This window comes from Dipodomys merriami, unplaced genomic scaffold, assembly GCF_024711535.1.
Source record: "Dipodomys merriami isolate MVZ:Mamm:240054 unplaced genomic scaffold, mDipMer1.0.p SCAF_4, whole genome shotgun sequence".
Classification (NCBI taxonomy): Eukaryota; Metazoa; Chordata; class Mammalia; order Rodentia; family Heteromyidae; genus Dipodomys; species Dipodomys merriami.
Genome location: NW_027205603.1, coordinates 3,726,808 through 3,840,830, shown reverse-complemented (window position 1 = coordinate 3,840,830; position 114,023 = coordinate 3,726,808). Strand labels below are relative to the sequence as shown.

The window sequence follows — 114,023 nt, the reverse complement described above, 5'->3', positions numbered from 1 at the left end:
CAAACAGAGATAAAGTTGGGAAAGTGCTGCTTGTAATCCCAGCTACCCAGGAGGTGAGATCTGAGGATCACAATTCAAAGCCAGCCCAGAAAGACAAATCCTAGAAATTATTATCTCCAGATAACTAGCAAAAAGCTAGAAACAGGGGTGTGGCTCAAGTGGTAGAGCTGGCCTTGAGCATAAAGGCCTGGCGCTAGTATGGGGAAAGAGGGAGGGGGAGGTAAGAGAAAGAAAGAAGAAAAGATGGGGAGAAGAGAGAAAAGGAATGGGGGGGAGAGAGAGGGAGAAAGAGACAGAGAAAGAAGGAAATGAAAAAGGAAGGAAAGGAAGGAGGGAGGGAGGGAGGGAGGGAGGGAGGGAGGGAGGGAGGGAGGGAGGGAGGGAGGGAAGGAGGGAGGGAAGGAGGGGAGAGGAGGGAATTATCCAAAGTCAGGGAAGGTGGTTAAGAGTACAAGCCAGGAGAACCCCAGGCCTGAGGCCATCTTCACGCTTGGGAGAGAAGCCAGGGCTTGAGCAAGCAGCATTTACCAGGTAACAAAATTCCTCAACAATATCTTAGCTATGGTAAATAATGCTGCAATAAACATAGTTGTGCTGGTAGCTTTAGTATGGTCTTGTTTGTGATCATTTGGGTAAATGTCCAAAAGTGGGATTGCTGGGTCATAGGGGAGCTCTATGTGAAGTCTTTTTGGAACCTCCATACTATTTTCCCAAGTGGTTGAATAAGTTTACACTCCCACCAACAATGCAGTAGGGTTCCCTTCTGTCCACATCCCCTCCAGCATCAGTTGTTATTAGAGTTCTTGATTATAGCCATTCTAACTGGGGTGAGGTGGTATCTCAATGTTATTTTGATTTTGAACCAGCCCAGATGCCCCTCAGTAGATGAATGGATCAAGAAAATGTGGTATATATACACGATGGAATTCTATGCCTCCATCAGAAAAAATGACATTGCCCCATTTGTTAGGAAATGGAAAGACTTGGAAAAAATTATATTAAGTGAAGTAAGCCAGGCCCAAAGAAACACAGGTCCCATGGTTTCCCTTATTTGCAATTACTAGTATATGTCTGAGACAAGCAGAAACGGTCAGATAAGTTGATATTAGGCGAAATGAACCCCAAGATAAGATCCAAATGTTTTTTTCTTTCTTGCAATTGTTTCTAACATATTTATAAGGTGATTTCTTTGTTGCTTTGTATGTCCCTCCTCCACGGTATAACCCCTGTTTTCACTGTATTTGATGTTGCTATAATTTGTGGAGGGGAAGGGAAAAAACAAATCGTTTAAATAGGGATACAGGTGGACCCATTGCAACAATAAGATGTACAAGTTGTTATATCGAAAAATGAACTTTACAACTTTGGGGGGGGATGGGAAGGGATGAGAAGGGGAAACAAAGGAGGAGGCTACAATGCTTGATAAGAAATGTACTCATTATCTTGTCCATGTAATTGTAACCCCTCTGTACAGTATTTTCACAATAAAAAAAATCTAAAAAAGAATTCCTCAACAAGAATTTCAGGATGGTATTCCCAGGAAACCAACAAACACAGGAGAGCATGTTGTGTGCCTCCAGGACAAGCCTGCCTTCCCTTTCTTCCCTAAGCTCTGTGGTTTCTAATCACCTCCAACAAAGGCTCTTTTCCAGCCCAACCATTAGCCAATTTCCCTGTCTGGCTGACTGCGTATGTGTTTGCATTTGTTTCCCAGACTGGTTTCAGCGAGGAAAGGCTCGCTGAAGCCCTCTAGCTAAATATCTTCCTTTTCCCTCAGCCTGGAAATGAGATCATAGTGGCATAAGCCTGGAATATTCCAAGCCAGGTAAGCCAAACCTTCCAGGTCCCTTCTAGAACTGCTCATCCCTGTTGCTCCTCCCAGCTGGTAGTCATTCATAAGCCACCTCTGGAAGCCAGGCAGGGGGCTTGAACCCCATACTTGAACCCCAACATGCACTCTCATCCACATAGGAGGCCATGAGGCTGCAAGGAAAACTCCCAACAAAGAAGAAGCTTGGTTTGCAATGAAATGACCAAGAAAAAATTGCAGTGGAGCTGGAGCTGGTGGCTCCTACCTGTATTCCTAGCTACTCAGGAGGCTGAGATCTGAGGATCACAGTTCAAAGCCAGCCTGGGCAGGAAAGTCCATGAGACTCATCTCCAATTAAGTACTAGCAAACTGGAAGTGGTGCTCTGGCTCAAAGAGGTAGAGGGCTAGCCTCAAGCAAAAGAGCTCAGGAACAGTGCCCAGGCTCTGAGTTCAAGCACCACAAACAACAACAACAAAAACTGCTGTTGGAGAAAATTCTGTGTGTGTGTGTGTGTGTGTGTGTGTGTGTGTGTGTGTGTGTGTGTGTGTGTGTGTATCTGTGTGTATCTGTGTGTGAATCTGTATATATGTCTCTATGTAGCTCTGTGAAGGGGGGCGGGGGTAATACAAAATGCAATCAGCTGATTTTCCACAAAGATGCCCAGCTGGAGAAATGAATTTAGATTACCTTTACAATAAAATTTTTTAATTGGGAAAAATACATTTGGACAGATTATGGGGCATTACTAATTTCTCATGTGGGGACAACATACCTCCGCCCTACTCTACACCACACACGGACTGACTGGAGATGGATCCTAGACCTGAAGGTAAAATCTAAAACCCAAGCCCCTCTAACTGGGAAGCAGGCAACAATGTCTCAGACATGATACAGAAAGTTTTAACCAGGAAAGAAAAGATACATGGAATTTAATAAGGATATCATTAAGAAATTGGAGTGGATCCATTGCAACAATATGTACAAGTCCTTATGTGGAAAAACGAACTTTACAACTTTGGTGGGGGGGGGGGGGAGGATTGGATGGGGGGGATGGGAGGAGGATGGGAAGGGATGGGAAGGGGAAACAAAGGAGGAGGCTACAATGCTTGATAAGAAATGTACTCATTACCTTGCCCATGTAATTGTAACCCCTCTGTACAGTATTTTCACCATAAAAAAAGACATACTGTTACCAATTTTAAAAAAAAGAAAGAAAGAAAATGGAAAAGCAAGCTGTCATCTGGGAGAAAAATGCAATCTACATATATGACAGATCTTAGGTCCAGAATATATGAGGTAATGCGACAGATCGAAAATGGAAAAGACACGTCCATCTTTTTTTCTTTTCGTACTGAGGTTGAGTTCAGGCCTTGCACGTCAACATCCTCCTCCAGCACTTTCCCCAAGACAGTTTTATTATGCAGCCCAGGCTGACCTCAAATTCTGGATCTTCCTGCTTCTACCTCCAGGATGCTAGGATTACAGGTGTACCCTACCACACCTGATTAACAAACCAATATTTAAGCCTGCGGAAGACTTTAAAGGGACATTTCACAAAGAAGATACTGAATAGCACCTGGAAAGGTGCTTAGAATTATTATTCATCAGACAAATTCAAAGTTGCCAGCCATTTCCCACCCATAAATGGCTAAAATGAAAAGACCGTTGACAAGGAAGAATTTTTTTAGTGTGGAAGACAGTAAAAAATGTTACAACCATTTAGGATAACAGCTTAGCAGTATTTTTTATAAGGTTAAACATACACCTCCCTAACCAAACCTCATACCACCTATTTATGATGCACCAATTCTCTTTCAGCAAAGAGAAGCATATTTCTACAATGTTCTGCCAGCACTGTTTATATCGGTTGTATTCACAGTAGCCCTAAAATAAACAACCCAAATGTCCCTCAACAGAGGAGTAAACAAATTCTGATGTATTTAAACAAAGGATACTGTTTAGCAGTAAAAAGCAACTAATACATATAACAACCTGCATGATCTCAAATATCTGGTGTAAAAGATCTCTCTCTCTCTCTCTCTCTCTCTCTCTCTCTCTCTCTCTCTCTCTCTCTCTCTCTCTCTCTCACACACACACACACACACACACACACACACACACACACACACACACACAAATGTAAATAGCAAGCTGGACACGGTGGCTTCTGAAATTTTCCATCTGCAAACAGACGACATGATGACCATCCCATCCCAACACTGTCACTGCACAGACACTCAGCCTAGCCAATGATAAACACAGCATACATTCGACAGTGGTAATCCTACCACCTGACAAAGTATGATCTAGCCATGAGAAGCTAAAGATGTGAAGTATAAGTTGGGAAGAATATTATATCAAGTAGGAAAAAATACAAGTGTAAACACTATATTTGCACTGAAATTGTAATATATGATCTCTCTGATAAACTGCAGAGCAAGTGAAAGGTTTCTATAGGAATAGTTAGGATTACCATTTTTTTCCATTTGTAGCTCCCTATAAACTTGTAATACTTTCATACATAAAAATTAATTTAGGAAGTGGTGCTGTGGCTCAAGCAGTAGAGCACTCGCCTTGAGCTGAAGAGCACAGGGACAGCACCCAAGCCCAGAGTTCAAGCCCCACGACCGACAAAAAAATAATAATAATTAATTTAGCTAGGCACCAGTAGCTCTTGCCTATAATCCTAGCTATACTCCTGAAACTGAGGTTTGAGGATTACAGTTTGAAGCCAGCCTGGGCAGGAAAGTCTGTAAGACTCCAATTAACCACCAAAAAGCCAGAAATGGAGCTGTGCCTCAAGGGGTAGAATACTAGCCTTGAGTAAAAAAGCTAAGCGACAGTGCCTGCACTCTGACAAGCTCCAGTAATACCAGCATGAAGGAAGGAAAGGGAAAAGAGAAGGGGAAGAAGAAAAGAAAGGAAGGAAAGACAGAAAGAGAAAGGGAAGGAGGAAGGAAGGAGGAAAGAAAGAAAGAAAGGAAAGAAAGAAAGAAAGAAAGAAAGAAAGAAAGGAAGGAAGGAAGGAAGGAAGGAAGGAAGGAAGGAAGGAAGGAAGGAAGGAAGGAAGGAAGGAAGGAAGGGAAAGAGAAAGCAAGGGAAGGAGGGAGGGAAAAGAAAGACGAGTCATGTAGCATTTATTCTGAAATGAAGAGAGGGGCTGGGCGCTTAACTTGAGTGATACAGTGTTTGTCTAGCATGCAAGAGGCTCAGAGTTCAATCTTCACTATCAGTAAACATTACATAATTATAGCAAGACAGGAAAGACAGATTCAAACAAGCCAGATCCCTTCCTTCTTTGTTGTCCTGGGATGTGGGTCTGACACCAGCTATCAGCTAGCCCAAAGGGCCACTCACTTGTTGGTATTAACTTTGGTTCTCTCATATGCGGTTCTCTCTGAAATCAAACCAAAAGGCACCATCTTTTCAAGTCTTCTAACTGCCTTAAAGAGCACTGTCAACATAGAGTCTGCTCCTACCTGGTCACACAGGAAAATGGGAGCCACAGAAGGTGGACCACACTCTGGGATGACCTCCTCAATCCCCCCAGACAAGAGAAACCATATTTTCCACATCAAGAGTTGCCTGGCATACTGCCTATTTACTGTTATTCAAAAGCCCTTCTGTCTGTGCTTAATCAGGCTGATTAAATAGGATGTGGCATTTTAACTGTGCCATGGCCTCCATGTGTTGGCTGTTTGTGGGAAACCACAATGGCGATGACAAAGGTGATTGCTTTCAGGAGCACAGTGGCTGCCACTCAATCAGAGACCTCACTTCGAACTCAGCCACTGTCTGTGGAAGACAGAATTCCATTACTGCACTTAATATAATTTTTTCCAAGTTTTTCCATTTCCTAACAAATGGGGCAATGTCATTCTTTCTGATGGAGGCATAGAATTCCATTGTGTATATATACCACATTTTCTTGATCCATTCATCTACTGAGGGGCATCTGGGTTTGTTCCATATCTTAGCTATGGTAAATAATGCTGCAATAAACATAGTTGTGCTGGTAGCTTTAGTGTGGTCTTGTTTGTAAACATTTGGGTAAATGCCCAAAAGTGGGATTGCTGGGTCATAGGGGAGCTCTATGTGAAGTCTTTTGAGGAACCTCCATACTTCTTTCCAAAGTGGTTGAACAAAGTTTACATTCCCATATATTAAGTGAAGTAAGCCAGACACAAAGAAACACAGGTCCCATGGTTTCCCTTATTTGCAATATCTAGTATATGTATGAGTCAAGCGGAAAAAGTCAGATAATGTGATGTTAGGAAAATGAATCCTTAGATAGGTATTTTAATGTTTTTTTCTCTTTCATGCATGTGTTTCTAACACATTTATAAGTTTCTTTGTTGCTTTGTATGTCCCTCCCCCACAGTATAACCCCTGCTTTCAATATATTTGATGTCAGTATAACTTATGGAGGAGATGGGGAAAAACAAGTCATTTAAGGATTCAGGTGGACCTGTTGCAACAATGAGAAGTACAAATTGTCATGTCAAAAAGGAGCTTTACAATGTCGGTGGGGGGGGGAGCGGGGGAGGGGGGGGGAGGATGGGGGGGAGGGGGGAGGCTGGGAAGGGAGGTGAAGGGTAAACAAAGGAGGAGGCTGCAATGCTTGGTAAGAAATGTATGCATTATCTTGCCCATGTAATTGTAACCCCTCTGTACAGTATGTTTACAAATAAAATAAAATTAAAAAAAAAAAAGAATTCCATTACTGTTGCAATACAAGTAGTTGTAATAAAAACCTGCTTGGGATAAACTTCAACAACAGCAAGGAATAAAACCTGATGTCATTTACCTTTGCCATAAAGCAGGTGACAAACATTTTATTTAGCTTATATTGAGCAACCACTGAGTCCCAGGAGTTATGCTATGTTATGTGAGCAGATTCCCGTGGTTGCAAAAAAACTCAAAGATCACATATTCCTACCATTTAGTAGGTTCTTGGTTCTTTTTTTTTTTTTTCCTGGTCTTGGGACTTGAACTCTGGGCCTTGGAACTGTCCCTGAGTTCCTTTTGCTCAAAGCTAGAGCTCCAGCACTTGAGCAACAGTGCCACATCCTGTTTTTCTGTGATTAATTAGAGATGAGACTCACAGATTTTCCTGTCCAGGCTGGCTTTGAACCACAATCCTCAGATCTCAGCTTCCTGAGTTGCTAAGGATTACAGGCATGAGCCACCAGTGCCTAGCTGGTTCTTGGTTCTGATTTCCATTTCTACTAAGAATAATGCTTATGAAGAGGAAGTCAGAATCCTACAGCCATTCATCCTGTAGTAGTTGGCTCCCACTGTCAGCAAGTTCTCCCTGGAGTAAATTCATAATTCACAAGCACCACCATGCTCAGAGTACTATATTACCTCTTAATAAGAAAATGAATTGTTCATCTCTTGACTGACATTCAAGTGTCCCAGTTACTTTGGGACTCAACAAAACCTACTAGGGTGTTTTAAGACCTTAAAGTTAACAATTTGCCAACAAGTGTTATGTTTCCTGGCACCCAGTCAGAAGAACATAGTTCTCAGGTTTGCTGAGACAACATTGAATGCTTGTGTAGAGTCATCTAGCTGATGTGGAGCAGCCCAATAGGAGCAAGTGAATTTCCAGACTTAGTGATGAGTCACAAAGGCCCATAAGAGGCCCAGCTTCCAGCCCCTTTGCACTGAAGATGAATGGCTTCTCACTCTAGGCCCCATACCTTGATCCTTTCCAGCAAGGTTATAGTGTTATAGTAGGCACTGATAAGTGCCTACTCCACCTAATTATGAGGAAGGAAATGGTTGGCTAAGCAAGGGCTAGGCAGAGGCGGAGAGATGGCTGGAAGAAACACTTAAAGTTCAAAAACTAAAAATAACCACTTCAAAACAATGAAACAATATGTGATCCAAAAGTGTTATGGGAAATGATTTTGAGTTTAGGGTTCTCTTCTCACCTAAAGAACCTGTTCAGCTAGGTACCCATGGTTCAAAACCTGGAATCCTAGCCTCTCAGGAGGCTGAGATCTGAGGATTGTGGTTCAAAGCCAGCCCTAGCAGGAAAGTTCATGAGACTTTCATCTCCAATTAACCACCAGAAAACTGAAAATGGAGCTGTGGTTCAAAGTGGCAGAGTGCCAGCCTTGCATGGAACATCCAAAGTTGAAGCCCCAATACAAAAAAAAAAAAAGACCTTGTTTGTTCATGTAACTTGAGAAGCTACTTTGGCAAAACAAGAGAGAAATGTGAGGGATAAAACAAGATCAAAGAAAGAGCACCTGTCAAGGATGACCCATAAGGCATGGGCATGAAGCCAGGTGATCCACAGAGATTTCTATCGAATAGGAAAATTCTAGACTTAGAAAAATAATTTGCTGTTTCTATGGTCTCATGGGTTAAGGGAAGGCCCTTCTCTAACAACTCAACACTGAAAGCATTTACCTCATTCAGCTGGCCTTGGGTCTCATTTCCTGCAGTCAGGTCTTCATTTCTGCCTCAGCACCATTCTACCCAGGCCATCTTCAGAACCTGGCCTGGCAGTTCACCACATGGCTATCTCTGATCATCTTGTAGGAAACTTCCCACTTGAAGAAACAGAAAACCACTGCATGCAAACATCTTGAGCATGCACTGATGAATGTTCAGACTAGAAGTCTGAGTGTAAGAAGGTGTTTTCTTGAATAAAAGAGGCAGGATATTTTAGATCAGACAGTTCTCACCAGTGTAGGATGCACAGCTACTGTGTGCTGAGGTACCAGGAGAAGAAAGACAACAATGTGAAAACCAAAGCCTCCCCAACCCCACTCAATGTGCTTCCTCATAATTTCCTTTCCCATGAACCCCTCTTGTCAGCTGCTCCCTGAGGAGTCCTCCCAGAGACTCACTGTACTCTGGGTAGGGTAAAGATGCCTATGCCTCAGCTCCCTGGCTCATAGCCCATGTTTCTGGAAGTCCACACTCTGGATTTCTTTGATGATCACAGAGATGAGAGCCTGGGTAGAAGATAGAAAGAAGTGTGAAGTGTCTTGCTCTGCCTGTTCTCTTTTATCTCTAATAATTCAGCCCAAGCCTCACAGTGTCTGCCCCACTTAGCCAAGTTCTGCAGCTGAAGGATGGTAGAATGACTGGCACTTTTTTTTTTTTGGTGCCTGTCCTGAGGCTTGAATTCTGGGCCTGGATACTATCTCTTTGCTTCTGTGCTCAAGGATAACACTCTTACACTTGAGCCATAGCTTTACTTCTTGACTTTTTGGTTGTTAATTGGAGGAAAGAGTCTCACAGACTTTCCTGCCTGGGCTGGCTCTGAACCATGATCCTCAGATCTCAGCCTCCTGAGTAGCTAGGATTATAGGCGTGAGCCACCATGGCCAGGCAAAGCCCAACTTTCTATCTTGTAGTCCCAGAATTACTTTAGTGTTTCTTACAGACTGGAACCCAAGCAAACACAGAACCATGCCATGTGCCCCTCAATGCCTTCTAAGTCCTCAGGGGAACTCCAGCTCTAGGAATTTACATCCACATACACTTCTTGTCTCTGTGGCTCCTGAGCATGACACTGCCATCTTGGCCACCAAAATGTTCCTGTAAGAGCTGAGAGATGAAGATAAGATGAAGGGGGCCTCCCTTCCCTCCGGAGGTTGTGTCACAGTGGGGTGAACTCTGCCACAACAGGGAGATTAGAGCTAGGGAGGTTCACTTCCCCACAGAGATGGTTTCATACCCAATAGAAGTTCACTCCAAATCCAGATGAGCAAGAGGCGCTTTGCAAATATTTACCTCACCACATAGCAACAGGGCAAGCACTAGTGAGAGCTCTATTTAACCTCAGGGACACACATCCCTCCCTCCTCTCAACAGGCATCAAAAGGCCACGTCCTTACCTGTGGCTGCCTGTCCAAGTGTTGCAAGCTTTGTGAATGCTGGATGCCTTTCATTGTTAAATCATCCAGTTATCCAGGATTTCAACAGCAGTGGAAAAAATCATAGGCTTGCTTTCCTGATTGTGGTAAAGTGCCTGACCTTGGAGTTCAGACTCATCTTTGCATCCTCAGAAATGAAGATTCAATAAGCTCCACAGATTTTTCAAGTTCTGCTGCCAATCTTCCCTCAGCTAAATTGAAGAAACCAGGTGTTTGGTGTTCAAACAAATCAATGACAGTACAATACAAAGAGGGCCCAGTACACAGCCCTCTCTTGTCCACTGCATTGAGGATTGAGGGGAAAACTTAAAATGCAACTTAACTAAATAGCTTCTCAGAATATGGAAGCCTGGTGGTGTTTGTTTGAAAGGCAAAGCACAAGTACAGGTCACAGAAAGGAGACTTGGGTCACCTAAAAACTAATACAGCAGTTCAGACATTTGTCTTCAATCTCAGCAGCACCACCAGTTGTTTCTTGAGTCCCAGCTCCTAGGACTAAGGGCCTAAACTTTAGTACTATAAATGTGAAGCACAAGTAGGGGGAGGGAGGGTAGAGCATTTTATTAACTAGCATACACATAGTGCCATCTTGTGGTAAATCCCTTAACAACTTGGAAGAAGGGATGGGCCACTTTTTTTCCACCTTACACATTTTGTGGGGTTTTTGGTTTGTTTGTTTTCTTTTAGTAGTTTAAGAAAAACCCTTTGAGCTTTCACTTCCTAAAAAATAAAATAAAAATAAGTCTATGACACATTTCCCACTGAATCTAACGACCAACAAATATGAATTGCAATTTTTCTACTCCAAAATCAACAACCATAAAATGGGAAGATTTGACAACGAAACTATTCAGTTTTACAGAAAAATACTTTCTAAAATAACAATTGCTATCTTTAATTGAGGAAAAACTATCCAGAGGTTCAGGCCTGAGATGCTGTTATATTATCTCATGCCTGGGTGGTTTAAAAGGTTAATAAGAGTATGGATAGACATGGTAGTTTGCATCTGTAATTCCAGCACTTGGAAGCTCAGGCAGAAGTATCAGAAGTTCAAAGCTAGCCTGGGCCACATATTCAGACCCTGTCTTTCAAAAAAGCATCTTTTCAAATGTGATCATGCTTTGGATTAATTTCAGACAGCCTGAAGGGAAGCTGAGATGTGAGCACATAGACCCTGGGGTTTATTTAGTACTACTTTCTTGTGAGAAAGAAGTAAACATTTGTGTTTCCATGAACCTTGTGTGCTAGGGTGCAAGTACCCCATTACTCATGAAAAAAAAAAGACTGCATGCCTGCAGAACCAGGACTGAAGGAAAGGTTTCTGGTTTCTAATGTTCAGTGTTAACTGTAGGTTGGCACTAACTTTATAAACAGTAAACCACATGGTTAGGGTGGCAGTAAATTGTGCTTTTGCATGGTTATAAAATAAAAACTGGGATCTACAGCTGGGAATCACAATGACAGTGAAGCTCCAGGCTACATTTGGGACTCTTTATGTTACCCAGCCCGTCTTCTAGCAAACAGACTTCCAGATTTTACTCTGTTAAAGTCAGGGTTCTGTCATTAAAACAAATACCTGAGACAATCAACTTATAAATAGGAAAAGGTTTCCTGCGAGTCACTGTTGTTGAGTTTCAGTCTGTGAGCAATTAGCCCTGCTCATTTTTTAGCAGCAAAGCATGATGGGGAAATGTTGTAGAGCCCTCAGGGCCAGGATATAGAAAAGAGGAAGAGAGGAGCTTGCCACAACCCCAGGCAAGATCCACTAACCCAAAGACTGCCCCCTAGACCCCACCCTACTGGCCTCCCTCTGGGCCCCACAGCATTAACATAAAGGCTTCCTTCTGGGCCTGTCCTTTAAAGTACCCATCACCTTCTAATAGTACCATTCAGGGGACCAAGCCTGTAAGATACCAGAAGTGGTCTCTTCGAGCTTGTAAGATACCACACCCTCAAAGCTTCCTACATTCTTCTCTTCCCTGATGGAGATACTGTGGAGTCGAGTTCACAGAAGGTGCTCAGTGGAGGTTCTTAGCTGCTGGGATGACACATCTCATGATGATGAAGACTAGAACACACTATGCCCAAGATCATAATTGCACTGAGTAGATAACACCTGATTGTGTTTTAAATAAACATTTAAATTCTCTTGTCCAAACTCTGAGTTCTTTTGCTTGGATTAAGTTTCAGAGAATATTGGACATTCACCAGTACTTGGGAAGCGTATGGATTCTTACTTGAGGTCGGTTCCGTGCAGCTAATGATAAGCAGAGGTCTGATCACAGTAGTGACAGAGACTGCTCTATGAAGAAAATGAACCATCCTGCCAGAGGAACTCCAAAGGAAAAGTGAGGGAAGTGCCTGAAGGCACCTCTGGAGTTTAGGACCTCAAGATTCTGCAAGCCAGATGCTGGGCACAGCACCAAAGGCGGAACAGGGACAGCCACTGACAATGTCATCTAGCAGGTAGAAGATGGAAACCAGATGTGGTTAGAGAAAATGAGATCTGGCTGGAAGTGAGCCACCACTTCTGAAGAAAGGAGGACCTTCCAGGGAAAGCCAGGGCCAACCCAGTACCACGGGTCCTTCTCGTGAGAAATGTAATCTAAGATAGAACAAAGAAGGAAACTGTGTTAACAGATTAACCAGATAAGCAAGTCTGAGGGTTTAAAAGCTGTCTTCCTGCCCTTCCCCCCTCCCTCCATTCCCCACCCCCACCCAGCCCTGAAATTTTACAACTTCCTGACTTGTCCTGGTTGCTGAGATTAAAGGTCTAAAACAAGGAGTCCTTCTTTTTTCAGTATGGGGACAAGCCCAAGGTCTCACATATTCTAGGAAAGTGATCTACCCCTAAGCTACCTCACCAGCCAGAAACATTTCTTTACCTCATGATTGTACTGGGGTTTGAACTCATGGCCTTGTACTTGCTAAACAAGTACTCTATCACCTGAACCACACCCCTAGTTATTTTTCTGAGAGAGTCTTGTATTTTTTCCCTGGACTGACTTGGATTGCTATCCTCTTACCTCTGCATCTCATATAACTGGGATGACAGGTGTGAACTACAATGCTATTTGTTGAGATGAGGTCTTGATAACTTTTTGTCTGGGCTGCTCTTGAACCATCTAAGTGGGTGGAATTTTAAGTGTGATCCACCATGCCTGGCTCCAAAATAGTTGTTTTTGTTGGTCATTAACAGCCAACATAAAATGTTACAAGGAAAAGGAAGTTTCCACAAGGGTCTGAGGGTAGTGGGGTATGGTGGTCACATTATGTGGGGTTTGATTTTTCCATTTCCTTTTTTTTCTGTTCCCCCAAATGCTCTAGGACCGTGTCTGTGGGCCACTACCCTAGAAGGAAGAGGATAGGAAGAATAAACACTGAGGTGGAGAGAAGCAATTGGAAAAGGGAAAATAGACGGGAGAAGCAGCAGGAGAGTCACCCCTGGTCTTCCAGAACAGCTGGAAGTGGCACTTCAGAAGTCCAACTTTAAAGTCTCTGGGATATGAAGCACCAAAGAAAAAGGGGAAACAATAATGTTTCCAAAAGCAGAATTTTCCATAAGGAAACAGCTGACTTGCTGAAGGTGAGAAGCTATGTGGGCAAAGGACTTGCTCTCTGCAACTGTCCAGATGAAGGTCCCCATCCTGAGCACCCATTCCCTGGGAAGTTACCTGTGTATACATCAACCTTTCCAGTCCAGCCTCCAACTTTACCCATACGTTCCCTTTGCAGGCAGGGATATAGAGGATGCACTGGCAGTCAAACCTGTCTGTGGATGCTTTTCATGCCTCTGTGGACACCAGAGAGCTCAAAGAAGATGACAAGGGAAAAACTCAAGGAGCATAAGGATGAAACAGCCAATCTGAAGAACAGTAGAAAGGACTTGGGGAAACTGAGTAGAACCACATGGGCTGATAGAGTCTCAGAGGGAGAGAAAAGATGGACACAAAATATATAACGGATCCCCAACTTTCCACAATTTTTCCTAGGAACAGTTCCATTTTACAATGGTGCAACAGCCACGTGCATGTAGAAATCGTATTTGCAGTTCTAGATTTTGATACTTATCCTGGCTAGAAAAATGTGGTGTGATACTCTTACAGTGCTGGGACATACAGTGAGCTGAAGCTACAGTGGCAATCAGACCCTACAGTGTGCTGTTCCTCATAGCTGAGCTACCATGTTGGTCTGTCCAGTGTATTAAATGTATTTTCAACGTAGAATGTTTTCTTCTTATTAACACAGAGACCTTAAGTTCACCACTTGACCTCTATTGTGCCTCAGTGTTCTTATCCATTAAATGGAATGGTAATATCTTCATTTTACATACACCTAAGAAGATTAAATTAGTTAATACAGAAAGAGTGGTTAGAACAGGGTGAGCAGTTAGAACACAGGTACTATGTGTGTTAACCATTATTGTAAGTTCTCAAGAGAAGTCACTAATTGACTTTCCATAGCACTAGTTGATAGTGTCAGTCTTTGATGGTTTTGTACCTAACGATTATTTAATGACCAATCAGTCCTATGTTATTCGTGTAGAGTCTAGCAAAACATCTTGAAGATCAGAGTGGTCATGAACTGTGCCTCATGTCTCCTGACTCTCCTCAGGTCACCATGTTGATCCGGTTTGTTGAGATTGTTTTTCTGCTTTCTTTACTACCTTCCTGGCTCAGTTTCCTAACAGTATTAAATGAACTGGAGCCTGCAAGTTTTTTTAGGACATGAGTCTGCCAGAAGTCACTGACTGTAATAAAAGTCTCCCAATTCGACCTCTCAAAATGTGGCTTCTCTGTATTGCACAGATCGAATTCTCATATAACATTTGGAGGCCCCAGTGAGATCCCAGGGCCGACAGGGGCACTTAGGTTCCTTGAAGCCACTGGTGGATGACCTCAACAATCAGGCTGCTGGAGGACAGGAAACTCCATAGGGGAAGCAGTGACTGAGATGTTCCAGGGCTCTGTTGCCACTCCAACAGCCAGACCATGGCTACCTGACATGCCACTAAATCTTTCTGAAGTCACTCAGAAGATCTCTGGAGATACTGCTCAGAGGATCCTGCAGAGGAGAGGCTCCAGGAAGCTAAGCCTTTGTTCCACAGAGACTTCCTTTGACTTCAGGTGCTATGATGAGAAAACGCAGAGTCCAGAAGCTTGGAATCATACTTTGAGAAGAAAATACACACAGTGTCAGGACAAAATGTGTGAGAGCCTGGAAGTTTGGAATTGTGAATACAGGTTCAAAGTGTATGGCCCAATGTAGGATGGTCTGGATAGACTCCATCAGAACTTGCTCTGGTGAATTTGTGCCTTATCTAGGCCTCTGGCCTCTCTCCAAGTCTGCATCAAGTTTTCCTCTATACTTTCATGTACATCCTGGGGTCTAGAGAAGGGAGTGAAGGCATGTATGAGTAGGGCAGCTTGGGCTTGCTTGGGCCTCCCACAACCTAGGCAAACACCTCAACACTGAGCCTATCCCTTTATGTCTCATAACGTAATCAGTTCCTTTAGACTATGTCAGTTTTCTAGTAAGGTAAGGAGCTTCAGTGTGGTTCAGAAGGTGGAATCTGGCATGCTTGTCCTTCCCCTGTCAGCTAGCTATACAGGAGCAGCTCCAGAATGCTTAGCATTGGTTGCATGTTGATTTCCTCTGACTTAATGTTCATCCCAGAGCCTAGAGAAGGGAATCAAGGCATGTGAGAGAAAAGGCAACCTATGCCTTCCTGCTTGACATACTAGGTCCTGTTTATCTACAACAAGGCTCCTGGATGCCAGGCTTTTTTTGTGTGTTGACTTCCTCTGCTTGTAGGCACTTTGAGGAGAAAATGTATGGTGTCAGGAGAAAACATGGAGAGTCCAGACAGAGTTGTGAGTATAGAATCTGGGTATACAGCCCAATGTCTGCTTTTGCATACTGATGCCCAACTTAGGCTTCCATCATCATCTCCAAGTCTTTACTATGCTTTCACATCTGTGCTTTTCATATCTGGTTAGAAAGGAGTGAAAACATTTGTGTGGAAGAGCAGCCTACCCCTTCCTGCTTGGTGCCCTTCCTGTTTGGTAAATTATTATCTGTCAGAACAACTTGGACAACTTTAGGCCCCAACCCAGCCCTCTATCCTCAGCTCTGAGCTAACTCAAATCCATACATTAACTGTGTATCTAACCCATTCAGCAACTCTAGCCCACTTCCCAAAGCTAGGGGAGGAATAGCCTTAAGGAATAGGGTTGCTGAGGAAGTAGGTAAAAGTACAGGTTGTTGATATTAAGAGTAGGGTTAAGTTTGGGTGTTTTTAGGGTACTCAGGGTAGGAGTTAGAATTTAGTTTTTAGTTATGGCTCAGAAACAGGTTAGAGCAGGCATTGCTACCATACTTGCAAATAAACAGAAAGTTAGCCAGGTGCCAGTGACTCACGCCAGTGTTCCTAGCTACTCAGGAGGTGGTGACATGAGAATGATGGTGTGAAGCCAGCCCAAGTAAGAAAGTTCTGGAGCCGGGCACTGGTGGCTCACGCCTGTAATCCTAGCTACTCAGGAGGCTCAGATCTGAGGACTGAGGTTCAAAGCCAGCCCGGGCAGGAAAGTCCATGATACTCTTATCTCCAATAAACCACCAGAAAACCAGAAGTGGCACTGTGGCTCAAGTGGTAGAGCATTCTCCTTGAGCTGAATAGCTGTGAGACAGCGCCCAGGCCCAGAGTTCAAGCCCCATGACCAACAAAGAAAGGAAGGAAGGAAGGGAGGGAGGGAGAAAGGGAGGGAGGGAGGGAGGGGGAAAGAAAGAAAGTAGGAAAGAAAGAAAGAAAGAAAGAAAGAAAGAAAGAAAGAAAGAAAGAAAGAAAGAAAGAAAGAAAGAAAGAAAGAAAAATTCTGGAGACCCTTATCTAAAAAAAAAAAAAGGCTGCAAGTAGAGCCTCTGGTCCAAGTGGTAGAGCACCAACCTTGAGCACAAAAGGTCAGGGGCAGCACAGAGGCCTTGAGTTCAACTCCTAACTCTTAGGAGCTGCACACACACACATATATATACCAACAAGAGAAAAAGTATTCAGTGTATTCTTTCTTGCAACAAATCCATGGTCACCTCAAAATAATCCCCGTACTTCAGAAAGCCATTCCGTCCAAACCACCTCATCGTCTCGTCTAGACCCAGCTAGACACCTAACGAACTTACTTCAGCTCAAACCCCCGAGGCCGCTGCGGCGCCTCCCTGTGGAATGACCGGCGCAGACGTGACCGGAAACACGCCGGGGCCAACCGGAAACGCGGTGGGAGAGAGGCGCCAAAAGGCCGCCAAGGCCACGCAGTGCCCAACAGCGAGTCTTGAACCGCAAAATGAGGCTCGGAACACTTCATACAGCGAAATACACAGGGTTTCCGGAGAAGCCTCCCTTCTCCATGGTTACCCTTCCTCATCTATTCCCCCTTCAACAGGACCTCAGAGCGACCTTCGGTCTCCTCCAGCCCTGTCTCTCCTCTGCACTGAAATGGCGGTCCTGGTTTGAATTTTCAGTCTGAGCATGCGCACCAGCCGTCCTCCCACTGCGCATGTGCCTCTTTGCTTCTCTGTAGGGCGCAGGTGTGTGCTTAGAATCTAATGTCTTGGGGCAAGAAGCCACTGAAACTTGGAACCAAGCTTCCTCAATAACTTGGATTACAGGCCTGAGCCTAGGGAACCAGCTCATAACCCTTTTTTCAAAGGGCTGTGGTGAAAATCATTACATTCAGTTCATAGATACAAACATATGTAGATATATACACATATATACATATATAGGTATGTATATATATATAGGTATATAATATAATATATATAGGTATATATTTATTCATCTAGTTATAATGTTATGTCTGGATAGACCCACACTTTCTCACTATTTTCCCAATAATGTGTTTCACAGTAATGTTTTATAAAACAATACATTTGAGACTAAAATTGAAAAAAAACCAACAAGTTCTCTTGAAGAAGTCCCTGAAACATTGCTTTCCTAAACTAGATGGTCTGTTGAACCCATCCTACTCCATTTATTTCTCCAGCTCTTTTTTTGTTGATGGTGCTTTGTTTTGCCTTTGGCAATACTGAGGATAGAACATAGGGCCTCATACTTGCTAGGGCTCCAGGCTTTAGTCAGTTTACCAGTCTCTTTTCATTGGTTATTTTGTTTGGAATCTTTTTTTTTTGTTGGGGGTGTGCTATTTTTGAAATAAGGTCTCATCTTATACCTGAGCTGGCCAGGACTGCAATTTTCTTATTTTTGGTTCCCTTTTGTTACTGGGATAATAGACATATGCCCCTATACCCACCATTAGTAGAGATAAGAGTCTTTTCAACTTTTATGGCCATGCTGATCTTGAGTCCTGATTCCCCAATCTCTGCTTCCTACATGATCTGGAATACAAGTGTGAGCCACCATGCCTTTCTTATTTCTCCATCTCTGAAATTCCCTTAGTGTCCCTTATCTGAGAGTATTCTCCATGTATTTTCCTGGTTTCCTACCCAGAGTTCTCTAGCTTTAAATGGCCACATTTTAAAATAACTAAAGGGGCTGGAGGCCTCATTTAGTAGTAGAGCATGAACTTAGTATGCCTGAGGCCCTGAGTTCCATTCCTGGCAATGTAAACCAAACAGCAACAAGAAAGATACAAACACATACACACACAACAACAAAACCTAGTGCTCTGAACATTACCAGTACATGTAAGGAGTCTCTTCTCTTGTACTGAAATATGGATACTGGGTCTAGCTGGTGCCATCTTGGCATCTTGGTGAATGATGAAAACTTTTCCAAATCTCCTAAAGGTGAAATATACTTTCCCACTCCCACTCCCAGATGATAGGCCTAATGCCTAGAAGCAGATGAAGGGGGGATTTGGACAATAGATTCAAAGACTCACCAAATCTGTACTATGAACTCCCCAGACTCTTTGAACTCTTGAGCTCCCTGCCAGCAACTATGATCCTATTCCGTCCTCTTCCACCTCTGCAGCCATTGTGCCATGTTTCATGTCTCCTGACTCTCCTCGGGTCACCATGGTGTCCATCTTCAACTCTCCATTAGAGTTGATTTGTGTTGTTAAGGTTTTTCTGCTCTTTCTTTACTACCATCTTGGCTCAGTTTCCTAACAGTATTAAGTGCACTCAAGGTTGCAGGTTTTGGGGGGGATATGTGCCTACTTACAGCTGTGGCTTTCTAATAAAGATTCCTGATTCAGCCTCCCAAAATGTGTCTTTTCTGCATCTTGCAATCGAATTCCAGTGTAACAGTAGAAAAGCAAAGAAATGCTGGCTGAGGGTGTTCAGGCTTTCACTGGACAGAGATCTATGCCTTTGACCAGGCAGAAAACAAACACTCCTAAAAGTGATAATGTCACTTGACATGCAACACTTTTCATCTTCAAAGCCATTTGTAGACATTAAAAAATTGGCTGTCAGCTTTCACCAGATAAGAATAAATGCATGATGCATTTATTTACAATCCTGTCCTGTGCCTCAGACCTAAACAATAGATCATGCTGATAAACTGCAGCTGAAGAAGATGACTTCATACCCAGGGAAAGTGGGGAAAGATGGGAGCCATCAAAGATATGGGGAAAGAGAAGAAGAAAGAGAGGCAGCCTGCAATTTGTCTAGGGAATTCTAGGAGTCTGGGAGACACTGGAGAAAGCGCTTGGCTGGCTGGGCTCTACTTACCTTCCTTTATGACTGCATTGAGAAGTCTCACAGAGATCAAGAATTTGCTGCTGTGCCTCCAGCTGTGGTATGACATATTTCAAATGACTTTTCCTTTGAAGTCCCAGCATGCATTACTTATTACAAACACAGGGGTTGCCTGGCATACTAAATCAAATCAACATTAACATAACGTTTGTTAAGTGTGTGTGTACATGTGTGTGCATATATAACATCTATATTGTTTTCTTTTCATTTCTTTTTGCCATTTCTTGGGTTTGAATTCAGGGCCTGGGTGGTATCCATTAGCTTTTGCACTCAAGGCTGGTGCTCTATCACTTGACTCATGCCTCCAGACCTTGATCTTCTGAATTTCAGCCTCCTGAGAGCTAAGATTACAGGCGTGAGCCACTGATCAAGCAACTTGTATTGTTTCCTTGTCTCTGGTCCCCTCACCTTTCTTCCTGAAGAGGGGGGGGGGGGAGCAGCTGGAGAGAAAGGTCAATAATGAATCATGACTCTTCGACCCATGTTTTGCAGTGATGTGGTTGGAAAGAAGGCAGAGATTAAGGACTGGCTTACTCTGATTTTAAAAATCATAACATCAAAAGGAGGGCAAGTCTGTACCTGCTGGGAGAAATGCTGGCTGAGCTTCCCAGCAGGCAGGACCCTGGGAGCTGCACACAAAGGCAGAAATGAATCCTGCCACCAAACACATGCTAATTCTTTTGTTGTTGGTGTTGGCCATCAGTGGTGGGGCTTGAACTCTGGGCCTGGACACTGTCCCTCTGCTCTTCAGCTCAAGGTAGCACTCTACAACTTGAGCCACAGCACCACTTCCAGTTTTCAGCTGGTTAATTGCAGAGTCTCTCAGACTCTCCTGCCTGGACTGGCTTTGAACTGCAATCTTCAGATCTCAGCCTCCTAAGTAGCAAGGATTACAGTTCTTGAGGTAAGGAATGCATCCTGTTGTCTCTCTTAGAAGCAAAAATAGTGTTTCTATGTTTCTAAATACCTTGCTTGTTTCCAAGTTGCAGGCCTCATTTTCCCTAGTCTATCCTGCCTCAAAATTACACTCAATACTAATTTTTTGATGGCTATTTACATACTGGGGCTTAAGGGAGGATTTTTAAATGTTTGCTTTTAAAGTTTTTTTTCTCATAGGCTTCTTGTACAAGAAAACAGAGAAGCCACATTTTGAGACGTCAAATTTGGAGCCTTTATTGGTGTGCTGGTGGTCTGCAGATGGACTTCTGTCACAAAGATCTGCAGCCCAGCAAATGAACTTACCACTGTTAGAAAACTGAGCCAGGAGAGCCAGAGAGGAAAGAAAGAACAGAGAAAACAATACCCACAAACCAGAATAGCTCCAATTGGAAGTTGAAGCGGACCGCCGTGTTGACCAGGAGGAGCACCAGAAGACACACAGAGAAAGAAGGCATGGCATGCACTTGCCTGAGCTGGTCCAGGCCTAAATAGAGTCAAGGGCAGGGTCACAGGGAACTTGAGAGTTCTTGGCCCAGTACCCTATTGTCCAAGTCCCCACCCCTGCCTCTAGGAATTCAGGCACATCAATCACCTGAGAGATGGGACTTCCCTATCCACCATCAAAACAAGATGGCACCAGTTAAACCCAGTACCCTACCATCTACCATGTGGCCAAGATGGTGCCAGTTAGATTCAGCATCCCTACTTCAGGCTCAATAAACCCTTTGTTTTTCATGTGTTGGCTTTTGGAAACAGAGTTTCTCACTCTATAACTAAAGCTGGCCTCAAACTTAATGCTCCTCCTGCCTCAGCCTCTGAAGTGCTGAGATTACAGGCATGCCTCCAACGTGTGCAGCTAAATCAACTTTACTTTTCCCTTTGATAATTCAGTTTTTAGTATTGTGAGCTGAGGAAGATTTTTTTTTAATCTAGCAGAAGCATGGTAAAACATACCCCCACTAAAATGATCACATATGAAAAATTACAATGGACATTCAGGTTATATAAGTTATTACTATTAGGTCTCCCCTGGAAAAAATGGCCCCTTCCTCATTGTTCTCCACTGGTGCACATATGGCCCTTTCCCTAGAAGCTCCCACCCCTGCCCAGGTAACTGGAGCACCTGGGGCCTTCCATATGGCCACACCTCCTCCCTACCCTTTCCATCATTAGTTCCGCCCCTTTTGCTGCTGGCCCCCTGGCAGTCTTTCCCTTACCTCTCGTCCCTTTCCCCCTTTCTTTGCCTTTCCCTTTTTCTGCATCCTTTACACCCCCTGCCCGCCTCCATCTTGGGCAGGTCGACAGTTTGCTCTCCACCCAGTAAACTCTTTTCTGCCTGAACCATGTGGCAATTTCCTTTTGCTGAACCTAACAATTACCATAAAATATTTTGGCAATGGAAGCCATTCAACTGTGTTGCTTACCCCAGCATCTGTGTAAAATATTTTAGGCAACCAGGGCCCCAAACTGTATTAATTATGAAATAAACTATATTAACCTGAAAAGGAGACCTCATTTAAAAGCCAAGCTTGCAAGAGATGAATGGCCACATCAGGTTTAAATCTTTTAATTAAATCTTATTTCTACAATTTATGCAATCCACTATTTATGATTGAAAGGCAACCTCCACCAACAGTTATTTGGCCCCTATTTGTGTATACAGAGCTTTCTCTTTTTTGGCAGTATAAGGAATTGAAATCCGGGCCTCCCACTTGTTAGGCAGATGATCTGTTCCTTAAATCATACCACCAGCCCCACCCTATGTCTTACTTAGACACTCTTTAAGTGTGTATCCCTATTTCACCATTAGATTATAAACCTCAAAGTCAAATGTCTATTCAGAAACTACCTGGTCCTAGATTTGCAAAAGCTTAAACTAGGGGGAAAAAAGGATCAAGAAAAGAAAAAAATCATAGGAAATAAATACAGCAAAGCATTCTTATGAGAATGCCCTTTTTTTGCAGGACACTAATCCCCTTTACAAGCCCTGCTTCAATACTGCTACTGAGGACATCAACTTTCATTGTGAGTTTTGGTGAGGACAGCCATATCTAAACTATAGCAGGGCCACATGTCAGTGGCTCTTATCTGTAATCCTAGCTACTCAGGAGGCTGAGGTCTGAAGATCAAGATTCAAAGGTAGCCTGAGAAAACACATCTAAGGCTCTTATCTCCAATTAAAAAGCAAAAAGCTAGAAGTGGAGGTGTGGCTGAAGTGATAGGACATCAACTTTGAAAAGCAGTTCGATGTCCTAGTTCAAGCTCCAGTATGGTACAAAAGAAAAGAAAATAAAGAAATGAAAAACCATAGTATACTATCTTCTGTCATTCGTCAGTTGTATCTCCATGCTTTTCCCTCAGTTATCTCACCTGCCACTTGTATAGGAAAGTCACTATATACCACTGTGGATGTTGTCTGTGTGTCTCAGGATATAGGGGTGCCATCTAGGAATAATAGTATCAACTCAAAAGGAACTTAGCAAGCCCAGATTTCCTCTGCAGAAGGGCATTCTACTGCCAAGAATCTAAGTGTGCTAGCATGCTGGGCAGGAAGTCTGCCTAGCTTTTCTCCCTAACATATACTGCCCCTGTTCCAATTGGTCAAAACTTAGGCTCACAATCTTGTCAATTGGATAGCATAAAGAGGATTTTTTTTAAAAATTAGCTTAATTAACAGGGTGTAGCTAAAACTCAGTGAACTTGCAACAGAATGTAACCAGAACAGGAAGTAACTAAAAATACAATTGATGGAGTCCAAGACACATGGCCATAGCAGGATCTTTTCAGAAAAACTCACAGGTTGATGGAAGGAAGCAATGATTCACTTTGACAGAAAATATTTTAGTTCTTACAGTATCCTCCTGATTATCCTTCCCTGCTTCACACAGAAATCAGAAAACTTCAAAAACTATACATTAGATTCTTTTCCTTGACAGTCCTGGGGCTTGAACTCAGGGTCTGGGCACTGTCCCTAAGCTTCTTTTGCTCAAGGCTAGCATCTATCACTTGAGCCACAGCACCACGTCCAGCTTTTTCTGTTTATGTGGAGCTGAGGAATCCAACCCAGGGCTGTGGATGCTAGGCAAGCACTCTACCACTAAGCCACATTCCCAGCCCATACATTAGATTCGTCACTCCTTTATGCATGCCTTTACAGTGACGTCACCTTTCACTTCAGTGGGCAAACGCCCTGCATGGCCAAAGCCTGTCACTCTCTCCTTGCTCATCCTCATCTTCTGAGTTGCTGCATCTCAACCAGAGCCTTCTCCTATTAGGGCCTGAATGAGTACTTGTCCCATGTGAATGCTTGTCTAGTGTGGGTAATTGTCCTGTGTGGAGTACTCCTCTGGTGCGAGTGCTTGTCCTGTGTGGAGAACTTGTCCTACGGAGTACTGTCCTGTGTGAGTACTTGCCCAGTGCAAGTGTTTGTCCAGTGAGAGGGCTTACCCATGTAGAGTACTTGTCCTGTGAGTGCTTGTCCTGTGCCAGTGCTTATCCTGTGTGGAGTGCTTTTCCTGTGCCAGTGCTTGTTCTGTATAGAGTGCTTGTCCTATGTAGAGAGCCTATCTTCTGTGTGGAGTACTTGTCCTGTGAGTTCTTGTCCTGTGTGAAATACTTATCCTATGTGGAGTACTTGTCCTGTGTAAATACTTGTCCTGTGTGAAGTGCTTTCCTTCTTCATAGAGCTGGGTTCCTCACATTCTGTCTATTCAGTACTATTCCTTTGCCCAGCAAAGCAGACGTCTGTATCCATGCTCATTGCCATCCAGTCCATTTCATCCCTGTTCATCAGGACTTCTGTTACTGGCTCGTCAGTGCTAGGTTGGTGGAGCAGGTACATTCAGGCTCCCCCAGCACCTCAGCGTCTTGGGCCCAACAAGTACCTGCTGAATGAGTCACCGCAGCCACACGCATAGCCCCAGCACTCCATCCACCCGTTAGCTTTTTGGTCACTACATGTTTAACAGTGGTATTTTATTCTTCCTGGTTAAAGAAGACAAAGCCTATTTCGAGGGCTAAATTGAAATGGACTCATGATACAAATTCCCTCTATCATGGGTTAAAAAACACCCACAAACAGTTTTACAAAAGAAATATTTTCAAAGCACCCATATCTCAAACAATTGGCTTCAGAAAGGTACCTAATAATGCATTAGTTGAAACACCAAATACTGAGTTCAAGAAACTATAGAGATAACCAAAAAGAACCTGTCTTTAACATGCATGAGGGGGAAGCTCCGCACTTTCTTGCTCCTCCATCCCCCGTGGCTGGCTCACACGTTCCTGTGTGTGAAGAGACACCATGCAGTGTGATATTCTTGGCAGCATGCTAGCCCAGGCTCCCTGGGAAGCTGCAAGGCCCTGTCCTCACTCCTGGGCAGACAGTGAGTCCTCGGGGAATCACAGCTCACCTAGATCATTGTTTAGGCACGACAGAATAATTACTAAACTGGTGGGCTTTTAAAAAGAGACTATCAGCTGGGCATTGGTGGTTCACACCTGTAATCCTAGCTACTTAGGATGCTGAGATCTCTGGATTGCAATTCAAAGCCAGACCAGGAAGGAAAGTCCATGAGATTCTTATTTCCAATTAACCACAAAAAAATCAGAGGGGGAGCTATGGCTCAAGTGGTAGAGTGCTAGCCTTGAGCTTTTACAAAAGCTCAGGGACAGCGCCCAGGCCCTCAATTCAAGCCCCAGGATTGGTACAAAAGAAAAAGGTAGGGGTTGGGGGGAGAGGATGGGGAAGGGACTCTCCATCCTCTAAAACTCCAATATGCTTTTCATGACTGTTGGATAGTATGAGAAGTTTCCAATTTTGCAGGCAGATTCGTTCTGTAGATAGCTTCATTTGGAAGTAAAATCAGATGAAAACCCTCAAGGTACAAGTATTTTCTATTGTAATATACAGTTTTGTTTTTAAATGGAGAAATAATGATTAGGAAAGAATCCATTTCATATACTAAAAATAAATTCAACCATCTGTCTGGTAGATATGAAAACAGCAGCAAAGAAAACACAGATAAATCTAAACAGACTGAGCCAGAAGAAGAAAGTATATCATAGAAAGTTATTTTATTATTAGAACAGTATGGTTTTATACACTTAAGATCTCCATTACAGATAGCAAAGTCCCTCCCCTCCCACAAATATAAAAAGCTCTGACTCCCACACTGCCCGCCCCACCCATTAGTCTGGAGGAAGTTGGTGTCCACAAAACCAGTATCCTGAAGAAGCCACACTTCCTCCTTAGCTTAGTCTTCAACTAGCACTCAGTCCTCCTCTTGCTGATTTCTTTGCTGTGGAAGGAAACCAAGGGTCTGTTGGTCTTTTAGATCCAGTATTTGCATTTTTCCACACAGACTCACAGGGAAACAAGTACAAAGAGTTACACTCTTCCCTGAGTAAGCACAGCAGAAACTTGACTTCTTGCAGCCCCAAGACAACAACACATACATTAAAGCTAGAAGTATCATGAAAATCTTACAACAATCTTACGACGTAAGGACCCTTCCTATCATTCCAATCAACAAATTATTCCTTCAGCTCACACTCCATATTTTATTGTGCAATGATGGAAGTCAGTGATTCTGACTCTTGAATGGATGATCATGAAATAAAAGTCTGGCTGGTATAAGGCTAAAATGAAATGTGAAAAAGTGCACTTGACAACCAACTTGAAAAACTGAACCACCTATGGAATATATATATACATATATATATATATATACTTTACCAGCTTAAGGAAATCTATCAGCTTGTGTGCGTCTTCCCCGGTGGAGAGGTCTACGAAGTCCTTGGGCAGGCCGTAGCTCAGATAGGGGCTAGGCTGCACTGTGACTTCACTGTCTGTACAGCGGAAAGCTGGAGAATCCTGGACAAAGAGAAGCCAGGGAAGCCTGGGAGTCATTTATTTAAGTCTATTCTCCAAACTAAAAAAAAAAAGATCTGGACATAATTTCAATGCCCATATTCTCTTCTGTGTTAGATAAGGAAGATAAGAAGACTCAAGTAAAAGAAGACACCAGGAATTTAAAATAATTCTACAGACCCACTAGAAAATAGAAGGCATCTAACAATCATATTCATGAAGAGTCAGGTTGACTTGTAAACTCTACGGTGCAGGGCTACTGTGTACAGTGGTTCACACAACCTCACATCAGCCAGACCCTGTATAATCACTATTGTTTTAGGAATAAAGTATGAGTACTACAGAATACCTCATTGCAGGACAAGTAAGTTCTTTGAGCTCCCTACATTTTTTGTTTGTTTTTTTGTTGTGTTTTTTTTTGGGGGGGGTCCAGTCGTGGGGCCTGAACTCTGGACCTGGGCACTGTCCCTCAACTCTTCAGCTCAAGGCTAGTGCTCTACCACTTGAGCCATAGCGCCACTTCCAGCTTTTGTCTTTTTGCTTATGTGGTGCTGAGGAATCGAACCCAGGGCCTCATGCATGCAAGGCAAGCGCTCTACCACTGAGCCACCTTCCCAGCCCGCTACATTCTTTTACTTATAACTGTCTCAATATCTTTGTAAAACTAAATCCAGGTAGTATATTTAACAAGTCTTCAAATTCATTCCTTCATGTACTTGCTTAGAAACTTGCTTATAATTATTTACATGCTGTCTTGTGCCATAAAGGATTTCAGAAGCAGAAGCCTTGGAACTCCTGATGTGGAAATATAGGCAAGGATGGTCAGCGTCTAAGCAGAGGAAGACAAGCCAGGAACTTGTCTTCCAGGAATGGAGGATGACCCTGGAGCCTAGAAAGCAGAACAATCACCTGACAGAAAACACTTGAGCTGGACCTGGTTCTAGGGATGAGAGATAAACTGGTAACTAAGATCAGGAGACCAGCCAGAAGAGAACAAATAAGTGACCAAAACCATTTCAGAGAGTAAAAAGTGTTAGTACCAGCCTCAAGGCCTGGTACTAAGAGGATGCTGATGGGACTCCTCCTAGGGTGGCCAAAGAGGACCTTGCTAGAGCGGGACAACTGGGCTGAGACGTAAACAGGGGGAAGTGAGACTCCAGAGGTCTGGGGGCAGGGCAGGCTTCAGAGGCAGTGGCAACTAGAGTGAAGACCTTTACACAAAGCTGGGCTTTAGCTACGCAGAACAGAGGGAAGGCCAGGCCTCCGTGGCCTCAGCACTGATGGGAAAAGCAGGAGGAGGTGCTAGGGAAGGAGCCAGGAGCCCCGTCCTACTTCCCTTTTGGCCACTTCAACCTCTACTATGTAGAATGAATGAGTGAGCGAATGAAAGAATTTGGGCCACAAAGTTAATCTTGTACAAGCTGTTTCTACCCAATAATTGTTTCCTTTATATTTAACCCCTGAAAAGCTTACATTGTCTTTTCTTGTTTCCTTGGTTTAGTGGCTTACTACTGTGAGACAGCAGTAGAATCAAATTCCTTCACTGCGGGGCTGGGAAGGTGGCTCAGTGGTAGAGCGCTTGCCTTGCATGCATGAGGCCCTGGGTTCGATTCCTCAGCACCACATAAGCAAAAAGAAAAAAGCTGGAAGTGGTGCTGTGGTTCAAGTGGTAGAGCGCTAGCCTTGAGCTGAAGAGCTGAGGGACAGCGCCCAGGCCCAGAGTTCAGGCCCCATGACTAGACCCAAAAAAACCCAAAAAAACAAATTCCTTCACTGATTGAACTGACAAACATTATCAGTGTGTCAACAATTGGAAGGACACTATCCTCGCTCTCAGAAAATTAGCCTAATGTGGCACATAGGCAAATCAATAGGCAATTTTTAAGAGTATGGAAGGTACCATACAGTATGGTACAGGTAAATGTACCAAACGGACTGCAATTGGCAGGTGAAAGGATTTCCCAGCCTCTTCCTTGCCCTCTGTTTTCTTAAATGATTATGTAGGACTAAAACTTTTCTTTTACGATATAGAATGCTCACTAGGTAAATACTAACTCAAAACCCAAGAAACAATTGTAGCATAAGTGCATTTATTTTTTTTAAAAGGCTTATATGCAAGTATATGCCCTTACATACCAAAATAGAAACAGCATTCCTCCAGGTGGCAAGACAATAGATAATTTATAATTTTCTTCAAAAGTCAGTGTGTACTACTAGTATATCCAGGGGGGAAAAAAGCAATATAAACTTAAAGAAAATTTGGTGCTGGGGTGGTGGCTCACACCTGTAATTCTAGCTACTCAGGAGGCTGAGATCTCAGGATTGCTGTTTGAAGCCAGCCAGGGAAGGAATGTCTGGGGGATTCTTATCTCCATTAAGGAAAAAAAAAAGCTGGAAGTGGAGCTGTAGCTCAATTGGTAGATTGCTATCCAGGAGCACAAAAGATCAGGGACAGTACCCAGCCCGTGAGTTCAGCCCCAGGACCAGCCAAAAGACAAAAATAGGTTTGGCTGTGAAGATAGGAGAAATAGAGTGGCTGGGTACAGTGTTTCTGTGTTTTTATAAGGTGGAAGCCATCTAACATCTAAACATGACTGAACCCTGGTGGAGAGGGCACGGAAAGACTGAGAACGCTGCACAGGCACTAGAAGGATGGAACCCCAAAGAAATCTCTCCCCATACTGAGCTGAGCAGGCAGAGAGCTCAAGCTTTGCAGGGGCAGAGATGTTTGCAATTTTGCTCACAGTTCAGCTTAGTGAATTCTCTTTTCCTAGGAGAGAGGCGGAAGGGAAGGAGCTATGGGATGGAGGATCCAAGAGCACTGTCAGGAGGTGGGACTAGCCCTGTGGACAAGGAAGTGGAAGCTGAACTCATTAGACAACTTGTAGGTGTGAATAGGAAGGAAAAATTGGGAGAGAGCGAGAGAAGGGGGGACATTATCCAAAAGAAATGTACTCATTACCTGACTTATGTAACTGTAACCCCACTGGACATCACCTTTATAATAACAATATATATATATATATATATATATATATATATATATATTTTTTTTTTTTTTTTTAAGAGAAAGCTGAGCAGGACCTTCCATGATAGAGAATGTCACAGTGGGAAAGGCATGGTTTTGCAGACACAGGGCCACTGACAGAGACAATGAACTGAACCCATGTTGGGTACAACTGAATAAGAAAAAATGCACTGGGTTAGCAGTATTTCCTAGAATAAAATGATCAAGTCATACTGTCACCTCAAAGACAGTAAGTACCAGAGCAAGGCTGGGTTTACTCTTCACCTCCCATCCACCCCAGTCACTGCTTCTCCACGTGGTTAAAGAACAAGCAAGCAATCAGTGCATGGATGAAGAGGGTTTCTTTATATCTTTTTTTTGTTTTTTTTTTTTTTTTTTTGTCGGTCGTGGGGCTTGAACTCTGAGCCTGGGCGCTGTCCCTCAGCTCTTCAGCTCAAGGCTAGCGCTCTACCACTTGAGCTACAGCTCCACTTCCGGTTTTCTGGTGGTTTATTGGAGATAGGAGTCTCACGGTCTCTCCTGCCCGGGCTGGCTTTGAACCGCGATCCTCAGATCTCAGCCTCCTGAGTAGCTAGGATTACAGGCGTGAGCCACCAGCGCCCGGCTTCTTTATATCTTTTTAAAGAAATGTCTCACCTGCTCCTGAGCATCAGCTTCACTAACTTCTCCTTTTAAGTTCCTCCCAGATACCAGTTCTTCCCAAGTAAACAGCAAGGAATCGGTGACTTCGCCAAATGGATTAAAGTCAATTAACCACACCTTCCCCTGGAGTAGACAGAAAAAAAAAAAAAAAAGGATAAAATAAAAAACAAGCAGTATATATTCTGGTATTATTGTCCCTGAATGGCAACCCTCCAGATCTCTAAAGTGAGGTGAAAAGATCATTCCTTTGGGACCCCTCAGAGAAGGGGCCACCTGTGCACATCCAGGACACCCAGTGGCACCTGGAAAGTTATTTTGGCTTGAATGTAAAATACATGAGGGCACCAGCAAAATGTGGGTTAAAGAAACTTCAAAAGCTACCTACTTGAAACCAGATGCAAGTCAGGCTAAATTAATCCTTTTAAATGCATAAATGTAAATAGGAGCCAGAAAGGAAATCTGCAAAACAGATGTAAAGGTATAAACAGCTGTGGGGACCTGGGAGTGGAGCCCTTCCCAGGAACCCAGGGCATGGGGTTTGAACCTGCACAGGAGCAGACAGGTGAAGAAGGTTCTGAGACCCAAGTAGTGACTTCAGGTGACTGAAACCTCAGGGAAGGATGTATAGGGAAAAACTCCAGGGCTGGGACAGCAAGAGAGGGGAAGATCTCCCATTAGAGGGAGAAGAGAGGTTGGATGGAACGAGCAGGAAGCCGGAGCCTTGAGAACAAGAACAGCCTTGTTCTCTCTCTGCTCCCTGATGCCAGATGAGCAGCCTGTTCCACTCTCCCCTTCTTGCCAATGCTCTTACCTTACCACAGTAACACAGCCAAGTAAGGCTGGACTGAAAACTCTGAAATCACGAGCCAAACAAATGTTTCTTCTTCTTAAGAGGTTTATATGTTGTATTTTGCCACAACAATGAAAGGCTAACCCAGAAAAGCCAGTATGTCTATCAACATAAATTCAGAAAGCAAAAGATTTAACATATATTGCGGGCTAGAAAGGTGGCTTAGTGGTAGAGCATGCATGAAGCCCTGGGTTTGATTCCTCAGCACCATATACAGAGAAAAAGTGGCTCAAGTGGTAGAGTGTTAGCCTTGAGCAAAAGAAGTTCAGGGACGGCGCCCAGGCTCTGAGTTCAAGCCCAGGACTGGTGAAAATAAAAAACAAAAACATATATTGCCCCTAACTAATAAATCAAGTAGATAAAAAATAATAATAAAGGGAAGGGGTAAGGAGTTATTCTTTTTTATTTAATGTACCAGTTTTCAAGACAAGCATTTAAATGTGAAGATTTTTGAACTGGGAGTGTTACTCCATGGTAGAGCAGATGCCTACTGGGGTTTGAGCCCCAGTACTGGAAAAAAGAGAAAAATGTAAAAAAAAAAAATTGTATACAAAAGTAGGAAAATAGTATAAAAAAAACTCCACTTCTTCCTTGTCAGTTTCACTGGTTATCAATTCATTGTCAATATTGTTCATCTATTTTCCCATCCATTTCTCTAAAATATATAATTCTGAAGGAATCCTCAAAATTATTTATTCCACAAATAGAAGAACTGAACAATATTAACAAGCTTGATCTAAAGACATTTGTAGAATACTGTACATACTAAAAATTGCTTTGTTTTTCAAGCACACATGGAACATTTACAAAAGACTGACCAAGTTCCAAAGTCAATTTTGACAATCGAAGACTCAGAATGAGATAGATATATTCAACCCATAAAGAAATAAAACTAAAAGTTAGCAACAGCACTCATAGCTGAGAATCATAAGGAGAACCAGAATAAGCTTTTAAGAATCCAAGACAAAGCTAGATGCTAGTGGCTCATGCCTGTAATCCCAGCTACTCAGGAGACTGAGATCTGAGGATTACAGTTCGAATCCAACAGGAAAGTCTGTTGAGATTTCCAAAAACAAAAGCCAGAAATGGAGCTGTGGCTCAGAAAAGTAGAGCTCTAGCCCTGAGCACAAAAACTCAGGAAAGGTGCCTAGACTGGTACATGAACACACAAACATATATACAGAGAGAGAGAGAGAGAGAGAGAGAGAGAGAGAGAGAGAGAAATCCAAGACAACCATTGTAAATTGTGTGTATTATCACTTCAGGAGCTGGTGAAAGCGTGTATCACAGTGTGAACCCTGGCTCTGTGAATGGATGGACCATGCTGGTGCATACTGGTATGGGATGGCGAGACTCCCTCCATACTGAGGCAAACTGTGCAGCCACATGGACAAGTCGTGTCAGGGATGGCCAAACCGAAACACTTCAGGTACACGTGCAACAGAGTTACACAAGAGTCTGCTTGCTGCAACAGCCACAAAATAATATATTCAAGAATATGTTTACCAAACTCTGACACAAGTGTTGTTAGTAAATGAAATGAGTTGGCCAATATGGTTTCAGTCCCTTAACAGAAGCTGTCAGGATGTTGATACTGGCATGTTTGTTGCTTTTAAAAATGTAGAACTAGCTGGGCGCTGGTGGCTCACGCCTGTAATCCTAGCTACTCAGGAGGCTGAGATCTGAGGATCGCGGTTCAAAGCCAGCCCGGGCAGGAGAGACCGTGAGACTCCTATCTCCAATAAACCACCAGAAAACCGGAAGTGGCGCTGTAGCTCAAGTGGTAGAGCACTCGCCTTGAGCTGAAGAGCTGAGGGACAGCGCCCAAGCCCAGAGTTCAAGCCCCATGACCGACAAAAAAAAAAAAAAAAAAATGTAGAACTAGTTTCAGTTTGGCAAGTCACAGCAGTAATAACTTATATACATGTCCAACTTCGACACCCAGTAAGTCTTTTACCAAGTCAGAAACCTATGTCTACCTGACAGCCTGGGAATTTTGCCAGGGACATACTGAGATACCTTTGCTACTTCAACGTTTGTTAACTGCCAATAAATGATAAAAGTGCCCTAGTTCGTGTACAATGTAGACAGATAATATATATGCCGCAGGATTATACAGATTAAATGAGTTAGTGAATTAAATAAGAAAAAAGTCCTTCAGAGGAGTGGGCTGATTGAACACTCACTAACAGCTTGAACCCTGCGTGTCCGCAGTCCCTATGTGAAGATCAATGCCCCTAGAGCAAAGATTATCCTGTTCCTGGCTTCTGGTTAGAACATGGCATCCAGTACATCACAAACTTGATCTGAGTTGCCTCATATCAAGCAGCCCAGAGCAAGAAGCCTGGACATTTGCCTGTGAGATCTGATTTCTATCCATCCTCTCAGAGCTGCTTTCCACCCTTTTCTAAAATTCATTAGCAGAGTTGAAACCGCCAAGTAACATTCCTCCTCTTGCCTAAAGTTTCTTTATAGCCCTTCTTTCTAACTCCCAGTAGCTACCATCATGCTGGAGGCTGGGCGACAGACAGGTGAAAGTACAGGGTTGCCTGTTGATTTAGCTGAGGCAAGCAGGTAACAGCTGTGTGGGGACATGACCCTATGGGCCACAGCCTCTTGTCTAGAGTGATTCAAAGGTACTGGGCATCAGCACCATGAGGCGGAGGGGAGTAAGAAACACTCTGCTGTTGCAATGGGGAATGCAAAAGAGCACACGTCTGAACAACTCTGCTCTCTTCTGAACAGCTAAGCAATGATCACAGGCCAACAGGCAAAACCGAAAGTTCTTTGACAAGATTATCTGTTTTGGACAGTGAAATTTTATTTCTTTACTAAATCAGGATTTTCTTTTTTAATCATGATGTTTTCATCACCTTAAAGATTCAAAAATCATTAGCTATTTCTCAGAAGAAGACATACAAGCTGGATGTAGAGCTGCATGCCTTTCACTCCAGCACTTGGAAGATAAGCATCAGGATCTTAAAGTCTAGGCCTGCCTGGATGGGTTACACAGCAAGGCCCTGTTTCAAATCAAACCAAACAACCTATCCTTCCCCCAAACAAAAACCTGGAAGACATCATACAAATTGTATTTTACTGAAAATTAAAAACACATTAAAAGATATTACTTCATTCATGTCAGACTGACTATCAACAAAAAGAAGTGTTGGCGAGGACAAGAAGAAAAGCAAATAAAAAACCCTTCTGTACTATTGGTGGAAATGGAAAGTAGTACAGGCAGATGGAAAGCACCAGATTCCTCAAAAAACCAAAAACAGAACCACCATACAATCCAGTAACCCATTCCTGTGTATACGTCCACAGGAGGTTGGGAGACACCTGCTCTCCCATGGTTCACTGCTGCGCCATTCATAATAACCAGAAAACAAAACAACCTTCAAGTCCTTCATTGATGAATGAAGAAAATGTGATGCATTTACCCAGTGGAATTCTATCCGGTTATAAAAAAGGGTCTGATCCTGCCACTGTAACAAGATGGCTAGAACAAGAGGTCTTTATGTTAAATTAAATAAGCCAAGGATAGAAGACAAGTGTGGCATGGTCACCCTCCTATCTGAAATCCAAACAAGTTGATCTTATAACATGAGAAGGGGAATGGTGAGGACCAGGAGAGGGGAAAAGAAATAGGGGCACTAGCTGGGCATGGGTGGCTCATGCCTGTAATCCCAGCTACTCAGGAGGCTGAGATCTGAGGATCACGGTTCAAAGCCAGCCCGAGCAGGAAGGTCAGTGAGACTCTTATCTCCATTAAACAACCAGAAAACCGGAAGTGGCGCTGTGGCTCAAGTGGTAGAGTGTTTGCCTTGAGTTGAAGAGTTGAGGGACAGCACCCAGGCCCAGAGTTCAAGACCCACGACCAACAAAAAAACAACAAAAAAAGAAATAGGAAGGTAGGGAGAGGCAGGTACTAAGTTAATAGGCATACAAAGTTCTGCTGTGCTAATGGATGACATGTTTTAAATAACTGCAAGAAAGGATTTTGAATATTTTCATCATAAAGAAAGTATAAATGTTAGAGAAGACATGCTTACCCTGAATTAAATAGTATTAACTGAGGCTCTAAATTAAAATATCATATAGTACCCCTATAGAAATGTATAATATTTATGTATCAATTAAGGAGATAAAGTTAAATTAAGAATGTTAAACCTATTAAGGGAAAAGAATTATAAAACATTTTATAACATTACAAAACACTATATAACATTCATATTTAAAAACAAAAGTGGATCAAATCATGCTAAAAGTTGTTTAGTTGCCTAAAAACAATTCCTAAAATGTCCAATGACAAATTAACAGTGTTAATGGAACTATTTTAAGGAGGGCCAGACCTTGACAAGGATGTAAAGTAGGAGACCACCTGCTTCATGAGTAATCCCAAAACCTCTGCACACCATTATTTAAGACAGTAAGTCTCCTCTGGTCAGGTATATTTTCAGGGTTGCCTATGGACTACTATGACTTCCAACGGGGGCTCCCACCAGTTGGGGGCTGGTTTGGAAGGTAGCTTGGACAAGGGACCTGCCCACAAAGCATGGCTGTACATAGAGCTTTCTGGTTCAAAGCATACCACCAGAGCTTTTACTTACCCTACTGTCTCTGTATATGTCAAATACAACTGTAAAGAAGAAAAGACAAGTCAGTAAGAAGCTAATATATCATGATCCTTTCTTGTGAAGTTCAAGTGTGCTTTAGTACTAAACAGAATATAATTGGCCTTGAGTTACTGCTGCTTCTAAATCTCAACATTTCAAACATTAAAAAAAAAACTCCCCTCCCCAACACACTGGTTTATGGACTTACCTTTGTTTCCTATTCTCTACCTGCAATCACAAAAATCCTCTGAACTTAAAAATTCAAACCCAACACTAACACCACCACTGACCAGCTTGTCCATGAACTGGTCACATGGGAAAAAGGGAGCTGTGATTTTGAAAATGAACGTATATAGCTTATTCTGTGAGTGAAAGGAACAAAATACATCATAAGAAAGCATAAGACCTACACTAGGCTGATGCTGAACTCCTCAAATCTGCTACAAGCAGAGAAAAACATGTATCACAGATGCAATTTTAAGATATATAAAAATGCTTTTAAATACAGTGTACTTTTAACTCCTAAAATCAACCCACAAATGTGTACTATGCTGCCTTTAAGCTTTCAAATATGGAAGCTAGAAAAGGAACAGTGCTCTGTTCTCCTAGATGGAGCCTGTAAAATGCACATTAAAGGCCAGGTGAGAACTGTCAGTATTAAAAAGGAATTGTATCTTTTTTTTTTTTGGGTCCAGTTGCGGGGCCTGAGCTCTGGGCCTGGGCGCTGTCCCTCAGTTCTTCAGCTCAAGGCTAGCGCTCTACCACTTGAGCCATAGCTCCACTTCCGGCTTTTTTCTTTTTTGCTTACGTGGTGCTGAGGAATCGAACCCAGGGCCTCAGGCATGCAAGGCAAGCGCTCTACCACTGAGCCACCTTCCCAGCCCCCTTAAAGAGGAATTCTAATTAAACAGGGTGAAACAAACACACAAAGCTCAGAAATACCAGCTATTAATACTGTACAAGGCTTAAACATAACTTCAAATGCAGTTTTTTTCTTTTTGTGGCCAGATCCCAGGGCCTTAGGCATGTTAGATGAACACTCTGCCACTGAGCTACCTCACCCTTCAAATGCACCTTCAAATAAGAATTAGCAACATTTAAATCAGTAAAAAAAAAAAAAAAAAAATACTCACAGTCTTCATCTAAGAACTTATACTGTATGTGTTTCTTGAAAAAGTCTTGTATGCATCTGCAAATTTCTTCCTTTTGTTTAGAAATATGATCATAGTATTGTGTATAATCCCTCTGAGAAATTCCTGATGAGAAAACAGTTTGAATTTTGTTATTATACTAGTCTCTAAAAAACAAAAAAGAAAATGTGTGATTTAAACTCCCTTCCTCCCCGTTATACCAAGATTTGCACCCCAGGCCAAGGCCCCTCGCTCACTTGGCTTTCTTATTCACAGCTGGCACTCACTCTATCATTTGAGCCATGCCTCCAGTTTAGCTTTTTCTGGTTAATTGGAGAAAGTTCCTTAGGACTTTTCTGCCTGGGCTGGTTTCAAACTACAATCCTCCAGATGACAGGCATGCGTCAGTAGCATCTAGCTAAATGTATCTTTCAAGAAAACTGAAAGATCAGAAGACAAATCAAATGAGTATGACAGGACACACACTGACCGCAGATCTTACACGGAGAGGTGAATGCTGAATCCGACGTTCTATGCTGTCTGCATTCTCACTTTTGTAAATGTTTTTACTTAATATAAAGGGAAGGATTCAGTCAACAAAGCCTGCTATACAAGAAAATTAGAGTCAATCTGAGTGTTGTGGTTCAAAACCAGCCCAGGCAGGAAAAGTCCATGAGACTCATCTCCAAAAACTATCAAAAAAGGTGGAAGTAGAGCTGTGGCTCAAGAGGTAGAGCGCTAGCCTTGAGTACAAAAGCTCAGGGACAGCGCCCAGCCCCAAGTTCAAGCCCCAGGAACAGCCAAATTAAAAAAAATAAAGTCAAAATTTTAAACCTGCATATATATCAACTATGGTACTTTGATTTTTTCCAAGAAAATCTTTGCAAAATGATACTCACTTCCACTTCTAAAAAAATTCCAACTTATCTTCAACAGGCATGTGGCCATATTCATGGAAGGTTTCACAGAGGCAGGCTTTTCCTTGTCTGCACACGCTACTCTGCCTCCACAGGCCTGCTCTGTCAAGTCATGGGAAAGCAAACTTTCCTTTGCAAAGGGATGCTGGCATTCCAGCCCACTGAAGGAACTGTTGCCTGGACTCCCTCCTTAACCACAGGCCAAGAGGACGACAATAGGGACAGAAACTTGGAAAGAGCAAATTATCTCCAATGCTTAATTTGCATAGTTCATAGCAAAAGGAGTATTAATCTGCTAGGAAAGAAAACAAGTGCCTGTTAATTTTCTTATTTTTCCACATACTTTCTGCTAGATAATAAATAATACAATAATAATAGGTGAAAAAAAGTTAAAAAAAAAACTTGGCCTTTAATGGTGTTTACAATAATGATGAAAATGGTAAATCACAACTATGCTCTACTGGGAACAGCCCCACTCTCCTCTTCCTCTTTAGAACCCAGACAGACAGGATTCATTGTATCACACACACAGCATAATGTGATGTTTTATTTTATTTTATTATTATTTTTTTATTTTGCCAGTCCTGGGGCTTGAACTCAGGGCCTGGGCACTGTCCCTGAGCATTTTTTGCTCCAGGCTAGCACTCTACCACTTGAGCCACAGAGACACTTTTCTGGCTTTTTCTGTGTACATGGTACTAAGGAATCAAATCCAGGGCTTCATGCATGCTAGGTAAGCACTCTACCACTGAGTCACATTCCCAGCCAATAATGTGATGTCTTAATACATATGTACAAATGTACAATTGGGATATACACACAAAGGAATATACAATTCAGCAATAAAGAATGAAATCCTAACTGGCACAGTGGCTCACATCTAGCTACTCAGGAGGCTGAGATCCAAAGAACAAAGCTAGTCCAAGCAAAAGAAAGTCTGATACCTTCCAATTAATCAGCAAAATGCTAGACTAGAGGTACTGCTCAAGTGGTAGAGTACTAGCCTTAAGCAAGAGGGCAAGGCCTGAGTTCAAGTCCCAAGACTGGCATATGCACACATAAAAACATATATACAAACCAAAGAAATAAACAACAACAAAAAGACATCCACAACAACATGGCTATATTTTTTTCTTTCCAGCTGAGGCTATAGCTCAGTGGTAGAGAGCTTGCCTACTGCACATGAAGCTCTGGGTTCAATCCCTAGCACTCCTCCCTCTCTCCCTGCCAAAGAAAAACAAAAGACAACTTTCAAGGGTACTCACCAATAAGCTTGTTTTCTTTGACAAAACATCGGAACTCAGCCCCAGGTATTAATTCACACCATTTCCGGAGAACAAGCTGTAAACAGAAAAAAAAAAATGTAATATAAACATCAAGAAAGTCTAATAAACAATTTCATTCTAAGACTGTATCTTAATGACTGCCATTCAAATTGGTTTCAACCACTGGGTGTTGGTGGCTCACACCTGTGATCCTAGCTACTAAGGAGGCTGCAATCTAAAGCTCAAAGTTTGAAACCAGCCTGAACAAATAAATCCAAGACTCCTATCTCCCACTAACCAGCAAAAAGCCAGAAATGGAGGTGTGGCTTACACAGAATGCAGTCTTGAGCAGAAAAGGCCAAGCAAGAGCCCAAAGCCCACAATTGAAGCCCCAGTACATCACAAAAAAAAAAAAAAAAAAGAAAAAAAATGACATGCAAAATATTTATGAAGAGCTAGGTGTGGTAGCCTATGCCTGTAATCTCAGCATTTGAGAAGCAGAAACCAGAGGGATTGTCCAATCTAGTCTACATATAAGACCCCATCTCAACAACTCTCTGGGAAACAAAAAGTTTATGGACTTTATGAAGGTATTTATAAAGAGAGTGTGCACTGTACACACACACACACACACACACACACACACACACACACACACACGTCAAGAAAGGGAAGTTAAAAATCAAAGTGATCCACAGAAATGGAGGAACAAAGGGTAAACAAACACAGCAATGGTGCTCACTAGACACTGTCGAAAATGAACCATACAACTTGTAGGTGGGGATGGGAGGGAAATCTGGTACAGAAGGAGGGAAAAACTGGGAGAGAGCAAGGGAAGAGGAGACATTATCCAAAAAGAAATGTACTTTGTCCCTGAGCTCCTTTTAGCTCAAGGCTAGCATTCTACCACTTGAGCCACAGCTCCACTTTCAGCTTTTTCTGTGATTAAATGGAGATAAGAGTCTCACAGGCTGTCCTACCCTGGCTTTGAACTGCAATCCTCAGTTCTCAGCCTCCCGAGTAGCTAGGATTGCAGGCGTGAGCTACAGCTACACAGTCTTTGATAACATTGTTTATAAGTACATAATGCATTGTATCTGTTGTTTCACTGACAAATCTGTTTTCCTGATCTATCCAGGAAGCACCTGCTCTGCCTTCCTACTTTGTGCTGATGACACAAAAGGAAGTTTCTAATTTTGCCTCTCCCCAAAGCACTATCTTGTTGAGATATCAAAATATGATCACCAATTGGGCACTGGTGACTCAAGCCTGTAATCCTAGCTACTCAGGAGGCTAAGATCTAAAGATTCAAAACCAGCCTAGACAGGAAAGTCCATCAGACTCTTTTTTTTTTAATTGTGAAAATACTGTACAGAGGGGTTACAATTACATGGGCAAGATAATGAGTACATTTCTTATCAAGCATTGTAGCCTCCTCCTTTGTTTCCCCTTCCCATCCCATCCTTCCCCCACCTCCCCCCCCACTCCAACCCTCCTCCCCCACCCTACCAAAGTTGTAAAGTTCGTTTTCAACATAATAATTTCTACCTCTCATTGTTGCAATGGGTCCACCTGTATCCCTATTTAAATGATTTGTTTTTTCCCTTCCCCTCCACAAATTATAACAACATCAAATACAGTGAAAGCAGGGGTTATACCGTGGGAGAGGGACATACAAAGCAACAAAGAAATAATCTTATAAATGTGTTAGAAACAATCACATGAAAGAAAAAAAACATTTGAATACATATCTTAGGGTTTATTTTCTAGAGCTGTGGCTTAAGTGGTAGAGTGTTGGCCTTGAGCAAAAAAAACCTAGGGACAGAGTCTAGATGCTGAGTTCAAGCCTCAGTACTGGAGCAAAAAGAAAACAAACAAACAAACAAAAAAAAACAACCAACAGATCTGATCACCAGTGACTTGCTCTTTATTTGCTCTTTGCTCTTCCACATCATCATCGTGGTAGTCCACAGGATTTAAAATCTGACTTAAAGAGCTGGAAAGTGATATTCTTCAGGTAAATAAATGGAAAAAGTTGCAAGCAGAATCCTACGGGTGTCTGTGTATATTTTTAAAAATCTATCCTTTGGATGTCAACTTCTAAGTTCACTTCTGGAAAGGCAGACAGGAAGTTAGACAGGAGTGCTGCTTGCCTGAAGAGGGACAGAGGGAGTAAGCAGACCCTAGAGTGCTGTGCTACTGTCCATGTGTTGCAACTGCTTGCTTATTTGTTGGTAAATCAAAATTACTATAGCTGTTTACACACATGTACCCACACCCAAGTACTAGCTTTTGGTTGGTCTTAACTTTTCACTAGCTTACTTTAGTTTTACAGAGGGAGCTGTTACATTTCCATATGTTTATAATATATTCCAATCAATCTCACCCTCCTCTACCACACTCTCTTTTCCCCTTTGTTTTATTACGTTGTGTTCTGAGACAAGATCTTTCCAGGTAACCCACAACTCACTATGTAGTTCAGACTGGCCTACAACTTAAGATCCTCCTTCCTCAGCCTTGGAGCTAAAGTAACTTTTTTGTTGTTGCTTTGGTTGTGCTGGGGATCACTTAGTATGTATTGCATAGCATATATAAATTGCATATAAATATAAATTGCATACAATAAGGGATTGCATCCTGACCTTTTTTTTCTTTTTCTCTTTTTTTTTTGCTGGTTTGGGACTTGAACTCAGGGCCTGGGTGCTGTTCCTGAGCCTCTTTGTGCTCAAGACTAGCGCTCTACCACTTGAGCCACAGTGCCACTTCCAGCTTTTTCTGAGTAGTTTATTGGAGTTATAAGAATCTCACGGACTTTTCTAGCCCTGGCTGGCTTCGAACTGCAATCCTTTAGATCTCAACCTTCTGAGTAGCTGGTGTGAGCCCAGGGGGTTGCATCGTGAAACTTCCACACATAATTTGCCCTACCCTCTCCAGTATTTTTTCTCATTTACTCCTCTCCCTACCTATAATAAATTTCTTAAATTAAAAATTCAGAGGTTCCCAGAGAAATGAATACAAAAACCACCACTTCTTTTTCTTAGGAGTATATAGCAATTTTTAGCTGGGTATGGTGGTGAACACCTATAATTCCAACACTGAAGCAGGAGGATCACGAGTTTGAGGTCAGACTACACTACACAGGAAGTCCTTATCTCAAAACACCAGGGGCTAGAAAGGTAGCACATTGACAGAGCACCTGCCTAGCATGCACAGAGCCCTGATTTCAAGCTCAAGCACTGGAGGAAAAAAAAAAAAAGTAGCAAATGTTTTCTTCAACTAGGATGATCAATGTCAGGTAAGAGGAAAATGTTGCTTACCTCATATTCCATACAAGGATCTGGAGAATCATCAGTACAGTGAATAAATCTTTGGAAAGAAAAAAGGGAAACTTGGGTTGTTCTTTCAGTAATCCATTTAGGCATTTATATTACTTACATTTAACCCAAGAGTCAAGTTTTATTAAAAGTATTCAGAAACAGGAGACTGATTCAAGTTCAATGAATACTTGCTAAGCATTATTTGATGCCTACGTACCCTAAGATGTTATCTTATTTAAGCCTCAAATATAACATAATGAATGCTTATATAATCAGTTACCAGCATGGTCTCCATTTTTCTGTCAAAAGACAAAGAAACTAAGAGCCAAAACCAGTCCAAATTTAGCACCAAGCCAAGAGGAAAAGAGCAGCTCCTAACCTCCAAATCGCCCATAAAGGCTGGTTGCACTGAGTGTGAGTCTCATGGCATTCTTACAGCTGAGCCAGCCAGCAGTGACTCTGCCATCTAAGGACACAGTCCATTTCGTTCTTTTCCACATGCCATATAAAAACGTATGACAGCCAGGTGCTGGTGGCTCACGTCTGTAATCCTAGCTACTCAGGAGGCTGAGAGCTGAGAATAGCAGTTCAAAGCCAGCCTGGGCAGGAAAGTCCGTGAGACTCTTATCTCCAATAAACCACCAGAAAACCAGAAGTGGCGCTGAGACTCAAGTGGTAGAGCACTTGCCTTGAGCTAAAGGGCTGAGGGACAGCGCCTAAGCCCAGAGTTCAAGAACCATGACCGACAAAAATAAAAAAAATGTATGACAGCTGGGCACCTGGACGCCAGTGGCTCACGCTTGTAATCCTAGCTACTTAGGAGGCTGAGATCTGAGGATCACGATTCAGAGCCAGCCCAGGCAAGAAAGTCCATGAGACTCTTATCTCCAATAAACCACTAGAAAACTAGAAGTGGCGCTTTGGCTCAAGTGGTAGAGCGCTAGCCTTGAGCTAAAGAGATCAGGGACAGTGCCCAGGCCCAGAACCAGCAACAACAACAAAGTAGTATGATAGAACCGTCCAGTCCTCCACTGAGTTTCCTTAACTGGGTGAAGTATCCAGAATGCTAACATGACTTTGATGTCTTTGTCCTTTGAAAGGTTACTCTGATGCAGAGAGCTAACAAGTACACATGTACTCAAAACACTGGCAAAATAAAATGAAACACTCTAAGGAAGAACTGATTGGCTGAGTGTCATGGGAGAGGGGAGGCAGTAGTGAAAAAGGGAAATGGGTTAAGTCAGGGAAGGGAGCAAGAAATGTCCCACAGCACTCAAAGTACTGCATGAGCTCAGTACTCACAGGGTGTCTAGCGCAAGGGGGATCTACAAATATGGGGTGGAAGCTTAGAACAAGGAGTGTCCAGATCAGGAAGGGTCTTCTTTGCCCCTAGGAACAAAGGGGCAAAGATCCCTGGTTACACCAGGGAGATCTTTACATTTATGCATAATGTCCCTATGACTTAATAATCTGGGGGAAAATTGCCAACATGACACTGAGATGCTACTGACAAGGCTTGCTGAGAGAGTCTCAATGAACAATGAGGGGATCACTCAGAAAACTGAGGCCGGAGGATGGAAAGTTCAAGGCAGACTGAGCTGCACAGCGCCTTCCAGGCTAGCCTAGAACAAACCAAAAAAAAAAAAAAAAAAAATTAGAAATCAATATAAGTTGACTAAAATGAAAGGGGGATAAAAAGGCCAATCTCTTGCTTCAAATCAAACTAATTTAAAGGGGTGCTACTCAGAGAAGGTATGATTTAAAACTAGAAAACTAGCTCTTATTTAAGATTTTCAAAATAAAAATTAATCTCATAAGATTGAGGTCATAAACTGTCAAGTTAACAAAAATGATCATATTTATCTTTAGAAAATCCATTCTTCCTCCTCTGATCATGCCAGGATCAGAAGAAAGCATTAATGATTTCTCTAGAGCTCTTCATGACCACTTCTGTTTGGAGATAGGCCTCTATAAAGATAATATGGCACTCTGCATTAGATGATGTACATAAAGGAGAGAAGGAAAATGCTTGAGGAATGTGAACTATGGACGAGAGGTTAAAACGAATCAAAAGTTGAGAATCCCTCATCTGAGAATCTAAAAATCTAATATGCTCCCAAATCTAGAAAGTTTTGAAAACGAACACAACACAAATGTGACAGGTCATAGTCAAAGTACAGGTAGAATAAAACTATTAAACGAAAGTATCTTCTGTTTAAGTACATATACTGTTATTATTTGAATGTATTTCAAGTTGGGGGAGGGGGTCCATCCCCAAGAACACATTTAACAACACACTCTTGGGAAAGTAAACTAACTTTTCTGGAGGATCTTGGCTGCTTCCACAGTAAATGCTAGGTAAGACTGAGTGATTCTTAAATTACTTCTGCAACCAAACTCACAGACAGCTAGTCAGGCTTTTCCTTCTCCTCTGCCTTTGCATTCACACCGACTCTCAGAGTATGCCACGGCCTCTAGAACACACGTTTCAAAACAAGAACAGGGCCAGAGTGACCTGGATCGATGTTTCAAAACAGAGCAGACAGAGTCCAGTTCAGAGTGCCCAGACATATTTATTTTGGAAGGGGAGACTATTCTGGAAGCCCTAGTTCTAAAGCTGGGAAAGTGGCAGGAGGTGTGTGGGCAGCTCTGGGCCTCTGCAGGGGTCTTCTCACTCTCCCTTCTTTTCACAGTTCTGTGTGTGTTTTATTTCAACAGATTCCCTAGACTTACACCCCAATTGATCCCCTAGTTTAACAGCCTACATTTTTTAATTAGTAAAAAATGCTAATGACTTTGAGTATTTTTTTACAAAGACTAATCCTTGAAACATATTTCCCAAGTCCTTTTAAAATTTTTAAAGGAAAACTGTACTACAATAAAAAAAAAATATCTGGGCTGGGCATGTAGCTTAAGCAGTAGAGTGCTTGCCTAGCCTGCTTGAAGCCCTGGGTTCGATTCCACAACACCACATACACAGAAAAAGCCAGAAGTGGTGCTGTGGCTCAAGTGGTAGAGTGCTAGCCTTGAGCAAAAAGTTCAGGGACAGTGCCACGCCCTGAGTTCAAGCCCCAGAACTGGCAAAAATAAAATCCATGCTAGTCACTAGTGACTCATGCTTATAATCCTAGCTACTCAGGAAGCTGAGATCTGAGGATCATGGTTCAAGGCCAACCTAGACAGGGAAGTCCAGGAGACTCTTATCTCCAATCAACCACCAGAAAAGTGGAAGCAGAGCTGTAAAGTGGTAGAGTGCTAGCCTTGAGCACAAAAGCTCAGGAATAGCATTCTAGCCCCATGACCAACTGGAAAAAAAAGTCCATACAATATTATGAGGGACAAAATATTGTGGGGTAACAGAATTATTCTTAACAGAAAAAAACTGTTTATGACACACTTTTTGTAAGGTAGGAAGTAGGATCAAACCCAGGGCCTTATGCAAACAAAGCAAGAACTCTACTCTTGAGCTATGTTCCCAGGACCATGGCCAATTCAAATTTAATTTTTTTTTGGGGGGAGGGTCATTCATAGGGCTTGAACTTGGGGCCTGTGCATTGTCCCTGAGCTCTTTTGCTCAAGGCTAGCACTCTACCACTTTAAGCCACAGCATCACTTCTGCTTTTCTGGTAAGTAATTGGAGATTAGAGTCCTCCGGACTTTCCTGCTTTGAAATGCAATCTTCAGATCTCAGTCTCAGCCTCTTGAGTAGCTAGGATTACAGGCATGAGACGCCAGTGCCCAGCTCAAATTTACTTTAAAACTTAAGATTTTAGCTTCTAATCACCCGGTAATTTATTACTATGATAAAACTGAACTGGGGGGGGGGGGGGTGTTCTGGTCGTGGGGCCTGAACTCTGGGCCTGGGAGCTATCCCTCAGCTCTTCAGCTCAAGGCTAGCGCCAGCGCCACTTCCAGCTTTTTTCTTTTTGCTTATGTGGTGCTGAGGAATCGAACCCAGGGCCTCATGCATGCAAGGCAAGCAAGCGCTCTACCACTGAGCCACCTTCCCAGCCCCTGCCTATATTTTCTCAATTTAAATATGTCAAAAGTACAGAAGAGAAACAGGAAGAATGACTAAGGAATTAGAACAAACAAAATAATCTGATCTTATCTTGATGGTCAATTTAGTAATAGAACTACTACCATTTTAATTTTTGAAATGTGATTTTAAGTGGGTGCTAAATTATAAACTTGATAATAAAGATAATTTTATGAACTTGATAATAATTTTATAATATGAACTTGATATTTTATGAACTTGATAATAATTTTATAAACTTGATAATAAAGATAATTTTATGAACGTATTATTCTAAAAAAAAAGTGATACAAGTTAAGGTTCTATATTCACTTGCTTTAAAAAACAAAACAAAGCAAAACAAAAAACGCCACAGTAAGACCTAAAGAAGCAATTCTAAGACACAGGTCTTCATTCTCTATTTTTTTAATTCATATTTATAAATATTGATCTCAGTCCTTGGGTAATCCTTACCTTGCCAATTAAAAATGAGAAAATATATTAGTACACTTGCAGTTTGCCATTCTGTCAGATAATCTTTAATGCTCACAGGTTTTAGAAGAACATATGTGGTCTAGGAGATTACTGTGCAAGGCTTTTCCTGATTAAGATGATTACCCAGATGGTCAATACCCCTTCTGAAGGGAGAAGACAGTGCTGAGCCATCTTGCAAAATCCAAACACAAACGTCAACATTTGAGTGGCTTAGCTGAGTTACAGCAAACAATAATTTAGATTTCTTTTACATTCATTTCACCTACACTCTGAGAAAGTGAGTTTAAAAAAAAATCTCACTTCTAAAATTTTATCCTGGGTCCACAATAGTTTAGAAGATTTTTGTCAAGTGAAATTTTCAAGATGGTATCAACAAAGTACTTTTAAACCAAAGTCACAAATTTATATTCTAGGTCAAAAAGAAGCCTCTATACTGAATTCTAAACAAAATTATAGTTCCTCTATAAGCCATAAATCCCTTGAAATAATATGTTGTTAAATATTAAATGTTACATAATCTACAATGTGACGAATTCTCAGATAAAACAGTGACAATTTAATTTTGAAGAAGACAAAATATATTTATGAAATTTTTTATGCCTACCTGTTTTTAACATGCTATGAAATATGGAGAATGACATTCTAGGTCCACATTTTTAAAAATGAAAAGAGCTGCTGTGGCTCACACCTGTATTCCTAGCCACTTGGGAGGCTGAAAGTGGTAGGATTGTGGGTCAAGGCCAAGAGCAGAAAGCCTCTTGAGACTCCTTTTCAATTCAAGCTGGTGCAGTGGAGTGGTGTGTACCTGTTATCCCAAGCTGTGAAGGAGACTGAGATTGGGAGGATCACAGTGCCAGGCCAGCCTGGACAAAGGAGTATGAAAGACTCCATCCCATGGAGAAAAGCTGGATGTGGTGGTGCATGCGTGTGATCTCAGCAAGGATGGCAAGCCTAAAGTGAGCAGACTGCGACACCTTATCTTAAAAAAATAATCACTGCAAAATGAGGCTGGAGGTATGGCTCAGTGGTAATGTGCCAGCCTTGCAAGGCCTTCAGTTCAAATCCCTAGCACTAAGTAAGAAAAAAATAAAAAATAAAAAAGATTCTAGCTGAAAACGGAAAGAAATACATGTAAAAATGGAACTAATGACATATAAAAAGGTTACTTTTTTCTTGTATTTCTATCCAAGCTCCTTCCTAAGTCATTCCCTCAACTTTTACCAGGTTGAATTTCCCACCAGCCAAATGCTCTTACTATAGATGGGCAAATGTCTTAAAGAGTGAACAAATGCAGCAGGAGTGCTCACTGGACATTATGCTGAAAACAAACTATACAACTTGTGGTAGGACCAGGAGGGAAAAACTGGGAGAGAGCAAGGGAAGGGGGTGCCATTTTCCAAAAAGAAATGCACTCCTTACCTGACTTAAATAACTGTAGCTGGGCTGGGAAGATGGCTCAGTGGTAGAGCGCTTGCCTTGCATGCCTGAGGCCCTGGGTTCGATTCCTCAGCACCACATAAGCAAAAAAAGAAAAAAGCCGGAAGCGGCTCTGTGGCTCAAGTGGTAGAGCGCTAGCCTTGAGCTGAAGAGCTGAGGGACAGCGCCCAGGCCCAGAGTTCAGGCCCCATGACCGGACCCCCCCCCCCCCAAAAAAAAAAACCAAAAACAAAAACAAAAAAAACAAACAAACAAAAAGAACAGGCTTACTCTCTGTGTACTTCCTAATTGGCCAACACATGGTTTCCACCCCACTGGTCCAAATCCTTACAGCCTGGGCACAGTTCGTGGTGAGGATACGTGTTTGGGACTATGGGGCTGGGGAGCTCAGACAATCAGAGAACCAGGGGTGTAGACAAGGAGGATGTGTCCTCTGAAATAAGGAAACAGGAAAAAATGGATGAGAAAGAATCCTTGCAGATGCTATGATTAAGAGGTATAAATTGCAAGACAAGGCTGGATGGAGGTAGAAACCAGAGGCTAGCTTAGCAGAAAGCATACAGGCTGAGGCTGAATCCTATCTGCTGAGTCCTGTCTGCTGGAACAAGGGGGTGGATCCTAGCACTGAGTATGTGACTTGCAGTATTATTCGCTTGTGCAGTAAGCCTGTCTGTAATTCGGGCCACTAAGGTAGGGGCAGGGAAGAGAATCACCGCATTAGTACACCCAGAGGCTAATCTGTGAATTTACTCTGACAACTCAGGGACTATCCACATCCACTGATTGAGATCATATTTCCATCATTTCAAAAGAAATGGGAAAACTCCATCGCTAAAGCTTTACAAGTAACAGAAATGAAGTTATTCAAGTTCTAAAATGACCAACTGCCCTAGATATTATTACATATTTACTAGGGGAAAATCTATACTAATTGACTTGTGAACTAGTGAACCTTTTAAGAAAAGGTGGAAAGTTAGCCAGGTGCTGGTGGCTCATACCTGTAATCCTGGTTACTTAGGAAACTGAGATCTGATGATTATGGTTTCCCAGATATGAAAGCTTATGAAACTCCGATCTCCAATTAGCCACCGAAAAGCCAGAAGTAGAACTGTGGTAGAACAAAAGCCTTGAGCATAAAAGCTCAAGGAAGTGCCTAGGCCCTGAGTGAGTTCAAGCTTAAAAAAAAAAAACATTGGAAAGTTAAGAGACAGACATAGGCAGAGAGAGAGATAGAAAAGGAGAGAGAGAAAAAAATATGAGAAAGAAAAAGGAAATGAGAAAAGGTGTAAGGTGACTGGGCCCGGTGGCATGTGCCTATAGTCCCGGCTACTCAGAAGGTTGACATAGGAAGATTGCCTGGACCCAGGAGTTTGGGTCAGGCCTGGGTGACATACTGAGACTTATCTCTTCCACAAAACAAATAAACAAAACAATTTTGGAAGGTTACAACATTGTGCCTCACACAAACAAAATCCTTATTGTAGAGGAAAAAAATTCAAATCATATGTGGAAAAAAAAAGAAATGTTCCAAACCAGGGAAAGCTTAAGCATCAAAGTTTTGGTATTCTAACTCTTCTTGCTGTTCAGGAAGTCAAGGATGCGCAAAGATGTCTCTATATACTAATCAGTTCTCATTTTACAGAAGGTCTGCATGTAACTGAAAGCAAGTATGTTTGTATTATACCTCAGCACTGGCAGAGTTCTTCAAGGATGTATAGCTATTTGAGCTCATGGGTGCCTATCCGTTCTCTTCTTCCTTCTTCTCCTTCTTCCTTCTTCCTTCTTCCTTCTTTCTTTCTTCTTTCTTCTTCTTCTTCTTCTTCTTCTTCTTCTTCTTCTTCTTCTTCTTCTTCTTCTTCTTCTTCTTCTTCTTCTTCTTCTTCTCTTCTTCTTCTTCTTCTCTTCTTCTTTTCTTCTTCTTTTTCTTCCCCCCCCTCCTCCTCCAAGTCCTCCTCCTCCTCCTCCTCCTTCTTCTTCTTTGGTGCCTGTCCTGGGGCTTGAACTCCAGACTTAGGTGCTTTCTCTGAAGCCTTTGTGTTCAAGGCTAAGAGCTACACCACTTGAGCCACAACTCCACTTCTGGCCTTTTTGGTAGTTAATTATAGTAGGAACATCACAGACTTTAACTGCCTGTGCTGGCTTTAAACTGTAATCTTCAGATCTCAATCTCCTGAGTAGCTAGGATTATAGGTGTGAGCTACCATACCTTTTTTTAAGAATTTATTTGTGGATCCTGGGGCTTGAACACTGGGCTTGGGCTCTGTACATAACTTAAGGTTAGTGTTCTACCAGTTGAGCCACAGCTCCCACTTTCAGCTTTTTTAGTGGTTAACAGGAGATAAGAGTCTCATGGACTTTTTTGACCAGACTGGCTTTGAACCATGATCCTCAGATCTCACCCTCCTGAGTAGCCAGGATTTCAGGCATGAGCACCAAACACCTGGCTGGCTTACCATTCTTGTTTAGCAGTTGTTCCCCATGTGGTTTCTCTATGATAAACGTGTTGGTTTTATAAGAAAAACATGCTAAAATATTTAATGTGCAAATATATAAAAAGTCCTTGATATTTGGGAGATAACCATTGTACAGATTTTATTGTAAGCTTTACTAGGTTGTTTGGGAAACAAGAAATCATTTTACAGTATGGGACTCTTGTTTATAATACCACCAGAACTAATAGAGTTTTACCATGAGAAAAAATGTACAACAGCCTGGAATTTCTGGCAACAAGGAAAAAGACATACGTACGGTTGCGTAAAGTCTCGAGTGATGAAATCAGAGCTCTTGAAAAGTAGAAAGATGTCACTGAGGGTTCTGCACTTCAGGGAGCTGTTCATTGCTATCCAGTAGGCATCCTAAACAAGAAAGTGTAAGATAGCTACTGAGTGGCACATGTCCCCTGTTATGAATGACTCAAAATGTTACCACTTCAAGGACTAGAAGAGAAATACTACTGTCAAATGATCCTTGTCCACAGGAGAAGCATGACCACTGCCCGGCTGATGACCACCACATGCTGACACTCAGTCACACACTGAGGCGCATTGTGGTCCTCCTGCCTCAACCAGGACCCAGTCGCCTTCCAATGTTTCTCTGACTGATGAGGGAAGAAGGGGAGAATGAGATATCAAATTCCCTGAAGCTAAAAGATGATGGCGGTAGAGCAGCCTCCCAAGACTCTCCAAGAACAAAAGCAGTCATTGTCTCTGTCCTGTTTGGGGAGAAGGGTAGCCAAACTCCTTAATTTGGGTAGTCAGGGGGGGTTAAGACCCATGTCTAGCAAATCTGGGAGGGAAATCGTGAGATACTTTAATCATCATAACTTAAAACAGTGAAGTTATTGGACGTAGGAGCAAAACAAGAAAGAATAGCAGCCATAATGCTCCAAGAAATTAATAAATAACACATGGAATGAACTTCAGAATCCTGTCACAGTCAGCAACACAAGAGGTGGAGACTGTCTTATGGCAGAACAAATACTATTTCACACACCCACAAAGTCTAAAGGAAAGGCAACAGGAAATATGCAGGTGAGCCTACCCTTGGGGCACTCCAGTTGAGCTTAGGAAAGACACTGCCTCCCAACAAGTTGATGGCTTCCTGGACTTTCGTGGTGAACTCAGGAAATTCGGGGGCCTGCAGGGAAAGAAGAAATCATGGAACAAGTCAACACCATCACAGTAAACATGAAAAACAGAATGCACACCTCAGAACATTAAGTACTATTTAAATGTCTGCACTCAAGAGTCAGTAATAAAATAATGTGTAGCAGAAAGGGAACATAAAATGACACTCTACAAAACAATTGAAGCCCCACAAATGTAGTCAGGCAAATGTCACCACACAGCTGGGATGTGAGGATAGAATGAATGGTTCTTTCTGTACAATGACATAAATCCGGTGTTCATGGAGTGGAAGGAGACAGGGAGTAACAATTGTGCATGTATTGCAGGTCTCAGGAACAACACCATGCTTTCTTCCACCTTCCCTACACAGGGGACTCATCTCAGAGCCTTGAGTCACATCCCGGTCCTTAGCTTTTACTTTTTCAGATAGACTTTTGCGCTTTGGCATGAACAGCTAGTGACTACAATCTTCCTCCCTCTGCCTCCTGAGCAGCTCGAATTATGACACCACAGCTTTTGCATTTGTAGGAAGAGAGTTGTGACAGGTCCTCAAAATGTTTCATTAGAATGAAAATAAACTGTAATAAGTTTGTGTTTAAAAACTTCCAGACAAATTTGACAATAAACAAAACTCCAAAATAGGGCACTGGTCAAGATAAAATATCCTTTCTTTCTGGTAGATGTAAAAAAAAAAATATTAAATGTATACAAGTGACTGAAACCTTCTAAGTATTTATTTCAACCATGAAGTACTAGAAATACTGTAGATAAAAAGAAACTTAAGCATGATTACCAGAATGCACTGCTTGCAGTTGAGGGGGACAGCAGAGAAGAAAAAGGAAGAGGGGAAGCCAATGCTCAGGAGAGACAGAGCACAAAGAAATCACCATAGTGCTCCACAGACACTGTGCTGCAATATCCCCTTAAGTTCAGGGTGGAGGGAGGAAGTGCTATCATAACTTCAAAAGGTATGGGGGGAGGTGGAGGGAGTTGCTGGAGCTAGAGTAGGCTTGGAATTAACCACACTCCAAAAATAATTCCACTTAGGCCAGTTTCGAGGAGAAAAAATTCTGACAAAAGTCTAGCAATGAATCGTAGACATAAATTTAAAAGATGATAATCTATCTCCAAACTAGAGATAGTTTTTTGTTGTCAGGTTTTTATTTGTTTAGTGGTGCTGGGATCGGTTCCCGGGCCTCATACGTGCTCAGTAAGCAAGTACTTTACCACTAAGCTGACCCCAGCCCTGGAAACAGTTTAAGCAGGAGGCTAATGAGCAAAGATGAGAGAGCTTGAGGCCAATTATGCGACAAGGAAAAAGTCTGTCATCCAGAGTGGTTAAAAGCAGTATCTACTAATTACTTAAAAGAATGTCATTGCATCTATGTTCCTTTGATTTCTTCAATTTTGAGGCGGGTATACAGGGGTTGAACTTTTACTGCCCCAACCTCAGTCTTGAATCCCTCCAAGAAGCTTTAGTTTGGCAGAAAATGGTATTCCTATGTCAAAACCAGGGCTCAACCCATGCTCACTGTGCAAGACCTATGTCACTCTTTCCACACCTTGGTGCACAGAATGTGGAAAACATACACATGTGTGCACATGTACTCTGCTCTGATTGGAATATCTGTGCCCCTCCAAAATTCATGGTGAATTCTAAGCCCCAGGTGGCAAAATTAAGAGATGGGTCCTCTGGGAAGCAATTAAGTCATGAAGGCTGGACTCAAATGAAATGAATATGCTTTTTTTTTTTTTTTGGTCCATCGTCTTTTTTTTTTTTCTTTTTTTAATCTTGAAGCAAACAACATTTATTAGTTCACAATCTTTCATAGCCAAATTTTCAAACAACAATCAAATTGTGTCAATATAAGAAGTCTTAATTTACATGCTTCTTACTTCTCTCCTTCCCTCCTTCTTTCATTCTCCTCCTTCCCTCTATCTTCCTTTCTTCCTGCTCTTCTTCCTTTCTGTCTTTCCTTTCCTTTCTTCCCTCTCTTCTTCTTTTCTGCCTTGCCTTGCCTGCCTGCCTGCCTTCCTTCCTTCTTTTCCTTCCTTCCTTCCTTCCTTCCTTCCTTCCTTCCTTCTTTCCTGCCTGCCTGCCTGCCTTCCTTCCTTCCTTCCCTCCTTTCACGCTTCCCCTCTCCCTCAATCCCTCTCTCTCTTTTTTCTCTCTTTCTCTCTCTCTCTCTCTTTCTTTCTTTCTTTCTTTTTATTTTATTTTATTTTATTTGTGAACATACTGTACAGAGGGGTTACAATTACATGGGCAGGATAATGCATACATTTCTTACCAAGCATTGCAGCCTCCTCCTTTGTTTACCCTTCACCTCCCTTCCCAGCCTCCCCCCTCCCTCCCCACCCAACCGTCTTCTTTTTTTGTTGGTTGTGGGACTTGAACTCTGGGCTTGGGCCCTGTCCCTGCGCTCTTCATCTCAAGGCAAGCACTCTACTGCTTGAGCCACAGCACCACTTCTAGTTTTCTGGTGGTTTATTGGTACTTTTTATTTTTAAAAAATTCTTTTTCAAGGTTTAAGAAGCTTTATCTGTGATAAGAGATACATGTGGGGAGTGGGGGATGCTATATCTCTTATTCAATTAGTATGATTGCAGCCCTCAGGTTAAGCTTCCGCACTAAAAAAAAATTGTTTGTTTTGGTTAATCATTTCAAAGTCATTTTTATACTAAGTATTTTCATCTATGCTGTAAAAAAATATATATATATATTTTTTTTTGGGGGGGGTCTGGTCGTGGGGCTTGAACTCTGGGCCTGGGTGCTGTCCCTCAGCTCTTCAGCTCAAGGCTAGCACTCTACCACTTGAGCCACAGCGCCACTTCCAGCTTTTTTCTTTTTGCGTATGTGGTGCTGAGGAATCGAACCCAGGGCCTCTGGCATGCAAGGCAAGCGCTCTACCACTGAGCCACCTTCCCAGCCCGTGTAAAAATATTTTTATTACTAACATACCTTAGTTCTACATGTGAGGTTTCATTGTGTCATTTCCATACATGTATACAATGCATCCCAATTAGCCTTACCTCCTCTGTTACTCTCTTTCACACTCTCTCTGCTTCCCCCCATAACTTTTGTGCTGATGCTGGAGCTTGAACTCTTAAGTATTTTCCCTTCGCTTTTTCATTCAAGGCTAGTACCCTACTACCTGAGCCACAGCTCCACTTCTGGCTTCTTTTTCTATTCTTTTTCTCTGTGCTTAGTTAGAGACAAGAATTTAATGGGTGTTTTCTGCCTGAGCTGGCTTTGAATTGTGATCCTCAGATCTTAGCCTCCTGAGTCACTAGGATTACAGGTGTGAGCCACTGGTCCTTAGCCCTCTCACTACTTCTTTTTTTTTTTTGTCAGTCATGGGCTTGAACTCTGGGCCTGGGCTCTGTTCCTGCGCTCTTCAGCTCAAGGCAAGCACTCTAACACTTGAGCCACAGTGCCACTTCTGGTTTTCTAGTGGTTAATTGGAGATAAGAGTCTCACAGACTTTCCTGCCCAGGCTGGCTTTGAACCGTGATCCTCAGATCTCAGCCTCCTGAGTAGCTAGGATTACAGGTGTGAGCCACCAGCGCCCGGCCTCTCACTACTTCTTACAACAGTTCCAGCAGGCTTCATTTTTCTATTTTCACAGATTAAAAAAAAAAAAAAGGCCAATATGCCCAAACCAAAAGCATAACAGAAAAATTAAGGCAAAGCATTAGCTATGTGTTTCAATCAAGAAGAAAAGGCATTTTTTTCCTGCTAAACTATGACTACAGTTACTTTTCAGAATAATAAATAATAGCCCAAAGACTAGTAGATGTTTCAGCAGGCATTAACCCTTGGGACTAACACTCATGAAAGCTGTGAGGCTGGTGTAGTGCTGGTACTGCTTTGTTCTTACCGTAAGTGTGGCTGTGTTTTCATCATCAGACCACTGCATAGAGAAAAGGACAGAAACAAAACATTCAGTTTCAATATTGAACTTGGATTCCAAAGGCAATGTTCCACCTAAAAATGATGTATCTTTCCCTGAACGTAATCTATACCATGCAAAAATTAAGACTTTAAATTACAATAGTCTACAGAACAGACTATTTTCTACCAACCTGTATTTCTTCAGCCTCATCATCACTGTCCGGGTGAGAAGGTGTTGGTGTATCTTCCCTAAAAAGTATAAAGCAAAAATTACAGGAGAAAAAGACCTGGTGCTATGTAGTCATAATTTCAACCATACTGAGTTTATTCAGAAAAGCATCCTTAGAACTGGAGAGCTAGCTGAAGAGCTGAGGGACAGCGCCCATGTGCAGAGTTCAGGCCCCATGACTGGACCCAAAAAAAAAAAAAAAAGAACTGGAGAGCTATATATGGAATTCATTTTTTGAGAGAATTCAAAAATATATTATATATTAATTCCATATAAAATATCTTACATAATTATATCTTATATAATTATATACTGTTATGTATAATTATAACATATAATTATATATTATATATATATATGGAATTAATGACAGTATGCTACCAGAAAATAGTGGACTAAGACACTTCTGTCTTCCCTACAAAAACAGGAACCACCTAAACAGCTATGGAAGATGTGGAAGGGGTCATGACAGATCAACTATGGAGGACAATATGCTGAGGTATAAAAATGAGATCTCTTGTATAGCTTTGTTTGCAGTAGACAATGACGTTCTATTCTAAAAACAGAAGATATAAACTCAAAAGGATATAAAATGCCCTACCCATCTTTCTGTTATCCTCAGAAGAAAATTGTACAATCAGCCAGGCATGGTGGTTTATGCCTATAATCTCATCCCCAGGGAGGCAGGGAGAGGAGAATAAGTTCAAGGCTATCCTGGGCTAAACAGAGAAGCCCTATCTTAAAGAAAAAGGGAGAAGGGGAGCTCAATGGTAGATCACTGTCTATTATGGACAAGACCCTTGGGTTCTATCTGAAGCATTATAAAAATAAGGGAAAAAGGAAGAGAAGAAAAGAAGGAAGGAAGGAAGGAAAAAAGGAAGGAAGGAAGGAAGGGAGGGAGGGAGGGAGGGAGGGAGGGAGAAAAAGGCCCTACTCTTAACACAGAGATCAGAGAAAATTGCTCAACTTGACAACTAGTTGTTATTAGAAGGGAAAATATTCAATTTTGAAACTATAAATTGAGTGTTGACAAGGCACCTAGGACAAAGCAAGAGAATGGTGAACTAACTCATTTGTTTTGTATACTAAATGCTGAGATTTAATCATTACCTTTCTTTATGACAAAATTTAAAGAATGTTGCTCTGATATACATTACCTTCCTGAAACCACCAGAGTTCCATCATCGAGTAAATAATCCTTCACATTCTGAGGAAGTGGAAGAATAACACTGAAAAACACATATCAAAACCAGGCATTATTCAAAAGACCAACCCCAGCAGAGAGAAAAAAGGTCTGCATCTGACTAACTTTTGAACTAGCTGTTTCCTTTATTTTAATATGAAGTGGAAAATATTAATAGCATGCATCTGGTAACACAGGTAATTAGGGAAAAGAAGAATATAAATAAAGATTGTAGTTCACATAATTAGTAAATTAATCTTCATGGCAAAGAAAGAAAGAAAAAAAGACTCCATACATATCCCAAGAGCTGGATGGGAATCACATATGAAATCTGGAAGCTCTAGACAACTCTAAGTGAGTACAGTGATTCTGTTCTTTAAGAAGTTAAAGGGCCCATGCTGCTGATCACATATATAGTATATAACATGTGAGCACCGTTATATATTACAGACTGTGATAGACAATTTGCTCCAGAAAAGTTAGAATGAACTTGTGACTTTAAATGTGCATCATTATTCCACAATACTGTGAATTTCCGGAAATTAAGTAATCACTTAACCACAATCAAAAAAAAAAAAAAAAAAAAGAACCTCGGGGAAGGGAGGGAGGGAGGGGATGGTAGGGGGAAAACAATGGAGGGGGTAACAATGTTCAAGAGGAAGTGTACTCATTACCTCACTCATGTAACTGTAACCCTCTGTATAGTATCTTTACAATAAAAAAATTAAAAAAAAAAAAAGAAGTTAAAGGGTACTGGGTGCCGGTGGCTCACGCCTATAATCCTAGCTATACAGGAGGCCAAGATCTGAGAATTACGGTTCAAAGCCAGCCCAGGCAGGAAACTCTGTGAGACTCTTATCTCCAATAAACCACCAGAAAACCTGAAGTGGCAATGTGGCTCAAGTGGTAGAGATGGCACTGTGGCTCAAGTGGTAGAGCGCTCGCCTTGAGCTGAAGAGCTGAGGGACAGCGCTCAGGCCCAGAGTTCAAGCCCCACAACTGACAAAAAAAAGAAAAGAAAAGAAAAGAAAGAAAAAAAAAGTCTATCTCTTCAACTAACATTGTAAATCTACTAAATTGGGAGAGGGGTGTTTGCTTGTTTGCTGGTTCTGGAGCTTGAACTTAGGGCCTGGGCACTGTAACTAAGCTTCTTTTGCTCAAGCCTAGTGCTCTACCACTTGAACCACACAGCTCCACTTCTGACTTTTTTGAGTAGTTTATTGGAGATAAGAGTCTCACAGCCAAGCACCAGTGGCTCACGCCTGTAATCCTAGCTACTCAGGAGGCTGAGATCTGAGGCTCTCTGTTCAAAGACAGCCCGGGCAAGAAAGTCCGTGAAACTCTAATCTCCAATAAACTACCAGAAAACTGGAAGTGGCACTATAGTTCAAGTGGTAGAGCACTAGCCTTGAGCTGAAGAGCTGAGGGACAGCGCGTAGGCCCAGAGTTTAAGCCCCACGACTGACAGGAAAAAAAAAAAAAAAAGAGTCTAACAGACTTTTCTGCCGAGGCTGGCTTTGAACCATGACCCTCAGATCTCAGTCTCCTGAACAGTTAGGATTACAGGCATAAGACAACAGTGCCTACCTAAATCTACTAAATTTTAAACAATTTCAAGTGAGCCCTTGCAACTTAAAAAAAGTCTCTTTAAAATTTTAAACTTTGAACTTGGCATTGGTGGCTTACACCTGTAAACTACTTAGGAATCTGAAATCTGGAGGCTTTCCAGATCTAAAGAATATATTTTCAAAACCTGCCAAGAGATTACATCTCTAATTAACTAGGGAAAATTCTGGGCTGGAGGCATGACTCAAGTGGTAGAGAACCAATCAAGCAAACAAGCTAAGTGAGATTAAGGCCCCTAAGTTAAAGCCCAGACGCTGACCAAAAATATAAATAACAATAATTTAATTAACTCAAATAATAAACTTTGAAGCCGGGGCGCTGGTGGCTCACGCCTGTAATCCTAGCTACTCAGGAGGCTGAGATCTGAGGATCGCGGTTCAAAGCCAGCCCGGGCAGGAAAGACCGTGAGACTCCTATCTCCAATAAACCACCAGAAAACCGGAAGTGGCGCTGTAGCTCAAGTGGTAGAGCGCTCGCCTTGAGCTGGAGAGCTGAGGGACAGCGCCCAGGCCCAGAGTTCAAGCCCCACGACCGACAAAAAATAAATAAATAAAATAATAAACTTTGAGGCCTTGACTTCAATCCTCAAAAATAAATTCCACCGATTAAGAAAATCTATTCAAAAAATGGATTTCAAAATCCATTGTCTGATTGCAAATGAGCCTTTCCAAATATTTAACTCTTACAAACTAAGTGTAGTGAAACTAAGGTTCTTAAAAATGAAAATTTATTGAAACAATTCCAATACTACTTAAAAACTTGACAATTTACAAATACAGTACACAAGTGATCATGATTCTAAACAAATTATGTAATTTAATTAGAATCACAAGGCTAATCAGTTAAATTTAGTATCTAAATTTAACATAATAAAATTATTCTGTGTAAATTATTTCATTGCTTCCATATTTAATTCTGGTTCAAGACATCCACTAAACAAACAATATCATCCCAAGAAATGACCTTAAGAGATGTGAAGTTCACTTTCTCAGGGCCCTGAGACTGAGAAATGTTAGCAAGATGTGAGTCCTAAGGTTTCCAGGCAATTTTCATCACCCCAGTGAGAGCTGGTAGGACCCTCTCATTATGCTAATAGCATCTTACGTCCCCTGATCATTGATTCAAGAGTCCATGTCCCTTGATTTTAAGTTACACTTTCAACCCGGACTTCAATCTAGATTCTTCCTTCAGGTTTCACTGTCCCTTACCTGGACTCATTTGGTTACTGTTTGATTCCCTTGTGATTTCTTTTTGCATATTCTTCCTATTTGGTAACTGGAGAATTCTTAGATGTTAAGTGACACAATGGTAGATTCTGCACAACTCTCATGACTCATCTAGTCCCACAATCATGTTTCTAAGGCCATCCTAATGACATTATCTTGTACTTACATTAAAACCAAGGAAGACACTAAAACGTATGAGGGGGCAGAGGTATAAAAGGGGAATAAAAGCAGTACAATATGACAGGTATTGCATGATATATAAATATAGCAAGTGCTAATAAAGAGAAATGAAATATGCCTTTAAGGGGGGGGGCATAAACAAGCCAGCACCAAACACACTTTACATAGAACTCAGTTGGCTGTCGGAGAAAGCCACAAGGCAGGGGAGAACACAATGAAGCCCATATGGCAGGTAAGAGAATTAAGTGACAAAACAGTTATCATATCAAATAAACATAGCTGTAAGCATAGAGATAAGTTGCTTCAAATGGAATTTCAGAAGTGAAGAGGCTTTTAAAAGATTATTCAATACAATCTTCACATTTTAGGGGGAAAAACTGATTTCAAAAGAAAAAATGGCTAGACAAAACTTCCCCTAGCTAACTATTCTTAAGTCTGAGTCAAAGTACTAAAATTTGTCAAAAATAAGTTTATATAGTCATCTCTGAATCATATTAATAAATATCAAGTAAAAATGCTGAGTCAATAATGAGAATGTGGTCTCTCAGCATTAAAGCTACTGGTGGTCACCACAGAACTCCACCTGACTGTCCTAGGTTGTGGAGGGGGTCCTGCCCTATTTGAGGTTCAGTGACATCATCACAGAACTACACGGACTGAAGAAGTGGGTTAAAAGCAGAAAAACAGTATAGTTTTAGGCAGCGCTGCTTAGCTGTGGACTGCAGTGATGCCAGGAAATCTCATCTGTTGGTTTCTTTTACAATTTCAGCTTCTTTTAAGAGAACTAAAGTTATTTTGTTTCAATGAGATTTTTATTAAATACAAAACATAGCTAGCAAAATTTCTGTGTTTACTATGGCCCAGATAGACACTCACACCCTCTCTTTCTCTCTCTCTGTATATATAGTCTCAAATAATGTCTGTAGCAAATCCTATTTCCTTAATTTTCTAAATGAGGTTAGAGCGATTAAGTAATTTACTGAAAATGCTGATGGAACTGGAATTCAAAGCCAGACAGATGGCTTTGACATCAGTCTCTTAATCACTGTATGCTTATACTGCACTCAGGCTACCAAAGGTAGCTGCACAGAAACCAAATGAGAGTTTTAATATTTTTTTCCATATAGAACTATATAGTACAGAACTATAATCCCAGCAGTCAGGAGTCTAAGGCAGTAGGATCTTGAGTTTGAAGCCAATCTGGGTTATGTTGTAAGTTCTAGTACAGTCTAGGTTACACAGAGAGATCTCATCTCAAAATAATAATAGCAATAATAATAATAATCTTCAGTACAAAAAATGTGTTACAAGTTCAGAAACATACTTTCTAACACACCAACACAAAAGAACTCACCCCATCATAATTTCAGACCCAGAGTCTACTTTCAATTATGCAAATTTGGAACCTCAGCTAGGAAAATAATTTGTGATAGAAAATAATCGCAGCTGCTGCTGGGCTCTTGTTTATTTATTTGTTTGTTTGTATGGGCTCATTCATCATTGTTTTACTTTAAACTCCATTAAACACTGCAAATAACCAGAAGAAGATTCTATATCAGAACAAGATGGAAAGAAATTCTCTTCTGAATAATCTTTTTCTCTTTCTTTCTTTCTTTCTTTCTTTCTTTCTTTCTTTCTTTCTTTCTTTCTTTCTTTCTTTCTTTCTTTCTTTCTAGATGGGGACTTGAACTTGGTGCCTGACATTTTTGCTCATTAACTGACTAACGCTCTACTAACTGAGCAATACCTCCAACCCTTGTCTTTTGAATAATCAACATCCTAAAATAGAACAGAATAGAAAGAATGGGATGATTGATGTTCATATAAATGACAACCCAGAAAATCCTACCAGGCCTTTGACCTACACCTCTTAATGAATGAAAGCCTACCCTTCCATCATGCTACAGATGATGATTCCTCTCACAGACTGGGGAGAGTCTTCTGGCTGCCTAGCCTTCATTGCCTTTTGCAATAGGATAAAGGATGAAAGTTAATTGTCTACCTATCCTGCAAACCCAGGACAGACCCCTTGCCCTAGGCCTGAGAACTAGGAAGCAAACACAGTTCTACTCTTCTCCCCCCCCCCGCCCCCCCCATAGATCGCTTCCTCTTACAGCCCAGGACCAGCCTAGTGTGTCACGGCTCTTCTCTGAAGAGTGGAATGTAATTGTCACAGGGGAGGGTGGTGGGTGGCAAAGCCCAGAAGACACAGTTCTCAAGTCATCCTGTGCCTCGAGCAATTCCAAAACTAAATGAGGCCTTAAATGAGGTTAATTCGCTCCCCGAAGGATGGCCTTCCCTCTCCCTCCCCTAGCAACAGCCTCCATTGCCGTCCCACCTCGACCACCGCGGTGGGAGGCGACCCCTCGCATCCACGCTCCCAGACGGACCTTCAAGGCCTGCATCGGGGGTGGGGGGAGCCTCATCTGCCCAAGCCCCACCGTTCCCTTTTGCCAGCCTCCCCGAATCACTCCTCCCCTGTACCTCTTGATGGTAAGGCTGCGGAAGAGCGGGTACCACGCGGAGAACTGACAGTGCAGCACCTGCTCCTTCTTCATCCTCCCGCCGCCGCCACGGTCTTCGCTGCAGAGCTGCGGCCAGCACAATACCGGAACCTTGCACTTGCACTTCCGGAAGCGCCCGCCGGGCTATATTAGGTCAAGGACTCTTCCGGTTCCTAAACCTCCGAGGCTGTAGGAGAAAAAGAGGTGGTAGTGAGTCGTGGGAGAGTACTTTCCGTGTGCGCACGCGCACACGCGCATACGTGATTGGGTCCCGAAAGAGAGATATTGCGGTAGCTCAAGTAGAATTTTACAAAGTTCGCGGCTCCGCTTTGGCCCTAGAGACGCACCTCGACCCGGAAGGTAATTATGTAAACGCACGGGCAGCGGAGGGGTTCCTACGGGTGCCGGGAGGCGGGTGGATGGGGGCGGGGGGCGGGGGGGGGGGGAGCGCGCACACCCTCCGGGCCCTGCGGGCGGCGCGGGCGTCTTTCCAGCCGGGACGTCGGCGTCCGCTCCGACGGCTGCTGCCGGCTCATCTTTGTTCCTTTCGTCCCTCTTCCCCCTCTCCGCCGCACACCTTGGAGCAGGTAAGTGAGCTCAAGCCAGTGGCCAGCGAAGGGACGGTGCAGTCCCGGTCCGGGACGGGGTGGGCGCAGTGGGCCTGGGATTGCAGGGGGCGCCGGGGACACCGCGGCTCGAGGCCGGGGCGAGTTGGTGGGTGCATCTGCATTGAAGGAGAGGGCCCCCCTTCGTTTACTGGAGTGGATGATTCGAAACGGAGGAAATCCCGCCTGTATGGTATTTGTGGGTGTGGGAGAGGACCTGGGGGAGACTTGATTTTTTGGAGGTTAAAGAGGGCTGAGGTGGACTTGAGAAAAGCATCGATCTTCCTTGAGGGTCAACTTTGTTTCGTCCAGCTCTCCAACAGTTAGCTTGGAAAACCGCAGCCGGGTTTCCCAGGGTCCCTTTTTAATGATAGAATCTTTTACGACTGGAAGAATTCTAGGTGAATATGTAATCCCGTTTCCTTCCTGCTTCCCTTTCCACCCTCCAGAATTCACTTTTGTTTCTTTTAAAAGAAAGAGAAACCACTACCTGCTGAGAAATGTCCTTGAAACTTGGTACTGCTTCTTACGATCAAGTCTTGGGCAGTTAGACCTATAAAGCGCACGTTTCAGTTTATTACTGGCCCACCTAACCACTGTACAATTAGAATCTATCCACTTCAGGCTTCTATAAATAGGAATTTTGTCAGGAATTATCAACAGAATCCACAGAGTACTTTGAGTTAGAAACTCCTAAGTTACAATTTAAGTGGTTAGTGAAGAGCATTGATTTAAAAGATACATTTTCAAATCAGAGGTAAACATACATTACAATGTTGCACTTGTATGCGAATTGGGGTGGGTTCCTCCGTGGTTCATTTGTAAGTACTTCAGGAATCCAGAATTAATCTGTCTTTATGTTCTAGAGAGGAGAGAGAAGTAATATTTCCATGTATTCTACTTCCTTTTTTTTTTCTTTTTGCGAGTCCTGGGACTCGAACTGCACTGTCCCTGGCATCACAGACTTTCCTTCCTTAATTGTTTTTGAACTGAAATTCTCAGATCTCAGCTACCTAGCTAGGATTACAGGCAAGAGCCATCTGCACTTAGTTCTGTTTCCTTTACTAGAGAGTTCATGTTGTTATCTAATCTAGAACTAAAAGTAGCTGCTAAAGGAAATGTTAACACTAATGAAGGAGCCTTACAGTTGAGGTATTTTCTGTTGAGGATAGTATGTATGGACGCCAGTGCTCTGGCATCCATACCAAGTATATGGGAGAAAACGAATCCCAGGAACACCCTTGTCCTGGGAGGATTAATACAGCCTAGGAAACACTTGAACACAGAGGTTGAGGCACTAGCAAATCTTTAAGACAGCATTCCAGTTATTTGTAGAAAGGCAGCTAAATGTGTAAACTACAAGGAAGGAATTTAATATTGATATCTTTTATTCATGTTATTAGCTTATAATACTTAATCTTTATAGTGTTTAGTCTTAACAATTGTTGTTACACATACAACCAGTATTCAGAAAATTGACACTACAAACAGAAGATGCTATTTTATGCAATATAACTAAATCAACTTTTTTCTTTTTTTAAATGGCAGTACTGGGGCTTGAACTCAGGGCCTCTCATCACTGACTTGCTTGCTCAGCTCATGCTCTACCACTTGGGCCACACCTCCAGCCTCACTTTTTGCTGGTTATTTTGGAGATGGACTCTAGTGGACTATTCTGTGTGGGCTGGTTTTGAACCACAGTCCTCTGGATCTGTCTCCTGAGTGCCTAGGATTACAGTCTTGAGTGATTAGCACCAGACAAAATCAGCTAGTTTGTAACTATTGTGTTTGTCTTCACTGAACTACAAAGGTGATTTTATATTCATGTGTCTTCAATAAAACCATTACTGTAGTAGGATAATCACATTTTCTCATGCAGGTTAAGAAAAGGGTCAGTAGTCAAATAACAGAGAGAAGTTATTATGCAATTCTAAAGTGATCAATAAGAAAAGCACATTTTCTTCTTTGAATCCATGCATGACTAATATGTCTAGGTTAATATTTCCAAAAGTCAGCTAGTTTTGTCCACATGTCCCTGGGTCCAGTTGTGAGCACTGAGCCACCCCTTTCTCCTGATGTCCTACTCTCCTGTAACATCATCTCCTTCTTAAGAATAACTTGCATTTACCACTTCCCTGGAATCTTTTTTTTTGGGGGGGGGGTCATGGGGCTTGAACTCAAGGCTTGGGCGCTGCCCTTGCACTATTCAGCTCAAGGCGAGCGCTCTACTGATTGAGCCACAGTGCCACTTCCAGTTTTCTAATGCTTTTTTTTTTTTTTTTTTGGTCCGGTCGTGGGGCCTGAACTCTGGGCCTGGGCACTGTCCCTCAGCTCTTCAGCTCAAGGCTAGCGCTCTACCACTTGAGCCACAGCACCACTTCGGCTTTTTTCTTTTTGCTTATGTGGTGCTGAGGAATCGAACCCAGGGCCTCATGCATGCAAGGCAAGCGCTCTACCACTGAACCGCCTTCCCAGCCCTTGCTTTTTTTTTTTTTTATTGGAGATAAGAGGCTCACAGACTTTCCTGCCCCAACTGGCTTTGAACCATGATTCTCAGATCTCAGCCTCCTGAGTAGCTAGGATTACAGGCACAAGCCACCGGTGCCCAGCCTAACAATAAATTCTTATCTACTTACTTGACTTTAACATAATAATCATAAATTATTTATGCAAAAATGTCTCTTACCACTTAATTTCTTTTGAAGTGCTTTGTTTTCTTTATTGCTAAACTGTCCTAACTGTATGACCCTTTTGCTTTTCTTTCTTTTGGGGGGGGGAGGGGCATGATGGGAAGGTGCCATTACTGGGGCTTGAACTCAGGGCCTGAGATTTCTTGCTCAAACCTGGTGATCTACCACTTGGCCCATAGCTACACTTCCAGCTTTTTTTTTTTTTTTTTTGGTGGTTAATTGCAGATGAAAGTCTCCTGGGCTTTTCTGCCCAGCCTGCCTTTGAACCATGATCCTCAGATCTCAGCCTCCTGAGTAGCTAGGATTACAGATGTGAGCCACCAGCACCCACCTTTTTTTTTTTTTTCTTTTTTAAGATGGTCTCACAATCTTTTGCAGGCTGGCCTCAAACTTATGTTCTCAAGCAGTCGTCCTGTCTCAGCCTCCCAAGTAGCTGGAATTACAGGCAATCCTCATTACATCTGACAAAGTATAAAAATTGAATAGTGAGTCTGAGTTATACCACTCATCAAGCTCTTGCTAATATTGCAATCCCCAAGTCTGTGAGAAATCCTCCCCTTAAGTGGAAAGTTGTTCTTACTACCAAAGCCAAAACTGGACTGTATATCAACAGTAATTGGTGGTTTGCCAGAATGATTGTGTATTTTGGGAAGTGGAGCTACAGATCAAAGTGGTAGAGTAGTAACCTTGAGCAAAAAAGGTTAGGGACAGTGCCTAGGCCCTGAGTTCAAGCCTCATGACCAAAAAAAAAAAAAAAAAAAAAAAAGATTCTTTATTTTGTTTGCCTGTATATTGGAAGAGAAGCGAATGCCCTTAGAAATGTGTTTGCTAATCTTGAGCAACACTGTTATGTGTATGGTGAAAAGTTGAGAACCAAAGAACTTTGCACACATTCCTTATTTCTCAACCTTGCTTCAGGTAGTGTGTCCTCCTTTATTTGTGTGACTCATAATGAGGCTGTTTCCCTGTTTGCTTTGTTTCTATCATACCTCAATATTAAACTACCTTTTATCATTTTCTTCCCTGTCCCCTAATGGAAGTTATTTGTCCTGCTCTAACACATCCTGGTGTAGCCAGGTACTGGTAGCTCATGCCTGTAATTCTAGCTACTCAGAAGGCTGAGATCTAAAGGATTGAGGTTCAAATCCAGTCTAGGTAGCAAAGTTTGTGAGACTCTTATGTCCAATTAACTGCCCAAAAAAAGCCAGAAGTAGAGCTGTGGCTCAAATGGAAGAGTGCTAACCCTGAGCAAAATCGTTCAGGAACAGTGTCAGGCCCTGGGACCTGAGTGCACATGTGCTCACAAACATACACACATATCTTAGTACTATGTGATCAGTGTCAGGCTTTTTTTTTTTTTGGGGGGGGGGGTCCGGTAGTGGGGCCTGAACTCTGGGCCTGGGCGCTGTTCCTCAGCTCTTCAATTCAAGGCTAGCGCTCTACCACTTGAGCCACAGCGCCACTTCCGGGTTTTTTCTCTTTGCTTATGTGGTGCTGAGGAATCGAACGCAGGGCCTCATGCATGCAAGGCAAGCACTCTACCACTGAGCCACCTTCCCAGCCCTTGTCAGGCTTTTGCCCCTCCAGCATGCTTGCTGTTCTTTATCCTATTAATTTTTAAATTTTTTTGGCTGTGGGGCTTGAACTCAGGGTCTAGGTACTGTTCCTGAGCTTTTATGCTCAAGGCTAGCTCTCCACCACTTTGTACCACAGCTCTGCTTCTAGATTTTAGGTGGCTAATTGGAGATAAGCCTCAAAGACTTTTTTGTCCAGGTTGGCTTTAAACAGCAGTTCTCAGATCTCAGCCTCCTAAGGAGCTAGGATTACAGGCCTGAACCACTGGTACTAGGCTTATACTTGCTGTTCTATAAGGAAGGTAAAACAAGTTCTGTCCAGAATAAAACAACTAGTGGGAATAGAGTGAAGGAAGACAGATAGAATCAAAATGCTTCCTGTGCACATGCAATAGAATGGTTGAAGCTTGTGGAGATTGGTTTGGGAAGGAAAGGAAGGAGAATGAGGAAGAAAGAGGAAGTGAGTGATGGAGAGACATTGTATGTGAATATGGACATGTCAGAACAAAACCTCCTTGCACAGCTCATTGATGCTAATTTTAAAAATGCATAAGCCTGGTGTTAATAGCTCACACCTGTAATCCTAGCAACTCAGGAGGCTGAGAACTGAGGCTCCTGGTTTAAACCCAGCCAGGTCAGAAAAGTCCATGAGTCTTTTATCTCCAGTGTACCACCTGAAAACCAGAAATGGAGCTGTGGCTCAAAATAGGAGCACAAGCTTTGGGCACAAAAGCTCAGAGTCAGCACCCAGGCCCTGAGTTCAAGCCCTACCACCTACCCCCCCACCCCCACCTCACCCCCCAAAAAAAGTATATGAAAAGTTTTTACTTAAACAACTGCCATCATCTTGCAGAGTGAACTTATCACCCCAGGGCCAAAGACTGATCATTTAACAATGGACAACCAAGAATCAGCAGAGTCTCCTCAGAACATGGAACAGCGCATTCTTTCAGAGGAGGTACAGAACTTTGCACTGTCCTTTCCTTCCCTGCCTAGAAGAGAATTTTTGAAAATACATCATTTCAGATGACTTTTTTTCATTCTCAAAAATGGTACTTAAATACTTTTTATAATCCCATCTTTGGGCTCAAGCACATTTTGTCCTTGTGAGAAGTTTTCCCAACATACATGTTGAAGAAGTTATTAATGACAGCAAATTTTATGCTGAATCCTAGAACTAATGTCTGTCTCCCATCTTATTAAATTTAGCTTTTAGAGTCTCTAGCAGGTTCCTTTGCAATGAGTAAATTGTAAATCTTTTATCTGGGAACTTGGCCTTGACACTTACCTAGAAACCTTTTTTATTTAAATTCTTTCTGTGTTATTTGTGAACAGATCTGCTGATAAATAGTAGGTTGCTGCCAGCAAGAAGTGAGAGATAGGATAGTAAGAAAAAGGCTTTAAGTTCCCAGAGAAACATTCTTCTCGGGTCAGTGTAGTGCTATAAGTAAGTTAGTCGTTAGGACTGCAACTCCTTTCCACCTAGGCAGAACTGTCCTGGGGTTCCTGTCTTGGACTGGATGGGGAGCCCATGAGTGAAGATAGGAAACCCAGTCTGAGCTAGTTTGTTCACAGTTGGTCTTCCTGAGTAATCACCGACAGGAAAGAGCCCCTGAGCACCTACATACCCAGCATGCTGAGGTGGCCAACGATGCACATCACACACAGGAGTTCATCTCTGCTGCTCCCTTCCAGATGCCCTTTCTGCTCTGACCTAGGCCTTGTTATTTATCAGAGCTGGATCAGGGCCTTATGCATGCTCAGCACAGCCCACCCTGAGTTCCACCCACATCACTCCCCAAGTCATTAGACTGTTGCTTCCTTTCACCTCTCAGTAATCCCTTAGAAACTCCAAAAGGAAATAGGGGTACCCAATAGAAGACAACTTGAATACTTCCAAATGAGAACTTGCCCATAAATTATTGGGGATGAGGGGTTCATTCAGAAATCTGATGAAAGAAAGAAAGAAAGGAAAGAAAGAAAGAAACTTGGAAGTTTCCCAACTTACCTGATCTTCTTTTAGTTAATTTCAGAAGGAAAATGGGTCAAGCTTGAAAAAACAACTTACATGGATCCTACTGGTAAAACTAGGTGAGCTTTATGTTCTTTTGCAGAATAATCAGTATTTGCATCCTCCAGGTCTCTGTTGACTGGTTGACATTATGACTTTGATGTTTCCCTCATTGTGAACTGGTTCTTAGATAAAGAATCTGAGATAGCTGCTTAATGATGGTTAGAATATTTGGATCATTGATCATCTGAATAAAATAGGAGTGTAAATTTGTTGTAATAACTAATCAGGAATCTATCCATTCATTTGTTCATTTCTCAGTGCTAAGGATCAAAACCAGGAGTGACACTCAGATCTCAACCTCCCAAGTAGCTAGGTTTACAGAAATCTATTTTATACAGTTCTCTTGAGTAGACTAACTGTGAGCCTAAAACATTTAAGTAAAGCATAATTTAAGCTGACAAGGTAGTAAATATTCAATAGTACATGGCTGTTTCTTTCATTTCTTTTCTTTTCGTCAGTTGTGGGGCTTGAACTCTGGGCCTGGGCACTGTTCTTTGGCTCTTCAGCTCAAGATGAGTGCTCTATCATTTGGGCCACAGCACTACTTTTGGTTTTCTGGTGGCTTATTGGAGATAAGAGTCTCATAGACTTTCCTGCCTGGGCTGGCTTTGAACCGCGATCCTTAGATCTCAGCTTTCTGAGTAGCTAGGATTACAGGCATGAGCCACTGGCACCCAGCTTTGCTTCTTTAATTTCTAAGTGAGAAAAATTTCTAAGCGAAAACAAAAACATAAAAAAATGTAAAGCTCTATTAGCTAAATAAGGAAAAACCTTAATGAGACTCACCTAGTGTTGAAACATACTATGATACCGATAGCACTATTAACTTACTACCCAAAAGTAAGAGGCCTAAGCATAGTATGAGCCATCGAGAAGAGAAGAGTGTAATTATTATGTAAAATGTCAAGTCTGTAATGTCAAGTGAGTTTGATATGTAGAACTAAATATGAATTACATAGATGAATAGGGTCCAAACCCAATACAGATTTGTGATAAGACCCAATATGTTTATATTTGTGAAAATATATACAGATATTGAACCTAACCTAATAATGAGTTTGCCTCTTATTTTCCAATATAATTGTTTAAATAAAATACAGTAATTAGTCTAAATAGTCTAGTCTTCCAACATTTATTAATTGGGGATATGCATCTGAGTCACCTACATTCTTTTTCAGAATACTCATATCTAGGTCTCATTTCAAAAAGTCTTAGCAATTAGGTAGTGGCTTCGAAAGTCTACCAAACTACCACATGTATACTGCCTATTTGTAACTCGTTCACCTCCCTTCCTCCATGTCTTCCTCTTGGCATCTGACAAGGTTTTATATACAATCAATACATTGTATCATAATGAATTAATTAAGCTCTGAAAATGAGCCTCTGTACTTGCTACTTGATCATACTTTACAAAACTAGAAGAAATTTTCAAAACCTTATACTCATTCCTAAGTTTTACAAACTGTCTCCAGGAGATTGTCACCTTGGGTTTAGCTGGTAGGCAAGTAGATACTAAGACATGTCACTCCACATCAAATAGGCATCTCTCGAAGTGCCTTTAAGATTGTTGGAGCTCTCATTCTAGTACTTCCTCAATATGTTGCTATTTCACTGCCCGTAAGCATCCAGCGCATTCTGCACATATTCTTCTTAACCACTGTAACATGCTCCTCTTTTGTTTCCTTATTCCTAGCATATTTGGGACCATCAGTGCTTTTCCTGGCACTGTCTTCTTCAGTCTTTAGGACTGACCTTAAGAGGAAGCAGAAAGAGCTATGTCAAAAGGTGTCTCTTGCAGTCTGTATTATTTACTTACCAGAAACTGCTTGCTGGTTGGCTTCTTGATACTAACAGGAATGTTGGGCCATTGTGAGTTATCCCAGTAGTCCCGTTTCCATAGGTCTATTTTGACATTTGCTCTTTAGAATCAGTACAGTGCCAAAAGATGTTTACAGAAAAGGAGCTTTGTTGCTATTGTTTTTATTTTATTTATGTGGTACTCAGGAATCTTACCCAGGGCCTTGTACATGGTAGGCAAGCACTCTACCATTAAGCCACCTTCCTAGCCCCTGCTGCTATTATTTTTTAAAATCAAGTTAAATTGCTGAAAGCTTTAAATAGAAATGTGGTGAAGTCAGTCCTTAGGGAGAACCAGATAAAAGTGGTATATCTTACCCCTTTTACTACTGGGATGCAGAGGTTAGCATACAGATGTTGGCCCCAACCTCCAGATCCACTCAGGTAGATACCTTCCTTTAGAAGATGTTCTAATACTGTTTGCTTCTTTGCTCCCAGCTTTTAGCACTTTTTCCCCCATGTTGAGGATGCAAGGGAAAATGGGGAAATTCCCACCACACCTTCCCCTTAAAACAGTATGGTCTTTCTGGTGCTGGCTTGTCTATAGAGCTGTAAGAGGATGTAGAGTGGCAGAGACATTCCAAACCTGAAATTGGATATGCAGTCACAAATTGGTAACAAGTAAAGCCAATAGAGGTCGCCAGAATTTTTTTTATTATCCTCCTCACTTTTTCCTCTGGGGACTTCTAAGATAGGACCTCTACTTATAAACTTAGTAGTTCCTCAGTCAATTAGTGGTGTCGGTCACATCTATAAAAAATGGCCGTCCTTTGTGCATGTACCTTTTGCTGTCAGGTAGGCTGGGATTTCTCAGGCTCCCTTTGCCTCACTGCTTGTTGGCCTTCACAGCTGTGGTCACCAGCATGCTGCTCACCCTTCAACAGATGACTCAAGTATTGGAAAGCAGCGATCCCACAGGCTTCCTGCTTGGACGGCATCCACAGAGTTAGTCATTTTGTGTGATAATTCCAGAAGCTATGAGGAAGCTCCATTGGCTTGTTAACTACAGATCTTTACTGTTGGGATCTTTGACCAGTATTGTTAGTACTTTGCATGCATTGCATTTTTTGTGTTCTGGTTGTATGCTGAAAACCTCAGAACAGTCTCATCTTAAGCACTAATGATTTTTTTTTCTTCCTTTGCCTGAACAGAACTTGGGAAACAGTGAAACGGACGACCAGGAAGGGACAGACAGCTGATGGTATGCCTGCTACAGCTGTCTTTATGAAGGAAGTGATTGTAGGCGGGTATTGAGTGCAACCAAAGACCTCAGAGCAGAGAGCTTTTCTTTACTTACACTTTCTTGTGCATTAGTTTTTGCAGTGCTGCATGACTACATCAAGCTGTCTTTAGAAGGAACTTTCAGCTCTTTCTAAGCTCAGAACATTTTTTTAAGAAAGATATAGCATTTTTATGTATTTTGCTGGTCATGGGGCTTGAACTCAGAGCCTGGTTGCTGTCCCTGAGTTTCCTTTGCTTAGGGCTAGCACTCTACCATTTTGAGCCACAGCTCCACTTCCAGTTTTCTGGTGGTTAATTGGAGATAGTAGTCTCAGGGCTTTCCTATGGAGATAAGAGTCTTATACTTTCCTGCCTGGGCTGGCTTTGAACCATTAGCCTGCTGAGTAGCTAGGATTACAGAGGTGAGTCACTAGCACCTGGCTATATTAATCTTTACAGCCAAACATAAAGCCCCATACTGTGTATGTATATGTATATGTTATGGCTTCCAGAACCTTTTGAATACAATTTGAGGGACTCAGGTAGGATCTGTCAGCTTGGCAAAATGACTTGGTGTACCTTATAAGTTGAGGAGGAAAAGGAGTTGGAGAGACTTCTTTCAATTCACTTTTCCTTCTACACATGGATGGTTTGTCTGCAGAGACCCCAAAAGCAATTCTGGAAGTCACGTGTAGTGTAGGAGAAGTTGAACAATAAGTCTTTCTGGATTTTACTTTGTGTTGGCTTCTGTTTTTAAGACAAGCAAGCAGCCGGGCACTGGTGGCTCACACCTGTAATCCTAGCTACTCAGGAGGCTGAGATCTGAGGATCGCGGTTCAAAGCCAGCTCGGGCAGGAAAGACTGTGAGACTCCTATCTCCAATAAACCACCAGAAAACCTCTGTAGCTCAAGTGGTAGAGCGCTCGCCTTGAGCTGAAGAGCTGAGGGACAGCACCCAGGCCCAGAGTTCAAGCCCCAACGACAGACAAAAAAAAAAAAAAAAGACAAGCAAGCAGTGGTTTGATAGGACTATTGAGCTTAACTGATGCAGAAGTGCTTAGCAGGAACCAAATGTCCCCCTGGCTCTTTGATTGTGTTTTCAGTAAGACCAAGCAATTTGGGGAAAGGATCTTTTACCCCAAAATGGTAAAAAAAAAAAAAAAAAAAAAAAAAAAGACAAGTCTAGTTAGCATATGCTAGAAACTGTGGCCCTTAAAACTGGTTTATACCTTCAAGGAAGTCCAGGAGCACGTGACTCTGAAAGTCTACTGGTAGCCTAGCACTGCTTATGAACAGTGTTTCTATGGAGAGGGCAGTGTAGCCTGAAACTCTCTTTGGCCCCTGTGAAAGATGTTTTAGTTTTAATTTTATTTTTAAAAGAAATTATGGCTTGTCACAGTGATGCATGCCTAGAGTCCCAGCTACTTGGGAGGTACCTCATAGCTTAAGAAAAACGGGGGGGGGGTGTGGGGAACAAGGTAGGAGAAGCAAATTGTGACAACTAAAATGAGCTTTTTATTTTAAAAAGTTTCAAGCAGAAATATGAGTTTTTACTTTGAAAATAAAAAAAAATGTACTGCTTCCATACTATGGATTAGCTTACTAGGTTTCAGACTTGGGATTTCTTAACATCTGGGGATTTTGTAGGAGTGTCTAAACAAATGGCTGGTCTGACTGACCAAGGGATGTCTTTTTTTTGGGGGGGGGGGTCCAGTTGTGGTACCTGAACTCTGGGCCTGGGCGCTCAAGGCTAGCGCTCTACCACTTGAGCCACAGCGCCACTTCAACTTTTTTTTGCTTGTGTGGTGCTGAGGAATCGAACCCAGGGCCTCAGGCATGCAAGGCAAGCTCTCTACCACTGAGCACCTTCCCAGCCCCCAAGGGATGTCCTTGATTCCATTCCCTATCACAGGCGTAGCCGTCATCCCAGTGCTGCAGAGAACTCTTCATTACGAGTGCATTGTCCTGGTCAAACAGTTCCGGCCACCAGTGGGAGGTTACTGCCTCGAGTTCCCTGCAGGTCAGTAACAGTAACATGCTGCCCTTGGGGTCCATGGGCCCACCAGTAGGTGAGTGCTGCCCTCAAGGGCCCATGGCTGGAGCATGGCAGGAATGGCCGCCTCTCCACCCATTCCTCTCCCTTTCAGCACCTGCTGCTCCTCCTTGTGTCCACTCATCTCAATTTGTATGAGAGCAGTCTGCCACATTGCATAGGGCAGTCTCTAACTCCCAAAGCTATGACTGGAAAAGACCCTGACCTGCCACCATGCATACACGGGCTAATGAAATTGCATTTCAGCAAGGATGTTCTGTTATACAGTAGTAATGAAAGAGGCTGTGCAGAATTTAACGCACTGTGCTATTGTAGGGCTTTCTTGGCTTGAACCCATCTGAAGTTAAATCACATGATTTTGAAAGCCCAGCCCATTTGGATATGGGGGTGGTGGGATGTTTGGTGGTAGTTTATTTGCCCTGGGTTCCATCCCCAGCACTGGGATGAAGAGGGGAGGGGAGGACTGCTATGGTACTATAAAGTTAACAACTGCTGATTCTTTTCCCCTCTCACATGCCATTTTACTAAAATCATTAATAACATTGAAAGTTGCTGAGTAGCCCTGCTTCTCCCTGGCTCTTTCCATTGAGAGCAAGCAGTCTGTTGGTGCTGCCTTCCGCTGGCACTTCATGCCCACAGCCCTCTGTTTTTTATTTATGAGGGAGAAGAGTGAGATGGGCAGCTGGCACATTGTCCACAAGCTTCCTGTGCTAAGTTCACGTAGCTGACTATAACCTCCGAGTCACCCCTCCTCACACAAGCTGGCTGCACAGAAGCACAGCTGCCATACTCCCAGAGTCAGACCTAAGTGAGAGGAACCACAATTCCCACCACAACTGCTTCAGCCGTCCTCCATGTTATTCTTGTGCTTTTTCATCTGTCATTGAAGTTGTGAACCTTTGTCACTTTGATCTGTAAGACTGTTGAGAATCTGGTCAGCAGGACTCCCTCCCTATCCCTCCCACAGGTCTCATCGATGACAATGAAAGCCCTGAAGCAGCTGCTCTACGGGAGCTGGAAGAGGAGACAGGCTACAAAGGAGACGTGGCAGAATGCTCTCCAGGTTGGTGCTCGTCCTTCAGAATGCCCTTGGGAAATTAAGCAAGCAGTACCTCCTCCAGGTGTTGGGGTTGTTTATTTGAGGGTTATGTTGGGATTCAGATGGCTTGTATTTCAGCTGATCTGGTGCAGAGAAATGTCGGTTTCCATTGGTCTCCATCAGTAATGCATCTCCTTCCCCACGGGAGCAGGTTCTGCTCAAGTTGGACAGCTGTGGAACAAGCTGCCTTGCAGAATTCCCCACACCCAGCTTTCTAAACCACCGTCACCCATGTGCCCCACTCCTCCCAACAAGTTTGCCCACCCCAGCCCCATTCCCTCCCCGACCCCTGAACTGGTCAGCACCATATGTCCCTCAGGCTTACCGAGCTTGGCTTGGGAACTCTGGGAAAGTACAAGAAGGTAGCATATATGTTCATGTACTAGTGGAATCAGTGTCTTCTGTTAACTGAATTCCAAGTCTCTTCTTCCTGAGACTTCAGCAATGAAGCAAATGACCAAAGAGCCTGAAGCATCTAATTCCTTACCACAAGTTTTCGCTCTCTCCATAGCTGTATGTATGGATCCAGGTTTGTCAAATTGTACCACACACATTGTAACAGTAACCATCAATGGAGACGATGCAGAAAATGTAAGGCCTAAGCCAAAGCCAGGTAAGTGTGGACTCCATTTAAGGTGGTTGTTACATTATATTTTGTTTCTTGTTAAAAGAATCCTAGTCTTCAATAGGTCCTCTTGTCTGCTTTTCTGATCTTTTCTGATTTTTTTCACAGAGTCTCTACTATTTAGCCCAGGCTGGCCTCAAACTCCTGGTCCTCCTGCTTCAGCCTCCCAAATGCTGAGATTACACACATGTGTTATCTTACCTCACTAGCCTGTCATTGACCTTTATGCTTTTTTATATAAATTACACATTTGCATATTTTTATATAATGCCTGTTCCCACTTAGCAATATGAACTGTAGGCCTAAACATACAAGAAGATTCCAAAACACTTGGTTTCCGCCCTCATTTGTATGTTTAAAAAGGGCAGAGGCAAAGTCAGGGGGCAGCAGTTTTCCAGTTACTCTTTTGGAGTTCTGTATTTAGAGAATCTGTTAGGGTATTCTTGGTTCTAGAGTATTTCTTAGTAAGTTTGGATTCAAACACTGGCATTTGTCAAGTCCATGTCATTTTCCTCGCAGCCCTTAAAAGGAGTGTGGTTTATGCAAGCCCAAGCGGGAGCAGAATCCTTGCATTTCTTCCCTTTGTAACTGCTCCTGCTTCACTGTCCCTCTTGCAGCCAGTTTTAATTTTTGAACTGCAGATGTCCATCTGGCATGGATAACAGTTTGGGAGTCCCTCAAGATGTTAACGATAGAATTAGCTGATGGTCCTGCATCTCACTCCTGGGAGTGAAATCACTCAAGCATCATATCCCATGCTGACAGCCTTGTCACTCACAGCAGCCCAGGTGGAAACAGTATGACTGTCATCAGCAATGAACAGATAGTAGAATGGGCCAGAAACACAATGGAGTATAACATAAAAAATGAAATGTCCTGATTCATGTTACAACATGAATGAACCTTAAAAATACTAAGTGAAATAAGCTAGCCAGACACGAAGGAGCACATGTTGTGTCTCTATGCTTACACAAAATAATAGCCTAGGTCATCAGAGGCAGAAGGTGCATGGGGGTTACCAGGGATGGGGAGCTGATGCAGGGTTTCACACTTCCGTCTGGAATGAGGAAAATGTAAAACTTTTAACAGTGGCGATAATGGCCACTAAATTGTAACTTTAAAAAGTTAAGATTTTATATATATATAACTATATATATATATATAACTATACTATATATATAACTATATAACTATATATATACATATATATATATATATATAACTATACTATATATATAACTATATAACTATATATATATATATAGTTAAGATGAGCCAGGCACCAGTGGCTCATGCTTTAACTAGTCAGGAGGCTTAAGACCTAGAGGATCACAGCTGGAAGCTAGCCTAGGCAAGAAAATCTGTGAGAGACTCCCATCTCCAATTAGCCAGCAAAATGTTGGCTTAGAGGTGTGGCTCAAGTTGTACTGTACCTGCCAAGCAAGCAAGTCAAACAAGAGTATAAGGCCCTGAGGTCACTCATTACCAGCACACACAAAATGGCTAAAATGCTAAATTTGTTGTATTTTACAAGTGTACAGGTATATGTATTAGAGAATAAGCTTTAAATTTTGCTAATATTTGCTACTGGGTTGGTTTTGCCAAGGTAGCAATAGCTGAGTCTTGGCATTTTATTAAATTCTTACATATCTTTATGACATGTGGTGTATGAAAGCCTTCCAGTGTTGGCACTCCGGGCCTTGCTAAAGTCTTCTCCTTGTGTTTCTTTTCAGGGGATGGAGGTATGTTGCTCGGCTCCCGGAGGAAGGCCACGCACGTGATGTGACTTGACACAGTGCAGTGGTTACAGCTGCACGGTCTGGGGGTTGGGTAGGCTTGTGTTCTCTAGCTTTGTTTTCACTTGTGCTTTGTTTGTTTAGAATTTGTGGAAGTAATTTCTTTACCAAAGAATGACCTGCTGAATAGACTTGATGGTAAGCATTCCTAAAATTATCGCCAAACTTTGTTTTTCCTTCTCCACCCCAGCCATGGGGCAGTAAATAATTCCTATTCCTGTCTCCTCTATCTTGTTAATGCCAGGTACCTAGAAGCTGTTATACTAGTTTTAGCAGCTAGCCACTCTCCTTTCCTGGAGATAGTTTTAAATATGAACAAAAGTGAGAGTTACTCGTGCATTTTTTTTCCTACAGAATAGTCAAGACTTTCTGTTGTTTATTACTTCATAGCTTCCATCTGTAGCAGTGCATGGATGTGGGTAGTGTACCCTTGGTGGAGGGTGCATATTGGAGGATTTAGCTGGCATGTGATAGTGGCTCAGTGAACATGGATTGGCATTATCTACTGCTGAGTGCATTACCTAAGATGTTGCCTTTGCTTCCTTAGCTCTGGTAGCTGAAGAACATCTGACGGTGGATGCCAGAGTCTACTCCTACGCCCTGGCCCTGAAGCATGCAAACACGAAGCCATTCGAAGTGCCCTTCCTGAAATTCTGAGGCTAACGACAATGGCCATATGTGATTTTTGTAACTGAGACCACCTGGCCTTCTTCACAAAGACTTTGTATTCAACTTAGTTTTATGTAGGTTTGAAAATAGCTTTTTCATAAATAAAAGTAACAGAATGCACTTGGTGGTATGGCACTGTCATTACAGGTAGGCTGTAACCTTACTTCAGTTGGTTAAACTCTAGCTAATATTAACAGAAGCTAACATCAATACAGGTATGTTCACTCCTCGCCCCCAACACATTTTGTTTTTGCCAGTCCTGGGGCTTGAACTCAGGGCCTGAGCCACAGTGCCATTTCTGGCATTTTCTGTTTATGTAGTACTGAGGAATTGCACCCAAGACTTCATTCATGGGTGCTAGGCAAGCACTCTACCACTAAGCCATATTCCTAGCCCCTCACTTTCATTGCTTTTTTAACCTCAACTGCTACTTTTAACACCTAGTCCAGGAAATTAGAAAATTTCTATAAGAAATCAGACCTGAATTCCAAGCTAGGCCAATTTTTCCAGCCTTCATTCCCTAAAACATGAATGCCATTGCATTCGTGTTTTAAGCTAGAATGTTTTTTCTTTTAAGAGAAAGACCTCTACATAGGGACCTAATAATTATTTGCTATGTGGAATTTGGATATACAGTAGAGAATGTAAAATCAGTAAGAATAACGTTTTTGTTAAGTACCTAGCCAGACACAGTATTACATACCTGTAATCTGAGGCTCCTAGAGGATGTGAATGCAAGGCCAGCCTGAGGAACACAGCAAGATCTATCTACATCCGGATTGGGAGCCATGGGCATCACAATTCTCCAAAGGCTATATTCTGTTACTATGATTTCTCAGGAGTGCATTCTGAAATTTCCCATTACTCCCGTCCTCTGAAATCAGAGACAAGAAAAACTGGCATAGACCAACCATTCCCACAGACCACTAATTCCAAGGTCACTTCAGTAGCAGTGACCTTAAAGGTGGATGGAGAAATGAAGTCTGTCACCTCTACCTGGCCTCTGTCAGTCATGAAGTGACTGCTAACCCCTAGGACATCCCTGATGTGAACTTCAAAAGCTTGGCCTTGAGACCCAGACATTGATGGCTCACACTGTGATCCTAGCCTGTGATCAGGAGGCTGAGAGCTGAAAATTGAAGTAGTTTGAAGTCTTACCTCCAAGTAACCACCAAAAAGCTGGAAGTAGAGCTGTGGCTCAAGTGGTAGAGGACTAGCCTTGAAAAAAAGCCCAGGAACAACAACCAGGCCATGAATTAGACCTCTAAGGTTGGGCATAAAAAAAAGCTCTGTCTTGAAGACAAAGCGTGAGAACTGACAGCCGGGATGTTTTCACTATTCAGCACTGTTTAAAATCAATTTGCCTGCATTTTTAAAAGCTGTATTCCCACCTTTTGAAAAAGTAACATTGGCACCATGTTAATGTGGTTAGCAGTGACCAGAGAACCACTGGTTCCATATACATTCAGTGAACCCATACAAATAATTTTAGAAAACACTCAATATGATATTTCTTGATTCTAACACGACTGAAACGGTTTTATTAAATAAAAGTTTATTGTCTACTGTTTACACTCATGTTGCTGCTATAAGTACAACAACAGACAAATTCCTAGCATGAATTACTCATTGTTCACCCCCATTGAACTACAGACATTGCTTGAGAATTAGATCTTTGCTTTAGGGACTTAGGAAAAAAAAAAGAATTGGGACGTGGCGTGTTGAAAGCATTCTCAAGTGACTGGGTGGAATCGGAGGCATAGCCAATACAGTCCAAACAGCACCCACCGTGCTGTCTCTGGAAAGTGATGAGAACCAGGAAGATGAGACGCAGGTGTTGCCAGCGACAAGAAATAACTTCAGTGCTTGATTTTTGCCCATTGGGCTAAGTGGCTGCTTTGGGAAGGGACAAATAAAGGAGGGAGAGGGACAGGGAGGGTAGGGAACATGGATACTATGAGATAAAAAAGTATAAAAAGTAATTATCTAAAATATAGATCAGATATAAATGTTCCAGAACTCATTAGATAAGCTCAAAAATACTGGAAGTGGCAATTTGAACTACATTTATTTTTAAACAAGGGGGATAATCATTCTGAATGTTGTGTGCAAAACAAATCCAGGTCACCGACTCACTGTCCTGACTTAACACAGCAAGGTAGATGCTTCAGTTTCCAGCATTATGGGCAACACTGGACATGTTTAACGAATAATGTAAACTTGAGTTTTAAGGCAGCTGGTACTAATGCTGCTCACAGGCTTAGCTTGGTGCCCATAGAAATGGGACAGTAGCACTTGAAAACAAACTGAGGGAAGGAAGGGGGAAACCAGCATTTTTTGACAAAAACAATATGTCAAAATATTTTCCCTTTCACACACACAAAAAGAAATAACTTGAACATTTAGAAAAACAAAGCACCCATCCCACCAACTTCAGCTTGTTCCTTAACAAATATTTCAAAATACTGATAAATAATAGTAACTGCAAGCAAAATTCCAGTGCCAGACCCAATGGCTCCCAGAAAGTCAGCCAACACCGACAGGGCACCAATGCACAGACCTCCAAATGCAGCCGCAGTGGGGATGTACCTGCAAGACAAACCCTTGTCAGTCAGTGGATAGGAGTGATTGTCTAAGAAAATATAAACTAGCCAATCAGCAGTCTGCAAAAGCTATCCATTGAAACCTATCAGATGAATGATAATGAGGAACTGATTAAGGCAAAAAAATATGACTCCCAGATTTCAAAAAAATAGTAATTAAAAGCCAAGGAAAGCAATATATAATTCTTAGAACTGAAGATCAGAACCCTAAACTGAGATTCAAGTATTACAAGGTTTAATACTTTAAAATAGCCTCTATTATCCTCTCATAAAGTGAAAAGTAAATTTCAAAATGTTAGGTTGGGAATATGGCTTGGTGGTAGAGTGCTTGCCTACCATGCTCAGAGCCCTGAGTTTGATTCCTCAGTACCACATAAACAGAAAAGGCTAGAAATGGCACTGTGGCTCAAGTGGTAGAATGCCAGCCTTGAGCAAAAGCAGCTCAGGGGCAGTGTCCAGGCCCTGAGTACAAACCTCAGGACTGGCAAAAAGAAAAAGTTTTCTAGTTGTCAGAATTATGTGACAAAATTAAAACAGTATTATTACAGTATTAAAACAGTAACTTGGCTTCAGGTGCACACTAGAGTCAACAGGAAAACTCTTAAAAATGGTTTTTATTAAAACTACTCAAGGGGGCTGAGTAGGGGGCTCAGTGGTAGAGTGCTTGCCTTGCATGCATAAGGCCCTGGGTTCAATTCCTCAGCACCACATAAGCAGAAAAAGCCAGAAGTGGTGCTTTGGCTCAAGTGGTAGAGCGCTAGCCTTGAGCTGAAGAGCTGAGGGACAGTGCCCAGGCCCAGAGTTCAGGCCCCATGACTGGCCAAAAAAAAAAAACTACTCAAGGAAAAGACGAGGGTAGGCAGACAATAAAACAATGGCAGACAGATGGTAATTCCAGATGCCAGATGTTCATTACAGTATTCTCTGAAGTGTTTCATGGGACTTAACGCAGGGCTTACTCAAGAAGGCACTCTAGGGGCTGGGAAGGTGACTCAGTGGTAGAGTGCTTGCCTTGCATGCATGAGGCCCTGGGTTCGATTCCTCAGCACCACATAAAAAAAAAAAAAAAAAAGGTGGCACTCTATCATTGAACTACTCTACGTGTCCCTTTTACAGTGGTCATTTTCGAGGTAGGGCCTGGCTTTATGCCCACTATAGACTAGGTGGCAACTGTCCTTCTTGGTCTTCCCCATATTGCTAGGAGTGACAGGCACACATGATGCCCAGCCATTGGCTGAGATAGTCTCACAAACTTCTTTTTGTCCCCAGCGCCTGGCCAGTGTTCCTTCTTGCCAAGTAACACTAGCGCCCTTTCAACATAGTGCTGGGACAACTGGACACCAACATGCAAAACAGAATGTGGCCTCCATCCTCTGTCAGAACAGTTTACTACAAGAACTAGGAAGTTTTGTGAAATACATAAATGTCCAGAATAAGCTTATAGAGAAAGTTAGTTGTTGCCTGAGGTCTGGAGTGAGAGGATGAGTGGGAATGAGGAATAATTCATGGATATGGGATCTGTCTGAAAAATGAAAATGTCCTTAAAAATTACATTGAACATACCTGACTCTGAATAGACAGTTAAGACCACTGAGTCCATGAAGTGGTATGGAAATTACATCACAGTAAAGTTGTTGCCAGAGACCTACCCCCAAAGCCTGGAAAAGTCTTTGTCACTAATTATTCTAACTTTTTCCCTTCAAATTCTTGCTCCATATGAGAAGTGACATTTAACAAAAAACCTAATGTCCATATCAAAATTGATACCTAGTTCCTTTAACTGCCTGCCCAGTGTTAAGATTATGTAGACCAGTAGTTGTCAGTGTTGGCTGGCTGCAGAGAGCATTCACAAAGTACTAACACCTGTCCTGCAGTAATTGGCATTCATTTCCAGGCTTTGGGGGTTGGTCTCTGGCAACAACTTTACTGTGATGTAATTTCCATACCACTTCATGCACTCAGTGGTCTTAACTGTCTATTCAGAGTCAGGTATGTTCAATGTAATTTTTAAGGACATTTTCATTTTTCAGACAGATCCCATATCCATGAATTATTCCTCATTCCCACTCATCCTCTCACTCCAGACCTCAGGCAACTACTTATTTTCTCTATAAGCTTATTCTGGACATTTATGTATTTCACAAAACTTCCTAGTTCTTGTAGTAAACTGTTCTGACAGAGGATGGAGGCCACATTCTGTTTTGCATGTTGGTGTCCAGTTGTCCCAGCACTATGTTGAAAGGGCGCTAGTGTTACTTGGCAAGAAGGAACACTGGCCAGGCGCTGGGGGCAAATAGAAGTTTGTGAGACTATCTCAGCCAATGGCTGGGCATCATAGTGTGTGCCTGTCACTCCTAGCAACATGGGGAAGTTCTATTTGTTCTATAAAGGACTGAGTGTGAGGCACTTACCTATTGAGCTCATGGACCATAGATGTATCTCTGTGACCTCTCATTACCATTTGTTGTTCTTTAAGCTGTTTAGCTACCTGCCAGGAGGAAAATAAAATCAAGTTCTTATGAAAATGGAACCAGGTAAGTTGAAGGGATACGGTGGTTAGGAGATACAGAAGAAAACGATGGAAGGAGTGACACTGATCAATGTCACAAGGGAAGGGGTGACATTGTACTCATAAACTGACAAGTCGAATTGAAATCTTTTGTACAACTTAGATTATACACACACATTTTTTTAATCAAGCTCTTAACATTTTACCACCCACTCCCTATCAGGCATGAAGTGTTTTCCACACATTAAAAGTGAAATGTAAGTGTCTCAAGAGTGACATTGTATCATTCCTATTAAAACAGAGGAAAGAGGCTTCAATGCTGTCAAGTACATATCAACTAAATGTTAAACTGGGGTTTCTCAACCTTTTTTTCCGTTATCACCTCCATAAGGGGAAGTGAAATACAAAGGCAAAGGGGTTTGGTATGTAGGGGTAAGTTTTAAAGGATCACAAACCATTGTAAAACCTAAGCATCTTTGACATTTGGATTTTTAGCCTCATTAAGAATATATGAAGTAGCCAGGCGCCGGTGGCTTATGCCTGTATCCTAGCTACTCAGGAGGCTGAGATCTGAGGATCGCGGTTCAAAGCCAGCTCAGGTAGGAAAGTCCGTGAGACTCTTATCTCCAATAAACCACTCGAAAACCAGAAGTGGTGCTGTGGCTCAAGCAGTAAAGTGCTCGCCTTGAGGTGAAGAGCTGAGGGACAGCGCCCAAGCCCAGAGTTCAAGCCTCACAAACAACAACAACAAAAATATATAAAGTAAAGCTTGAATGACAAGAGTATTGATTACTATTCGACAACTAATGAATTATTTAATTTGCTTATGAATCAAGAGAACTGTCTTCAAATAAAACAAATACTTACATCTTTAGCTGAGGACCCAGAGACCTCTATCCATGTCTTAGAAAAGAATGCACACGACCCCAGCATAAAGATGATGTAAACGACCACATGGACAGGATCCTCAAATATGGCGCCCATGGACTCAGGAGGAGAAAGATAGTAACAGAGGCCTCCAACCGGGTAAGAACGAGCGGGTCCACCCCCACTGACATCCTATGCAACAAGGAATTACAAATGGTCAGCCTGACCAAATACTTATCAAACATACTCATCACTGGGGATGGAACCCAGGGTTTCACAGAGGTTAAGCATGGACTATACATACCACTGAGTTACCCTCCACTCCCCTCTTATTTCTTATTTTGTGATGAAGTCTTGCTATATTGCTCAGGCTGATCCCAAACTTCTGGGCTCAAGAGATCTTCCTGCCTTAGCCTCTTAAGTACATGAGACTACACAATATACCAGGCTACAATTTATTTTTATGAATTCCAATTTTTCAAAACTTAAGATAATATTTTAAGCCTAAAATTCCTAAAAGCCCATGATTCTATATTACTTGTGACTTTTGATCTACTGCTTCATTCCTTTAAAACTCTGTACTATTTTGTAAAAGTCATTTTTAATATATCACTAACAAACATTAGGATGAATTTTTTTTTGGGGGGGTGGGGAGGAACAGGTTCTATGGCTTGAACTTATAGCATAGGTGCTTGTTCCTGAGCTCTTTTGCTCAAGGCTAGCACTCTACCACTCTGAGCCATAGCACCACTTCCAGTTTTTTTGTGGTTAACTGGAGATAAGTATCTCTTGGACTTTCCTGCCCGGGCTGAATCTGAGCCTCCTGAATAGCTAGGATTACAGATGTGAACCCCCAGCACCCAGCTTAGAATGAATTTGGGGGGGGGGAGGGGGTTACTGGGGATCAAACCCAGGACATTGCACTTGCTAGGCAAACACTTTGCCACTGAGCTACATCCCAGCACTGTGAATTTTTTTTTTTAAGCATTACATCTACAAAATCTTTGCCTTCCTCAAAACAGGAATGTGAGCACATTTACAACCAGTCTGATTCTATTTAGAACATGAAACTTCTTGGACTGTATCAGAAACATCAAAGTATCCTGAGTGATAATCACATTGATTATCACATTTCAAAGTATCAATAATGCAATCAGCTGGATCTGGTGTACACATCTGTAATCCTGGCATTCGAGAGGCTGAGGCAGGAGGATCTTGAATCTGAACTAGCCTGGGCTACAGCTAGAAACCAACTACAACTACCAAGTGAGACCTTGCCTTTAAACAACAAGCCGGGCACCAGTGGCTCATGCCTGTAATCCTAGCTACTCAGGAGGCTGAGATCTGAGGATCACAGTTCCAAGCTAGCCCCAGAAGGAAAGTCACAAGACTCTTATCTCCAATAAACCACTAGAAAACCGGAAGTGGCGCTGTGGCTCAGCTGCCTTGAGCTGAAAAGCTGAGGGACAGCGCCCAAGCCCAGAGTTTAAGCCCCACAACCCACAAAAAAAAATAAAATAAAATAAAAAATAACAAGAACCAAAACAATTGGCAAAAAAAACAGCTCAATGCCCAAACTTTATATGATTTGTTGATTTGTACATTATTATAAGCAGTCTAGACATATTAAGTATATAAACATTTTGAGAGTAAGGAAAAGGGTAACATTGTCCAAAAAGAAATGTACTTTTTTATTTTTTGCCAGTCCTGGGACTTGAACTCAGGGCCTGGACACTGTCCTTATGTTTCTTTTGCTCAAGGCTAGCTAGCATTCTACTACATTCTGTGTGTTACTGAGGAATTGTACCCAGGGCCATGCCAGGCAAGCAGTCTACCACTAAACCACATTCCCAGCCCCATCTTTACCTGACTATTCTAACTATAACCCCTATGTACATCACCTTTATAATAACAATTTTTAAAAAAAAATGAAGTCTGGCCACCAGTAGCTCATACCTATAATCCTCAGGAGCCTGAGAACTGAGGATCAGGATTCTAAGCCAGCCCAGGCAGGAAAATCCATGAGACTCTTATCTCCAATTAACTACTAAAGAAAACAGAAGTGGCACTGTGGCTCAAAGTGGCAGAGTGCTAACCTTGAGTGAAAAGCTCAAGGACAGCAAGTGCCCAGGCCCTGAGTTCAAGCCCTATAACTGAAAAAAAAAAAAAAATATATATATATATATATATATATATATATATATATGATAAATACACAAAGCAGGCAACATATTTCAAGAATATTGCAAAAAATGAACTATTAGGCTAGAATACAAATTCTAAAATTACATTCTCTGCAAAATAAAGGAAATATTTTTAATTCTATAATTTAAAGAGGTAAAACACTCAACAGAATTTTAAGCCAATCAAAATTTAATAACCCTTTCTTTAGCTCTTGTCTTGTTAATCCACAGCTACATCCAACCCAGTGAATAACAAGCTAGTTTATTGTCATCAGGCCAAGGAAAATGGGGAAGGAAGATGCCAATACCCCTTTTTATCTGCAGATACCTTCTTTGTTGTTTTAAGAAATAGCTGTGCAGTTTTTAAAACAAAAAACCAAAAGACAAACATTACTATAGACAATAAAGGAATAAGACTACAAAATAGGAAGTCACTTTATGAAAGCACCTGTGATTTTTACCTAAAAGGTCTTTCAAATGATATGAGAAAATGCTTCCTATGGGCCTCTCTCTGCTCTTAACAACTAAAGGACCTAAGCAGAAGTTATGTGAACAGGTGCCAAGCCCAGCATTAGAAAAAGCTAACATACACCAGTGGGTTGTGGCATGGCTTAAATGGATCTAAATGTAATTACTTCCTTTAAATACTGTTGACACTCACTATTATTAAGCAAGGAGGTCTTAAGTTCAAATACCAATACTACTCCAATCCCCCAAAAAGTCTCCTGGACAGTAAAATCATTAAATATCCTTAACCAATCTTGGTCTTATAACACTAAGTCTTCCAGCCAAATAATTAAATGCTACAGATAAATGAATCTGAGACTATTACAGCTTCAATGCCTATCCTAGGCAAAAATACAAACATGAAATGCAAATGATAATTTTAAATACTTGGCAAATATAAAACATATACTCACAGCCCACTGTCCCAGTAAGTTAACTAAGAAGTTGCCGCTGAACCGCACAGAGAGCATCTGGGATATAACATAGAGGTTTGAAACCAGGGCAGACTGGAGGATGATGGGAATGTTGGATGTGTAGAAAAGCTTGATGGGATAGCTACTGTACTGTCCTCGATACCGGGCCGATTTGATGGGCAAGTCAACACGAAATCCCTGAAAACAAAATCCAGAGTAGCACTTATCAACACAAGAGTACAAGCCAGGTGTGGTGGCATACTCTGTAATTCCAGCAATGAGGAGACAGAAATCAGAGGATTGCAAGTTCAAAGAACAGTGTATGGGTGGTGATGTGTGATAATGCTAACAATAGATAGTTTCCAATTCAGTATTCTGCACCTTCACACAAATCTAAATGTCGCCAGTATTTGCTTGACTAAATAGATCTCCAAGCCCCAACCAGTTAGACATTTACTTTCAAATGGCATTCTCTTTAAGAGCAATATAAAAATACACATCTCACTTCAGTGAAACATGATACTTACCTGAAAATATATAACAACAGCAAACACAAAAACAGTAGCAATGAGATTCATGAGATTGGGTAGGTTCTGCCGGTAAAATGCCTCCCTTAAAGCTCTGACTTTGTCTGTCCTGGTGGCCAACAAATGAAACAGAGCTATGACTGCACCCTCAAACTCAGTACCTGAGAAATGAAGACAGAAATGAACTGTACACACCTTTTTAAAAGTCATCAGGTCAAAACAAATCATCTGAAACCCCATATGTGTGCAGACTAAAAATATTTAGACCACAGAGGCAAATTTCAGCATAATCTGAAGTTTTCTCAAGAGACAATTCTTGATAAAAAAAAAAAAAGCATCCAAAGTAAAATCTGCAAATATTTTTTTCATTCGTAAGGTTTGCCTTTCCTTTGTGGAAAGGGAGTATTTTAAGGAAATGTAAAAAAGCAGCAGCAAAGCAGAATAAAAATGTCAGAGTCAAAGGACATATATTTATCAAGCTTGCTTTTACATTTTGTACTATATTCTTAGATCTGGGATCAGAGTTAGAGGTTAAGTTAGATCAGGATAAGAGCTGAGAGAAGTAGAAGGAGTAAGGGGAAAGACAGAGTGAAATCTTTCAAACTTAGATGCCAATACAAAGCCAATTAGAGAAGAAGCAAAAGTATGAATGCACAGAATACAATGATGTCTTTTCATTTGGGAAATCTTAATCCACTACCTTTCATTGCTTCAGGAATGCTGCAGCCAATCAGGTAAACGACTTTGGCAGCTATGGCTTAAGCAAAGTCAACAAAATTTATTTAAAGAAAACAGAAAAAAAAGTTTTAAAACCTGCTTGCAATCATGGAAACTTGAAATGACAGAGGTTGAAATTTAGATATTCTTTTTAAAATAGAATTACATACTCAACACATCTCTGCTTATTAAGTTTTAAACAGTTAGCATTCGCTGTCCCCTGGGCCAACAAGCCAGAACAGCTACAGGTATGTCCACTGCCTGGCGGACACATGTCCAGCACACATCAGCAAAACTCGTGCAGTTGTAGTCACTGTGCAATGTACCTCTGCCAGTGTTAATGGTAGTGGGACTAAAGGCCTTCCAGACAATGGTTTCACAGATGTTGGTGGCAATAAAGAGGGAAATACCAGACCCCAAGCCGTAACCCTTCTGTAGCAGCTCATCTAACAGCAGCACAATCAAACCAGCAACAAACAACTGTAGGAAAAGAAATGCACGTAAGCGGAAGCAAGAATAAACTCAAGAAAGGGGAAGACACAGCAGGCTATTTCAAAGTATGGGCACTTTCAATATCACATGTAATCATCACACTAACTACTATTACCAGTCAGCTTTTGACCTGCTTTACTTCAGTCAGAAGCCAATTTTGAAAATCAAGATTAGAAATATTGTTACATTCTAGAGTATACATTTTGTCTTTAAAGTATATACCATTTGAATAGTTCCCTTATTATGTTTTAAATAGGGCCTGCTTGAAAAACAAGAATGATCACAGCTGTAGAATTTCACAGCAAGAAACTGAAAACATTCCAAATACTTTCAGTCAATAAAAGGCAAAATGAATTACAGAATAACAAATGCAGTTTTATATTGCCATTAATTAATAAGAATGAAGACTTACAAAATTCTATCTATAGTTTGTATGTTTACATATATTTTACATATACTATATTATATAAAGTCAAAAAGTAGAGCACAATTAACATGCACAGATTATAACACTGTAAAACTAAGTTCTGTACTGACATGACAAAAACTGCATGTAAATCTGAAGACAGTTAAGAGTTCCCCAAGTTCCTAAACTCTTAACTCTAACATTTTAAAATATGGAAGCTACTGACTTCAATTTGTGTGATATTAAGCATCCTTAACCTTCTTGTTGGAGAAGATACTTCTGTGACAACATGCTTCAGGTACAAACAACCCATAGCCTTCCCAGAGACCTCAGTCTCAAGCCTCCTTCCTGACTTGAGTGGCCTCAACCAGAGGGGAAGGAAAGACACTATGTTCCAGCCTCACCCACGTGCCACTTGAAAGACACCATCCTACTGACCCCATAGGAGGCACTGCAAGTCCTCCCAACACTGAAGACTTGCTCAATACTACCTGGCAAGAGGACACAGCAAACCTCATTATATCATTTATGCAAGCTTACCTTTACACAACATTGTTGGGGTGTTTTCATTAACTACCATTTTAGTGATGATATAAATCCTAAATTGCCAACTTACAATCGTTTAGCTTGACCTTCAATACACTGGAAAAAGTACAATTTTCAAACTTAGAAGAGAACATACTAACCCTAGCTTTTTGGAAACCAAGTTTGACATTCTGCCAAAAAGTGAGGACTTACTACTAGATTTTACTCTGACCAAAATGAGGTAATGGCTGAGAATTCCCAACAAACACAGCCACCCAATCGCACACAAGGAATAATGGCTGTCCAGCAATTATCAGCCAACCAAATGCACTACCCTGGGCTCTGATGGGTGACCTGTGCAAAGTCACACAAGCGGCTGTGAAATGATGGCTACTCTAAACTTCTGGTTCAGAATAGTGTCTGACTTCAGAGTGCTTCCTTGGCTTAGAAAAGAGACTCCTGTTTTCCCAAGCAGGGAAAAAAGGAACTAGAAGGAAAGCTCAATGAGGAATGATTTCTACCATTAAGGAAGGAAGGGTGGTAGTAAGAAAGCATAGGTGCTTGTGAGAGACCAAGAAGTAGCAGCAGGCGTGTGAGCAACACAGTGTGAAGAACAGAGCAGGTAGCCTCAGGCGTATAGGAAACAACCACACTTGGTACTTGAACCCTGATGTGCAAGCACACAACACTTCCTTTGACAAAATATGCTTATGATTACTATGTGCCAGGCACACTGACATTTCTGGTTGGTTGGTTTGTTTTTACTTTAATCAAGATTCAGGCCCATCAGTGGAAAAGACTGTGTATGAGACAAGAACAAATAAAGTAAGAAATACCTTCCATACAGCATGCAAACCGTTTTCAAAAACCTATGTTTCTAGGTGAAAACAAACTGATCCAATCTTAGCTCTTCCGTATATCCACATATTTTCAGTGTTAGCAATGCCTTGAAAAGACACAAATGGGTCACTTCCCACCGAGGATCAAACATGACATATTTGTACATTAACACTAGAAGAATTAATCACAACACAAATACTTATATCCCTGAATTTATATAAACAAATTAATATGTATTCACTTGTATTTTATTGGATAACTACTCAGAGATCTGAATACTGAAAATAACCATCAGAATCACTTAGCTGCATTTTATATCTGTATGAATTCTACAGGAGCCAATCCTCTTCAAACCAACCCAAGATTGCTCAGTTTAAGTTCCCAAGCAGTCTAAATGTATCTTTAGGAGAAGACTGGTGCATAATGCTCTCAGAGCTAGATACCCATTCTGAATGTCTTCTAAAAATCTGGGCTACTCTGGGCTTATGGTATAGCTAAGTGGTATCAAATGTATGCTTAGCATTCTCAAGGCCATGGGTTCAATGCCCAAGACTAAAATAAGACACATTAGTTATTGTCAACTATACATGCGTAAAGCAAATGCTGTGAAGAAACTACAATGAGGCAATAAATGCCCTGCTGGCATGCTCACAATCCCAACAGTGTGTGATGAGAAAGGTACTAAAATCAGTCTCAGAGGTCTTCTCCCATCCACTCACCTCTTCTTCCTTCAAATGGCTAACATATTAGTAAACATGTGATTTGCAAATGGAGATAGAGAGGCAATACTAATCTCACATTAGTAGATGGAGAGGAGTGGGTGTCACTGGGGTTTGAACTAAGGGTCTGCATGCTAGGCAACTGTTCTATCACTTGAGTCAGGACCACAGCCCTAGGCAACATTATTCTTTAAGAAACTGCATCACATGAAATAGGAATATACTGGGCTAAGAAATCTACCAAAGATCATTAAAAATCTCTAAGCTGGCGCCTGTGGCAATCAGAGGATCACAGTTACAAAGTCAGCCTAAGCAGACATATCCATAAGACTCGTCTCCAAATAACTACAAAAGGCCAGAAGTGGAGGTATAGCTCAAGCAGTAAAGCACCAGCTGCAAGCAGAAAAGCTGAATGAAATGATCTTTTCAAACCCCACTATCAGCATCAAAAAGAAAAAAAAGAAATTCCTGCCCTGGTCAAGGGACAAAATATTTATCTTTTTAGAAAAGCCAGTTCTTGGGGCTGGGAAGGTGGGTCAGTGGTAGAGTGCTTGCCTTGCATGCCTCAGGCCCTGGGTTCGATTCCTCAGCACCACATAAGCAAAAAGAAAAAAGCCAGAAGTGGAGCTGTGGCTCAAGTGGTAGAGCGCTAGCCTTGAGCTGAAGAGCTGAGGGACAGCGCCCAGGCCCAGAGTTCAGGCCCCACGACTGGACCAAAAAAAAAAAAAGAAAAGCCAGTTCTTCTGTGAATGATACCAACAAATTCTTGTTCTGGCTCATGCTCACTAAACAATCTTACTTATTTCAGGGCTAGGAATGGGGCTTAGTAGTAGAGTGCTTGCCTAGCATGCATGAGGCCCTAGGTTCGATTCCTTGGTACAACATAAACAAAAAATTAAATTAAATTAATTAGAAAAAAACAATCTTACTTATTTCTATGTAAAGTTTCAGATTAAAAATATAGTTACTATATATATACATATATATGTGCACACACATACATATATCTTAAAAAACTTTTCTGAGCTTTATCTTTTGAACTGTTAGAAAAATATTTCCTAAATTAATTCTGATTTCATAGAGTAGTCAAGAAAACACATTTCCAAGGTAACCAGGACATTGGACCCAAGGTTTTTTTTAACTTAATGAAATATCTTTTCAAGACAATAAAGAGTCAAGGTGTGCCTCAGGTAGTAGAGCGCTTGCCTAGCATGCTGAAGGCCCTGGGTTCTATCTCTAGTAGTACCACTCAAAAAAAAAAGTAATCATCACCATCAATATTTTTTAAACCCACAGTAAGTATTATATAACTTAAGTACAATCCATTCTGGGGTAATTTCTCTCAGTGACTTTTTAAAGCATCAGACAAAAAAAAAAATCTTAACACACTTTAAGATGTTTTGTACATTTATAATTATGCTGGCTTCCACTGGGTGCCAATGGCTCACATCTGTAATCCTTACTATTCGGGAGGCTGAGATCTGAAGATCTCAGTTCCAAGCCAGCCTGGGCAGGAAAGTACATGAGATTTTTATCTCCAGTTAACCACAAAATAAGGCAGAAGCAGAGCTGTGGCTCAAAGTGGTAGAGCCCTAGCCTTGAGCAAAAATAGCTCAGGAACAGTGCCAGGCCCTGAGTTCAAACTTCACAACTACCAAAAAGACATTATGCTGGCTTTTAAAAATTCCATTCCCAAATATTCATTTAAAATGTCCATGGTGTGTAAGTGCGTGTGCACGTGTGTGTGTGTGTGTGTGTGTGTGTGTGTGTGTGTGTGTGTGTAAATCTACATTATTATTTATATCATTCTTTTGTGTACCACTAGAAGAAAAGAACACTGCTAAGCATGGAGGCACGTGACTATCATCCCAGTACGCAACAGGTGGAGGTGGAAGACTGAAAGTTCAAGAATAAACTGAGGCCGGGTGCCAGTGTCTCATACCTGTAATCCTAGCTACTCAGGAGGCTGAGATCTGAGGATCCCGGTTCAAAGCCAGCCCGGGCAGGATAGACCATGAGACTCTTATCTCCAATAAACCACTCAGAAAACCAGAAGTGGTACTGTGGTTCAAGTGGTAGAGTGCTAGCCTTGAGCTGAAGAGCTCAGGGACAGCAATCAGGCCCAGAGTTCAAGCCCCACTACTGCCAAAAAAAATAAAAAATAAAAAATAAACTGAGCTACATATCAAAAAAGCCAAGACTGGGAAAGTAGCTCAAGGGTAGAGTGGCTGGATGTGATGCCAAACACGGAGAAAAAACTAAAGCTTGCCAAGTTATGGTATCACTTCTTACTACAAGGAATTTTTATGATCTGCTTATTTAAATAGGTATTTCAGACAGATACACAGTTATCATCTAGCTTGCTTTCTGTTCCTTTCTGTATGCACAATCACTTTTATTTCAAGAAAGGTTTTTCTTTCACAAAGGTTGGTTGAGACAGAGTCTCACCATATTGCTTAGGCTGGTCAAAAATTAGGAGGCTCAAATGATCTTCCCACCTCAGCCTCCCAAGTAGCTGGGACTACAAGCATATGCCTTCAGCACTGTTGCTTAACAAGAGTTTTTCAAGACATTACTAAGAGCAATTAAGCCCAACTATCTGTTATAAACACTGTACAGAACCAGCTAACACAGGGACAACTTGAGTAGCTGCAGCCACGCAGACAAATGCATACACAATGAGAACTTTCGTGGCTGCCCATGGTGATAGCAATACTGAGGCACTAGTAACTGGGGGAAAACATCCTGATTTCATACAGCAAAATGTAAACAATGTACATCTTAAACCAATGAAAAGAGGTGGTACATAATTCTTGGACATGTGAAGCTATAAAATTTCTTAATCATCACAATGTATACATACACCATCATTAATCTAAATGTAACTGAAATATTCACAAGAAAATAATGTTTCAAATCACCTACAGAACTGTTAGAAAACCAAGAGCAGACCGTTCTATAAGCATATGAAAATGGAAGACTCTTACCTGTATAATGATAAGCAGACAGATCCCAGCGCCCATTTCTGCAGGGTCCCCGTACATCCCCGTCATGACATACACAATGGCTTGCCCAATGGTAATGATCATACCAAATACTGACAAAAATTGGGGGGGAAAGGAACACATGCTTACAATCAAAGATGAAGAAAGCCCAAAAAAGTATAGGAACATCTTTCCCACAAAAAATCTCAAATTTCAGAATTCTCCTTAATGGCATTTATGCTCACGTTTCTGGGCCCCATTGAATAGAGCTCTGTCTTTGGGTGTGTCTCCAACTTCAATTATTTTGGCTCCAGCTAACAACTGCATAATTAAACCAGATGTTACAATTGGAGAGATACCCAATTCCATCAAAGTTCCTGGAAAGAAAGGAAAGAAGTAAACCACATTTATTGAATGTACTACAGACCAGAGTGTTGTAGTTCATTGAAATATAGTTAAATATTAACAAGCAAATTTTCATTCCTTAAACACTAATAAAAAAGTTCACCTATTACACAACCCTGAAACAGTACATTCAATCCAAAGTTGTATAAGTATTATAAAAATGTAAATGTCTGTAAATGCTGAACCTATTAAAAAGATTTTTTTTTTTTGTCAGTCATGGGGCTTGAACTCTGGGCCTGAGCGCAGTCCCTCAGATCTTCAGCTCAAAGCTAGCGCTCTACCACTTGAGCTCAGCGCCATTTCCGGTTTTCTAGTGGTTTATTGGAGATAAGAATCTCACGGTCTTTCCTGCCAGGGCTGGCTTTGAACCGGGATCCTCAGATCTCAGTCTCCTGAGTAGCTAGGATTACAGGCGTGAGCCACCGGCACCCAGCTAAAAAGATTATTTTTAAAAGAAACCTTCAGGGGTGTGGTTATAGCTCCATGGTACAGAATGTGAAACCCTGGGTTCAATCACCAGCACCAAAACAGAAAGTACTTTGAAAATTTTTAAATAGTAAAAAGAAGCAGACAAATATGTGGTACTCTTATATCCAATTAACAAGGAAAGTGTTGGAACTGAAGTGTGGCTTAAGTGGTAGAGCACCAGCTATAAGCAAAACACTGAGTGAGAATGTGAGGTTCTAAAATCAAGCACCAGAGCTCCCCCTCCCTGCCCACACACAAGAAAGTAATTTAAAAAAAAAAAAAAAAGGAGCTGACTGCCAAATATAGTAGTATACACCTGTAATCCCATCTACTTGTAACAAGGAGACCGGAATATAACAATCTGAGGTTAGCCTGGGAAATATAGCCAGAGACTCTATCTGGAAAGGGATAAACAAGGATGGATAGACACATATGGAGGGTTGGGAGACAAAGAATGAGTAAGGATGGGACATAAAAAGACCTTGGCAAATGACTGACCACTTATAGAAAATTAAGATTCCTACTTCATGCCAGCTGGGCGCCAGTGGCTCACACCTATAATCTCACACCTAGCCACTCAGGAGGCTGAGATCTGAGGATCACTGTTCAAAGCCAGTGCAGGCAGGAAAGTCCATGAGACTCTCCAATTAACCACCAGAAAACCAGAAGTGGTGCTGTGGCTCGAGAGACAGAGCGCTAGCCATGAGCTGAAGAGCAGAGGGACAGCACCCAAGCCCAGAGTTCAAGCCCCATGACCCATTAAAAAAAAAAACAAAAAACAAAAAACAAAAAAACACCAGTGCATGTACCAGTGGCTCATACTTGTAAGCCTTGCTACTTCAGATCTCAGCCAGATCTGACTTCAAAGCCAGCCTTAAGACTCCATCTCAAATTAACCAGCCAAAAGAAAAGTCAGGCTGAAGGTGTGGCTCAAGTGGTAAAGTCCCAGTTGTGAGCTAGAAAACAAAGTGTGAACAAGGCCCTTGGTTCAAATTCCAGTACCAATACAAAAACAAAAGGCCAGGTATATGAAAGAAAAAGGCTTTCTAAACATAACAAAAGTCAGTAAGAAGATAGATGATTAAATAAAACTATAAAAGTGGATGTAGCAAGATACAGTACCAGAGATAGTTCAGCTCCTCTGTATATTCTATATATATTTTAATACAAATGATAGAGTTCATGTCTCCAATATGCAAACAGCTCATTCAACTAAAACATGGGGAAAAATAAACATTTTTAAAAAAGGAGCTGCAGTTATATGTTATGGCTCCTTCCTTGAAGCTTTTTCAGAAATTATTCACAGCACTGCAAACAAAACTCATCAAATTGGTATAAGAAACAAAGGATATGGGAGCTGCCAGCACTGTCACAAAAGGTCCACATCCCTGTTACTAGGGCCTGGCAACGGCCCTTAGTCCTAAACCGCATTTATGGATTCCAAAAAATTACCAACATCCTTCTGGAATCCTTTCATTTTGCCATTAAAACTATTTGGGAATTTTCTATTATTTACAACATCAGAAATTTAACATACTATGAAAATCTCACTAATGGAAAAATACAAATTATGAATAAAAATGTTAAGTGTTCAAACAAACCAACATGTAAAGAAATACATATTAATACAGGCCAATTTTCATCTGCCTGGTTGACTAAAGTTATTCTCAACTATTGTTGCTAAAAGAATAAAGTAACACAACCCTTTGAAAGATAATTTAGCACTTCTACTGAAAATTTATAACTATCTACTTATAACCAAACAGGTCAGTTCTCTCATTTCTGACAGATCTCCATCCACATAACACCTTCTATCCAATGTAGAATCTATACCCACAAATTGAAATGATAAATTCCATGGAAACTATACTGAGCTGCTCACTGCTCTAGTCTCTTGCACATAGCACAAAGCTTAGCACAGAGGAGAAACTCACAACTATTTGTTGACTGTGGATTAAATAAGCTGGAGCATATCCTTTTATAACATATGGCCAAATAGATGAAATGGCTCATCTAAGTTATTAGAGAGACCAGGTAGCAGAATGGCATAGAGGATATATCCTACTTTTTAAAGTATATACATTTTAATATGTGAATACATATGAAAAGAAAAAATCTCAATGAATAGTTGCCAATCTACAGCTTTCCAAGAACTGCTTCTTAGAGATCAAACGTTCATTTGTGGCTTCATATACATCTATATATAAATACTCATGTATTTTCAAGATAAAAATCAAGTCAATCATGGTGGCTTCAAGCTAGTTGGGAGGGAGAAATAAGAGGACTGCAGTTCAAGGCAGGCCAAGGCACAAAGATATCTGTGAGACTCCCTCTCAACCAGTGGCTAGATGCAATGGCCCAAGCCTGTCATCCAGCTACAGTGAAATACAAGAGTTGGGTGCAGTGACACACTCCTACCAGAAGGATCACAGCCTGGGCTGGCTCTGAGAACCAAGACCCCATTTCAAAAACAACACAAAAAGGGTGGAGGCAAGGCTTAAATGATAGAGCACCTGCCTAGCAAGCATGAGGCCCTGAGTTCCACCCACAGTATATCAGTATGTAGGCATGTATGTATAAATAAAACCAATATTATTCTTGTAACCTAAAAATGCTACAAAAAAAAATAATACTTTCCTGCTTTATAAAGCGTTTTCCTAAAGCAAGCCCTCACTACTCCTGAAACGTAAAACTCTCCCTGGCCACCCACCTCAGCTTGTCTCCCAGACTCTAGTGCTCAGTCTTATCCTGGAGGCTTTAGCTCAGGCTTTCATCTCCAAAGGTTGCCCCAATTCCTCTCTGACACCACATGTGGCACAGAATGTTTAGTCTGTGAGAACCCCAAGGGTGGATTTCTGCCTATCTTTACAATAATCACACGATACTGTAATGTTTCCATGGTTTCTGGCACCAGTCAATGGGGCTCACAGCAATAACCTGGCTGAAATATAGCCAGACAGAAAAGTTCAAACCCCAATATGGCCAAATATTTTTTTTTTAATTGTAGTACTGGGGATTGAACCCAGAGCCTTATGCATGCTAAACAAGCACTCAGTCTCAGTCTCTTTTTTTTTTTTTTTTGGGGGTCCGGTTGTGGGGAACTCTGGGCCTGGGTGCTGTCCCTCAGCTCTTCAGCTCAAGGCTAGCGCTCTACCACTTGAGCCACAGTGCCACTTCTGGTTTTTTTCTTTTTGCTTATGTGGTGCTGAGGAATCGAACCCAGGGCCTCATGCATGCAAGGCAAGTGCTCTACCACTGAGCCACCTTCCCAGCCTTCAGTCTCAGTCTCTTGAGCCACACCCATCACTCTTGTTTTTATTCTACTTTAGAAATATAGTCCTACTACCTTTTATCTCTACCTCCCAGGTAGCTGGGATCACAGGCATGAACCACCATGTTCGTCTTCAAAAGTAGTTCTAAATCCACAGGATTCAAACTAGGGTTTGAACTCAGCACCTTGTGCTTGCCAGGCAGCCGTTCTACAACTGAGCTACACCTTCAGTCCCTTTGTGGGCTGGTTAATTTGAGATAGGGTCTTGTTTTTGGCCTGGGTCCAAACCTGAGCCTCCATTCTACTAAATGCTTCCTAATGTATCCAGAAAGATGGTACACACTTTGCCCACCTACTGGTTGGGAAAGGGTCTCTAGAATGTTTTGCCACAAATGTCCTCAAACTAAGATCCTCCTGATCTCTGCCTCTCAAGTAAGCTAAGATTACTAATATTGAGTCACCATGTCTAGCAGTAATTGACATGTTTACATATAATTGATGTCAGTATGTAGGCAAATATTAGTACATACCTCTATTAGAAGCAAGAATAACTCTCATCCAGTAGAAAGGGTCTGCAGAATCTGATGACATGATTCCAAACAGTGGTATCTAAAATGTGACACAAAACATTTTATAAAAAATACAAATGCATTCTAGCTTTGCTCCTAATATATAATGTATTCTCTTAGGTTTGTAATACTTTTAAAAAAAAGTCACACACACACAATTTCTTGCAATCTTTAACACCACCAAGTATATCTTTTTGGGAAATGAATGGAACTAGGAATTGAATTTAGGGCCCACTGCTTGTTAGGCAAGCATTCTACTACTTGAGATATGACCCCATTCCTTTTGTTTTATAGTCTGTTCTTAAATAGGGTTTCCTGCTCTTGCCCTAACCAGTCTTGGGCCTCAGTTCTCCTACCTTCACCTCCAGAATAGCTGGAATTACAGTTATATCCTACCATGCCTGGCATGTTTTTTAGATAAGGTCTCATTAACTTTTGTCCTGGCTGGACTTGAAATATGATCCTTCTATCTCTGCCTCCCAAGTAATTAGGATTATAAGCCATGTACTACCCTACAAAGTCCCCAAAAAAACATATCTTTGTTTACATTTTTGTGCCAGTCTTGGAGCTTGAATGCAGGGCCTGGGCATTATGACTGAGCTTTTTTGCTCAAGACTCTACCACTTGAGCCACAACTCCACTTCCGTTTTGTTTTTTTTTTTTGGTGTTCAACTGGAGATAAAAATCTCACCACTTTCCTGCCAACAATGGCTTTGAACCCTGACCTCAGATCTCAGTCTCCTGAGTAGCCAGGATTACAGGTGTGAGCCACCAGCACTCAGCAAAACACTCCCACCACCCCAGCAGATCCACACCAAAAACTACTAAACTACATGCCTACAAGTCACTGGGAAGGTAAATTTTATTGTTTTTTGAGTATAATTTTAAAATACTCCCATTATAGGACTTATCTGATTTGTCACATAACAATTTTGTGGTTGGGAAATAGGGGGAGAATGAAGAAAGGGGTGACATTGGTCAAAAAAAAATTTTTTTTTTGTCAGTGGTGGGGCTTGAACTCTGGGCTTAGACGCTGTCCCTCAGCTCTTCAGCTCAAGGCCAGCGCTCTACCGATTGAGCTACAGCGCCACTTCCGGTTTTCTAGTGGTTTATTGGAGATAAGAGTCTCACGGTCTTTCCTGCCCGGGCTGGCTTTGAACCATGATCCTCAGATCTCAGCCTCCTGAGTAGCTAGGATTACAGGCATGAGCCACCAGCGCCAGGCTCAAAATGTATTATACTAATAAGTTTTTTAATTGAAACCCCTTTGTACAATTATTTAATGATAATTTTAAAAATTAATTTTGGAAAGCCAGGTACTAGTCAATGAAAATCACACTCCTAGATGTAAGACAGGAGAAAATACATATATAAACACACACATATATACATATACATACAAATATGTGTATCTGAGTATATATATACATATATATATGTATATATATATGCATATATATATACATATACATACAGACATGCTGGAATACTATACAGCCCTAAAAAGTATGCTAATTAATTTGTAATAATAATATCTTCCTCATGTTAAGTATATAATAGTGTTCTCAACCTGGGGTGATTTTGTCTTCAAAAGGACATTTAGTCTAGACTCACCTTTGATTGTCACAACTTGATAGTAGATGGTTATTACTGATACTGAGCACCTAGAGGCCAAGGATGCTACTAAAAATTCTATAATGCACAAGGTAGTCCCCATAAGAAGAAAGTATCCTGCCTGAAACTCAGTAATACCACTATTAAGAAACACTATATAAAAACAAAGATATAAAACTACATAAAGTGTAGCAATGCAAAAATATGAATATTAAAAAATATGAATATTAAATTAAGCTGGAAATAAATATCTTAAATCTTAAAATCATGGCTTAAAAATCTTGTCACAATTATTCCTAGAGTTAGTGAAATCATAATTGACCTTTTCTTCTTTATTCTCTTCAGGAATTATTGAATATTAATATAATCAGCATGTAACAATTTCTCCTCATGGAAAAAAAAATCCACAACTGCAGAGAGCTTCCTATCACATGACCCATGTTAGACACAGCACTAGGACATATAGCCTGTCCTCAACTATGTGACAATCAGTCACAAAGAAAATACAATTTTTAGGCTGAGAAGATGGCTCAGTGGTAGAATGCTTGCCTTGCATGCATGAGGCCCTGGGTTCGATTCCTCAGTACCACATAAGCAGAAAAGGCTGGAAGTGGTGCTGTGGCTCAAGTGGTAGAGTGCTAGCCTTGCGCTGAAGAGCTGAGGGACAGCGACCAGGCCCAGAGTTCAGGCCCCACGACCAACAAAAAAAATAGAAAAAGAAAAATACAATTTTTGAAATACAAGTTTAAAACCTCTACAGAAATTGATTTTTCTTTAAGGCACAAAGATGCTGCAAGCCATTTTAAACAACATAAACACCTCTGGATGCCAGATAACACAAGCGGGTGAGACTGAGCCCGGCCTGTTCTCTGCAGCCTCCAATACCCTTCAGCTAAAGTGAGGGTGAGAAATAATGAAGTGTTGGTGTAAAAATCAGTGCACAATAAACAACAATCGCCAACAAAGCCCTCCTGACCTCTTCTGGTGCCATCAAAGTCTCAAATCCTTCACCTTAATCTTTCTTTTAGTTACCCTGACAAAATCCAACTTGTACTTTGTCTGAGAAATCAAGTATTCTATGGACTAATGGAAACCTGAACAGATCTAACAAAGACTGGCAGTTGTTATTTGCAAAGACAATGGGAATTAAAAACCAGTTTAGGTAGGTCTGGGAGGAAATAGCAAGTCCCAGGCATGGAGGTGAAGCTCAAGAGGCACAGCACTTGGGTAGCATTTCCAAGGCCCCAGGCTCTATCTTCAAATAAACAAGATCACAAGCTACAATTATGGAATTTCTCTCCCCCCGTACATAATAAAAACCATGTAGAAACCTTAAAAGCTAACAAGAATGTTTTAAAAGACTGTTTGGCAAACAGCCAAACAAAAAGTGTTCTAAACCAGAGGCACCGTGGCTGGGGTGGGGGATAAGAATCAGAACAAAGGTACTCTAATCATCAAGGAGTCGACATCACCCTTAGAATCCCCATAACGTTCCGTATCTGGAGGAAAGCAAATGTCCTAATGCACATGTCCTAATTTTCCCTCATTTGGTGACGAAAGAGTAGACATAGCAGCTGTGGAAAATGAAATGACAGAGAAATGTGCCATGTCCTCTAGGAGGGACTGGAAATTAACTAGGAATTACTACCCTAAACTGGGAACTGGGAAGTGACCTGGAGCTGTAATAAAATACAAGCCTCTGGTCAGGTGGTGAAAATCTTTAAATGGTTAACAAAACTCCAAGAGCAGAGGGCCCACCAAGCACTTAACCGTTTTCTCACTTATCTCCCCCTCTCACCCCTCAATTTAGAGAACACAGCCTAGGACCTGTTTCAGAGCCAGTAGAAAGATAATTAAGAAATCATATTCACAGGACACATCGGCTTAAGCATGACAGAGAAAAAAAGAAACAGCTGAACATAGGGAAAAGTAAAGTAATATAAAATGCATGAAGCAGTCCTGAGAAATGTCATTTATTCAGTTGTCTACATAGGTTCCTGGATTATATACAAATCATAAAATGTTTTTATCTCATCCTTTAAAAGTTTCCTAGCCTCTGAATTAGAAAATTAGGAAAATGATAATTCTCTTAAATTGACCTATAAACTGAAAGCAATACAAATCATACTCCTACAGAAAGTTATGGAAGTTGGTTTCAAGGATGTGTGGATATATAAAGGACCAGAATAGCCAAAATGATTTTGAAAAAGAAACAAGAAGGCTTTCTCAAACTGGTTAGACCTTATAAAGTTACAGGAATTAGAAGTGTAGTTGATTATAATGGACATACAGATTAACAAGTCAGAATAGAGAAGTAGAATCATTGCTAATTCATTGGGGAATTCCTTCAACAAATGGTGCTGGAACAACTGTATAGACATATAAGAAGAAATAAACCTCAACCCTTACCATATGCTATACATCCACATTAACCTGGGACACAGACACATACAAGCTAAAATGCTTAGAAGAACATTTGATTTCTTTCAAAACCACAAGTCATCAAAGAAAAAGATAAACAGCTCTATAAATGTCTGTATAAATGTCTGTTCTTCAAGATACTGTGAAGAAAATAAAAAGCCCAGCTATTTGAGAGGTGAAGGTAGGAGGATTTAAAAAAAAAAATGCTTCATACCTGTAATCCCTGTATCTTGGGAGGTAGAAGTAAAAGGATCATAATGACAAGCCCAGCACTGTTAGCTCACCCCTGTAATCCTAGCTACTCAAGAAGCTAAGATCTGGGGATCATGGTTCAAAAGCCAGCTCAAGCAGGAAAGTCTGTGAGACTCTTACCTCCAATTAACCACCAAAAAACCAGAAATGGCACTGTGGCTTAAGTGGTAAATCACTCGCCTTGAACTGAAGAACTCAGGGACAGCTCCCAGGCCCATAGTTCAAGCCCCACAACCGACCAAAAAAAAAAAAAAAAAAAAAAGGATCATGATGAGAGGCCATCCCCAAAAAAGCATAAGACCTTATCTGAAAAACATACAAAAGTAAAAGGGCTGAGGTTGTGGCTTAAGTGGTACAGTGCCTGCTTAGTAAACTCAAGGCCCTCAGTTCACAACCCACTACTGCCACCACCCCCAAAAAAAGAAAGAAAATGAAAAGCAAGCCAGACTGCAGGAAAAAAAAAAAAAAAAAAATATATATATATATATATATATATATACATATTTATATATACACACACACACATATATATATATATATATTTTTTTTTTTTTTTAGTTGGTCCTGGGGCTTGAACTCTGGGCCTGGGCGCTGTCCCTCAGCTCTTCAGCTCAAGGCGAGTGCTCTACCACTTGAGTCACAGAGCCACTTCCGGTTTTCTGGTGGTTTACTGGAGATAGGGGTCTCATGTCTCTCCTGCCCAGGCTGGCTTTGAACCACGATCCTCAGATCTCAGCCTCCTGAGTAGCTAGGATTACAGGCGTGAGCTACCAGCGCCCAGCTTGACTGCAGAAATATAATAAAGGCACTTTTCACAGTACCTTTATTAGGCAAAAAAACATACATCCCGAAAACACAATTCAAGGCAATAAATGGTTTCTTCAAATGTAAAACATTTGGAAAGACAATTTTACAAAATACCCAATATACAAATACTCCAGGTGACCGATAAGGAAAATACAAATTGAAACCTCATCTAGTAGGATTTCCTCTAGAGCAATGACCACAAGACCTCAGCTGTGGTATGGATCCTCAGGGAGGATCTAAGTAAGGACACAGACAGGAAGTTCTCACACAAAGTACAGAAAAGAACTGACAATTTCCTACAAATCTGAAAACATATATTTACCACAACTCAGCAATTCTTCCTACAGACCCAAATGAGAACAAATGTCCACAGAAAGATCTGTGCATATGTCCACAGCAACTTCAGTAGAGCCAAATTTGGAAAAAGGCCAAATGTCCAACAAATGAAAGGATGGATTAAATCATGATATATTACCAGAAAAGAACACTACTTCAGAGTAAAAATTACTGATTTACTAATGGTACGGATGAATCTCAAATATAATGAAGCCAGACACTAAAATCTAAAAACACTTATATGAAATTCTAGGAAGGAGCCAAGTACCAGTACTTGGTTGCTCACACCTATAATCCTACCCTGAAAGGATAAGGCCTAGAGGGAATCTTAGGCAGAGAAGTCTGAGAGATTTCATTGCCAATTAACCAGCAAAACTGTCAAAGGGAGAGCTGGCTGAGCACCAACCATGAATGATAAAGCCAGGCAAGAAGAGTTCAATCACAAAAAGAGAAAAAAAAAAAAAATTCAGAAAAGTTAAGTTAAATTGTAGGGACAGGGAACACAGAAGATCCATGCCCACACAGGACTGAGTATTAGGAGGCACTGACGGAGAAGCATGACTAGGAACTTTTTCAGGTAGCAGAAACGTTCCATATCCACTCCAGGGGCATACACCATTTCTTGGGTGTACATATTTGTTCAAATTCTTCAAAATGTAATTAAAAAATTGATATAAATTTTACATTGTACTTTATTGCAAGAAAGTTGATTTTAATGAGGGGAGGGGAACTTGCAAGTAGTTAAATGTAAATGATAGCAATACAGATGAGTTCTTTTTTCTTTGTACTCTTCTAGAATTTAAAACATTTTTAAACAAGTACAGTGGTAAAACTACCATAGTGATATTTTTATTTCATCAAATGTGGGTTTGTTCCAGATTTTAAACTGTTCTACTGCTTCCTAAGGCAAAGTTTAAAAGTATTTTATATGTATTTTAATAGCTTTGTTAAGTTCTCAAAAAGCTTTCACCCAGAGTTCGAGCCCCACGACTGACAAAAAAAAAACTTTCACCTAAATTATGATACTGAATCCTCACAACCCTGAGACACACATCACATTTTAGTCTTATTTCTCCACAAAACTTTATATAAAAGTATCCCCACTGATATATACAATTTCTGATAATATGTATCAGTTACATTTTAAAAGGGCTAGGTGCCAGTGGCTCATGCCTAAAATCCTAGCTACTCAGGAGGCTGAGATCTGAGTTCAAAGCTAGCATAGGCAGGAGAGTCCATGAGACTTTTTGCCAGTCCTGGGGCTTGGACTCGGCCTGGACTCTGTCCCAAAGTTCTTTTGCTCAAGGTTAACACTCTACCACTTAAGCCACAGCATCACTTCCAGTTTTTTCTGTGTATGTAGTACTGAGGAATCAAACCCAAGACCATATGCCTACTAGGCAAGGACTCTACCACTAAACCACATCCCCATCCTCCATGAGCCTCTTATCTCCAATAAGCACCAAAAAGCTGGCAGTGGAGGTGTAGCTCAAGTGGTAAAGTGCCAGCCTTGAGCAAAAGAGCTCAGGGACAGTACCCAAATCCTGAGTGCAAGCCACAGTACTAACTGACACCACAACAGCAGCAACGAAAAGAATACTACTGGATCTACTACTAATGGTTGTATACAGTAGTGGATGATCCTGAGGTTCTCAAAACTTGGAGGATATTTAAGTCAATACATGCTATTTACAACATAATAAAAGTCAAACTGTAAAAATGTTTGTAATCTATATATCAAGGATACTTTTACATAGAGAAAGCAATCCAAATTGAATTTTAAAAACTCAATAAAAACATTAAAAATGTCATTAAAATGGGAAAAATGTTCAAACTCACTAGTAAGTAAAAATACATAGAACAAGATAGTATTTGTAATATCCAAATAATTCAGCTTAAAAATAACAGAAAGCTAGTGACTTGTTCCTATAGTCCTAGCTAGTCAGGAGGGTGAGGTCTGAGGATCTTGGTTCAGAACCAGTCCAGGCACACAAACCAGCAAAACTTTTCTATTTAAATAACAAAAAAAAAGTTGGGCCAGGCACCATTGGCTCACACCTATAATTCTAGCTACGCAAGAGGCTGAGATCTGAGAACTGCAGTTCTAAGCCAGCCTGGGCAGGAAAAATCTGTGATATCCGATTAACTACAAAATGATAGAAGGAGAGCTAGGGTTTAAATAGTAGAGTGCTAGCCTTGAGCATAAGAAAACTCAAGGACAGCACCCCAGAACCTGAGTTCAAGTCCCAGTACTAGCAAAAAAAAAGTTGGAAAAGAAGCCATGACTCAAGTGGTAGAGAGCTAGTCATGAGTGGAAAAAACTGAGCAAGAAGAGCACAGGCTCTTTTTGACCCAATAATGGCCAAAACAAAAAACAAAACTATGCTCAACTGGCGGTATAGGTCAGTGGTAGAGCACTTGTCTGCTATGTGCAAGTCTCTGGGTTTCATCCCCAGTATCACAAATAATAGCAGTAATAACAACAACAATGCTCAATATATTTCAGTATATTATTTTAACTAACATGAATTTCTCAAATTCTAAATAATCTAGATCTCAGACACTGATATAATATTATGGTTACATACCTGACAACATACTAAGAAAATAAAGAGGGTTATAGCAGTCCATAGTACCTTCTCTCTAAACTGGATCTGTACAACAAAAAGAAACAATGATCAATTCATAGCAAGAAAAACTAAATGTAAAGTAAAAATTCAACTGATCCTAATATTTATTCTTAAAATGTCTACTTCATCCTTGCTGTGACAGCTAAAATAAATAGCTATATTTCTTAAACAAAAGTTTCCACTTTTGAAAAAGATAGTTTAAGTACAGGCAGTTCCAGTGTGTATTTGTCAAGAGTAAATGAAAATGAGTAAAATGAAGAGGAGACAAAGTATATACAAGCCCAATATACATGTTTCAGTTAACAATTCTACAACAAAAATCTAGGGCTGTTGGTCTATTAGACAGTGTACAACATTACACAGGCAATACTAAGACAGTTCATAAACTAAGATACTAGGGTCTTGGGATTAACTGTAACTAGAACAACTATCCTTGCCATCTCAAATCAAAGTTTTACCTATCTGTTTGTATATTCCTACATCTGTTAAGTTCATGACAAATGGATAGTACAGGAATGTTTAGGAACTGGCCAGTTTGAGATCAGTAATTTTTCTTAAATTAAAATATTCTAGTCCCAAAAGTACATAATGAGGGAAGAATGATTTCATTCAGTTCAATACCTTTTATCCTATCATTTATCTGTCCAATGTATGAGTCAATAAATGGGAAGTATCTACTTGAACCACAACAATTCATTTGTGTAAAAGAGTCAGGACTCTTCAAAACCTACCCAGCAGATGGGGCCACTCCCATCCCAGCAGATCCACATTATCAGCAGGCATCATTGACCCTGCAGTTCAGGAACTACCACGAATGGGAGCCTACTACTTCTTAACTAACACACAGGCTACAGATACACTTAGTATGCCTTCATTTTTGAAGGCATGACAAACCTATCAAGATTTAAGCAGGGCTATACTAGTTACAATCACTTCATTCTCTTACAAGAAGCAAGTAGGTGATTATTTTTATCCAGAAAAGGTTTTGGGAAATTAAATCTATCTTGCTGGTTTGACAAGGAAAGTCATCTAGATATTCTCAATATTACTAAAATAGTATACTTACTTTCCTTTCAGGTTTCTGAATTTCTGGTAGAACCGCACAGAAAGGTTTTATAACTTCTAAAAATTTGACTGTAAAAAAGAAAGTAAACAAGTGTCCCTATTATAAATGTATATCTTTTTACAGAATCAAATACAAATTTTAACTCTGAACAGCAATTTTTCCCATTCTCTTAGATTAAATATCATGATGCCTTTTATTTCAAATGAATACATAAAGAATCAGAAATCAACAGACGGAAGAATTCTAATGGTTTGAGGGCTAACTAGTAGAATCAAGAGTACTTTTACCCAGGCTCGGAAGGTAGCTCAGTGGTAGAGTGCTTGCTTGGCATGCATGAGACCCTGGGTTCCATTCCTCAGCACCATATAAGCTGAAAAGGCCAGAAGTGGCACTATGGCCCAAGTAGTAGAGGGCTAGCCTTGAGCTGAAGAGCTGAGGGACAGCACCCAGGCCCAGAGTTCAGGCCCCATGACCAACAAAAAAAAGTACCAGGGCTGGGAAGATAGCTCAGTGGTAGAGTGCTTGCCTTGCATGCATGAGGCGTTGGGTTCGATTCCTCAGCACCACATAAGCAGAAAAAGCTGAAAGTGGTGCTGTGGCTCAAGTGGTAGAGCACTTGAGCTGAAGAGCTGAAGGACAGTACCCAGGCCCAGAGTTTAGGCCCCACAACCAGCCAAAAAAAAAAGTACCTTTACCCTAATTTTGCTTCCTCATGCTTATATTCAATCCTCATATACACATTAAAGCAATGTTTAAGATCACCACAATGTCCAAAAAGAGAAAATACAGTTCACAAGGTCCTAGGAGGGCAGGGCATTATGGAAGAAAACTGAGAGATGGACTAGAGCAGGAGAGGAAGACAAAAAACTGATTTAGCCCAAGAAATGACTGGAATCACCTGCTATCGTTAACTTTGTAACGACTACAGATCTCTACTTCATTTCATTTACAACTTGGCCATCCTCCTACATAATATCAAAATACTTATTTATATACAAGATCAGCCCTGAGAGTGACAATTACATTCAATGAGACAGTACTTCCTACGCTACTGTTACAGCATATAAAAGTAAAATAAAGCAAGGTTGTTTCAGGGTAGATACTATCTCCTGGCTTAAGTCCTGCTGAGGTACTAGAGGACAAAGATGATCATCTTTTAAGCTCCAGTCCTTCTGCCAGAGTGTAATGTGCAGCAACACAAGCCATAGCTGCTATTAATTAGCATCTTCTTCACTACAGACACTAATACCCTGAAACTGCTTTAACTCTGATATGAGTAACTACACCTGCGGTTAGCCAAAAGCTGGTCACACTACCCTTCTTTTCTCTCCCTCCCTCCTAGTACTGAGGATGGACAGACCTCTGAGTCTGGTGGATGCTGGGCAAGCACTGAGCTATTCACCACCGCCACCCTCAGCCCTATACCATTAAAAAAAAAAAAACAACTCACAAGGATGGCTGGCGGAGATGTCTGCCGTTTGGACTATTTGCAAAGTAAATCTGAATTATGAAAGTGCATTCTTCATCTCTAGTGCATAACAATGATCCAATCGACATCAGGAAACTTCCTAGAATCTCTTCACCTTTTTTTTTTTAACTGTCACACCTGAGTCTAGGCCACTCTTGCAGACTTCTTGGACATTTTATAATTTGTATTGGGGTATTCGCGTTCAAGCAACGCTTTTGTCTGTTATTTATCTATCCTTGTGTTGCAGAAATCGACCGTTATGGGTAAACCCAAAGCCAAGGATCTCTTCTACCTCCTTCTAAGCTACCCCAATGTCCACTAGTTGGCCAACTGGTGCAAGGCTTGTGCATGCAGTTATCCATTCATCCTACAGCTCGTCAAGATCTATGTAATATACCCGGGGAATGAATTTTTGCAAAGGGCCTTCCTAGGGTCCCCACAATACAGGCCTCGTCCCTAAGGCTTACACAACCCTGCACGGATTTCGGTAAACGCTATAGGACCGCGGGATGAACGTTTTTCCAGGAGAAGGCTGAGACACCTCACTCCCTCGTTTCCTTCTGCGTGGAACATGCCACGCATCCCTGACAAAATTAAACGAGCGCCCGGGGCGCCTTCGGCTCACCACACGCCAAGGAAGGGTGATTCGGGAATTTAACTCGTAGGAGCTTCGAAAGCTCCAGAAACGTGACAAATGGTCTAGGCTTAGGCCGGCGCCCTCGCTGTCTGCCCACCCCCACCCCCCGCCCCGGCACAGCCAGGGGTCTCCCCTCGCCACCCACGGGGCGCAAACCCCGGGCCTGGGTCCGGCTCCCGCGGCCTGGCCGAGGCCTCGCACGGCTGGAGGAGCCGAGGGCCGAGGCCGCCCTCCGCAGCATCCCGGCCCGCAGGCGGGTCGACCCCGAGAGGGCGCCGGGTCCGACGCCCACGTCTCCCGCAGAGCCCCGCTCCAGCCGCCGCTACTCACTGCCCATGGCGGCGGCTGGGGAAGCCCGGCAGGGCACCGCGGCCTCGGCGCAGCCTTCGCTCGGTTCACGCGGCTCTGGCTTCGGCGCCGGCTACGGACCTGTGGTCTGGCCGGCCCCGCGCAGGCTCCGCCCCGAGTCACGTGACGCAACTCGCTGCGCACAGCCCCGCCCCCAGACTCTGGCCGTTGGCCGACGTCCGCTGCGTTGCCATGGTCACCGCCGGCGCTGCAGCAACGCGGGCTAGGCGCCAGGAGGCGGGGCTTGAGCCCGCCTGTGTGGGAGTGTCCTGGAGGGGAGGCGGGGCTCAGGCCGGCCGGGGACCTGGCGGCGCAGGGTTTTTATTTAAGTGCGGGGTGCCAGGCTGGAGAGACAACAACTGGTCCCTAAAGCCTGGGGCTGAGCCTCGCAGCCGAACCAACTTTTCATATTGTATCTGCTTGGAGATCTGCAAAAAGTCGTGTCACGTTGTGTCTGGTTGGTAGTTTATGAAACTCCTCCCCGGTGCACTGCTGTCCATCTTCTCTAACTCGGATGGTAGGGTTCCTGGAGCGACAGCTTTCAGACTGTGTGTGGTTCGGGTCCCATCTACAATGAGTCTGTTCGTGCATTCTAGGACATTATGGTGTAAGAGAAAGCGCAGTCGTGGACCTCGGCAAGCCCTGAATCTTGCGTTGGGCAATCATCTATCTGAGCTATCCAGGCAAAATAAGACCCGTTCATAAGGGTGTGGAAGTGGAAGGGAAAGAAGCAGAAAAATGAAGGAAGGGTAACAAGTTAGACAAGAAATGTACTCACTACCTTACTTATGTAACTGTAACCCCTCTGTACATCACCTTGACAATAAAATTAAAATTGAGAAAATGAAAAAAAATTCAGATACTCACACACACACACACACACACACACACACACAGCAGCAGCAGCAGCAACAGTTTTCCTTAACACATACTGTAAACCACTCCTGCAAACTTCTGTTCTATGCTTTCCTAGCAATTGGGAGGCCCTGACTTTCACCTTAAGTAGCACTCTCCCCCTAAAAAATAAAATCTTAACTCTGATTAAACAAACTATCTCAAAAGCAAGTAAAGCTATAATCACCAGATCCAAGGATGTTTTCTCATGTTCAGATCAATATACAATATCCAGGAGATTATCTGGGGGAAAGGTGTGATTTTGGGTCTTTGCCTACCTGTGACATCTTGGGCAGTTCTCCAGCTGGGGAACTGCATTACCCAAAGGCTCTGTCTCACAAATCTGACATTTGATGCTGGCTATGAGCACAAACACCTTCACGTGACTTCATGTGACCTGAGCTGCTTCACAAGATGGTACCTGGGTCCAAGGGATGTCCTTAGAAGTGACCCAGATGAATAATCTTTTACCATATCATATTATAGAGACAGACAGGAGGGTCTGTTCAACTTCAAGGAAAGAGGATAATGACACCCTCTCTAGGGAAGGATGTGGAAAGGTTCTGGGACAACCTGTGGGACTCAAAATATTGCTGTGACTATTTTTGCAAAATACAGTCTCCTATCATGTGAACTCATTCTTACCTCTATTTTGTATTAGTCATTTTCATATTTGACTAATCTTCTCTGTTACACAGTAAACTTTTGGCAGAGGAATCAAACTTTTACTTTTTTTTTGCCAGTCCTGGGGCTTGAACTCAGGGCCTGGGCACTGTCCCTGAACCTCTTTGTGCTCAAGGCTAGTGCTCTACTGCTTGAGCCACAGCACCACTTCCGGCTTTTTCTGTGTATGAGGTGCTGAGGAATCGAACCCAGGGTTTCATACATGCTAGACAAGCACTATACCACTAAGCCACATTCCCAGCCTCAGAGAAATCAAACTTTTGTTCAATTTACAACATCTTAAAATGATTGGCCTAAACTCAATTATGAAACAAGATTACCAGACAATTACATGAACACAATATCCTTTCAATAAAGATACACCAAATTAAGCCAGGCACCAGTGGCTCCTGCCTGTAATCCTAGCTGAGATCTGAGGATCACAGTTCAAAGCCAGCCTGGGCAGGAAAGGCATGAGACTCTTACCTCCAATTAACCACCAGAAAACTGTGGCACTGTGGCTCAAAGTGGTATAGCACTAGCCTTGAACTGAAGAGCTCAGACCCTAAATACAAGCCCCATCACTGACAATAAAGATACACTAAATTAAAATCTGATCTACAGAAGCAGAACAGTAACTTACATTTTAATTGCCTGTCTCTTGGATGGTTCCTTATTCCTAGAAAGAGCCTGGAATAAGCTGATATTCTGGATAGCTTTTGTGAAAAACCTTTCCATTATTCCTGAGTCTCACTATGACTACATGCTACCTCGAACTTTTCTTTAAGTAACTGCAAAATGCCACCTGAGCTACATCTATCAGAATTCTTACTCTTCCTTGACCTTTCAAATTGCTTTTGCATAGGAACAAGAAAGTATCTGAGCCAGGAGCCAATGGCTCATGCTTGTAATCCTAGCTACTCAGGAGGCTGAGATCTGAGGATCATGGCTCAAAGCCAACGCCAGGCAGGGAAGATCATGAGACTCTTATCTCCAATAAGCCACTAGAAAACCAGAAGTGGCTCTGTGGCTCAAGCGGTGGAGCACTTGCCTTGAGCTCTTAGAGTTCAAGCCCCACGACTGACAAAAAAAAAAAAAAATCTGTCTCTAAGCATGAAATACTTTTTTTTTTCAAATCGATTGTTCATGGAGGACAGAGGGCAACCTATTTTACTTATCTTTTTTGTTGTTG

The 114,023-nt window shown here is 41.7% G+C and overlaps 3 protein-coding genes across 4 annotated transcripts; 1 reads left to right on the top strand and 2 right to left on the bottom strand.

Annotated features, from left to right (window-relative positions):
- Positions 1–25,457: 25,457 nt before the first annotated feature.
- Cdc123 (cell division cycle 123) lies at positions 25,458–62,558 on the bottom strand. Its single transcript, XM_069990359.1, has 13 exons — positions 62,408–62,558; positions 56,866–56,937; positions 55,671–55,728; positions 55,466–55,498; positions 51,499–51,594; positions 50,707–50,813; positions 42,009–42,057; positions 38,692–38,767; positions 36,513–36,635; positions 35,374–35,402; positions 29,908–30,036; positions 26,109–26,246; positions 25,458–25,671 (listed from the first exon to the last, which is right to left on the bottom strand). The coding sequence occupies exons 1-13, from the start codon at positions 62,479–62,481 to the stop codon at positions 25,645–25,647; spliced, it is 1,011 nt and encodes a 336-aa protein (XP_069846460.1). The 5' UTR covers positions 62,482–62,558; the 3' UTR covers positions 25,458–25,644.
- Positions 62,559–62,615: 57 nt separating this feature from the next.
- Nudt5 (nudix hydrolase 5) lies at positions 62,616–78,810 on the top strand. 2 transcript variants are annotated; one of them, XM_069990361.1, is made up of 10 exons: positions 62,887–63,014; positions 68,150–68,254; positions 69,320–69,387; positions 72,379–72,428; positions 74,361–74,468; positions 75,469–75,564; positions 76,112–76,213; positions 77,959–77,967; positions 78,106–78,159; positions 78,569–78,810. In XM_069990361.1, the coding sequence occupies exons 2-10, from the start codon at positions 68,192–68,194 to the stop codon at positions 78,676–78,678; spliced, it is 660 nt and encodes a 219-aa protein (XP_069846462.1). In that variant the 5' UTR covers positions 62,887–63,014; positions 68,150–68,191; the 3' UTR covers positions 78,679–78,810. The 2 variants fall into 2 exon arrangements, with proteins under 2 accessions (XP_069846461.1, XP_069846462.1); XM_069990360.1 differs by lacking the exons at positions 62,887–63,014; positions 78,569–78,810 and adding an exon at positions 62,616–62,787 and having other exon boundaries at positions 77,959–78,145.
- Positions 78,811–80,222: 1,412 nt separating this feature from the next.
- On the bottom strand, positions 80,223–111,402 carry Sec61a2 (SEC61 translocon subunit alpha 2). Its single transcript, XM_069990358.1, has 12 exons — positions 111,257–111,402; positions 108,822–108,889; positions 107,714–107,779; positions 99,657–99,735; positions 95,228–95,359; positions 94,986–95,095; positions 89,343–89,496; positions 88,300–88,460; positions 87,773–87,970; positions 84,670–84,861; positions 83,705–83,781; positions 80,223–81,279 (listed from the first exon to the last, which is right to left on the bottom strand). Exons 1-12 carry the CDS (start codon positions 111,261–111,263, stop codon positions 81,093–81,095), a joined length of 1,431 nt encoding a protein of 476 aa, XP_069846459.1. The 5' UTR covers positions 111,264–111,402; the 3' UTR covers positions 80,223–81,092.
- Positions 111,403–114,023: the final 2,621 nt, after the last annotated feature.

Bases quoted from the DNA above. Each gene is read 5' to 3' on its own strand.
- Sec61a2 (XM_069990358.1), bottom strand. The intron at 107,780-108,821 runs GTAAGTATACTA...TTTGTTGTACAG, and splicing joins TTCAGAAACCTGAAAGGAAA to ATCCAGTTTAGAGAGAAGGT. The intron at 95,096-95,227 runs GTGAGCATAAAT...AATTTTTGTCAG, and splicing joins ATTCAATGGGGCCCAGAAAC to TATTTGGTATGATCATTACC.
- Cdc123 (XM_069990359.1), bottom strand. From the start codon at position 62,481: ATGAAGAAGGAGCAGGTGCTGCACTGTCAGTTCTCCGCGTGGTACCCG. The intron at 36,636-38,691 runs GTGAGTACCCTT...TTTTCTCATCAG, and splicing joins CAAAGAAAACAAGCTTATTG to GAATTTCTCAGAGGGATTAT. The intron at 30,037-35,373 runs GTAAGTAAAAGC...TGTCTACTCCAG, and splicing joins ACATATACAGAGACAGTAGG to GGGAAGGTGTGGTTAATTGA.
- Nudt5 (XM_069990361.1), top strand. From the start codon at position 68,192: ATGGACAACCAAGAATCAGCAGAGTCTCCTCAGAACATGGAACAGCGC. The intron at 68,255-69,319 runs GTACAGAACTTT...ATCTTCTTTTAG, and splicing joins AGCGCATTCTTTCAGAGGAG to TTAATTTCAGAAGGAAAATG. The intron at 75,565-76,111 runs GTTGGTGCTCGT...CTCTCTCCATAG, and splicing joins CGTGGCAGAATGCTCTCCAG to CTGTATGTATGGATCCAGGT.